The 144,179-nt window shown below is 40.8% G+C and overlaps 1 protein-coding gene across 1 annotated transcript; it reads right to left on the bottom strand.

Moving 5' to 3' along the window:
* Positions 1 to 79,174: 79,174 nt before the first annotated feature.
* On the bottom strand, positions 79,175 to 143,739 carry C9H3orf20 (chromosome 9 C3orf20 homolog). Its single transcript, XM_036739655.1, has 13 exons — positions 143,319 to 143,739; positions 141,937 to 142,053; positions 138,929 to 139,054; positions 135,823 to 135,952; positions 122,860 to 123,099; positions 116,922 to 117,074; positions 112,969 to 113,089; positions 111,628 to 111,759; positions 102,406 to 102,526; positions 96,180 to 96,414; positions 93,940 to 94,252; positions 90,911 to 91,018; positions 79,175 to 79,324 (listed from the first exon to the last, which is right to left on the bottom strand). The coding sequence occupies exons 1-13, from the start codon at positions 143,737 to 143,739 to the stop codon at positions 79,175 to 79,177; spliced, it is 2,367 nt and encodes a 788-aa protein (XP_036595550.1).
* Positions 143,740 to 144,179: the final 440 nt, after the last annotated feature.

The raw sequence follows: 144,179 nt of genomic DNA, 5'->3' as shown, positions 1-144,179 counted from the left end.
TCTACAAAAGTCACCTAACACTCTCTTCTAAGATACTCCCCCAATTGGTACTGGCACTTAAAGGTTGGGTTCCCCAGAGAGGTGACTGATTCCTCAGATTCCAGGAGTAACCCTGTCCCTGGCCACTTCTACCATTATTGCTCATAAGCCCCCACTAATATGCTTCTCATTAACAGTCAATACACTCAGTTGGCTTTTAGCAAAGGCTAAAAGGTGGTATAGTGAAAACAGTTGGTACAAACATTCCCACCAAAAGCGAGGCGCACAATCTCCCACAAGCACATAATATTTATGGGAATAAGAGGCTCACTCTTAAAGGACAATGTCAGTGAGGCACATATGCAGCATGTGTGGCAAAGGGCAATTCACACCTATTGATCCTACATGGCCTGAAAGTCCTTTTTTCTCTTTGATCCTTACACAGCTTCTCTTAGGTATGGTGTCTCTGCTGGGCAGGGCACTCAATTGGTTTCTCAGGGTCTACTCCTTCATTTAGTCCCTAGCTGGACTCTCTGCCATGGTGGGTAACACCCCCTGAGGCTGCCTCTTTCCAAAGGCATCTTGTCTCTATCTGTCCTTGAGGGTGTGTCTGTTTTTGATTGGGTGCATTGTCTCTTACTGGTTCAGTAGCCCTGATGGCATGGTTGATGGGTACCAGATACCCTCTGGCATAGGCAAAGGGCTCTGCCTCCACAAAACATTGTTGGACTTATACTCTTCAATTACAGAATTAGAACGGCCAGAATTTGACCAGTTATTTAAAGTGCCAAGATTTGTTTGCATAGCTAGCACCCTTCTTGACACAATCAAAGAAGTTCTTACTTCATAAAGGGATCACCAGACACAAATGAATTTTATTTTCACATTAAAACTATTATGAATGTTTGTATCAACTGAAGGTGGAGATTCATTTCTTGCTCTTACATCACTCTGGATAATAGGAACAGAGATTTAGAACTGGAAGTTTGACTAGCCTTTCAAACACTCAGAGAAACATCTACTTCTCTTTGCTTTTATATGCTAACCACTGGAAACCCTAATATTGGAAAAAGATTGTTACACTTCTCATGTCTCCAGGCAGCAGTTACTCCCTTCCTGATCTCATGGCACAAATATCATTACTTCTTCAACTGAGTAAAAGTTTATAGGTCAGGCATCCATAATTGAAGGTGTGCCCGCAGTCATCCATATTTCCCAGTCACAATGTAGTAAACATAGCATGCACTCATGAAATAATTATTGAATAAATGAAAGAAGATTTTTAGTTAATCAGGAAACATGCATTAAGTGCCTACTATATGACAAGTACTGTGCTACACACTGAAGATACAAAAGCAGTAAATGAAGCAATCCATTCTTGAAAGAAGCTTTTGTTCTTGAGGAAGCCAGGATGCCTATTTGGTTTTTTTTGGGAGGGGACAGATTAAAAATCAATTGGAAACTAAACTCTGGTTTGGCTACATCTCATAAATTTTGGTATCTTGTCCTATTGTCATTTTCTCCAATGAAATTATTTATTTTTCTGTGATTTGTTCTTCAACTCATTCATTCTTTAAGGATTAGATTATTCAGTTTCCAATTAATTTTTGGTATATTTCTATGACATTTTATTGAATGTAATTTTATTGCATTATTATCTGAAAAGAATGTATTTAATATTTTTGCTTTTCTGAATTTGTTTGTGAGGTATGTGAGGCAAATTTTTGTGAAGTTGCTATGTACAGCTAGAAAAAAGTATACTCCTTTCTATTTCCATTACAGTTTTCTCCAGAAGTCTCTCATATCTAACTTTTCTAAAATTCTATTCATCTCCTTCTTCCTTATTTATTTTATGGTTAGATTTATTTAAGTTTGAGAGGGGGAAAGTTGGGGTCCCCCACTAGTATGGTTTTATTGTCTATTTCATCCTGTAACTCATTTAACTTTTCCTTTCAGAATTTAAATGCCAAAGGGCAATCTAACTGTGCACACCCTTTGATCCAGCAATACCACTACTAGGTTTATATCCCAAAGAGATCATAAAAAAGGGAAAAGGACCTACATGTACAAAAATATAGCAGCTGTTTTTGTGGTGTCAAAGAATTGGAAATTGGGAGAATGCTCATCAACTGGGGAATGTCTGAACAAGTTGTGGTATTTGAATGTAATGGAATACTATTGTGCTATAAGAAATGATGAGCAGGCAGATTTCAGAAAAACCTGGAAAGACTTACATGAACTGATGCTGAGTAAAGTGAGTGGAACCAGACCACTATACCCAGTAACAGCAACATTGTGCAATGATCAACTATGATAAACTTAGCTCTTCTCAGCTATCCAATGATCCAAGACAATTCCAAAAGACCCATGGTGGAAAATACTATCCAGATGCAGGGAAAGAACTATGGATCCTGAATGCAGATAGAAGCATACTATTTTAATTTGGGGGGGGGGGTTTGTTTTCTTGTGGCCTTTACCTTTTGCTCTGTTTCTTCTTTCACAACATGTGGAAATATGTTTAACATGATTGTACCTGTATCCCATATCATATTGCCTGCCATCTGGGAAAGGGGGAAGGTGAGGGAGGAAGGAAGAAAAATATGGAACTCAAAATCTTACAAAAAATGAATGTTGAAAATTACCTTTACGTGTAATTGGAAAAAATAAAATACTATTTACAAAAAAAAGAATTTAGATGCTATGCCATTTGGTGTGTATATGTTTAGTGTTGACATTACTTCATTGTCTATGGTGCCTATAGTTTACCTGCTTTTAATTAGGTCTTTTTTTTGCTTTTGTTTTCTCTGAGATCATTATTGCTACTTCTGATTTTTTTTTTAAACTTCAGCTGAAGCATAAGTGATTTTGCTCCAGTCCCTTATTTTTTAACACTGATTGTCTCTTTGAAGTGTGTGTGTATGTTTTTGTATTTCATCCTGTAACTCATTTAACTCCAATGTACTGTTGGATTCTGATCTCTAATTCATTCTGCTTTCTGCTTCCATTTTATGGGTGAGTTCATCCCCTTCACATTCACAGTTATGATTACTATCTGTGTATTTCCCTCCATCCTATTTTTCCCCAGTTTTTCTCTCTCCCTCCTTCCCTCTCTCCTCTCTCTCCTCTCCCTCCTCTCCCTCCCCTTCTTCTTCCTCCTCCTCCTCCTTCTCTCTCTCTCTCTCTCTCTCTCTCTCTTTCTGTCTGTCTCTCTGTATCAGGAGGGCCGAGTTTATAATCTCAAAGAGGATCATAAACATGTCTGAAAGGTTCGGAACCGCCGGATAGAAGAAACTCTCAAAGTAGAAGGCAGAAGAATCAAAACATTTATTTAGGCTCCACAGTAACCAACCCATGAACCAGAAGCCCCATTTTGATATGTTGATCATAATCTTCCAGGCCCAATAAGTACGCCTTGAAAGAGTAACCAGGAGGCTACAGAGAAACATGATTGCGTAAAGCAAAATCATGTTTCCCCCTTTTATGGTAATAAGATTACCCACTGGACTGAAGTCTTTGTTCAGCTTCCTCCCGTAGATCAGCTCTGCTACTGGCAGCTCCTGCCTCAGCTGTGTCTGTGTCTGTAACTGAAGCTGCAACTGTAACTGACGATGTAACTGTCGCTGTAACTGACGATGTAACTGTCGCTGGCTCCAACCGAAAAAGGAAAGAAGAAGAGTCTTCAAGCTGTCCTCTCCCCTCTTATAGGGTTTTTGACATCATCAAGCTCCGCCCAAATGACCAGGGCCGATTGGTTCCTGAGTTGGCCCCTCCCCCTAGCATAGCCGCCAACACCTCCCCTCAGCCAGCCCCATGACTCCTCACACAGGAAGCTGTCTGCTTCCCGGCATGCTCCCCGGGCCTCCTGCCCCGGAAGAGCAAGCCACAGTGTCCAGAGGCTCAATGAGGCAAGCTGAGCCATTCAAAGAAAACAAAAGCCATTATGGCTACACTCTCCCCTCAAAAAAATCTGTTTTGCTTCTCACCATTGTTTCCTTTAATTCACCATCCCTTCTCTCAGCTCACCCACCCCCTCTCTTATTGCCTCCTCCTGCTACTTCTCTCTTTGGTAAGACGGATTTTTATACCTGACTGAATGTGTATGAGCCAATTTTAATGAGAGTAAGGTTCAAGCACTACCCTGCCCCCATTTCCCCTCCACTGTAAAAGCTTTTTCTTGGGCATCTCTTTTATGTGAGATGATTTTTCCCATTCTGTCTTTCCCTTTCCCCTTCTCCCAGGGCATTTCTCTTTCTTGCACCTTCATTTTTTTGTTTAAAATCATCTCATCATAGTAAATTAACACTCACACCTTCTGTCTAGGTATGTTTTTTCTAACTACTCTTATAATAATAAAGTTCTTAGGAGTTACATGTATCATCTTCCCATATATTAATGTAAACAACTTAACCTTATTGAGTCCCTTATGATTTGTCTTTCATGTTTACTTTTTATGCTTCTCTTGAATCTTGTATCTGAAAGTCAGTTTTTCTATTCAGCTCTAGTCTTTTCATTGTGAATGTTTGAGAGTTTTCTATTTTATTAAGTGTTCATTCTCTCCTCCCCCCACCATCCCTGCAAGGATCAATACTCAGTTTTGCTGAGTAGGCTATTTTTGTTATAATCCTATCTCCTTTGCCTTCCAGAATATCATATTTGAAGCCCTCCACTCCTTTAACATGGAAGCTGCTAAATATCATGTGATCCTGACTGTGGCTCCACAATACCTGAATTGTCTCTTTCTGGCTGCTTGCAGTATTTTCTCCTTGACCTGGGAGCTCTGGAATTCGGCTATAATTGGGAGCTTTCATTTTGGGATCTCTTTTAGGAGATGGTTGGTGGATTTTTAAAATTTCTATTTTACCCTCTGGTTCTAGCATATCAGGGTGTTTTCCTTGATAATACCTTGAAATATGATGTCTAGGCTCCTTTTTTATCATGGCTTTCAGGTAGTACAATAATTCTGAAATTATTTGACCTCAAACCATTTTCCAGATCATTTGATTTTCCAATGAGATATTTCACATTTACTTCTATTTATTTCATTCTTTTGACTTTGTTTTATTGGTTTTTGATGTCTCCTGGAATCATTAGCTTCCACATACACAAATCTATTTTTTTTTACAATAAACAAAACTTTATTTTTTCCTCTGTTCTTCCTAGATCTACATTGCCAATACTCATAGATCAGCCTATTTTACAGTTACATATTAAGCATCTACAATTTATAGTATTTTTTCCTGGAAAACCTAATTTTTAAGGAATCATTTTCTCTAGGGAGCTTTTGTACCTCCTTTTCATTTAGTCAATTTTGCTTTTTAAGGAGTTCTTCTCTTCAGTGAATTTTTCTGTCTCTTTTATCATTTACCCAGTTGTGTTTTTTAAGGTGTTATTTTCTTCAGTATTTTTTGTGCCTCTCTTACCAAGGCATTAACTCTCTTTTCATAATTTTCTTGAATGACTCATTTCTTTTCCCAATTTTCCCTGTACCTTTCTTATTTGATTTAAAAAAATATTTTTTGAGCTCTTTCAGGAATTCTTGTTGGATTTATGTCCAATTCACACTTTTTTCTTTGAGGCTTTGCTTGTAGCTGCTTTGATATCATTGTCTTCTGAGTTTGTGTCTTGATCTTCCCTGTCATCATAGTAGATTTTTATGGTCAGGTTCTTTTTTGTTGTTGTTTGCTCATTTCCTGAGCCTATTTCTTGACTTTTAACTTTGTGTTAAAGTTGGGCTTTGCTTCCAGAGTGAAGTGAGCAGTGTCTCAACCTTAGGTTTTTTGTGCTGCTGTTTTCAGAGCTTGTGCTGGGAGTCTGTAAGTTTTCAGTACTTCTAAGGTGATATGATCTAAGGAGAGGTATGGTCACTGTTCTCCTAGCCTGTGCTCTGTCTTCTACCCAAGAAGGACCTTTGTTCCCCTGCAGCAGTGCTAGTGCTCCTGTTGACCCTTGAACTGTGACCAGGTCCTCTGCTTCCTTATGAATGACCACAAACAATCTTTCCCATTCTGGACCTATGACCAGGGCCCCTTCTTCCATTTGGCCACAAGTGTTACAGTTCTTCTTCACCCTGAGACTTAGATCCAGAGCTGTGTAAAGAGATTTCAACAGGGTCTTGCCAGGAAAAGGTCCCTTATCATCTCTTTCTGAACAGTTGCCCAACACTTTTAATGTCTATGATCTGAGAGGTCCCAGATCTACCACTGTTGCTATTACAGCCACCTCTAAAGCCTGCTGCTGGTGTTGCTGCCATGTGCACTGCACTCTGGGCTGACCACCACTCCAAAGTCACAGACCTTTCCTACTGACCTCCTAACTTTTTGTTGGCTCTGCCTCTCTGGAATTTTTTTAGGTGTTATTTTAAAGTTGTTCGGAAGGGAATGTTGGGAGGGTGTAGTTGAGTTGTTGCCTGTACTCTGCCATCCTGGCTCCCCATCTGAAAGAAGATTCTTAAGAACCATTTCTTTCATTCAGCCTGCCCCACATCAAATTCTCTTTCCAATACCACAGTTATACTGGCATACAGATAGACTCTGTTGTTTGACTTTAGTCTCTGGAAATGAAAAGCGTTGAAGTGAGAACGTCTTTCCCTTTAGGGCTCTTTTTGTGGCAATACTAGTTAATGATATGATACAAGAGAAGAGGCAGGGGAAATATCTACCAGAATCTCCCCTCTCCTTCATGTGGGATTGACTAGTTATTTTCCTGAAAATATATTGAAACTATCCTTAAGATTTAATTGACTTAGTGGACTAAAGGATTGGGCCATTGACATTTCTTCTTCATTTCTGGAATCTGGAGTACAAAAATCCATGGAGTACCAGCTCCTCCCTGATGCTCGACCTATTGACCACTGCAACTTAGAGGCAGAGAGGATTGTGGTCAGCTAAATCAGAGTTAAAATTTTGCTGCCCATCCTTATTGAATATTTTCCTTCTGTTATGGCTAAGTAAATCTCCTTTTATTAGTTGTTTGATAGACTATGAGTATCTCATTTTATTCCAGTTTCAAATCTAGACTACCAGGGGACCAGCTTGGTCAGCCTTGGATTGCAACAAGAGATAAGATTCAGAAACACAAATACCATTATTGCAAACTGACATGGAAAATGAATATCACAAAATGAAGAGCATATCACTGTCTTTCCCATTAGATCTGGCCACTCACAAGTATGGAATGTATAAAGTGATTGAGCAATGGAGGATTGGGTAGGTTTACTAAATATTCATTGCTACCACCCTATCAGCCTTACTGGCAAACTGGGATATGTTTATCTGTTCATGTACACCAAATGCCAACTGGATTCATTGCTCATACTCATAGCTCAAGAGAGTTTCCCTGAGTTATTCAGGAGCTGATATATTTGGATTTCTGTTGGATTTTATTGACAAAGCTCCTGCAGTGAGTTCCCTGGGGAGAGGGGGAAATATTGGTGCTAAATATGAAACAATAGGCTGATAGGCAAGTCCTGGTTGTCCAGCATCCCTAATGGGGGTTATTCTAGAGAACTGAGGGCTTACTTCCTTTAAGTACTAAAACATATTTTATTTTAATCATAATAGATAGAGATGTGTCTAAGACATGTGACATGTCTCTGACTTCTTAAACAGAATATGGTCAATTACAACTTGACATATGAATTCCTAAAAATAGCCATGTTTTGCAATCAAAACCACAGGGCTTATTGGGGAAAATGAGACACAACACTCAAAAACTTTGTCAGTGACATAAAAAAAGATAGGAACCTATTAAAATGGTAGCACAATTTTATATTTGTTAAACGGTAAGATATACAGAAATACTACAATAAATAATGGTGATGTCTTTGACTTTGGGCTGCTGTTTGGCTTGCACTCTGGTTCCCATAGAGCATGACAAAGTCATGATAGTAGCCTTGGCAGGTCACAATTCCAGAAGGTAGAGTTGGAGTGGGGGGTGGGTGGGTACATGTGGGCCAGTCATCCTCTACTCAAAGATTCTACTGCACCAGAAGATATTAATAAATATGGCACTTTACCTTACTAAAAGCCTGATTGTGAAAGTGAGTATGGAAGGGGTTGCAGCTTGTGAGTCATTGTGAAGTGGTGGAGGGAGACTTACCTGAAATCTGATGGAAAGTTGTAGCACCAGATGTGGATGGGTGCAGTCCATTGTTCTCTTCTTGTCTCTTCTGCTGCTGGGGGTGGTTTTCTGCGTTCCAGCTGCTTCTTGTGGATGAAATCAGGCATAAGCAAATTCAAAATTCATGTTATCGTCAAATTGTTCCCTTTCATATCAATCTTGTTGGAACAAATTCTCATTTTCAAAGCAAGTGTTAGAGTAGAATTAACTATACATGAAATACAACATAGAGTCAAGAGCTAGGAGGAACCTTTGAGACCAGTACATCTTAGTCCCTCATTAAAAATGAGGAAACTGAAGCCTAGGGAGAGGAAATGACTTGTGAAAACTAGTAAACAGTAGAGGCAGAATTAGAGCACAGGTCCTTGGTGTTCTAAACCCAGCTCTGTTTTGACATTATCACACTGCTTCTTCAAACGCAGGTCTGTTGAACCAAATCTACTCTTTCCTTCGGCTAATTGTACTTGATAACTTCATATATTATGCATGACAATGATTTGATTCAGTTCAAAAAGCATTTATTCACAACCTGCTATGCACCAGCTACTGTGGTAGGCGCCAGGGATACAAAGTGAAAAACTGAAATAACTCCTACCTTCAAGGAGCTAATATTCTATTCTACATGGGAGGTGTGTGGTCCAGTGGAAAGCATACTGGGCTCTGGAATCAGAGATTGTTGGTGTTGTTCAGTCTTGTCCAACTCTGTGATACCATAGACCATAGCATGCAAATATTGTCCATGGTTTTCTTTTTTTTTTTTTTTGCAAAGATGTTGAGTGGTTTGCCATTTTCTTCTCCAGCAGATTAAGGCAAATGGAGGTTAAGTGACTTGCCCAGGGTCACACAGCTAATAAGTGTCTGAGTCTGGATTTGAACTCAGGTCTTCCTGACTCCAGGTCCAGTGCTGTACCATGAACCTCTTAGATGCCTCTAGAGGACCCGGGTTCAAATCATACTCCTGATATATATATATATATATATATATATATACATATATATATATGTATATATATATATATATATATATATATATATCAGCTATATAATCTTGGGTAAGTCATATAATTTCTCTGGCACTCATTTTCCTAATCTGTAAAATAAAGAAGCTGGACTAAATGACCTCTCATGTTCTTTCCAGCTCTGTATAGATTCTGTATAGATCTGAAACAAATATGAAATATTTAATAACATGCATGATTATGAAATAATATGCTATAGTGATATAATAAAGTGAAATAAATACAGAATAATTTGGTGGCAGGGAGTACTAACAATTGGTACTAGGCTGTTAATGATGTCCTCAATGTCCATAAAAATGTTATTTTTTTCTACAGAATGGACTCAGTATGCCATGCCCATTGAGTTCTTATATCTGCTTTTTATAGTTTTCCTGTCCCTGACTTTGTTCCCAGGCCATCTGCTGTTGCTTCTCCTCATGATTATTGTTCCTGCCTGTCCTCTTCCTCCCTTTCTAATTTGATGCTTCTAACCTGCTGTTTTTGGACAGAATAACTAGACTGGTAGTTCATGAGAATAAGGATAATAATGATAGTTAACATTTCAGTAGCACATTAAAGTTTGCAAAACCCTTCACACATATTACCTCATTTGATCCTCACAAGCACTCTGTGAGGTAGGTGCTATTAAGCTTTCAACCAAACATTTTAACGGAGTCTCTCGTGCTGTCTTTGTGCACGAGATGGAGAGATGTTGGCCAGATATGTACAATTAGATGGACACCAGACTGACTGAATCTAAAGAACAGTCATTAATGGGTTGATACTGAAATGATGGGAGGACCCTAGTGTATTGCCTCAGGCAGCTGTCCTGTTATTAACTTCACGAAATTGAAACAGCTACAACACTGATCAACCAAGTCAGGATCCAAAAAAACATCGATAATTTGTGGACTCTATTTTGGCTGCTCAGGAAATATGTTTACTTCCTTCTGGATTTTCATCTGTGTTCTAGGTAAGTGGGGTTGCTGGATGCCTGAATCTAGGAGGATGAGTAGGAATCACTTTGTGAGTGCAGCATATCCTTTGTGTGTAGATATATCCATTCTGATACACCCTGAATACAATCTACTCTGAATAATCGTGAGCACAAGAGTATGCAGAGGCACTTTGCCAGTGTTGTGCTTGACCAAGTTTTGACAGATGCAAAGTTTGTCTTTGGACCATCTTGCCTCCATTTTGAATTTATTCAATTAGACAAATTTTTTAAAATGCCTACTATGTTCGAGGAATTGCAGATGTTAAAGAAAGGAAACATCCCCCCCCCCCAGCCCCGAAAAGAGACTACATTCTATTGAACGACATAAAATGTGCATTAACAAATGAATACAAAGTAAAACAGAATAATTGCAAGGTGGAGAAAACACCAAGCATTAGAGAGATCAGAGTGCCTCCAATGTCCTCAGAGCTCTTTGTCTGTATCTTTCCCATGTCCCCATCATATGCCACTTGGATTTTTGCTACCTTGTTCTCTTGTATGTTTCCTCTGGGAAGTTTCATATGTTGTTATATGTATCACAAGGATGTTCATGCCTGTATATGTCGTATCTCCTATGGGCACTGCAAGTTTGCTGAGGGCAAGCTGCATTGTCATTTTGTATTTTAGTATCCTCAGGGCTCAGCACAAGCTCTGAGCTTAGTAGACTGAAGTTAGGTCTCAGCTCTGAGCTTAGTAGACTGAAGTTAGGTCTCCTGACTTCCACAATTCAGGACTCTCTTCCTTTTAATTTTCCAGGGGATCCAATCCAATCCAACCCAACCAACATATATTACGTGTTTACTATGCCCAGAGCACATGCTAGGCACTGGGGATAGGAATACAAGTTAAAAAAAAAGTTCTTGCCCTCAAGGAGTTTATATTCTATCGATGAACCTTTTCAATGTTCAAGTAGCCATACCATGTGGCAGAATCTTCTTAAGCATGGGGTAAGGTGGGGGAACATGAAGAGACATCCGTACAGAGGATATGTTTAGGAGAAACCTGGTAAGACCCTCCTGAATGTCACCAGGCCCTGGTTACTTCTTTTGTCTCTTTAATATCCCATTGAATATGATCATGGCCAATTCATATACTTGGCCTAAAGCCTTGAACTTGGCTTTCAAAAAGGAGAGCAGAATACATAGCCAAAGCTAGAGGGATGCAGAGATGTAATTCAATTTTACAGCTCATAAAACATTTATTAAGCACCAACTATATGCAATGTAAGAGGCAGCAAGCTTGTACGTAGAAAGCAGGCATTGGAATCAGGAAGACCTGAGTTCAGATATCTCCTCTAAACATCTACTGGCTGTATAATTTAACTTTGATTCTTTATGTAACCCTTGAAGACCATAAATTGTACAATGTAAGTTGCTGATCTACATGAGTGGAGAGAACTTCCTCACTAGGAGTTCCCTATAATAATACAATTTACTAGACTTGATTGGAAAAAAGAGAAGGAAACAAGCATTTATTAGTACGCACTATCTGCCTGGCACTGTGCATGTAGTAGAAAGACAGAAAGAAAAAAAGGATGAAAGAAAGGGAGGAAGGAAGGAAGGAAGAAAAGAAGGAAGGAAGGAAAGATCTGTGATTTTGTCAGTGTAAACAACTCTTGGTATGGGAATTTTCTTTACTGGCAAATGTCACAACCTGTCTATGACTTGGTTAATAAGTCCTAGGGAGTTTTCTAAGGCACATAGAGATTAAGTAACTTACCCAAGGTCACATAGCCTGTAAGTGGCAGAGGTGGGATTTAAATAGAGGTCATCCTGTTTCTAAGTCTAGCATGTTATCCATTATAATAGCTGTATACCTGTAGATACCAGTTACTATATCTTGTTTTATTAGTAACTCTCACATCCAGGATAGTTCCACAATGTCAATTCTTTCCCTTGGACCATACTGCTAAAGCAAATTTATTTTTTCCTCTCCTTGGCCTCCAAATGGGCAGAGAAAAGTGAGTCAATCATTTTGTCCAAATCCTGGCCTCAGGCAGATGATATTAACAATGATAATGATCATGGCGGTGATAGTGAAAGTGAAGAGGTTGATGGGCATAGTGAAGGTCTGAGGCTGGTCACTGGTGCTGACAATTGCAACGGTAATTTTAGCTAACTCAGTTTGAAAGTCACTGATAGACTGCAATCTGTATAGGAGTACTTCCTGTTTTTTATAAGGAGGTCAGAAACCATCATGGCCATTAGCCCCTCCTCTTGTCCCTTGCATCTTCCTCCCCTTCTCTCTAGTTCTGGCTTTTCTACTGACTTACTATCTGCCCTTGCCAAATCACTTCACTTTCCTGAGGCTTTCCCTCAGTTTTATCATCTATAAAATGGAGATAATGATACCTGCCAAGGTTGTTAATCCACTTTAGTTCAACAGGCAATTCTTTTTCAATTAAATTTTATTTTTTCTATTAACAAAAATCTAAATTCATTTTCTCTCCCTTCTGCTCCTTGCCCCCATTGAAAAATAAAACAAAACAAAAAATGCTTGTAACAAATACACATAATTAAACAAGACAAATTCCCAAATTGGCCATGTCTAAGCAATAAGCAATTTATTAAGCATCTACCATATGCCATGCACTATGCTAGGTTTTAGGGATATAACAAAAAAAATAAAGACAGTTCCTGCCTTCAAGGAACTTACATTCTCTAGGGTAGCACGGGGTGGGGTGGGAAATATGGTGCAACATGTACACAGATGAGAAAATGTAAAATGTATAAAAACTATTTTCATTGGAGGATAGGGTGTATTCAGAAGGGGTGATGGGGTTCTGTGGACTTAAATGAGAGGCTCTATTTGAATAATGTATGAGATCATGTATGGGCATAGAGAAAATGACCAGTGCCAAGATGGAACTGGCATGATGGTGGATGAAAAGCTGAAGGAATCCTCAATGGGCTTCTACTGCTGGTCTAATCCAGGAATACTTCACGATGGGGGCAGGCTTCTTTCCAAGTTCTCAGAATAGCAAAAGACAAATTCACATGAATGGCAAAGAAATAAATTAATTAAAAACCCAAACACATCTCTATTTTCAGATAGGACTACCGATGGTGACCATTAAACTAGTATGCACAGAATTCATCAGTTGCTAACCTAGAGGGTGATGGTAAGTTACAGGAATTTGCTAGAGCCAGTTTTTATGTCTACTAGAGCTGATTATTAAAATTTCAGTATGAGTATTACCCCTGGAAATCAGCCAATGCTACAGATTAGGACTTGATTTATTGTTTTGTTAATTTTTAATTTAATTTTATTGTTTTTGTAAAATAGACTTAAATGATGGAGAAAATGTTAATAATGCAGATTAAAATTAAAAGCATATCCTGTGTACATTCTCTACCCCAGAGCTGATTGTTAAACATTTACCAGCATAATACTCACCCTGAAAGTTCCTTCTTTTCATAGTATCATAGATGTAGAGCTGAAAGGGATTTTAGTGATCCTCTAGCCCAACCTTATTTCTACAGATAAGGAAACTGAAACGCAGAGAATTAAAGTAGTTTCCTCCAAGTCATTTAGCTAGTATAACCCAAACCAGGGTTTGGACCTATGTCTTCTGGCTCCAAATCCGATGTTCCTTCCATTTAACCACACTACTTAAATTATCAGAAGAAGATTCATAGCTACTAAGACCAAATGTTGTCAAGAAAGATTGAGAGGTAAGTGTCTATTAATGTATTAGGAGATTTTTGAAATACAGTTTTCCTCCTTACTGGTCATGTGACCTTAAACAAGTCATTTAGCCAATGAGAGCCTTAGCTTCCTTATCATTTATTTGAAAAATAAAATAAAATGAGGAGGCTGAATTAAATGCTATAAGTAGCATTTTTTTTCACACAACACACCCAAAGTAAATAACATAAAAAGCACCCTTAAACTATCTTTTAAAGTTGCAGGGTAGAATGTAGACAGAGACCCTGTGATTCAGCCAGGCTAGTAGGGGAGGAAGTTCACTTGAGGTGAGGCAGTTGGGGGCAGGGTGGGATTGAGGAGATGGAGGAGGTATATACAACCTGTTAGCTATTTTGACTACTTTTTCTTAATGTGTGCAAAGGTCAATTGTTTCTATAGTGATAAAGGAGTTAATGCCCTCTAAATTCTACTACTCTAGGGAAAAGCTCCACTTTCCCCCAACCTACTCATAGCTCTGGTTGGAGTACACAGTTTCCAAAATTATTTCCCATTTTAATATTCTGTGTTCCTATGAATAAATGAATGAATTAATGAATGTGCATTTTTGTACTTGCCGTGTATTAGACACCAGGTCAACTGTGGGGGATACAAATACAAACAAGAGCTGAAGGAGCTTACATTCTTTTTTTAAAAAAAATATTTACTTATTTTAAAATTCTTTAAAATATTTTTAGTTCTAAATTCTCCTCTTCTCTCCAGCCCTTCCCTCACCCATTAAGAAAGCAAACATTATGATAAATATGATATAATTATACATGGAAAATATATGCAAAATATTTCCATATTAATCATGTTGCAAAAAAAGCAAGAAAGATAAAGTGAAAAAACGATGTTTTAATCTATACTCCCTGGTGGTGGAGAGCATTTTTCATCATGAGTCCTTTGGCATTGTCTTGGATCATTGTCTTCCTCAGAGCAGCTGAGTGTTTCATGGTTGATCATCATTTCAATATTGCTGTTACCGTGCACAATGTTCTCCTGGGTCTGCTCACTTTACTCTGCATAAGTTCATATAGGTTTTCTCAGTCATCCCCTTTGTCATTCTTATAGCACAATAGTATTTCATCACAATATACCATGTATACCACAACTTTTCAGCCATTCCCTGAATGATGAGCATCCGTTCAATTTCTAATTCTTTGCCACCACAAAAAAAAAGCTGCTATAAATATTTTTGCACATACGGGGCCTTTCCATTTTTCTTTGATCTCTTTAGGATACAGACTTAGTAGTGATATTTCTGGGTCAAAGGGTATGAACAGTTTTATAGCCCTTTGGGCATAGTTTCAAATTGTTCTCCAGAATGGCTGTATCAGTTCACAACTCCAACAACAGCTTTAGTTTCTCTCCCCCCACCCCATCTCCTTCAACATTTGTGATTTTCCTTTTTTATTCTGTTAGCCTATCTGATAAGTATGAGGAAGTGCCTTGGAGTTGTTTTAATTTGTGTTTATGTAATCAAAAATGATTTAGAGCATTTTCCCCTATTATAGATAGCTTTGATTTCTTCTTCTGAAAACTGCCTATTCATGTCCTTTGACCATTTATCAATTGGGGGATGCCTCAAGTTTTTTTTTAATAAATTCGCTTCAGTTCCTGGTATATTTGAGAAATTAGGCCTTAATCAGAGAAATTTGCTGTAAAATTTTTGATAATACTTCATTGTCTGTGGTACCTTTTAGCAAGATGTAGTTTCCCTGATTGTATCATTTAATTAAGTCTATTTTTGTTTTGTCTGAGATCAGGATTACTACCCCTGCCTTTTTTTTAAACCTCAACTGAAGCATAATATATTCTTCTCAAGCCCTTGTTTTGACTCTGTATATATCTTTCTGTTTCAAGTGTGTTTCTTGTAAACAATATATTGTTAGATTCTGATTTATAATCCCTTCTGCTATATGCTTCTGTTTTATGGGTGAGTGCATCCCATTCACATTCACAGTTATGATTACTAACTGTGTATTTCTCTCCACTCGTTTTTTTGTCTAGCATCTTTTTTTTACCCTGTTCTTCCTTGAAATTCTGTTTTGCTTCTGACCACTGCCTCCCTTAATCCTCCCTCTCTTTCATCATTCCCTTTTTCTCTTAACCCTTTCCTCTTCTTCTTCCCCATTGGGTAAGATAGATTTCTATACCCAACAGAGTGCATTTTTGTACTTACCATGTGTGTTAGGTACCAGGTCAACTGGGGGGATACAAATACAAACAAGAAAGACAGTTCTGCCCTTAAGGAGCTTACATTGGCTCTTTTTGAGCCAATTTTGATGCGAGTGAAGTTCAAGTGTTGCCTGCCGCACACCCCTTTCTCCCTTCTACTTTAAAAGCTCTTCCTTTCACACCTCTTTTATATGATATAATTTCCCCATTCTTCCTCTACCTTCCCACTTTTCCTGTTTCATTCCTTTTTCTCACCACTTCATTTTTTGGAGATCATTCCAATGTAACTGACTCACACCTAACCCTTAAAGACTCCTTTAGCTGCCCTAATAATGGTAAAGTTCTTAGGAGTTACATGTATGATCTTCCCATATAGGAATGTAAACAGTTTAACCTTATTGAGTCCCTTATGGTTTCTCTTTCATGTTTACCTTTCTATGCTTCAATTGAGTCGTGTATTTGAAAGTCAAATTTTCTATTCAGCTGGTCTTTTCTTCGGGAGTCTTTGAAAGTCCTCTTTTTTTTTTTTATTAAATATCCACCCCCACCCCTTCTCCAAAGGATCATATTCAGTTTTGCTGAGTAGGTTATTCTTGAGTGTATTCCTAGCTCCTTTGCTTTCCAGAATACGATATTTGAAGCCCTCTACTCCTTTAACATGGAAACTACTAAATCTTGTGTGATCCTGACTATGGCTCCATTATATTTAAATTGTTTCTTTCTGGCTAATTGCAATATTTTCTCCTTGGGAGAAAGCTCCTAGAGGCTCTGGAATTTGACTGTAATATTCCCAGGAGTCTTCATTTTGGGAGATAATTGGTGGATTCCTTCAATTTCTATTTTACCCACTGGATAAAAGATATTGGTGTAGTTTTCCTTTATGATTTCTTGAAATATGATGTCTAGGCTCTTTTTTTTTATCATGGTTTTCGGATATTACAATAATTCTTAAATTATCCCTCCTCAATCTATTTTCCAGGTCAGTTGAATTTCTGATGAAATATTTCACATTTTCTTCTATTTTTTTCATTCTTTTGACTTTATTTTGTTGTTTCTTGATGTCTTCTGGAGTCATTAGCTTCCACTTGCCCAAATATAATTTTTAAGGAATTATTTTCTTCAGTGAGCTTTTGTACCTTTTTTTTTTCAATTTAGTCAATTCTGCTTTTTAAGGGGTTTCTTTTCATCAGTGAATTTCTATGCCTCTTTTACCATTAGGCCAATTCTGTTTTTTAAGGAATTTTTTTCTTCAGTATTTTTTGTGCTTATTTTATCAAACTCTTAGTTTTCTTTTCATAATTATCTTTCATTACTCTCATTCCCCTCCCCCCAATTTTCCCTCTACCACTCTTATCCCTTTCTTTAACTCTTCCAGGAATTCTTGCTGGGCTTGTATCAATTTGCATTTTTCTTTGAGGCTTTACTTATACCTGTTTTCACATTGTGATTTTCTTCTGAATTTGTGTATCTTCCCTGCCAACAGTAGACTTTTATGGCCAGGTTCTTTTGTTGCTGCTATTTGCTCGTTTTTTTTCCAGTCTATTTCCTGACTTTGAACTTTGTGTTAGAGGTGGGCTATGCTTACTTGGTGGGGTAGGTAGAGGACAGTGTTCCAAGTTTTAAGCTTTTTTTGTGTTGCTATTTTCAGAGCTGCTTCTGGGGGTCTGTAAGTTTTTAGTGCTTCCAAGGTGGTGTGATCTGGGGAGAGGTGTGATCACTGTTCTCCTGGTCTGTGCTCTAGTCTTTTCCCCAAAGGGCTCCTACTCCCATACAGCCACAAGCACTAGCTCTCCTCTCCGCCCTTGAACTGTGACCCTTTCTCCCTGCAGCTGCAAGCACTAGTGCTCTTTTCTGCCCTAGATTACCTCTGGGCTGAGAGCTCCTGAAGCTGCTGCAGCTGTCACAGACACTTCCAGGGCCCACCACTGTTGTTGCCGCCCTGTGTACTCTGGGCTGGCCCCCACCCCAGTGTCACAGACCTTTCCTACAGACCTCATAAGTTGGCTTGGGTTGTAAAAATCTCTCTCTCTGACTTTTTGTTGGTGCTGCTGCTCCAAAATTCAATTAGATGCATTGTTTTTTAACACTCTATGGAGGGGAATGTTGAGAGAATTCATCTGGCTTGCTGTCTCTACTCCACTATCTTGGCTCTGCCCTCTGTTTTGTTTATGATGGATCCCACTGATTGTGTGGGGATCCTATTCAGCCGTTAGAATGGGTGATAAGAGGAACTCTAGTATAGTGCATAGGGCACTGGACATAAGAATCAGGAAGACCTGAGTTCAAAGTTTATCTCAGGTACTTACTACCTATGTGACCCCGGATAAGTCACAACTATGTGCCTCTGTTTCTTCATTTGGAAAAGGAGGAGATTGCATTCATAGGCTTCCAAGTGCCCTTCTAGCTCTGAATCCATGGTCCTATCATCTTTTGAAAATATACACCCTAATAATGGTACATTATTTAGTATAATTTAGTCTCTGGCTAATAAGATGTGTTCGTTCCCACCTCCTTGAGACTTCACTAATAATATCTCTTGCATCTACATGACCTGGTGGAAGGAGCAGAGGACTTAGGAACAGAAAGATCTGGGTTTTAATGACTACTATATCACCATTTACTAGCTCTACGTCCCTGGGCAAGTCATTTAATAGCTCTGTTCCTCAGTTTCCTCATCTGTAAAATGGGGATGATAACACTTTACAAGGCTGCTGATGGAGGAAAATTCTTTGCCTTAAAGTGCTAGAAAACAGGAGTTTGTGCCGTGCTGCCAGCCTCAATGCATGTCCCCACCCTGTTATGGACAATTCAAGGCATGGGAGGCCAGTCCCTGATTGATTAGGCCACCATGCTAGAAAGAGCTCATCGGCTGTATGCTCTTCTTATCTTCTTCCTTGAGGCCAGCACCTCCAACATCGATCCTGGCAGGGCTGGGACTGCCCAGGTGCCCAATCTCTCTCCCACATGCAAACTGACAGCTTTTGTGGCCTGGCATTCTAGGCTGGCCTGAGACCAGGTCTCCTGTGAGGGATAGCTGATGATGCATCAGCCCCCCACTTGCTCCAGGGAGTGAGACCTTTGCACAGTATCAGCCTTGAGCAAAATGAAAGGCTTTAAAGCAATCTTTTCTCTGGCAAAAGTCATTAAAATTCACCAAGCCCCATCTCACGGGCCCTGGCTCATTGTGTGAATACTGTGGCTGCAGCAGGGAGAGGGGGGAAGTTTCATTTCCGACTGTGTGATCTACCCATCGGTAGAGATTCTCTGCAGATAGGGAGGGAGGGAGGCTCATTGATACCTTGCTCCTTGTCTGTCTTCTGCTTCTGACACAGCTCCTTAACTCTTAATGGAGAGGGTGGCTCTAAGACACATACAGGCAGCGTATCTACAACCAGGCAGATCGTGGTATAGACCAGCGCTGTGTTGTGCAGCAAGAAATATCAGAAGGCAGAGGGGGAATAAGTATTTATTAAGCACCTATATCTGCCAGGGACTGTGCTAAGCACTTACAAATATCAACCCATTTGAAAAGATCTCTAAGCACTTTAAAGCAAGGGTTCTTATCTTTTTCTGCATCATGGACCCCCTTGGGCAGTCAGTAAGACCTATGGACCACTTATCAAAATATTGTTTTTAAATGCACAAAATAAACCACACAGCAGTACAAAAGAAATCAATTATATCAAAATGCCATTGTCAGAAAATATTTTAAAACACATTCAAGGTTAAGAAGCTTTACTTAGAGGAGCTTTGTCAGTGAGCCTCAATATCCCCTTTCTAGTGCCAAGAATAAATAACTAGACACTCTTTATTATGTTGTGTTGGAAAGACCGCTGAGTTGTGAGCAGAAATATACAAAGGGATTTTTTCACAGTTGAGCAAGGGTGGAAGGGTGGTGACAGTAGAAATGGTGGTGCCTGCAGATTGTTTGACTATAGATGTAGTTGTGACAGGAGATGGGGCAACCCCATCTACTCATCCTTATTCCTGTGAGGATAGAAGAAAGAGGGGGCTATTTTGGACAATACCATGAAGTGCCTGCCCCTTGTGGGTCAGTGCCAGAAAGAAGATGGGGGAAGGTATCTACCACAGTAAGAGAGCATATCATGCCCCCTCCTAAAACTATGTTGATGCCCTGATTCAAAGCCCTATTCTCACCATGATAGTTACAGCTCTGGTCAGGAGTCATGGCACCTGTTCCCTACGACAGTCTCAGTTACTAATTGTATAATGCTAGACAATCAATCCACAAGCATTTGTTAAGTGCCTACTAGGTGCCAGGCACTGTGACAAAAGACAAAATGAAATAATTCCTACTCTTGAGAAGCTTCATTCTATTAAGGGAGACAATACAGACAGGTGGACAGAATTATACATAAAATCCAGCCTTAAATGTATGATCCTAGATACAAGGGAATTTTTGCAGTGAAGCATTAGCAGCTATGGGGATTAGGAAGAGCTTCATGGAAAAGGCAGCACTTGAGCTGAGCTTTGAAGGAAACAGTGGATTCTAAGAGGAGGAGATGAGGAGGGAGTACACTCAAGGCATGAGGGAACTGCCTTTGCAAAGACATGGAGGTGGGAAATGGAGTCGCACATGCGAGAAGCAGACTGTAGAATTCACAAAAGGGAGCAATATGTGTGCCTATGTATTATATACATATACATATGTAGATATTATTCTATATGTTACACCTATTTATAGTTCTATTTATATATAGTGGAAAGGTAGGTTGGAGACAGATTTAAAAGTCAAACAAAAACAAGTTACTTAATTCTTCTAAGCCTCCATTGTCTTACCTGTCAAATGGGATTAATGACATTTTTATGGCGTGTTATGAGGATCAAACATGATAATGGATGTGAAGACCCTTTGGATCGCAGACGTGTAAGGTACTGTTACTGCTGTTGCTGTTAAATCCTGGAACTAGTAGAAAAGAGAATGACTTTGAAGATTGCTGAGTGACATTAGGTAAATGTCTTAATCTCTCTGTGAATTAGCATGTCCTTCCTGAGAGAGGAGGACTCTCTGTTTTCCTCACCAGATGCCATGCACAGTGCCCCAGGACCCTCAGATGAAAGGAGCTATTGAATCACAGACGACTGTAAGCTATTATGCCAACATATGGCAAGAAGCTGCAGGCTCTGATTTCTGCAGCAAATAATCTGTCAGAGAGACAGAGAAAGCACGCATCCCCACAAACTGCAGTGTGCAAGGCTCTACCCCAAGTCGCTGGGGGAATGGGCCCAGCCTGACCTCCATACTTCCATTGCTCAGACTCAGGAGGAAGGGACGAGCTGAGGGAAATGTCAGTATATCATAAGCCAAGGAGGCTGCTGATGGATTTGCCTTTTGTTCTGGTACAGGATTATATTTTGAGATGCACAGGAGGAGTCACAGAGAACAAAATGGTAACGCAAGAGGGAAAGGTACTCTTACCAGTTACATTCACAGTGATGAAAAATCACAAGGCTTTGATGTGATTGTGGCTGTTGAGACAGACAATTAATTGTTTAGTCCATTAGAGCTGCCTCCAAAGGAAATAGCCCTGGGTCCAAATAAATATTGTTTATGATTTCATTTTAACAGGCCCATCAGAAAGATTGGACACAAATTTTTATGGTGGTATTTGGGATACGAACCAGATTCTTGATTTGGAAGAGCCCTCCTTAGGTTCAGTTAGAGAAAATCTCAAGACTTTAGAAGATGGAGTATGAAGCATATCCTTCCACAGGAGAGTAAAATTATCCTGTCCCTTCCCTCATGGACTTCTCTAGGGGCAGGGCCTGAGGTGGGAACAGAAGTATATGTTTCCATGGAGGCCGAAATCTTATAAGGGCCTGGTGCTATAAAGGCCAGGCCTGGAAGAGAAAGGGATATAGGTCAGCAGGATGTGCTGAGGTTTGATGTGGGAGGGGGATGATAGATCAAAGACCAGGTATCAAACCCAGAGTCTTAGGAATACCAGAAGCAAAGAGCCTAGTAGTATAAGTATTAGGGAATCCAAAGAGTAAGTCTATTCCATTCACAAAGGGCTAGAGGTGAAGATACCAGAGATGAGAATCAGAGTTATAATTAGGAGTGCTTTCATCAGGATAAAACAGTTTAGAGGGGGAATTTAGGGATAAGGATGGAAGTAATTCAGAGGACAGTTCAATGTTGAGTGGTTTCAACAGAAAACAGACTAGTCAGGGATGGGGAAGCATTTGAGGGGAGGATGAATTCCAAAGAGGGATGCTGTACTCAGGACCTGAGTGTGAGGAGGCATTGGGCAGCAGGGAAGTCACATGGGCCAGGGGGCCTTGGAAGACTGTGAGGCTAGAATTGGGGATGGTGGCCACTGTGGAGAGGAAGCATACCTTCCAGGGAAGGAATTTATTTCCTCAGATCCTGGGGGAAAGCCCCATTTGGCCCATGTTAGTTATGGCTCTGGTGGCACCAATGAACAGATCATCAAATATTGTATCAGGGAAGGGGCAGAGGTAAAAGAACATATCCAAATATCCTAGTAATATAGTCAGCAGCAGTGAGTCAGTGAGATCCAAGGGGGTATGGAGGATCAATAGTAAATAAGTAATAGTAAAAACCAGGTGGTGGGTAGTCAAAGGGAAGGTTTGAACTTGAGCCAAGAGATCTCACGATTGGTTATGAGCCCACCTGTGGCCTGTCCACTGAGGTGTGCAATTCCCCTATCCCTGTTCTTTTGGGTGAGATGTACATGTGACTTGGACTTTCCAAAGAACTTTCATTTCTATTCTCTGCCTCCAATCCACAACTGCCAAAGAAACCTCCTAAAATACCACTTTTATTATGTCATTCTTTTTACTCCAGTTTCTAGTGCTTTATAGGATGAAATCCAAACTCCCGGGTACTTGACACACTTCATGATCAGACCTTTTCATCTTTATCTTCCAAGATTTCCCTATATTATGTAAATGAGATTATTTGTAAAGCACTTCGTACATAACAGGGGGTTAATAAATGAATCGTTCCTTTACTCCTGCCACTGAGGTCAGAGAGGATGGAGAGGAAATGACGGATGCAGGAGATTTTGAAGACAAAAACAACAGGGCCTGTGTGTTCCTTTGGATCTAAGGCCGGAAGGCAAATTAGGAATCAAATAGGCATTGGCTGTGGGTGCCTGGGGCTTTTCCCTAGCCTCAACTCATCTCTCTTAGCTCAGGGAGACAGATCTGGTTGGGTGGGAAAACTGGTGTTGTCTCATGTCGGGGTGAATTGCATCCAAGAGGTAGATGTGAATATTTGCTGGGTGATGGTGGTTGATGGGGAAGGTGTGTGTGGGGTGGTGAGGCTATCAAAGTGAAATACAGTAGCTGCTACTTTCAGCAACCTGTTCTCTCAGCCTGTAAGACCTGGAGGGATCGGCTGAGAATGGGACTTGTTGATTTGTGGTGACAGATGCTAATGGCCTTTAGAGTGGGCTGTCACCTGGAAGAGTTCATGGTCACTCCCTATTAGACAACAGATCAGAAAACAGAATATGAAGCCCTTTATTCTCTGGCCTATGGCCAGTTATGTGGCCAAAATGAGGGCCCTGGGACTTCAGACCAATTTAATTTAATCAGCCTTGCCTAGGGGGAAGAGAAGCAGTGACACAAATTGCCTCAAACCAATGGATAATCCCCAAATCAACTCTGTTTGCTTTGGGGATGGCCTCCAGGATTTTCTTCTGCTGCAGAAACACTTTCCCAATTCTACTTTGCAGAGAGAGTTTTTCCTCCTTTACTCTTACTGACTATAGTTAGTGCAGCATGGTGGTGGGTAAGAGATAGCTAACCACTTAAAAGCAGTGTGAAATTCCCTGTGGGAAACATGGTGAATGCACACCTCAGCATGTGCTTGCTCAATGGCTTCCACCATCTTTAACCTGCAATGTGGCATCATGGTAAGAGCATTAGAGTCTGAGTCGGAAGACTTGGGTTCAAGTCCAGATGATTGGTAATGAGGGCCTGTATTGTACTAATGAGGTGACAACAGCGGTTATAACAGTGGTAAGGAGAAGACGGATGTGAGAGATGTTGCAGAGATGGAATCTTGGACAGTTACAACTTCTGGCAAATTTTCAGACCGTTACAACTCAAATAATCCAATGATCTCATTGATATGTTCATTCCCTCCATTGACATTGACCATAATCAATGCAAACTGCTCAACCAGGAGGGACTCTTGACCATATGTTTGCCATAGGGGATTCACACCAGGGCCCACTCTACTTTTCTCTTGACATTGCAAACATACTAATGGAATCTGTGCTGTCCACTGGTTTTTCTCCCCAACCCCTTCTTTGATAATATCTTGTATTCTATTTCTCCTTTCTAATTCCTTATTTGTAATGTTTGCAGCCTTCTCATACCTACCGTGTGCCTTTTCAGTATAGTTTAGTAATCGGCAAATGGAATAGACTGACTTGGCATGTAGGATGTTACCAGCCATTAGAGGTATCAAGCATAGGCTGAATCATCATTTGTTGGGAAGGTCATGAAGAGGATTCATGCATTAGCTACTGGCTTGGCCTGAATGGATATCCAAGGTCCTTTACATCATTGAATCCATGAACCTCCATCTTGAGCTGGTGCTTTCCTTTTTGTGGCTAGGTGGTATAGGAGCGGCCACTGGGTAGCACCGCAGTGCACAGAGTCCTGGACCTGGAGTCGGGAAGACCTGAGTTCAAATGTGACCTAAGATACCTATTAGCTGTGTGACCCTTAACCTCTGTCTGCCTCACCTTCCTTTGCTGTAAAATGAGATTGTTGTGAGGATTAAATGAGACAATATTTATAAGTATTTTGCAGACTTTTAAAGCACTATATAAATGCTATTATTATCATTAATAATAATTTATTTTTGCAGGACAGTAAATTCTGTAACTTCACCATTGCTACGATGTAGTATTTAACTGTATTTGAATTTGCCTCTTTCAAGCTTAAGGGTGGATCCCTCAAGTTCTAGAGTATTGTGGGGCTTGGTGAACAAGTGGGTACTCACCCACCGCATACCCTCTTCAAATTCTTTCTTCATCTGTTAAGACTCAAGAGTCCTAATCTTATAATCTAGTTTCCTGTGGAAACTTCTCACCCATTCCCTTGATTATTTTCATTACCCTTTTCTGGATCCTCTCCTCTTCACACTCTCCATATCCTCCCCAAATTCTTTCTTCATCTGTCAAAGACTCAAGAATCCTGATCTTATGATCTGGTTTCCTCTGGAAGCTTCTCACTCATTCCCTTGACTCTTTTTATTACCCTTCAGATCCTCTCCTCTGGATTCTCTCTTTTGGATAATAAAATTACATCCAATGTATCTCCACTGTTCTTGTGTATTCTGGACTGGACTAGATTTTCTGGGCAATGAGAACAACAGCAATACTAACGAGAGGTGGCGTGGCTCGAGGAACCTGAACCATCTGTCCCTGCTGGGGTGCAGTCTCTGCAGATGTGCTTGGGAATATTAAGCAAAGACTCCCAGCTCCTTGTTGTCCCAGGAAGCATCAATACCCATGACTATGGTTGCTGTTATGTCATCTGCTGTGCTCTGAAAATGATGACGGGCAGATGGGAGACCAGGAATTCATTTCCTTCCTGCCCTGGAACTTTTCCTCTGGGCAGCAGGGGAGGCTGAGCTATGAGGAACATCAGCTAAACCCCAGAAGGGAATGGGGCTTCTCAAGGCAAAGACTTAACCACTGTGCTTGCAGCCCCCTGCACTGCCCCATGTATTAGCACTTACAAATGGCTCAGGCTTCTCCATAATAATAGTAGCATACATTTGTATGGTGCAAAGCAACGGTGGGAATGTTACCGCATTTGATCCTCACAATAAGCTGGGGAGGTAGGGGCTAGTATTATTTTTTACATTTTGTAGATATGAATGCTGAGGCTGAGAGACTTGGCCAGGCTCACACAGCTAGTCATTGTCTGAGGGAGGTTTCAAACTCAGGCCTTCCTGATTCCACTTCAAACTCTCTGGCCTGAATTCTTATCATGTAACCCTCACCTCATTGTCTCTTCCTTATTAAGGATCAGCACTCATCTGTAGACCTCTGCCCTTTTCCTTCCTCCCTCCCTCCCTCCCTTCCTTCTTTCCTTCCTTCCTTCCTTCCCTCCCTTCCTTCCTTCCTTCCTTCCTTCCTTCCTTCCTTCCTTCCTTCCCTCCCTCCCTCCTTCCTTCCTTCCTTCCTTCCTTCCTTCCTTCCTTCCTTCCTTCCTTCCGTCCTTCCTTCCTTCCGTCCTCCCTTCCTCTCCCGTCCTTGCTTCCTTCCTTCCTTCCGTCCTTCCTTCCTTCCTTCCTTCCTTTCTCTCTCTTTCTTTCCTTCCTTCCTTCCTTCCTTTCTCCTTTCTTTCTTTCTTCCTCCATTCCTTTCATGCCTCCTTTTCTTTCTTTCTTTCTCTTTCTTTCTTTCCTTCCTTCTTGTCTCCCTCCCTTCCTCCCTCCCTCCCTCCTTTCTCTCTCTCTCTCTCTCTCTCTCTCTCTCTCACAATGATCAACTTCTACGGGTCCAAAGTGAGAAGATAGACAGATTATAAAAAACCTTTACTCCAGAACCAGTAGTCGTTAGACATGAGTCTCTCATTTAACCATTGGCACCTCTTCCTTAGCTGATGTACAGCACATGGTAGTGGGCACAGCCCTGGCCTTAGAGTTGGAAGAGTCAGAGGATCTTGGTTAAGTTCTCAACTGTGCCATATACTAGCTGTGTCATAGTGGGATGGCTCCCTTCTTTCTAGTTTCTCAGTTTCCATCCCTGTGAAAAAGAGGGGCTTGGACTAGAATCAGGGTTGGGGAACCTGTGGCCTCGAGGCCACATGTGGCCCTCTAGGTCCTCAAGTACAGCCTTTTGTCTGAATCCAAGTTTCACAGAACAAATCATCTTATTGTTCTGTGAAGCTTGGATTCAGTCAAAAGGCAGCACACGAGGACCTAGAGGGCCAATTGTGGCCTCCAGGCTGCAGGTTCCCCACCACTGGACTAGATAATCTCAAAAGTCCCTTCTTGGGCGACTCTACCATTCAGTGATTCTGCCTTGTCCCTGCTGCCATCTTCTCTTCTCTAGCTGACTGCTTGGACTCTGCATTAACCCACAGTACCCACCCACCACTCTTGCCTATTGTGTTTGATCTCCTAGCCAGAGCTCTCTGCTCTTCATTTATCTGAACAACTCGTACCGGCTTCACTGCCCCCTGCCTCGGTTCCATTCATCCTCTGGCATCTGGGTGGGACAATCAAAGGAGATCTGGACTGGGAGTTAGGAGTTCCTGAGTTTCAATCCTGCCTCTGATACTTACTGGCTGTGGTTTGATGAACCTGGTGTAAGCCGCCTAACCTCTCTGAGCCTCAGTTTACTCATCTGTAAAATGAGAATTACTATTGGCACCTACCTCAGAGTTGTTGTTGTCCTATCCTACCTCCGTGACCCCATTGGGGGTTTTCTTGGCAATGATTCCTTCTCCAGGATTAAATAAGGTGGTATAAGCAAAGTGCTTTGTTAATCTTAATCCACTTCATAAATGCTGGCTGTTCTTGTTACCCCAAGGTGACATTACTAAAGGTGAAGACGTTTTGGCTTTAGCTCCTATTTCCTGGGCCCTCTCATGTTAATCCGTTTCCCTCTCTGGACCTTTCTTTCCTCCTTTACAGAATGGAAGAGCCCAGTCTTCTCCCATGGGGGTGTGACCTCCCCCACAAGGAGCCATCTTTTACAAGGCATTCTTCTCTGTATCAAAGAGATAGCAGTGGTGGTGTCAGGTCAAGGAGCAGGGAAGAAGAGATCCTTGAATCGTGGGATCACAAGCCGAGAGCTAAAAAGGACTTGAGAGGCTGTTTAGAGATGAGGAGCTGAGGTCAAGGTTACGAACGGAAGAACTGGGATGTGAAGTCAGGTCCTCTCTCCAAAGCTGGCATTCTCTCCCTTGCACCACCGTGACTCAATCAATAATAGTCAATAAGTGTGGGTTAGAACCCTGGCATTTCCATGCTTGGGCCTCACCTTCCCTAGCTAGAAGGGGAGGGAATTGGACTGAATGATCTCTAAGGTGTCTTCCAGCTCTAAATTCTATGAGCTTGTGAGTCCCTGTCAAAATCCTATCCTGAGGAAGGGATTCCTTATCTCTGCCATGCAATGGAGTGGAACTGATTAAGAGGAACATGCTGGGAGCTCCCACCCTGGTCATCTCTGGAGCTCGACCCCACTGGCAGGGCTTTCTGGAAACCAACGATGCTCCTGTTAGCCCAAGGAGAGGCATTTTTCATTAGTACTTCTGCAGGAGGTGGGAGAGTGGAGGAGAGAAATCTGCCTCACTAAGAAGCAAGAACATAAATGTCAGCAGAAAAAAAAGAAACTCAGAACTTTGGATTCACTGCCTTCATCTAACCTGCCTCCATCTTGGAGAAGGTGGTGATGGATACCTAGTGGGTATTAAGTACTATATCAAACTCTTGTGGTGCAAACACAAAAATTAAAATCACCCTTCAAGGAGCTTACATTCTATGAGATGATGGGACCGTATGCACATATATGGCCTATATAACATATATGTCAAATGAATAAATGTAATCATAGGGGTGAAAGACACTAAGAACTTAGGGATTAAGGCAGTGGCTCCTTACCTTGTTTGTGTCAAGGAACCCTCTCAGAATGTTTGTTGCCCTATGTTTATGAATATTGCTGATCAGTCATGTCCAACTCTCCGTGACCCCATTTAGAGTTTTCTTGGCAGACATACTGGAGTGGTTTGCTGTTTCCTTCTCCAGCTCATTTTACAGATGAGGAAACTGAGGCAAATGGGGTTAAGTGACTTGCCCAGGGTCACACAGCTAGTAAGTGTATGAAGCCATATTTTAACTCAGGTCTTCCTAATTCCAGGCCCAGCGCTCTATCCGCTATGCTACCTAGTTACCCAAATGAAGGATGTGTTAAATTTCAATTAGAGGTTAGAGAAAATAAAGATGTCATTGTTTTTCCATCCAAGTTCATGGACCCTCCTCCTCTACTCCCCACCCCCAGATCTATCCATGGATGCCAGGTTAAGAATCCCTGATTTAGAAGTGGTACCTGAGACAAGTCTGAGAGGACTTTTGGGATTTTAAGAGGTGTAAGTAAGGAAGGTATGCATTCCAGGCATGAGGGATAGATAGTGCCATGTATGAGAAGGCAGTTTGGCTGGACTACAGGGTGCCTGGGTGGGAGCAACATGCAACAAGACTGGAAAGGCAGCCCTAAGCTTCCTTTGGCAAAGTGACTCTTTTTCAAATCCTGCCCACTCTCTGTCCCCTCCCCCATACCCCTCTTGAACAGAACAAACACTGGATGAAGAGTCTCTGGGGTCAAAGCTGCCGTTGATGCCCAAGTTCTTGGAGCCCTCTGGGCCTCAGTTTATCCACCTGCCAAATGGACCAGATGGAACATGGGATACTTAACCATCTATTAGCCACCAATTGTGACTTGGGCATTGGCTTCCTGTGTGTCCTGTTAATGAGACTGTCATGAGTCTTCTAAGCCCTGGGATGGTTTTAGAGATATGGGGAGTAGTCCCGGATTGGGTTAATTGGATATTGAGTTACTGATTGATTTGAGCTGAAATCTCCTGACTCTCAATCTAGTTTCTTATTCCTTCTTTATCTCAGTTTCCTCTTCTGTCAAGAAGGGACAACAATTTCTTCAATTCCTCCCCCACATCAGCACAGTGATGTACTGTTTCCACAATCCGGCTAGCAGCTTCTGGGGGGTGGGGTGTAAGATCCACCCACAGCCAGCACCCAGAAAGCTACCGGCACTCTGGGAAAGCACAGGTTCTTTTGATCTGCTTTAATAAGGAAAGCAAGGTTAAAGGGGTTGACAAGTTTACTTTAATCCAGCATACAGACAGCATTCACTTAGTTCAGGGGAAAAAGCCAGCACCCTGAACTTCAGAACAAAATACAAATAAATTACAAACATCAACAGACAGACCCAATATAGATTCATAGTTACCAACATTTAGGTTCAGCCCAGGAACTCAGAACAAGGGCTGGCCCAGAGTCACACGAGCCACCACTGCTGTGAGAATGAGCTCCAAAGAACAAACAGCCAACCCCTGGTTTTTATATCTTTTTCACTGTCAGGGGTGAGTCACATATGCGACTCACCCACGTGACCTAGAATTGTCACAGAGAGGCGGACTTAAACCCACATGGTCTAAAAGCCTCTGCTCTACCAGACATGTAAACTAGGCCCTCCCTGGAGTTAGCCCCACCTTGGGCCCCACCTTAGTTGCCAATCCACACCCACTAAGGTTTTACACCTAATAAGGGTTTGGGCCTGGGCCTTAGCACCTAGTAAGACTCAATCAAAGACACTGAATTAATCAAAGGAAACAAAGGCCAAACTCTTCAAGGGCACTTGTTGAACCAAGTGCTAAGGAGCCCATTTTGATTACCAACACAGTACCCAAAGAAGTAAGTCCACTACTTGAGATCAGGAACTGTGTTTATCTTGTGCTGGTGTCCTTTGTCCCAGCCAGTATGGTATTTCCCATGGAGCAAGTGTTTAATAGATGAGTGTTGAAGTCAATTGATTAGAAAGCACTTTGTAATGCAAAATGGATGTAAGAGATTTTTGTGAGACAGTTGGAGCTTCTGAGGAGGAAGAAGTCACGAGGTTTCAAGCCACTATAGACACTCTTTGCAAGGGCATAGATAATATCAAACACCAGATAATACAAATATAATTATATACATTTCTATGGAATTATAATTATATTATGTATTTAATATACTTATATTAGATATTTTAAAAATATATATTTTTATATAAACATATACATATGTGTATGTATGTATGCATATTTGTTTTTTTGTATCTTGAATCTTTGGCTTTGGAATGCAGTCTGTAATTTTACCTAATTCTGTTTTACTCCAGCTTATAGTAAAACGATTTCATGACCCCTGAGCCCAGGATGGATGGGGGCTCAGAATGGAATCTTAGGTACCAGCATCCAGAGAACCTTGAAATCAATCTAGGATTTAAGGTTTCTTCTCTTTCTGAGAGACTAGTTTGTATGTGGGCAACTGAGAATGGGTATATTATTTAAATGGAGTCTCATAATAATAGTAACATTAGTAATAGTAATAACAAGTATTTACGTACTGTTTTCAGCTTTTCAAAGCACTTTACATATACTGTCTCTTTTCCTATAATATATGACACATGAATATATGCTAGGGCTCACATGGCTAGTGAGTGCCTCAGGCAAGATTCCAACTCCTCTCATATTGTCTCCAGTTCCAGGCCTCTATCATGGTCTAGTGCCCAGAACTATTCAACACAGGACAAGTCCCTCTTCCTGGCCAAAAGAAAAGCCTTGACCAATGGCAGAATGTTGCAACTAGAAGGGAGGAAGCTTAGAGACCACCTTGTCCAACTCTCTTGTTTTCTAGGGATGCCAGGGCCCGGAGAGAGGAATTGATTTATCCAAGGTCACTTGGGTAGTAGCTGAAACCAAACCAGAACCCGGATCTAGATTCCAGTCCAATGTACTCTTCATGACTCTGTATCACCTGTCCATCACTAGCCTGAAATTTAAAGTCAGAGAGAGCACCATGCATCCTTAGCTGGTCCCCTAGGTGGTGAGGGGATGTCAGAACACAACTGTCAGCCTCGAGCAGAGCGATCCTAATCTTTATGGACTGCAAGATATTAAAGCACGACTTGATATTAGCAGCATATTTATTTAATCTAGTGGGGAAAGTGTCGACTGTTACATCCCCCGCCTGCCTTCGGAAAAAATAGACCACTGGGAGATTTATAATCAAGCAGAGGCAAAAATGTGTCAGCTGCAAAAATATCGCTGTGGCTTCAGCCTCCCTCCTCCCCACTCAGGCTCTCTAACCACAATGGGGCAAAGTGGTGAGTAGGTATTGTCTGTCTTCCACACTCTTTTCATGCCTCCCTCCATGCCTTAAATGGTTGGCCAGAGCTCAGTTATCATGGTGCCCCATTATCCAGGGTCCCTCTTCCTGCTACCCCCCTCAAGCCATTACACCAATGCTCCCCCATGCCTGGTACACACCTCTTCGCCTCTGCCTCTTAGAACCCTAATTTCCTCTAAGATTTGGCTTAAATGATGTGAAATCTTTCCTAATCCTTCCCCCATCCTTACCAGTAGCTAGAAATGCTTTCCCTCTTTCCTACCATAACAAGTACCTTGTTTTTTTGTGTTCATTTTTTGTTTGGCTTTGGGATTTATTGCATACATTTTCTATTTAGAGTCAGTGCGTGGATGGAGTTGTCCTAGATTTAAACCCTATCTCTGATACATAATGGCTGTGTGAAAATTCCACTAATTGAAACTTCGTTAATCATAAATGATTCTGGTGGTCTGGGTCTAACTCATACTGGTCTATGCTTCCAGTTTATATTTGGAATGAAATGAAACCCTCTGTAGATCATCTCATGGTTGATAAAGTGAGGTTTACTTAGCCCCAAATGGGAAAGGATATTCAGTGGTGATACAGCATTAAGTCAGTTGGGCATAGTTTGCCCGCTTCTGTGTTGACCATCTTGGTCCACTGTTCAGAAGCCTGAGGGAAGAGGGGCTGATTCTTCACGTGCTGGTTGGCCTTTGTAGTTAGGCTAGCAGGAAGTTACCTCTATGGTACAAGCCTGGCCAATTAAGTCTATAGGATGGTTTTAATACCTTTTAAGGAAAAACTAGTTTCGTTTGCCCATGCTTGTTGATTCAAACTGCATTGCATTGAACTCCTTATGAGGCTTCCCTCTTACTGCCATTACACACAGAAGAAACTTCAGAACTATACTCAGTAAGACTACTCAGAATAATCTGGGGTCAGTTCTTATTAGTGTCTGTTAGTGTCCACTAGCCTGATCAGCTCGGACCAACTTTCTGAGTTACATCCCATCATCCACAGACAAAGATGAATGAGGAGCCAGGAAGAAAGCAAAAAGGCAGCCTAGGGCATAACATATAAATAGCAGAAATAGATCTACTTAGAAAAAATAAATGCATATATTTTTAATGAAACAAAATACCTCTTTTCATGACACATGGGCATTTATTTCAAGTAGGATGGGTTATATCAAAAGCTCAAAGCCTGCAATAAACTGTAACACACAGGGGAGGGGTATTAAAATGTGGAGATATTGGGGAGCCAGGGAAAGTTTGCAATTTCTCAACCTTGCCTAGGGTACACAAATATCTCATTTCAGCCCTGGATTATCAGGAACCCCAACCACCAAGAATTTAAGCTCTCCTAGGAACGGAGAAGGCGGGTCTCACTTTCCTAAACCAGTGCCTGAAATGCTAAAGGAAATACATCCATTTGCACACAAAAGGGAAAACGTGGGCTGACACTGTAGGGATAGAGATCCTCAGGGTACCAAGACCTATTCATGTTCTGTTATCATCAAAGCAGTGACTCAAAACTCATCAGAATTGCTCTGCTGATGAAGGTGGGAGTCCATGCCAGGCAAAGGCCCATTACAATTGAACATTTTCACAGGTGTCTTAAATCAAAACATGCCTGTCATCACAGATGAGAAACGCTTACTTGGATTTCAAATCAAAGAAAGAGATACAGCAAGGCTAGAATGAAGCATCAAGTTTTTGCTGATAGAATTTGTTTGCTTCTTTGTGATTGTCTATGTCTTAAAAAAGATCCCAACAGGCTGTTAATTTTCTTTTCATAATTTTCTTGCATTGTTCTTATTTCTTTTCCCAGTTTTTCCTCTACCACTTTTGTCTCTTTCTTTAACTCTTTCAGGAACGCTTGTTGGGTTTGGTCCAATTAACATCTTTCTTTAAGGTTTTGCTTGTAGCTGTTTTCAAATTGTTGTCTTCTAAGTTTATGTTGTGTTCTTCCCTGCCAATATAGTAGTTTCTATGATTGAATTCTTTTGTTCTTGTTGTTTGCTCATTTTCTAGCTTATTTCTTTCTTTTGAACTTTATTTTAAAGTTGGACTTTGCTCACTTGGAGGTAAGAAGCCACCATCCGAAGGCTGAGGCTTTTTCCCTGCTGCTGTTTTCAGAGCTAGTTCTGGGGGGTCTGCAAGTTTTGGTGCTTCCAAGGTGGTGTTATCCTGGGAGAGGTGTGGTCTCTGCTCTCCTGGTCTGTGCTGTGTATGGTTTTTACCTATGAAGGGTCCCTGCTCCTCTGCTGTCACAAGTACTACTACTCCTCTTGGCCCTGGAACTGTGACCCAACTTCTCCCTTGTGACTGACCATAAGCACTCCTTTTTACCCTGGAACAGGTACCCAGAATTACTGTGGGCAATAGAATTGCCAGTTGATACCAACTACACCTGGTGCCAGCAAAGGGTACCCTGTACTCTGTTTCTGACTAGTTGTCTAACCTGCCCCCTCCACTTACCATCTCTGGGCTGAGAGCTCCCAAAGCTGCCATTGCTGCTGCTGCTGTCATGCCCATCTCCAAGGCTCTCCAATGGTGTTCCTGCCCCATTCCGTGCCTGTGCCCATCCTGGTATTACAGACTTCTTCTGCAGACCCCCTAAGTTTTCTTAGGCTGGATAAATGTCTCTCTCTGACCTTTTGTTGGCTCTGTTGCTCCAAAATTTGTTTTAAGCATTATTTTAAAGTTGTTTGGAGTGGAATGATGGGAGAGTTCATCTGTATCATCTTGTCTCCCAATTTTCCAAATTTCCAACGACAACAAAAATAATAATAACCACTTTTGTACTGACTGTAACCCGGGACTGTAATACTTTCCCTTTTCCCCTCTGCACCCTGGCTTCCCCAGCCCATTTCAAGACAGCTCAAACCCCACTTTGAAAAAATTTTCCCATTAGTCATGTTGTAAAGAAGTATTAGAACCAATGGGAAGAACCATGAAAAAGAAGAAACGAAACGAAACAACAAAAGAAAAAAAGAGATAAAATAATATGCTTCGATCTGTATTCAGATTCCATAGTTCTTTCTTTGGAGGTGGCCAGCATTTTCCATCATGAGTTTTTTGGAGTTGTCTTAGATCCTTGCATTGCTGAGAAGAGTTAAGTCCATGAAAGTGGCTGTTACCATGTATGATGTTTTTCCGGTTCTGCTCATTTCACTCAGCATCAGTTTACTCAGTGTAAGTCTTTCTAGGTTTTTCTGAAGCCCACCTGCTCATCATTTCTTATAGCACAATAGTATTCCATTGCATTCATATGCCACAACTTGTTCAGCCATTCCCCAATTGATGGACATCCCCTCAATTTCCAATTCTTGACCACCACAAAAGGAGCTGCTATATTTTTGCAATTGTGGGTCCTTTCCCTTTTTTATGATCTCTTTGGGATACAGACCTAGCAGTGCTATTGCTGGGTCAAAGGGTATGCACAGTTTTATAGCCCTTTGGGAAGAGTTCCAAATTGCTCTCCAGAATGGTTGAAATCCCACCTTTTTGGCAGAATGCCTTTCCCAGTCCCCTCTCCATGGCCTCCCCTACTTCTTTACCTATGCTAATGCCTTTTCCCTTGGAGATTATCTTCTATTTACATTGTATGTTATATGTATGTAGTTATTTACATGCTGTTGCTGCCATTTCTGGGTAGGGACCATGTTGTTGCCTTTCTTTGTATCCTCAGCACTTACCGCAGTACCTGGTATATAATAAGCCAAGAGTAAATCACTTTAGGGCAGTTGGGTGGCACCATAGTGGATAGAGAGCCAGGTTTGAAGTCAGGAAGATTCATCTTCCTGTGTTCAAAACTGGCCTCAGACACTTACTAGCCGTGTGACCTTGGGCAAGTCACTTAACCCTGTTTGCCTCAGCTTCCTCATCTGTTAAATGAGAAGGAAATGGCAAACCACTCCAGTGTCTTTTCCAAGAGACCCCCAAGTGGGGTCACAAAGAGTTGGGTATGACTGAAATGACTGAACAACAAAATCACTTAACTTTTCTGAGACCCAGGTAACTCTCCAGGACTTGCTACTAAGGTACAGACCATTTTTGATCTGCATTGGTGAAGGGGTTTGTTCCCAGAGTTTTGAAATAACAGTTCTTTGCCATGATGTCACATTGACATTTATGTCTTATGGGAAAACCACAAGCAATTTGTTTACATTATGTGTAAAATCTCAAGAGTCCCCAGTGGGTGACAACCCAATGGAGGCTGCTTAGGCATGACCTTTGGCCTTCTAGCAAACAGAGGTTCTTCACCTCTGCATGGGGCCCCTTTTAGATCTGACAGTTTATGATTCCATGAAGCATCTATAAGTGACACTAAGGATCTTTTGAGGTGGCCCTTCTATCAGAGAGACTCTAGCCTGGGGATCTGATGCTTTTGATATATAAGATGGTGGTTCCAAGTTCCAGGCTTCTTTAGCTTGGTTGGTATCTATGAATCTCCTCCCTGGAGTCATAGCATTTCCCCAGTGTTTTCTATTCTGTCTCCTCTCTACCTCCACCAGTATGAGAGATGGGGGACTTGGAGAAATAGGTAATAAAACTCAAAATTTATTGCACTTTTCCCTCAGGGTCCCCAAGGCAGGAAAGCAGAGATTATCGGACATACCCAGTCAGACAGAGCCTACTGCAGCCCTCATAAAATTCTCATCAGCTGCAGCACAGAAGGATAAAGGGAGAGGATTTCAATACGGCCTGGCAGGGGCTCTGCCACAGACCCACTTTTGGTAAAGTGCCTCTCTCAGCTAGAATAGCCCGGGGCAAAACTGTTAAATTCCCCCCAGTTTGTCTCCTTGCTTCCATTCTCATTTTGTCTTTCTCCCTCTCAGCATGACCCTCCTCTCCTTCATCATCAAATCTCCTACTCTTACCCATTTCCTCCTATCCCCCAAACCCCAACCTTCTCTATCACTGAAATCAAGAGCTGAATGGAACCTTAGAGGTCATTTTTATAATGAGGAAACTGAAGCTTACAGTGACAAAGGTCACACAGTGAGTCAGCAGCAGAAAGAGGACTAGAATCCTAGCGCAGTGTTCTCTCTACTCTGCAAGTCCTCAGGCCTTTCATTATAAGATCCTAGATTTAGAGCTGGAAGAGACCTCTGAGGTCATCTAATACAATGCCTTCATTTTACAAATGAGGCCCAAAGAGGTGGTGTCTTGTCCAATGTCAGTCAATGAGTGGCAAAACTGGGATTTGAACTCAGACCTCTGATACTTGTTCCGGGTATCAGTTCTTTCTCTGCCTCTTATCTAGGGATAGATGTTAATGATTGGCAACAACTTAAAGTGGGATATGTCCCGGAAGTACTGGCACCTTGGCAGGAAGACCTTAAGTCAAAGAGATGGAGATTTAAGGGTTGAATTTCATGTACTGGTCTTTACCTCTTAGCGACCACTTGGGGTGAGGGTCAACTCTGCCTGAAGCAGTCCTATAGTGACTCTCCTAGACCTGCTTTCTCTCTCCTGGGGGAACCTCCCAGTGGAGGCACCAAGGTCTCTAGACTATGCAGGGGGGAAAGCTTCGACCTCAGGAAGGACAGAACTAAATGCCAGAGGAGTACAGATTCCAGAATGTGATGAGAAGTTTCAGGTTCTAGGTGTCATTTTTTTTGGTCTTTTATGGCAGCAATGGAAGAAAACAAGACTGCTCCTTGGGTGTCTTTAGACATAGGAGGATTTAATAAATAATTTTTCTGTTTGATTAGCTAAACAGCTGGGGCTAAGCACACAGCCCTTCTCTTGCAGTTTCTTCTTGGGTTTCATTTGCTCATACTTCTAGGAGAGAAGAAAAGCCTTGACTGGTCTCCAGCTCAGACTTATTTTACTCCCTTTCATTTGGGGTTGGTCCTTGGCAGACTCGTGAAGGAGATAGTTTGTCTTTGGCACTTTCTACTTCTGCTTCTTTACATGCTGTAGGCCCCCTGGCATTGGGAGCAGAGCACTGGGTCAAAGTCAGGACACCTAGGCACTAGTCCTGGTTTGCAGCCAACTAACTTGCTGTATGAACTTAGACAAATTATTTCTTCTGTTTCCCAAGTTTTAGTCTCTATAAAAAGAGGGGTTAGACTGGATAATCTCTAAGTGTCATTCCCGTACTACTATTCTTTGGACAATTCCCACCTCAAGCATCTGCTACTCATAGACTTCCTTGGCTCTTGTAGGAACATAATATTTTGGTGGAAGTATTTACATTTTGAAAGTAAACTCCAGGAAGAGGTATCTTATGAACAGCTTAACTGAAATTGGTGAATCCCTGTCAGTATCACAGACTGTTAGAGCTGGATTGGACCTGAAAATAGCAATGAATGAAAGACCTATGTTCATATTGAAAGAGACCTTAGAGATCATATAGCCCAACCCTTTCGCTTTGCAGGAGGAAAACTGGACATGAGAGAGGAAGTGATTTCTTCAAGGTTGAATATCTTTTATGAGAGATTATACTAGCAGAATTAGGTAATGTTGACATTTTGGGCACTATACAGGTAAGCAGGTAACATATTGTGGTACGGGGAGAGGGATGTGGTGGGTGGAGAGTACGCTTTCAAACAGAACATAAGGACATTTGCCTTCTCCAGAATGAATGTATTTTCCTACTTTCTGTAATGAGATTGAGAAAAATTATGTGCAGGGAAAAGACTGGGAAGAAAGAGAAGGTAAGGGAATGGAAGAAGGAGAGTGGGAAGACAAGAGAAAGTAACCCGTCAATGTCTTCATAAAGCAAGAAGGATAAAGATAACTCAGGAGTTGAAGACCAGCAACTGAGATTCTCAGTGAGACAAATAGGAATGCCCAACAGTTAGCTCATCATAGCAGCTCACTGAGGAAGATGACTTACCAGGGCTACTAATAAGTATGACTGAAGACTGAAGCTCTGGCTCTCGGTGAGTATGGAAAGCAAGGGGAATTTTGGAGTGAACAGCCAAAAGTACGAAATGCTGGTTTTTCTACCACAGCCAAGAAACTGTTAGATATGCTCAAAGCATAGCCTGTTCACCCTCCCAGAAGAAAAGGTAAAAGACCATGCGGAATACCTTTCTATTCTCCAGGTTATAAGGGAGAATAGTGCTCTTTAAAAAAAATAGTGACTTAGTGAATAGTGAATTAGTGAAATTAGTGACAGCGAAATATCAAATAATGAATAGTGAAATTAGTGACAGTGAAATGTCAAATAGTAAATAGTGAAATCAGCAAATAGTGAAAAAAATGAAAGAAATAGACCTAGAGAATCTAGAAGAATTCGGACCCACTTAAGTAGATTGCAGGGTGAAGAATATGGCACAGAGGAGAGAGAAAGGAAGAATCCTGGATGTATAGAAATAAGAAAGCTATGAATGAAGTTCTTCCATTGAGGAAGGATAAAAAGTAATTGCGCTCCAAAGAATGATGATGCCAATTAAAAAAAAATCAAATGTTTCTAGAGTGCTTTAAGGTTTTCAAAGTGCTTTCCATATATTATCTCCTTTGGTCCTCACAAAAACCCTGTGAGATAGATGCTATTATTATCTTCGTTTCACAGATGAAAAGGAGACAAAGGTTAAATGACTTTCCCAAGGTCACACAGCTAAGTGAGTGTTGAGGTAGGTGAAGATTCACAGATAACCATCAGGAAAGAAGTCATCCAGTAAGAGACAAAGGAAACAGAGATGAGTAGCTGTGATTAGCAATTCCCCACGGAGTTTGTTACCCTGACAAACAACTGAGGGTTCTGCTATCTTTCCAAGTTATGTCCTCTACAGAGCAGAAAGCTAGGCTCCAGATAATTGTTGCACTTGATAGAAACCACTCCCTTCCCATCTTTCAAACTGGGACAAATGGTGCTTTTAAAATCAAGACAAAATCGTTAAAAATTCTTAAGTCCTGGGCAAGAAATGGAATACATTAAGGGCACAGCTGGTCTTCACCAGTCAAAGTAAAGGGCTTCAGAAGAGAAAGATCTGGGACATGAGCAATTAGTTAATTTGGTGTTTGAGAATGAGATTTAGATTCCTGGATCATGGCTTAAAATATAGGAATGACAAACTCTTTTCTAATGATAAGAGTGTAACTAACTAGGGCTAGTGAAAATATGTCAGGAGTCTTGCAATCAAATTAGAAGAACTTCACCCTGAAAAGGGAAGGAAAGATGAAAACTGCCCACATTTACCTGCCAAGCTAGATGCCATGGAGAGTAGTTCCACTGGAGGAAGTTGAATAAAGTTATCCAATTGGCTAGAGATAGCTAATAATGCCCAAGAAGTAAAATCCAAAAAGGGAGTGAACAATAAAACCTTTGGCTTTGAATGTTTCTACACAAATGTACAAACTATAGGGAATGACACAGTGAACTAAAGATCCTAACATGAAGAGAAAAATTTGACATAAGTTTCACTGACACTGAGTAGGATGAGAACCATGATTGCATGCTCTGAAAAGAGTGTGCCCTATTCAAATGGATTAGAATATATAAAAGGGGGATGAATGAGTGAATTGCATTATATTTTAAGAAGCTATACTCAAAAGAGAAAACATAGGAATCAGAGGAAGTAGGAAACATGGTAGAGTGTTATATAAGTGAACAGCTATTAAGGAAAAATTGAAACTGATAGTGTCATATGTTGAAGCAAACTATTAGGGTCTCAAAATTATAGAGAAATGAAAATTAAGTAATGATTAACTAGAATTTACTAGAACTCAAATTTGCAAGGTCCTAGTTGGTTATCAAAACTGCCTACGTGCAAAACACAGCGGATACCATAAGATATCAGAAGACACTGATATTTTTATATTCATGATAAGATAGAATTTAGTTTATTTTCATAAAACTGCTATTGTTTGAATCTTTATGATTTGTACTATCTTTGTTTCATCCAAGAAGTCCTTGAAGCTGTATGATAGGGAGGGTTGTGACTTAACATCATAAAAAGTAGGATTGTTTGGTTTTCCCTTTAATTTTGTAAACATTCTGTTCCTAAGTTGTAACTATAATGTAAGACTCTATGGCATGAAGTTATTTCTAGATTCTTTAAAAACTTTCCATGGTGATTGTCACAATACTGTATTAGACCCAGATATTTGGTGTCAAACTGTCATACTTGGTTGATAGAAAGTAATCGCAGCACCCATCCTTTAAACAGTCAACAAGGATTTATTAAATGCCTACTATATGTTAGATACTGTGTTAAGCACAGAGGATACAAAAAAAAGATAAAAGACATTCCCTAGAACTGCTTGGACAATTTCAAATAAAAATATTGTTGTTAATATATCTGATCACTAAACATAATGCAAAGTGACTCAGTTTATTTGTTTTGACGCATGGAAGTATGCTATAACCCCTTTAGACAAAAGGAGGAAATAGATAAGGCTCTCCAAAAACAAATCAGAAAACTTGCATACATGTAATTGTGATAGGAATTAAATTCCCCCCCCCTCTCTCTCTCTGTCTGTCTGTCTCCCTCTTCATCCTTCTTTTTCCCTCTGCCCTTCTCTCAAAAGCAGAGTTTCTTAATCATCATTTTATCTTTTTGCTGGAAGAACCAAAGAAGGAAGCTTCTATTCTGGACCTTCATTTAGCTGCTGAAATAAAATGATGGGAATTTTGGAAGGAAGTTATCACTTCATCATAGAATTCATGATTTGGGGACAATAGATTTAGAGCATTCAGAGAAAGGATAAATAATTTCCCGATGACTAAAATTCTATATGAGAAGTCATCCCAAGAAGCATGTAAACTTCTCAATGATGAATTTCTGAAAACACACATAGAAATAATTGTGATAATTCATTCTGTATGAATTTGTAAAACATCTGTTATGTGTAAAGCACAGTGACAGCTGCTTTGGATACAAAGAGAAAACAACAAAACCGCCCTGCCCTCAAGAACCTTCTGTTCTGAGAAGGAGGAAAAGTGGGAGTTGAATAAGAATACGTGTGAAAGCCAGGGGAACTGATCAAACAATTTAGATTTTTTAAAAGGCATCTAACAAGATGAAAGCAATGGAAGGAAATGGAGGATAACTACAAAAACTGCTATGGTGAATTAAAACAGTATCACGAGTGCAAAAGCCCCAAATGCACTGATATTGTAATTATAAAGACAGCAAAAAGGGTTTTCAGCTACAGTTGGGGAAAAAGGATTGGACAAGATAGCACCACTGCTTGTGGGATCACTGGGCAGGGAGGTAGCACATTGGATAAAACTGTGCCTGGAGTCCTGGGTTCAACTCCAGCCCTAAATACTTACTAGCTGTGTGACCTTGGGTAAGCTGCTCAACTTTTCTTGCCTCAGTTTCCTGATGTGTAAAATGGAGATAATAATAGCACCCATATCCCAAGGTTGCCATGAAGATCAATGAGAGAATATTTGTAAAGTGCTTAGCACAGTAGGTACACATAATGCACATAGTAGGTCCTTTATAAATACTAGCCATTATTATTATGATGATATTGATGATGATAATGGAGAACAGACAGAAGATGGCACTGCTCATCTCTTACTTTGCCTTTGTTTTCTCGGCCAAGGAGAATGATCTTTGAACTGGGAAACACAGAGCAAAAATGGATAAAAGGGAGATGATACCCAAGATAAGTAGAGAGTTAGGGGAGCAACCAGATGCCCTTGGTGAGGTCATTTTATTTAACTCACATTAAACATGAGTTAAAGATCTCAGCTCCACAAGTATGAGATGGTGCTGCTATGGCTAAAAAGTCCTCCATCTTAAAAAGATCGAAGGGTTTTGATGGATGCAAACTCAGTGTCAGTCACCAGTGTGATATGGAAGCCAAAGATGTCCATGTGATCTTAGTTTGAGTATTGAGAGAGGCCTATTATTCACAGCATGGGAGGCAACCATCACATGGTCCTCTAGCCAGTTCAGGCCACAGTATTTGGTTCTGTTTTGGTTACCACATCTTAAAGTGGACATCGACAAACTGGAGAATACCCAGAGGTCAACCAGGATGATGAAGTTCCTCCAAATCATGCCGTGTTAGGAGGGGTTGAAGGAACTGGAGATGATTAGATTGAGGAAGATTCAGGGAAGGGCACGTCTCCAAATACATGAAGGTCTCTAAGGTGGAAGGGGAGTTGGGCCCTAAAAGGTAGGTCTAGAAGGATTGGGCAGAAGTCACAGACAAAACAGATTTCAGTTAAATGTATTGAAAAGCTTCCTAACAGTTCAAGCTGTTCCAAACTAGAGTGGGCTGATTAGGGAGCTGATAGGTTCCCTCTCACTAGAAATGTCACCAAGGAAGAACTGGATAACTACTTGCTGAGCCGCTGGGTGGGTAGGTGGTAGAGGGGATTCTTCTTCAAGCATGAAGTACACTAGATGGTTTCTGAGGTCCTTATCGCCCTCTGAGGTTCTGTATACCTACTATGCGTAAACATTAGGGAAAGCAGCCTTGGCTAAAAGATCAAAGTCATCACCTTTCCTTAGCCTTCTGCCTGCCTATCTATTGTTGGCACATGGGGAGTGGACCGAGGGCAAGGGATGATCTCATAACTCATTATCTTTTCATCTAAACCCTCCCCACTTTCCAAGCTTTCCTCTTACTCTTGAGGGTGCCACCATCCTCTCAGTCCCTCAGGCTCACAACCTAGGTGTCATCTTTGAATATTCATGCTCTCTCATTCCTTTTCCTCCATATTCAGTGTGTTGCCAAGGCCTGTGGATTTTACCTTTGCTGCATCTCTCATATATGCCTGCTTTTCTCCTCCAACACTGCCCCCACCCTGGTATAGACCCTCATCCCTTCATGTACAGATTATTGCAATATCTGCTGGTGGGTCTGCTACCTCGAGTCTGCCCAGTCCAATCCATCCTTCATTCAGTCGCCAAAGTGATTTTCCTAGGACACAGGCCCAACCATGTCACCACTACCCTCACTCAATAAATTCCTTTCTTGTTCAGTCATTTTTTCAGTTGTGTCCAACTCTTTGTGACCCTATTTGGGTTTTTCTTGGCAAAGATACTGGAGTGGTTTGCCATTTCCTTCTCTAGCTCATTTTACAGATGAGGGAACTGAGGCAAACAAGGTTAAGTGACTTGCCCAGGGTCACACAGCTAGCAAGTATCTGAGGCTGGATTTGAACTCATGCTTTCCTGACTCCAGGCCTAGTGCTCCATCCACTGTGCCACATACTTGCCCCAGCAGAATTGAGTGGTTCCCTATTGTCTCCAGATAAAATACAAAACCCTCTGTTTGGTGTTCCATACCTTCATAACCTAGTCCCACCCACCTCCTTCTAATCATCTTATACCTTTCTCCTTACCATGTGCTCTTTGGTCCAGTGACACTGGCCTCCTAGCTGTACCGCCATGAAGACACTCCATCTCTCAGCTCCGATCTTTCTTTTTGGCTGTCTCCCTTACTTGGAATATCCTCCCTCCACATCCCTATCTCCTGGTTTCTCTGACTTCCTCCAAGCCCCACTTAAAAATTCCACTTTCTATAGGCAGTCTCTCCTAATCCTTTAATTTTATATTATTTCCCTCTTTTAGTTATTTGCTATTTGTCATTTATTTGTACATATTTATTTACTTTTTATCTTTTCCATTAGCTCCTTGAGGGCAGGAGCTGTCTTTTGCCTCTTTTTGTAACCCTAGCTCTTTACACAGAGCCTGGCACATGGTGCTTAATAAATGCTTATTGACTGACTAGCAACTTTGACAGTTGTCCCTAGGATTCCCAGAAGTCCTGGCATCACAGAAAGATTACTAGGTCACCTTTAGGGATTCCCCTAGTTTTTTCTAATTCTCTCAGCCCTATGATTTTATTCTATAAATCTGGATGCTGCCACATCTTGTACTTACCCCTCTTCTCCTTCCTCTGTATTCCTACTTTGCTAAATCTTTTCCCCTTGGGCAGTCTCATGGCATTTAGGAAAACTAGGGTGTTTTTTTTGGGGGGGGGGGCTAGCTACACAAGGTTAAACACACAGACAGACTTTCATCATTCACTCAGACTCTTCATTTGGACCAATGCCTTATGGTTAGGGAAAAGCATCGATCACCCAAGCCTATTATTCTACAGCTCTGGTGTGCATGGTACTCAGTAATATGAATGAATAGATAGTATTAGCTTGTCATTCTCAAGATATTGCTTGCTGATAATCTTCTAGCATTTGGGTCTAATGTCTCAGGATTCAGACATATACAGCTCCTGGCAGAGTATCATGCTTATGGGTTGCAAGTTGTCCTCCCTTGGCTGGCATCCAGATGTGTGGCTGCTTCTGGATCTCCTTAACCCCTATGGCATTGTCACAAATCCCATGGTTTAGTGAATATTTGACTTGCAGGGAGGCAAGAGACCTTGGTTCTATCTCTGACTCTACCTCTACCTGGCTATGTGACCTTGGAAAGTCATGGGCCTGTTTCTACTTATGTAAAGTGGGTTGGGCAAGCTGACTTCTACGATCCCTTCCGAGTCAGCCTTGTTATGTTCTGTCATCTAGGTTCCATAGTCTATATTGCTTGTTCTGGTCTATATGAGGAAACCCTAGTCTTGAGTCCAGTTCCACTGAGCTTCACTTGCCCCTCCCTAGAAAACCTGTCCCAACCACCCTGGGAAAGAGATAGATGCATGCTCCCATGACTCATGATTTCTGTGCCATCTGAAAGTCCCTTAGGGTTAGTGATGTCAGGGTACACCATAATGGTAGAACACATAGAGGAGGCCCAGTGGAAATGAAATGTTGGAAGCTAGCCTGCAAGCTTCCCTAGGACATGTGCTGCTCCCTTTCACCCATATCCCTCTTTCTGTTCTGAGCACATCTGATCCGGCTCACATAAATTAGGTAATTTGAAGAGGGGACCCAACACTGCCCAACCTCCTATACAAGACTTTTGGCATCCACCCAACGCATCTTCTACATTACCTTGCTATGGTGTTTTCTTTCTCTCCTATTCTGCCTGTGAGACACTTCCCCTAAACCCCTTTCTCTACTTTAATCCCCCTATATGAGATAGCACAAACAAGTTTACTCTCTAGGTTTCGAGTAAAGTCTCGTTGCCCTGATTCCCCAGATTGTCTCCTCTCATCTCTCTCCCATGCATTTCCAGGGTTGACCCTTCCTTAGGAACCATCAATGACTTCTCGTTGCTTACAGGATAAAGTCCAAAATCATCAGGATGGCCTTGAAAACCCTCCACAATCTGAGCCTACCTTACCTTCGCAGGCTTATCTCCTCTTTCTTGGCATGTTTCAGTCACACTGGTCTAGAAAGTGGTACCCGACTGTGGGTACAGTGGAGAACACCATCAGATTTGGAAAGTTAGTGGCCCTGGGTTCAGCGGCATCTGTGACCTTGAGCTGTCCTGTTCTGTCTTACTCTGGGCCTCAGTTCCCTCCTCCATAAACTGGGGAGGGTTCTACTAGATGGACTCTGAGGGTCCTCTCAGGGCTAGAGCTTCATTTCTCTGATCCAGAGCCTCTGGTTATGTTCCTGGTTCTCTCTACCTGGAATGTTCTCTGGCCACACCTCTGAATTGTCAAAACTCAGGGTCTGGTCTCCAGTGATCCCCCAAACAGATGTGAGTTCTCCTTCTTCTATCCCCATATCATTTTATTTGTATCTCTCTGATGGGACTAATTACGTTCTACTCTTTATTATTTATTATTATTATATTTTATATATTTTACACATATATATTTGTCTATATTATTATTTATTATTATTATATTTATTTCTCTTACCCCCATGCCCTCTACTAGACCATAAGCTTACTGGAGGCAGAAATTATTTCTGATTTGTCTTTGTATTTCTCCCAGCACCATTCTTTGCCTGTCATTTGCGCTTAATAAGTGTTTGTCGAATTGAATTATTAATAATATTATATAGATGGAATTGTTATAATTAGTATCTTCACATCTTCTACAATACTGGATACAGTGTCCTGCATAGTAGAACTCAGTAAATCTTGGCTGAACTGAACTTGGGCAGGAACAGCTGGAGGTTTTGCCCACAAAGGCTTCCAGGACCCACAAGCAGGTTAAGGTACTACTGGACATGAGTCTTCCCAGGTCTGGCCCCAAGGGTAGCGAGATTCTGAATTAGGTAGTTTGTCTGCAGCCCTCCCACTCTCACCTTAATGCCACTTTTCTTCTTATTCCCCTACAGGTCAATATTCTCATACTATTTGGGTCTCTCTTGTCAAGAAGAAAGCCAGATAAACATTCACTCACCAGGTTTCCAGGTCCATTCTCAGCTTCACTGTGCTTTCTCCTTTCCAGCCACCACCCTCATTTTATTCTCCCTCCCACCAGCACCTTGGACTTTGTTATTGGATCCCCTGTTTCTAAGAGGTGAGCTTTTCCTTCTTCTTGTGCCTAGGCTTCCACACAATTTCCTGGCTGTCCTGTAGCTGATGTCCTGCCCCCTTCCTCTCCAGCTTCCTTTTATGTTTTGTTGAGGACAGGAATGTCTTGCTTGCTTTTATTTGTATTTCCAGCACTTAGCACAGGGTCTGGTACATAGTAAGCAACTATATATGAGGACTCTTGCTCTCTCTCTCTCTCTCTCTCCCTCTCTCCCTCTCTCTCTCCCTGCCTCTTTCTCTCTCTCCCTGTCTTTTCTCCCTCCCTCTCCCCTTCTCCTCTTTCCCTCCCTCCCTGTTCTCCTCCCCCTTCCCTGCTTTCTCTCTCTCTCTCTCTCTCTCTCTCTCTCTCTCTCTCACCCTCCCTCCCCCTATTTTTCTATTTATGCATCTATCTACCATCTATCTTTCTATCTCTCTATCTATCCATCCATCCATCCATCTATCCATCTATCTAACCTTCTATCTATCCTTCTATCTATCTGTCTGTCTGTTTGTCTGTTTGTCTGTCCATCTGTCTGTCTATCTAATCTTTCTGTCTTTCTGCCTGCTCCTATGTCTATCTGTCTATCCATCCAAATATTTATCCAACCATCTTTCTGTCTATCATCATCTACCTTACCTGTCTACCTACCTGTCGCATGTAGGTGTTAGAGTTGTAAATATATTACCCCTCTGAAGGAGTGGATATCAGGGGAAAGGCATAGTTTAATACAGAGTAGCCTCCTAGTGTGGGAATGTCAGGCCCTGTGGTAGCTTGGTGAGATATTTTGGGGGTACAGAAGAGCTTCCTATAGCATCTCTCAAATCGTCATGTAAGTAGCCATGTATAAAGTAAACACTGCCTATATATAAAGTAAAAATTGATCTTTTCAGTAATCTTCCATTAAAAAGGGATGTCCTGTTTGATCACTGGGAGATCTAAATAGCAAATGAAGTGAGAAAGCCCTTTTAGGGAAGCCAGGTAGGAAAGAAAAGGGCTAAAGTTACGTTTTAAGACTATTTACATTTTTGGCAGGATTTTCTACTGCCCTTGGATGTTGTAGAAAGGTCTTGGTTGTCTGGTTCTTAAATTCAGTTCTCAATTCAAAGCCCCCACCCATTCCCTGATTTCTTTGGCTTGCAACAGTGTCCAGCACCCCTGCCTTCCTAAAGTGAGCACAAATGCCCTGGTCTCTTTCATCTGGAAATGTCTGTCCTTACCCAGAAGAATAGATTGCTATCCATGTGGTTTGAGGTGAAGGATGTTGGGCAAGTTCCATAATTCAAAATAGTCCACACCTGTCTTTTCATTGTGGTTCCTGAAATTCTCCCATTTGAGATTCATTACTTTGATTCTTGAAGATTTCGAGGGTTTCCTAAGACACTTAGGAACACATTAAGCAACTATAAACCAATACTTTGGCAGTGATTATTTGGAAGCCAATGGAGAACAAGGCATTTTAGTAGGAATGGGAGACTCATAGTTATAACAAGGGGTGGTGATGCAGAAGAAGGGAGGAGAGGCACTAAAAAGAAAGGCTGGAGGCAAAGACAAACATGGTTGACTTCACAGTTTTGCTAATAAGCGAAGCCTGGAATGATGTGTGACTCCATCTCCCTGATTGCATCTCTCTTGTGCTGTGAGGTTGGAGAGGAGGAGAGGATTGGGGAAAGGAGTCCTAAGTGCATCAATCTGCATACCTCCTCCTGTGGAAATCATACCATGATTTACAGAGAGAACTCAAGAACCAGAAAGAGACTGTGGGAAACAATGAAGAGGAGCCAAACGGGGAGATGCTACTTTCCTGATGGTTAATTCTGCCGACCATGGGAGTAGTTAATCCTCTCCAGAGGGCATTTTGTTGAGCTCCTATCTTTCAAGACACATGTAATTCCCTGAAATAAGGGTTTTTTTTGGGTGGGGGAGGGAAGAGCTAAAATGTGCATGCATGCAGATGCTAGAAAGGCCATGCTCTGGGGAAAAGCATGTCACAGGAGCTGGGAGAACATAGCAAGGATGGACCTGTGCGTGGTGGACAATGGAAGAGGGAAGAGGGCAAAATGAAGAGTGAATAACAAAGATCATTCTAAACATACCATTTTGGGGAGAGAGGAAGAAAACCATCTGTCTTTAAGGCAGTTTCTTCCGACTCATGTGAGACAGGTCTCCTCTCTGTGGTTGAGCCCAGATATCTATCTACTCAAATCTCCTGTCAGGTATTTATTTTATGGGGGAGGTAGCATTAGTCTAGGGAGATAAAGGTCAACTGTTTACCTTTGAATAAAAACATTTTGCCTGAGTATTAGGCTTCCCTGTCAATCTACAGTGGCTCTGTAGAGAAGTTGAAAAATGATTAGTAGAGGCTGACAGCTTTTGGTTGAGAAGTAGTCTGGCATTATGCATGGAGCAGAGCCATAAATGGGGTAGGGGAGTTGGTGTTTTGGATCAGGATAACAACATCCAGAGGGGGTGCTTTCTCAATCTTTTAGGCTATTATTTCTGTGACTTCATGGGTGTCATAAGGCACCCCTCCCTCCCCAACCCCATGTCACACACACACACACACACACACACACACACACACACACACACACCATATGGCCTTGAGCTTCTATCCCCAGCTTTCTGTTGCCATCCCTTCTCCTGGGATCTGCTTGCCTATTTCCACTGTGTCCCTAGTTCTTAACAACGACTTTATCCTTTGCCTTCCCCAGGACTGCATACATGTCTGTGTTAGGGAAAGGTTAGAGCACGCTGACCAAAATGGGATCCTAAGGCTTTTCTGTACTCTAGGGAGTTTTCCTGATGCTGTCCCTACCTGGGCTTTCCTCTGGTGGCCTCCCTATGGAATACAAAATCCTATTGCTCCAGGGTTCTCCTGAATCTAGTTCATTCACCTCAATTTGCCCCAGGTGCCAGAATTCCTTGTTATGATTTTGGAAAAAATCACAGAGTTTGGAGGACTTGGGTTCAAATCCTGGCTCTGTTCCTTCCTAGATATATGACCTTGGGAAAGTCTTTTAACTACTATGGGCCCCAAGGTTTCCTCATCTGTAAAATTATTGTTGTTTGTCCTTCATTTTCAGTGAGGACCAATGACATCACGATGTTGGGATAAAATAATGTATGATAGGTGATGTCTTGACTTTCAAGTGAATTGGATTTCAGTGCAGCAGAGTTGCACAAAGTCATCAGTCTTCTTCTCTCTTATCAAAGTCCAGTGGCAGGACAAAAGTTAGGACGGCTGGTGATGGCCTGGGATGCATTGGACGACCTTGTCAGTTTCACCGTCTAACCAAGATTTAAGGGTCCCCTTCATAGCGCCTGCTTCAGCTGCCTTCATGGTCATTGGAACAAATTGTTCTCAACTGCCCGGAAAAGTCTTCCCATGTTTGGGGTAGATATCCCCCTAACTCGCTAATGGGCTTGAGACCTCTTGGTTATCCTCAAGCTGGTTTAACCCATCTGCCCCTTTTACCAGGTGTGGCTGCTGTGCAGGCTACAGCTTCTTGGAGTCACAGGTGAGAGCTGGATCAGAGGTGGACACCAAAGATGGATGAGCAGCCCTGAGAAGGGCTCAGCAAGCCCTCACACTGGAGGCGCTAGTCCTCCCTGAACACCCCATAATACCCCATCTGTAAAATTAAGCGATGGGAGAGGTGGTGACATAAGAGGAGAGACTGAGTGGGATAATCTCTAAGGTTCCTTCTGGCTCTAACTCCTGTGATCCTAAATGAACAGGTTTAAGAGGATTCCCAGGACAACAATCTCCAGAACAACTCTCTGCCCTATTGAGGTTTCTCAGCCCTGTCTCAATCCTTTCTTTATTGGCTTTCTGTTAATGACCCTCTAGGTTCCCATAGATGAACAGATAGAAGTGTCAAAGACCCCGGCTGTTGAGCTGCTCCAGCCTTTTTGTTAAGTATCATCTCATTAATGGATTTGCCAGGCCTTTGTGTTTAGAATTGTCTGCTCAGGCCAAGATGCTAAGTAAGCACTAAACCCTAAGTTAATACTTGGTTGATAAATCTTATGGAGGCCCACCCATACTTATATCCCTTCAAACTATTAAGGGGCAACAGATGAATCCCTGAGTGAAATTCATCTGCAGTAAGAAAACATTTTTGAGTCTCTCTGAAAATGTAAACTTACAAACACAACTTTCCACAGAATCCCAGAGTAGGAAGGATCTTCTAAGACCACCTACATTTTGATCTTTACCTAAAGTATGGACCTCAGGGGCAGCTACGTGGTGCAGTGAGTAGAGCACTGGCCCTGGAGTCAGGAGGACCTGAGTTCAAATGCGGCCTCAGACACTTGACATGTACTAGCTGTGTGACCTTGGGCAAGTCACTTAACCCCAATTGCCCTGCCAAAAAACCCAAAAAACAAACAAACAAACAAAAAAAAAGTATGGACCTCACCTACAACATCTACATAAAGTGATCTTCTGGCACTACCCTGGACAAGGAGATGTCTGGCAACTCACTACCTACAACAGTACTCACTGCTATTATTACCTGCACTAGAAGTGCTCAGAGGGCCCTTTGAACATTGAGTTTCTGGAATACCAGCTATGCTAAACACTAGGCTAGGGGCAGGGAATAAAAAGTGAAAAAAAGCAAACAATACCTACCTTCAAGGCTCTTATGTTTCTATTCAGAAAATGCAACACATACAGAGATCAACAAACATAAGGTCATTTTAGGAGGGAGGGAGTATTAATAACTGGGGGGTGGGGTGGGGATTAGGGAGACATTCACAGAGGAGGTGGTACTTGAGATGAGCTTTGAAGGAAGAGAATGATTCTCAGAAGTGGAGGAAGGCATTCTAGGCATGGTAGACTGCCTATAAAAATTCCCAAATGAGGGAGATGGAATCTCCAATTCGAAGAATAGCTTGTTGGCTAGAATGTTTAGATCAGAGAATTAATGAAAGGGAGTGCTGTGGAGTAAGACTGGAAGAAATAGGCTACAGACAGATGGTAGGGGGCTTCAAATACCAGGCTGAGAAATAGGTATTTTATCCTGTGGCATAGGGAGTTACTGAAGGCTTTTGAGTAGGAAAGTTATCATAGTCTATGGCCTCAAGAAGATAGTTTGACAGCAATGTAGAATATGAATTATAGAAAGGAGAGACAGGGATATAGATATAGATAAACATGTATATATACACATACACATATCCATTTTGTATATATACACATATCTATTTATATGTGCATATGTATATACATATGGAATATCAGGTCAATTAGGAAGTTTTTGTAATAATTTAGGTGAGGACCTGAACTTCCATAGTGGTTGTATATATGGACAGAAGAGGATTTGTATGAGAGATGTATAAGGAAAATTTATATTACTTGGCAAATCATTGGATTTGGGATGAGAGGGACAAGGGAGTCAGTCTGCCAAAGCATTTATTAAATATTTCCTATATGTCAGGCAATATGCTAAGTTGGGGACATAGATAAAGACAAAAATATGGTCCTTGCCCTGGAGAAGCTTACATTCTGATGAAAGAGCCAATATACATACATCTTGTACATATAAGATATATACAGTATAAATAGAAGGTAATCTTAAAGGGAATGTGCTAGCAACAGGGCGGGGGCAGGGGAACCATATAAGACCTGGAAAAAGATAGGATTTGAGTTGAGATGGTGTCCCTGAATGAATAAAAGATGATAGTGCCTTCAGGGAGGGATGAAAATGAGTTCTGTTTTTGATATGTTGGTTTTGAGATCTCAATGGAACATCCAGGTGGAAATGTCTAACAGACAGAAAATAATGCAAAAATGGAGTTAAGGAGAGAGATTACTGCCAAATAGATATAAACCGAGTGGAGACTCACTTGAATAGAGACAAATGAATGTTGGGAATGGATGAAATCACCAAGAGAGAGAAAGTAGAGAAAGAAAAAAGGGCTCAAGATAGATAGAACCTTGAGGGATACTCATGCTCAATGGGCAGATGATAAGAGAACCAACCAAGAGGGAATGAGAAGGAACAGAAAGATGAGTAGGAAGAGAACCAAGAAAGAGTAATGTCATGAATGTCAAGGGAGGGCCCTGTTATTAAAAGCAAAAGAGGTGGGAAGATGAGTAATAGGGGAATATAAGGAAAAAAGATTGAAATTACCAAACAACACAGAAGGAAGAAAACAACTAAAAACCTTAAGCACAAGCAGAACAAAAGGGAAGACATTATATAAAGGGGATATAGACTCCAGGTTGTCTAAAAATGTCCAAACATCTCTGAGGAAATATTGCAAGACAACAGAAAATGAAGTAGAAGATGCCGTGGATAGTTAAAAGAACACGGAACCATGGTAGGATGCTATTATCTTAAACGGTTTTAGAGAGAGATAAGAATGGTGAATTTATGGCTCACATAAAATAATTGGTAGAACAGAAAAACAAGTCCATGGTGGTGAGTTTCTCCAGAGAAACAAAGGAGAGAACAGTTAATTTGGAGTGCAAATACACAGAAACAAGGGACAATGTGAGGGATCATACACAAAAAAATCCTTTTATTAAGGGAATTTGTTCTGTGAAGTTTGGATTCAGTTAAAGGGCTGCACTTGAAGACCTAGAGGGCCACATGTGGCCTGGAGGCTCCAGGTTCCCCATCCTGTTCTAGTCCAAGACAACTTAGAAGGTCATTTGAAAAAGATCTGCCTCACTGAGGTAGGAGGGGAGAATAGTCCAGTGCGTACCACACCCGACAAGCTAGGAGTGAGGCCCTGATCCCTAGCGTATGTTAGTGGTAAGGCTCTGAGCCCTGCTGCAAGCAAGTAGCAAAGCCTCTGCAAACCAGCAGCTTGGCATAAGCCAGCAGTGAGGTCCTGAGCCCCTGTGCAAATTAGCCAGCACTGGGTCATGCCCAATGTAAGCCAGCTGCAAGCCTTCAGTGTTACTGAATCTGCAGCAGTGACTTCAAGAGCTTTCAGACCACAGATGGTAAGGGGGTTGAACAAATGGTCAGAAGATTACTGAAGATCCTTAGTTGCATATAGGACTCTGCTGCATTGTTTATACGGGGATCTTGGTCACTGGCTCAGGGCAAGGATGATTACTAGTACACTAGAGAACCCTACCACAGGGGAGCAGGGACTTTGGTCAAATTCTAGGGCAGAAAACAGTGCTCATGGTCCCTCACAGACAAGAGTACAGACCAGGAAAGCAGTGACTACACCTCTCCTTAGATCATACTATTTTGGAAGAGCTGAAAACTTACAGACCTCCAGAACCATCTCTGAAAACAATAGAACAAAAAAATCTTGAAGCTTTAGACAGTGCCTCCTTTACCCTGGGAGCAGATCCCAACTTTATAAAGTTGGAGGTCAAGAAATAGGCTGAAAAAGTGAGCAAGCAACAAAAAAGAACCTGTCCATAGAAAGTTACTGTGGTGGCAGGGAAGATTAAAACACAAACTCAGAAATGGAGAAGTGTCAAAATGGCTACCGGCAAAGACTCAAAAGAAAAAGTGAATTGGTTTCGGCCCCCAAAAGATTTAATGGAAAAACTCAAAAAGGATTTTAAAAATCAAATAAGAGAGGTATTAGAAAAGTTGGGAAGAGAAATGAGAGTGATGCAAGAGAATAATGAAAAAAGACTCAACAGCTTGATAAAGGAAAGACCAAAAAATGAAAAAAAAAAAAAACAATTGTGCAAAAATTCACTGAAGAAAACAACACCTTAAAAAGTAGAACTGGCCAAATGGAGAAGGAGGTACAAAAGCTCACTGAAGAAAATAATTCTTTCAAAACTAGAATTGGGCAATGGAAGCTAATAACTCCATGAAACATCAAATAATAAAACAAAATAAACAAAATAAAAAATAGAAGAAAATGTGAGATATTTCACTGGAAAAAACAACAGACCTGGAAAATAGATCTAGAAGAGTTAATTTAAGAATTATTGAACTATTCAAAAGCTATGATGAGGAAAAAAAAGAGCTTAAGCATCATATTATAAAAAATTATATAAAAAGTGTCCTGATATTCTAGAACCAGAAGGCAAATTAGAAATCAAAAGAATCCACTGATCACTTCCCAAAAGAAATCCTCAAATTAATATTATAGCCAAATTCCAGAACTCCAAGGTCAAGGAGAAAATAATGCAAGCATCCAGAAAGAGGCAATTCAGGTATCATGGAGTCGCAGTGCAGATCATACAAGATTTAGCAGGTTCTACATTAAAGGATTGGAGGGCTTAGAATATGATATTTTAGAGGATAAAGGAGTTAGGTTGTTGTCTTTCATTCTTGAGAACCAAAATGATATCACTCTATTGGGGTCAAGTTACATAGTGTGTCTCACTGAGGCTAATCAGACCAATATGAGCTCAGAAGGCTCTACCACAGGTTGGGCACAAGTAGTCCACATGAACATTTGGAGTGGAAACGTCTTTAAATTTGCATATCTCACATTTCTTTTGAGCTACTGCAGTTCTGCTTTGCTCATAGAGTACAGTACCTTGATGAGGCACACCACACTGGGTGGTCTTGTGCTAATGTCTGCCATGTTACATAATTGATTCCAAAGTTGTTTAGAGACACCTTGAGAGTGTCCATATGAGAGCTTGTCTTGTGTGAGTGCTCCATAAAATAGTCTTTTAGGCAAATGTACTTTTGGCCAGCCCACTGGAGTTGTACTTTCTGCAGTAGAGTTTGAATGCTTGGCAGTTCAACTGAGAAAGGACCTCAGGATCTGGTACTTTATCTCCAGGTGGTCTTCAGAATCTTCCTAAGGCAATTCAAATGGAAGTGATTCAGTTTCCTGGCATGGCACTGGTATACTGTCTAGGTTTTACAGGTATACAACAATGAAGTCAGCACAATTCTGAGATACCATCTCATACCTACTAGGTTGACTAATATGACAGAAAAGGAAAATGAGAAATGTTGGAAGGGATGTTGGGAAAATTGGGACACTAATATACTGTTGTTAGAGTTGTGAACTGACCCAACCATTCTGGAGAACAATGTGGAAATTTGCCCAGAGGGCTACAAAACTATACATACCCTTTAACTCAGAAATACCATTACCAGGTCTGTATCCCGAAGAGATTAAATTAAAGGAAAAGGACCTATACATACAAAAATATCTATAGCAGCTCTTTTTTGTGGTGGCAAAGAATTGGAAATTGAGATGTGCCCATCAATTTGGCTGAGCAAGTTGTGGCATATGATTGTCATGGAATAATATTTTGTTATAAGAAATGACCAGCAGGATGGTTTCAGAAAAACCTGGGAAGACTTACACAAACTGATGCAAAGTGAAGTGAGCAGAACCAGGAGAACATTACACACAGTAACAGAAACAGTATATGATGATCAACTGGGAATGGCTTTGCTGTTCTCAGCAGTAAAAAGATCAAGGACAGTTCTGAAGGACCTATGATTGAAAATACCATCCATCTCCAGAGAAAGAGCTGATACAATCTGAATGCAGATAGAAGCACACTGGTTTTTTTTTAAACTTTATTTTTCTCGAGGGTTTTTTTTTGGTCTGTTTTCTTCCACACCATGAGTAATATAGAAATGTTTTGCATGACTGCATGTGTATAACCTTTATCAAATTGCTTGCCTTCTTAATTTTAACAAAAGTTAAAATTATTTTTTACATGTAATTGGAAAAAATATTAAAACTTATTTTAAAAAGAGAAAGGCATCTACGAAGTTAAAAGCAATAACAACAAAATAACAATAGAACCATTGTGAGTTTTCTTTCTAGAAGTGATGGTAGATGATGAAACCCCATGGACCAAACCTCATAAACCCACCTATAGGTGAATAGATGTTTTTGTAAGACTAAACTGCATGTAACCAAATCAATAGTAAATGATGAAGAGAAAACACCTCATTTGGTCTCTCAGGAAGAAGAGAGCCTACAGGAGAATGGGGGAGGGGGCAAAGGAAGTAACTGATAAGGTGGGAAAGAAAGGGAGGAATCTTGATTCAGTTGTCAGAGGGTATCCCACTGAAAAACACGTTTATGGGGGGAGGGAGAGATTTTGTAATAAGAGATGGGGACTTTATATTTGGGCATAATATATAGAGATCTATTAATTTGAGAGGCTACTTCTTCTGAGTGTTTTGCCTACATGAATAGCATCCTGAGTTCATGGGGACGACTAACATGCAGAAGTGTGAGTCAGCATGACCCCAGAAAGGAGATTTCATGGTAAATGAAGTGGGCGGGGGGTGTTGGGGATGATCATAGAGAAGGTAGGAAGTAGCAATGAACTGCACACTTGGGCACATAAGACAATTTCTACCGTGAGGCACTCTATACTTCTGTCTCCTACAGGAATTGATACTTCTAAGAGTGAATCACAACATTAAAAAAAGAGGAAAAAGTGTAAGGTTCACGTAGCAACAATATAAAATCTTTTAGAAAAAACCCTCAAAATTGGTACTTGAGAAGCTCTAAGTTCACGGGGAACACAGAAATTAAAGAAAGAACAAATTAATATCTGGACCATGAATCAAAGAGTAAAAGTTCAGAATAAACATAAAAGGAACAGAATTAATGAAAAGACTGAGAGAAATTTTTTTTAAGAAAAAGGCACAGAAATTTTTTTTAAACCTAACAAAAGAATTTGGAGGGGAGGGAAAAAAGAGGAATTTGGATTTCCTTAACTGGGAGGAAAAAAGGGAAGAATTAGAAAACTAAATAAAATGAAGAACAAAAAAGGAATTAAATTAAATAAAACTTCAAAACTAGTGAAAAGTGGGTAATAAATGGGAGAGTGTTGGCCTTGAATGTGAGAGGAAGAGACCTAGTAGGAAAATGGCTGTCTTAAAGTAGACCAAGAAATAATAACTGGAGATACAATGTACTGTATTTAAATAGGAAGAGGAAAAAAATTCCTCATTATGAAAAATACAACCTTAGATAAATGCAGGAAAATATAAACCTAACTTTATCTATAAATGTCAATGGATCAAACATGCTGATAAAACAAAAGAGAGTGATAGATTGGATAAGAAGTCAAAAATCTTCATTGGATAAGAAAGCAACCTCACTTGCCTACAAAAAACATGGCTAGCGAGCAAAGACATACACAGAATAAACATGAAGGGTAGAACAAAATCGACCATGCATCAGCTTGGTTATTTGCTTGCTTATCATGTATGTGTTAATGAAACCAAAATGAACTCTTTCCATTCTCTGACTAGTATAAATACAGGTGTAATTCACTGCCCCAAATATAGTATTCCAAAAATGTAGCCTGGAAAGCTTATTTTTTTTAATACATTAAATCTGATTTGCCCACTGATGCCCATTAAGAAAAAAAAGATGACGTCCTATTGAAAAGATGTGAACTCCTAAAAGTAATAAAATATGTGCTTAATAATGTAAAAAACCTTTTGAAAACACAGTTAAAGGAAATTATAATTTATAAATTTATATAAGTTTTATAAATTGTAAAAATTATAATTTAGAAAGGGTAAACCATACTATTAAGGTAGTCTGATCAAATACTAATGACACTCCCCAGTCTAACCAAATACAAATGATATGATAAATTCTGATCCCTAGATCAGAGCAGACCTCAGTTTGGTCTTTGACTGTGACTCTAAATAGTTTACTGTTAAGACCCAGAGGTGTTGTCCATTTGCTCCAAGTAGCCTTACATGCTTACTGTGACTAAAGATGCTTGCTTATCTAAGCCCCAGTTAGGGACTTTTATCACATTAAAGGATGATAGCTGGAGATCTACTCTATTATAAGTCAATGAGGAACTTTTCCAGTAAATGATGATGATAATTCTCTGTCCCTACCCCCATCCACCTTTTCTCTCCTCCCTTTCCTTTACTCATTAATTCTTCCCTTTGCAATCTCTTCTCCTCCAGCTTCCTTTTTTCTCCCTTCCTTTCCCCCTTGACTTCCTCTGTTCTTTCTTCTTGCTCCTTCCCCTTCTCTTCCCCCATGTTTTCCTCTCCCCTTTTCTGCCTTGCTCTACTCTTTTCCCTGCCCTCTCATTCCTCACCTCTCTCTTTCTTCCACCCTTCCCTTATTTGTCCTTACCTCCCTTCCCTTCCCCTTATCCTCTCTCTCCCTTTCCTTTCACTTATATTTTCCCTCTTGCCCAAGCCTTTGACCTATTGATATCCCTTAGGGAGTTAAAGAGCTTATTGGCTTTTAACCTAAACTGATGTGGTATGATTACTTTAATAATAATAATGTCTATTTCCAGCCTGAGAATGGATTATTTCTGTCTTTGAAGTCAGTGGTCATCCAGGAGACAGCTCATTCTTGAGGGGCACCTTGGGAACACCCTCATCTCTGGGTTTTTAGTAAGCAGTGCTTCCAAGGAATGCCAGCCCTGAGAGGGGAGAGGGAGACCAGCTTGGCCACATCTTTCCTGGGACCTCACTTTGAGCTTCCACAAGCTCAAGTTGATTACTCACAATTGTCCCAAACAGGCCTTTGGGAAGGAAGGTGGAGGGAAAGGAGAAGCAGACATTAATAATAAAGGCTGTTCATATATGTTTGGACTCCATGCCTTTCACCAGCTGGCACTGGTATCCTTAGGGGAATACAATTTTCTGAGAGAGATGGCATCATTTCCTCCACTTGCTTATTTTCTTTTGAAGTATCTGTGATTTATTCCTTCGGGCCTTTAAATCCAATGGTGTTGATTCAATGAGGGCCTCTAGCAGCATGGGTTTGCTTATGGATAGAGCATCTGAGTCTTTTTTCCTAAAGAAGAAAAATCCAAATAAAGTAGAAGATATTGGACAGGACCCATAACTACCCCATAGCAGAGCTACCCGAGGAGAACTATTGGTCAGTGGACACATTTCCCACTTGTCAACCTCTCCCCATTTTAGAGGGTAACTGTTCCAACCCCTAATAAACTTGGATCTGGGAGGGACCAAAAAGATCATCTAGTCCAATCCCTTTATTTTACATATCAGAGACTTAGATTGGGAAAGAACCATTAGAGGATAAAATCTCTAGTTTACCTACAAGGAAGCTGAGGCCTCGAAGGCTTAAGGACACACAGGTAGCAAACATCAGGAGCAGGAATTTAACCCAGGTCTTTTCCACTATACTAATCTCAGAGTTGACCAGGATCTCATATTCCATCTAATTTGGTCTGTACCTGAACAAGAATCCCCCTACAACATATCCAGGAAGTAGTCATTTATCCTCCACTTGAAGACCTTCTGTAATGGGGAACTCTTTATCTAATAGAGTAGGAAGGCTAGATTCAAATCCTAGCCCAACTACTTACTACTTGTGTGACCCAGGCTTCTCTGGACCTCACTTTTCTCACCCGTAAAACAGCAAGTTGCAGACCCAAGTCCGTGATCCTACTGACTCCTAAGGAAACCCATTCCACTTCTGGACAACTCTGATCATTAGAAAAGCTAGTGTACTTCTCTGCTACTTATGTCTGTTGCTCATAGTTTGCTCTTCTGGGAGTGAAGAGAACAAATTCCATCATTGTCATCAAGGACAGTGCTTCTGACATTTGAAGGCAGCTATCAAATCCCATTCTCCAGATCTTTTCTGCCTTAAAGATCACCAATCCTTTCATGAAATCCTCATCTAACAAGGAGTTCTGAGCTGCAGCAAGTAGGGGAATCCTAGGTAGTCCAAGGCCACCTTTATGGGCTAGCCATGGCCCTGTGACTCCCTAGCAGATCATCCAGAAAGTCATTACTGAGAGCTAAGTAGGCCTGGCCCCTTCTAGGAACTCCCCAACTCACTCAAACGAACATGGCAGATATGGGGACCATTTTGTGTATCTAAAAATTGGTCACTGGTTTTCTGAGGAGAGCAGAGTTGCCCAGCTACCTGGATAACTCAGTGACCAGAATAATAAGAGTTGAAACAAATTTTGATGACCTAACAAAAATGACCATTCTTGGGCTTTTGTCCAAAATGAGATCAAAGACAGAGGAGAAAGGTCACATGTATATTAAAATAATCGTAACAGTGCTTTTTTGTGGTTGAAAAAGAAATGGTTGAAGAAATTATGGTATGTGAATGTAGTGGAATCTTATTGTCCTAGAAGAAATGACAAATATGAAAAGTTCAGAGAAACTTGAGAAAGTTTGTATGAACTGACACAGGAGTGAGAAAGTGGAATGGGAGAACATTCCAAGGTGTTGGAATTATCTCAATGCTGTAATTGATTGTGACTCCACAAAACTGTTGAAAAAATATAGCTTTTGGTAGAATAGAGGTGGACTGCCAGGGCAGAATGAGTCATGTGCCTTCATACAAGTCAAGGTATTGATCTGTTTTGCGTACTTGTACTTTTTTGTTATAAGAAGTTAGGCGGTATAGTGGCTACAGTGCTGGAGTTGGAGTCAGGAAGACCTGAGTTCAAAACTTGCCTCAGACACTTCCTAGCTGGGTCAAGTCATATCCTCCTTCAGCCTCAATTTCTCTATTTATTAAGTGAAGATGGTTACATCATGTACCTTATAGGGTTATTGTGAAGATCCAATGAGGTCATATATGTAAGTGCTTTGCAAACTTTAAAGAGCTATGTAACTGCTAGCTAGTTATTATCATTACAGGGGAGGTCTCTGAGTGGGGGATGACAACAATTTTTAAAAAGCATCAATAAAACTTATAAAAGTCATCATTTCAGCCTAATTCAATCAGTCTTTCAAAATGGGTAGGAATCATTGATTAAATGCCTACTATACAGGCACTCTAGGAATAAAAAGACAAAAATAAAATGGGAAAATGAGAGGCTCAATCATCCATCTTGAGAGGGAGGGAGGAGCAAAGCTTCCTATCCTGGGCTCTAGGGTACAAGTCTGTTTGATGTCATGGAGTTATAGACTTGAAGTCAGCAGTAGAGAACTGGACTCTACACATAGCACAATGCCTTCCACATACTAGGTGCTCAATGTTTTATTGAATGAATGAATGAGACCTGGGTTCTAGTCCCAGCATTGTCATGAACTATTCGCATAATCTTAGGCAAGTCACCACCTCTCTGAGGCTCAGTTTCCTCTTCTGAAAAATGTGGATTAAACCAAGAGATCTCAGCTCAACATTCAAATGCCTGATTCTGTATTTCAGTAACAATCTAATAGACGGCTCCTGCTCCATCCTACTCCACCCTGAGCCCCCACCCAAATCATCCTCTGATTGATAAAAAATAGCCAGATAGTTAGATGGGCTTTGCCCTTAGGTACCCAGTGGGCTCACAGAGGTCTTGGAGGCTAGCCATACCATTTCTTGACCAAAATCATCATCAAGGGCTCTAGGTTCAGCAAATCATCTAATTTCCTTGGGCCTCAGTTTCCTAATCTGTAAAATTAAGGGGATTGGACTATATGGCATTTAGGGTCTCTCTTGGCTCTTGAGCCATGATCCTAGGATCCTAGATCTTATGAATGTAGTCTTCCTCATCCTCATTTCAAACCCTGCAGAGCTTTCCTATCCTTCCTGACCTTCATCTTGCAGCATGGGTTGAGCAAAGAATCTAAAAATAGCTGAATGCTGGGTTTGAAAGGTAGCTCAAATTCTTTCATGTTATGGAAGAAGAGACCTTGGTCCATAGAGGGGAAATGATTTGCCCAAGGTCATACAACTAGTGGCAGAACTGGTACCATATTCAAAATTTCTTCTACTATATAAGCCCTAGTTCTAAGCCCTCCCCCAGCCTGGGCTTAGCTGCCTACTTGTCCTCTGGTTGCATCTCTGGACTCTTGTCCTTCTCATTGGCTGGAGTATTTGATTTTGTTTCTTGTTCATCTTCCTCCTCTTCTTGATCCTTACAGTTATCCAAGTTCTGGGGAAAGGGGGAAAGGGTGCTGGAAAAAATGACAGCAAAACACCGGGTAATATGTTATTAATCATATGTTATGGAAGGAGTTTATTCCAACTAACTCTGCAATGCCTCTCCTTTGCTAGACCATCATCCAGGCTCTACCCCAGTATATGGACAGACTAGAGGGCTCTGTGTTGGGTGCTTTTCTATTCTCTCTCTTTGTCTCTGTCTCTTTCTCCTTATCTCAGTTTTTATTGGTCCCGTCAGCTCCCATAAGCTCAATTGTCTCTCCTATGAAGATGACTCCCAGATTGCTATATCTAGTCCCCATCTCCCTCCCGATCTTCCCCCTTCCTAAATTCTCCTTTGAGAATACTACTATTCTTCTACACACCCAGGTTCCCAACTTTGATTAGTTATCTTCAACAAGGGTCACCCTTCACTCAGGCTCAAAACTGACTTTCCTCAAGTGCAGGTCTGATCTTTCCAATTCCCTATCAAGAAACTCTAGTGTTTCATTCCTCTCTCTAGAATCAAGACAACCAAAAATCACAGGAAATTATAGTGTTGATTTTGTGCCAAGCACAGTCTATAGCATTGGAGATACAGTGAAAAGCAGAAGGAGTCCTTACCTTCAAGGAATTCACATTCCTTTTTAAAAATCAGATCATGATGCAATAAGAATCATTTTTAATAAAGCACCATGGAAAAATAAGCTAAAAACTAATTGGAAACTAAATAATTTAATTCTAAAGAGTGAGTGGGCCAAAGATCAAATCAGAGAAACAATCAATAATTTCATTCAAGAGAATGACAATAATGAAACAACATACCAAAACTTATGGGATGCAGCAAAAGCAGTTCTTAGGGGAAGTTTTATATCTCTAAATGCCTACATGAATAAAATAGGGAAAGAGGAGATCAATGATCTGGGCATACAGCTGAAAAAGCTAGAAAAAGAGCAAATTGAAAACCCCCAATTAAATACCAAATTAGAAATACTGAAAATCAAAGGAGAGATTAATAAAATTGAAACCAAGAAAACTATTGAATTAATAAATAAAACAAAGAGCTGGTTTTATGAAAAAACCAATAAAATTGACAAACCTTTGGCCAATTTGATTAAAAAAAAGAAAGAAGAAAATCAAATTACCAGTATAAAAAATGAAAAGGGTGAGGTCACCTCTAATGAAGAGGAAATCAAAACAATAATTAGGAATTATTTCGCCCAACTGTATGCCCATAAATTTGACAACCTTAGAGATATGGATGAATATCTACAAAAACATAAACTGCCCAGACTAACAGAGAAGGAAGTGAAATTTCTTAATGACCCCATATCAGAAAAAGAAATTGAGCAGGCCATCAACGAACTCCCTAGGAAAAAATCTCCAGGGCCAGATGGTTTTACATGTGAATTCTATGAAACATTTAAAGAACAACTAATTCCAATACTTTGCAGACTATTTGGGAAAATAGGGGAAGAAGGAGTCCTACCAAATTCTTTTTATGACACAAATATGGTACTAATACCTAAACCAGGTAGAGTTAAAACAGAGAAAGAAAATTATAGACCAGTTTCTCTAATGAATATTGATGCAAAAATTTTAAATAAAATATTAGCAAAAAGATTGCAGCAACTCATTACGAGAATAATACACCATGACCAGGTAGGATTTATTCCAGGAATGCAAGGCTGGTTCAATATTAGGAAAACTATTAGCATAATTGACCATATCAACAACAAAACTAGCAAAAACCATATGATCATCTCAATAGACGCAGAAAAAGCCTTTGACAAAGTACAACACCCATTCCTATTAAAAACACTAGAAAGCATAGGAATAAGGGGAACCTTCCTCAAAATTATAAATAGCATCTACCTAAAACCATCAACAAGCATTATTTGTAATGGGGATAAACTAGATGCATTCCCAATAAGATCAGGGGTGAAACAAGGATGTCCATTATCACCCCTATTATTCAATTTGGTTCTAGAAACATTAGCTGTAGCAATAAGAGAAGAAAAAGAAATTGAAGGAATTAGAATAGGAAAAGAAGAAACTAAATTATCACTTTTTGCAGATGATATGATGATTTATCTAGAGAATCCTAGAGAATCAAGTAAAAAACTACTTGAAATAATAAACAACTTTAGCAAAGTTGCAGGATATAAAATAATCCCACATAAATCCTCAGCATTCCTATACATTACTGACAAAGCCCAACAGCAAGAGATAGAAAGAGAAATTCCATTCAAAGTTACTGAAGGCACTATAAAATATTTGGGAGTCTATTTGCCAAGACAAACCCAGGGCCTATATGAACATAACTATGAAACACTTTTCACGCGAATAAAATCAGATCTAAATAAATGGAGAAATATCAGTTGCTCATGGTTAGGCCGAGCTAATATAATAAAAATGACAATTCTACCTAAATTAATCTATCTATTCAGTGCCATACCAATCGAACTACCAAAATTTTTTTTTACTGAGCTGGACAAAATAATAACAAAATTCATTTGGAAAAACAAGAGGTCTAGAGTATCTAGGATATTAATGAAAAGACATGCTAGGGATGGTGGTTTAGCCACACCAGATATTAAACTGTACTACACAGCAGCAGTCATCAAAACTGCCTGGTACTGGTTAAGAAACTGGGGTGTGGATCAGTGGAATAGGATAGGTACACAAGTAGGTGAAATCAACAAGTTTAGCAATCTACTCTTTGATAAACCCAAAGAAGCCAGTTTCTGGGCTAACAATTCACTATTTCAGAAAAACTGTTGGGAAAATTGGAAAATGGTAGGGCAAAAACTGGGCATAGACCAATATCTTACACCATATACCAAAATAAAGTCAAAATGGGTTCATGATTTAGGAGTAAAAGTTGATACTCTAAGTAATTTGGGAAAGCAAGGAATAGTTTACTTATCAGATTTGTGGAAAAGTAAAGAATTCATGACCCAACAAGAGATAGAGAGCATTACAAAATGCAAAATGGATAATTTTGATTATGTCAAATTGAAATGTTTTTGTACAAAAAAAGCCAATGCAACAAGAATTAGGAGGGAAGCAGAAAATTGGGAGAAAATCTTTGCAACTAGTATCTCTGATAAAGGCCTCATTTCTAAAATATACAGGGAGCTAAGCCAAATATATAGGAATACAAGCCATTCCCCAATTGAGAAATGGTCAAAGGATATGAACAGGCAGTTTTCAGAGGAAGAAATTAAAGCTATCTACAGGCATATGGAAAAATGCTCTGGATCGCTGCTGATTAGAGAAATGCAAATCAAAACAACTCTTAGATACCACATCTCTCCTGTCAGATTGGCTAAAATAACAAATCAGGAGAATGATAAATGCTGGAAAGGATGTGGGGAAATTGGAACATTGTTGCATTGCTGGTGGAGTTGCGAGCTGATCCAGCCATTTTGGAGGGCGGTGTGGAACTATGCCCAAAGGGCTATAGAAATGTTCATACCCTTTGACCCAGGAATACCACTTCTAGGGTTGTATCCCAAAGAAATCACGCAAGCGGGAAAAGGACCCATATGTACAAGAATATTTATAGCAGCTCTCTTTGTGGTAGCCAAGAATTGGAAAGCAAAGGGATGCCCATCAATTGGGGAATGGCTGAACAAGCTGTGGTATATGAAGGTGATGGAATACTATTGTGCCATAAGAAATGGGGATGATGCAGACTTCATAACAACCTGGAAAAACCTACACGACATAATGCTGAGTGAGCGGAGCAGAGCCAGGAGAACGTTGTGCACAGCCACAGATATGTGGATTCCGTGAGGACCAACCCTGACATACTGCGCTTCTCTCAGCAACCTAAAGGGGCAAGGACAACTCCAGGGGACTCACGATGGAGAATGCTATCTTCATTCAGAGAAAGAACTGCGAAGTTTGAATACAGACTGAGGCACACTACATGCTCGCCTTTTCTGCTTCTCTTTTGTTTTTGGTTTTGGGGTTTTTTTTTTTTGTTTGTTTGTTTTTTTTTGGTTCTGTTTCTTCTTTCTCATGATTCATTCCATTGGTCAAAATTCTTCTCCACGACTTGACTAGAGCATAAATTAATTCAATGCGAAGTTATACATGACAGTTATATGAGACTTCATGCCGTCTTGGGGAGGGAGGGGGGAGGGAGGGGAGAAAAACTGGAACTCAAAACTATGTAGAACCGTGTGTGGTAAACTAAAAATAAATAAAGGAGAAAAAAAAATTAATTAATTTATTTGTTTTTAATTTTCAACATTCACTTCTATAAGATTTTGAGTTCTAAATTTTCTCCCCCTTCCTCTGCTCTCCTCTCCCCAAGATGGCATGCAATCTGACATTGGCTATACATGTACAATTATATTAAACTTATTTTCACATTAGTCATATTGTAAAGAATAATTAGAACCAAAGGGAAAGAGAAATGAGAAAGAAGAAACAAAAAAGGGAGAGAAAATAGTATGCTTTGATCTGCATTCAGACTCCATAGTTCTTTATCTGCATGTGGATAGCATTTTCCATCATGAGTCTTGGAATTGTCTTAGACCTTTGCTGAGAAGAGTCAAGTCTATCAAAGTTGGTCATCACACAACATTGCTGTTACTCATGTACGTTTTTTCTCCTGGTTCTGTTCACTTCACTCAGCATTAGTTCATGTAATTCTTTCCAGGTTTTTCTGAAGTCTGCCTGCTCACCATTTCTTATGGAACAATAGTATTCCATTACATTCATATACTACAACTTGTTCAGCCATTCTCCAATTGATGGGCATCCCCTCAATTTCCAATTCTTGGCCACCACAGAAAGAGCTGCAATTAATATTTTTATACATGTGGGTCCTTTCCCCATTTTTATGATCTCTTTGGGATCTAGACCTAGTCGTGGTAATGCTAGATCAAAGGGTATACACAGTTTTATAGCCCTTTGGGCATAGAGGAACTCACATTCTAATGGGGCATGTGAAGTCTAAATAACTAGGCACATGCAGAATAGATGGAGGGTGATCCCAGAAAGGAAGGCACTGCCAGCTGAGGAATCTGGGAAAGGCATCCTGCTGGAGGTGGGGTTTAAGCTGATTCTTGAAGGAGGCCAGGGAAACTAAGAGGTGGATGTGAAGAATGAGAAAAATCTAGGCATGGAGACAGGACATGGAGTGTTATTGGAGGAAATGCAAGTAGGCTAACCTTGACAGATTGGAGAGTTGCGGAGGGGAGCAAATTGTAGGAAGAATGCAAAGGTATGAAGAATCCATGTTATGAATGTTTTTAAATGCCACAGGAGCTTACATTTCCTCCTGGAGGTAACAGGGAAATCACTGGAGCTCACTGAGTGTGGGGGGGAATGACATGACCTGACCTGTGCTTTAGGAAAACTACTTCGACCCTGGAATGGAAGAAGTATTAGAGTGACCATGGAGACCCATTAACATGCTAGTGCAATATTCCAGGTGAGAGGTGAGAAGGGGTCAAACTCCTCTTTTTGGCTTTTGAAGACCTTTCCAACGATCAACTATGATTGACTTGGCTCTTCTCAGCAATACAACCATCCAAGAAAATTCGAAAAGACTCATGATGGAAAATGCTATCCACATCCAGAGAAAGAAGTGATGAAGTATGAATGCAGGTCTAATGAAGCCTACTACTTTCACTTTTTTGTGTGTTTTTTTTTCCTTTTGCAAACTGTTTCTTCTTTCACAACATGACTAATATAAAATACATTTTATACAATTGCACATATATAACCTATATCAAATTGCTTACCATCTTAGAGAGGGGGGAAGAAAAGGATGGAGGGAGAAAATTTAGAACTCAACATTTTATAAAAAATGAATGCTAAAAATTGTCTTTACATATAATTGAAAAAATATTAAAATATTATTAAAAAAAAGACCTTTCCCATCTGGCTACATCTTACCTTCACAGGCTCACTGCTTCAGGCACTTCACATTCCAGCAAAGCAGGCTTCCTGCTGTTCTGTGCCTGGCTCAGCTCAGGCCTCTCCCATTACAATGTGAGCTCCTTCAAAGCAGGGACTGGTTTTGTATCCCCAGCACTAAGCTCTGTGCCTGGCATATACTAAGTGCTTAATAAACGCTTGTTGACTAGACCTTTTACAGTTGGTCAGTCAGTCAATAAACATTTATTAAACATCTACTATGTGCCAGACACTGTGCTAGGTGCTGGAGATCTTTCCTGATTCCTTAGTTTTTAACAGCTCCTCCCCCTTAAGATTATTTTGTATCTACCTTGTTTATATTTTTAATCTAGTTTTCTATGTGTATTTTGTTCCCCTTCACCTCCCAAGAAGGTGAATTCTTGGAAGGCAAGCATTTTTTCATTTTTTTGTCTTTGGAAGCACTAAATGTACAATTTGGATGCCTGGTCAGAAGGAAGACATAGATGATGAGTTCCAGAAGCAGATTAAAAAAAAAAGTTGGCACAGAGACCAAGTACAGGGGCTTCCACCAGCACCAACTCAACTTCCACAGTCAGTCTGTGAAAAGCAAAGCTGTTGAAAAATTCTTGACTTGCCTCATTGATATTTCAGCCTTTGGAAAGGGCAGCAAGAAACAAAAGCCACTATTCTGGACCTTATTCTGACCGATGAAGGAGAAATCTGCTGAGAAAGGAAGGGCTGAAACCTTGGGAGGAGGTGACTGTACTCTGTGAAGACTTTGAGAGATGAAAAGGAGAAGTATGGAAAGAGAATATGCATCTCCTAGACTTTGAGAGAGGAACTTCAAAGAGTCTAAAGAAGGGAGAGAGAGGATCTTATCTGATGGAGAAAGATGGCTTGAGAGGGGTGGGATGCTCTCAAAACTGAATCCTGAGTGCACAAACACAAATAAGTCTGTGCCACCTGATATGGAGTGATGTAGTAGGAAGATGGCTGGTGCTGGAGTCGGATGTCCTGGGTTCCAATCCTGCCTTGTATATTTCTTATTTCTGTTACCTTGGGCCAAATTAGCTGTAAAAAGAAAGGACTGGACTAGATGGTCTCCAAATGCCCTTTCTGCTCTGGATCTATGAACCTATGGAAAGATAACTTCTAGGTCCCCTTCCAGCTCAAAATCTTCACTTCTTGTACCTCTTCCTCCTCCATTCTGAGACTTAGTTTCCTCCTCTGCAAAATGGGGGTAGAGGGAGGGGAGGTTAGGTAATCTGGAAGATCCCTTCTAACTCCATGCCCTGTGAAGAGTATAAAGTAGAATACAGAGGCCTTAGTATTATCATTACTAGTCTGGGAAGAGGTCAATTAACAGTGGAGCTGAGGACGGTGGTAGAAGTCAAGGCTCAGCTTTGGTCTCCTCTGTATCAGGAGTCAGAATTCAACTGTGGGAATATCCTTGCAGCCTAAGGAAGGGAAAAGGGAGGAGGATTCACAGGAAGGGAGGCATTTGGCTGTGGCTCTGAGCCTTGGTGGACCATTCAGTCTAAAAGAATAGAATCCCAAGGTTCCAGACTCTTTGGACTGAGGAGAAGTAGGCATAACTGGCCCATCCACTTGAAGGACCAGTGCTCTGGGCATTGTGGAGTAGAAGAAGTGTGGGGAGCATTGGACCTGGAATTTGATTTAGGTTCAAATCCTGGTTTTGTCACTTACTAGTTGTGTGAGTTTGGGCAAATAGCTTTACCCCTCTGAGCTCCAGTTTGCCCACCTTTAAAATGGGGACAATGATGGGGACATTCCCTAGCTCATTCAGGTGTTATAAAGAAAGCGCTTCTTGTAGCTGAAGCTGCTGTCTAAACACGGCCTATTATGGACAATGTTATGGCATTTCTGCGTCTGGGAGGCCAGGAAAGGACTGCAGACTTGAACTTGAAGTCTACCCTGGAGAGATGCAGTTACCCTAAGGCAGGTCCATGTACATAATCATCAGTATTGGCCAGCCTGGCACATTCAGCTGGAGTGGGGAGCAGAGGACCAGGTGTCAAAGAGGAAATGAGGATCACTCAATAATCAAGGTGGGAATAACTTAGAAACTGCCCCTAAAACAATGTTCCTCCTCCCACTAAAAATAACAATAGGTTAGACCCAGAGGATCATAAGATTTAGAGTGAAACGAGGTCCTAAAGGCCCATCGAGGTTAGCCCTTTTCATTTTAGAGAAGAGGTAACTGAAGCACAGAGAGGCAGCCCCAGGTCACATAGGCAGCAATTGTCAGAGCCAGGATTCAATCCCACATGCTCTGATCAAGCCCAAATTCCTACTGACCAATCAACCAGCATTTATTAAGTGCCAGACTGCTCTGCCTGGCCCTGGGCTGGATGCTGCCCTCAGGGAGGTTGTCCTGTTGTACGTGGGGGCTTGTCAAGTTTTACTGGTAAGGCATATGAAGCATGCTGCGGGTTACATGAGATGGATGCTGCAGGGGAAGGTTGCTAGGTATGTGTTGGCCATGATTCTAGTGCCTGGCTTCTTTGTCTCAGGGAGTAGGGGATGGGAATAAGCATTTATTAAGCACTGACTGTGCGTAGGGCATTGTGCTAAGTACTTTACAAATCTTATCGTGTTTGATCCTCACAACAACCCCATGGGAGGTGCTGTTATCACACCCATTTCGCAATTGAGGAAACTGAGGCAGCAATCTAGTGATTTTTCTGAGGCTGGATCCAAACTTAGGTATTCCTGATTCTGAGCCCACTGCACCCCCAAACCCCTGCCCCCAGGCTTACTGCCTGAGGCTGGCAGTCCCAGATGTATGAGGACCTCATGGTTACCCCTCCAGCCTTGGGTTCTGATTCATGGTATAAGTCATCCATTCCAGGACTTTTAGTAGAAGCCTTCGGTGGCTTAAATCCAAAAGGGGTGAGTCTAAAGGTGGACATTTCAGACACTGAGGCAGGCTGGCAGGAGGCATTTGGGGAGGAAGAGATATTTCAACACTCTTCCTCCCGGCTCTCAGGACTTCAGGAAAGCCATGCACACAGTCCTCTGTGACCTCATGCGAGCTGGTGACCTCTCTGGGCCCTTATTTCCTCCTCTGTGAAATGAGCTCAGCATGATAGAAAGGGTGTTGGATTTGGAGCCAGGGGCCCTGGGTTTGAGTTCTGACTCCATGACTCACTAGCTGAGTGACCTCAGACAAACTGCTTCACTTCTCCGTTCAAGAGGCACCATCCAGCCCTAAATCTACAACTCTACAAAGCTGAGCTGGGTGGTCCCTCTGGTCCCACTGCAGCTTGGATAGTGCTCCTCTGGACAGCTTCCTGGAAGTCCTTCTGTTTTTTCCTGCCCTCCTACACTGGCTTTCATTCCAAAACATTTTTACCATTAGCCAAGTTCCCAATCTGAACCATGACACTACACTCGATCAGTCATGGCAATGGGCCTGGACAGTGACAGATGACAGGGCATTAATGGTGGAGGAAGGTGGGGGAGGGCTGCTGGTTCCCCAGATAATTTCTATCAGCTGATTATGCAGACCAGCAGAAATTCAGGAAGTGGCCTGAAGCTCGAGGCCAGCTGTGGTCCATCACCACCTAAAGGTGACAGCAGAAACAGCCCAATTTTTATGGTTTGCTGGGATTTAGTAGGTGGGGCAAAGATGGGGCAGGAATGCTGAACATCTCCACAGCACATCCCTTTCCCTTTCCCCTTCCTCAATTTTGACCCACCAAACCAATACTGCTAGTACTTTGGTACGGAAACTATAAAATAGCCTTTAGGGAAAAAAATCCCAGGATGCATTGTCCTCTGGATCTCATGGAATAGTGCTGGGAGGGACCTTAGCTAGTAAGTGGCAGAGCCATACTTTGACCTCAGGTCCCTTGACTCCAAATCCAGTTTTTCTTCCATTTTACCACCTTACATCTCCTTAGATGTTTCAAGTCCATGTGATTGTATTGTTATTCGCTCATACACAGATCAGAACTCCTCTAGACTTTGGGAACAGGGTCTTCAGGAGCCCTGTGTCACTCTCACACCACAATTAGGCATGAAGGCATTTGGCTGTCTGTGTCTCTCTTGAACTGTGATCTCCTTGAAGGCAAGGGCCATGCCTGGTTCTTTTTTGTAGCCTCAGAGCTGGGCACAACATTGCAATTCCTTAAATGTTGAATGACCACACACTTGTTGTTTGAGGAATTAAAGTGATCCAGGATCGAGTGGGCATAGTTAAACCATACCCATGGAGTGGACTGAACCAAGTGGGCATTGGAAAGACCCTCGAGGGAAAGCTGGCTCTCTTTTTCCATTCCAGGATACCCATTTCAGTTACAATGCCAGGTCCCCATGCATCTAACAAGAGCTAACATTTATAAAGCACTTTACAGTTTGCTTGCGCTTAATCCTCACAACAACTCTGAGAGGCAGCCATGCTATTACTATCCCCATTTTTACAGATGAGGAAACAGAGGAGACTGAGACAGATCAAGTGACTTGCCCAGAGTCACACAGCTAGGAAGTGCTGGAACTCAGGCCATCTTGATTCCAAGGCGAGCACTCTATCCACGGCTGCCTTGCTGCCTAAGCTCTTCTAGGTCTTCCCTTTAGACCACAACTTCCCAATCTAGGGTCTATGTATGGACTCTCACTGGGTAGAAGAAACTCTTCTCAGAGAAGTGATTTTTCTTTAAGGAAAATGAGTTAATCTCTTCGTTTTATTTCCTATGTGCATATGCATAGTAAACGCTAGAATTTATTTTATGTTGAATAAAGGGTATATGAAGGTTTACTGAAAGCCAAGGAGGGATGGGGATTGGAAAAAAAATGGGCAACCCCAGCCCTAGATTTTTAAACTGAAGGTGTCCTAAGAAATCACTTATTCAAAGTGCTTTTATATCCATTGTCTTATTAGATCCACATAACAATTGCTGGGGCAGCTAGGTGGTGTGGTGGATAGAGTTCTGGGTCTGAAGTCCAGAAGACTCACCTTCCTATCTGACCTCAGATGTGTGACTCTAGGCAAGTCACTTAACCCTGTTTGCCTCAGTTTCCTCATCTGTTAAAATGAGCTGGAGAAGAAAATGGCAAGCCTCTCTAGTATCTTTGCCAAGAAAACCCCAACTGGGGTCATGAAGAGTTGAATATAACTGAAACAACTGAACAACAACAAAAAAGCAACCCATATTCTGCAGATGGGGAAAATAGTGTTCAGTGAGATGACCACTTGTCCAAAGTCTGGAACAAGTAAAGTCAGGACGCAAACCCAGAGTTCTGTCCAAGAAGGTCCAGAGCCCCTCCCTCTATACCAAAGTTAGTTGAGTCATCACATTCTCAAAATGACATTAAAAAAAATTAGTTCCTCCAACTTCCCTCTCCCCCCACCTTTTTTCTTTAACATAAGGAAATTTTGATTCAAAAAAGGTAAATTTAAAGTTTCATGGCTAGAAAATGATGAAGCCATGATTGGAGCCTAAGCCTCTCTACTTTCCACCCAGAATTATTTCCTCTATACTAAGAAGTCTTTCCTTTGTCTCCCTGGGAAGTTCTTGGGAATAATAAGAATGAGCATGCCTGGGGAAAGCATTAGCTGGTGCTGGAGCCAAGCAGCTCCAAAGGCAGGCTTCTGCAATGATTTATGTGTCATGGACCCCTTTGAGCCCTTTCTCAAAATAATGTTTTTAAATGCGCAAAATGCATAGGGTTACAAAGGAAGCCAATTATTCTGAAATCCAATTATCAAACACTAGAGCTTGAACCCTCAATTAAAAACTTGTGGTTTAGCAGAATGCTGACTGGGCCTTTGTCATACATGGCTGTAACCTCTGCCATAGAGGCGATGGATAGGTTCATTCAGGCACCCTCTACTGGTGAACGTCCCTGTTCCTGGAATGCACTTGCTCCTCAGCTCTGTTTCTTGCAATATGTAGCCCCCATCCAGGTTCAGCCCAGATACTGCCCTCTACATGAAGAATTTCCTGCTCCTCTTTTCTCCTAAATCACTTTATATTTAACCTGTATATACTAGGTACTTCTCTATGCACACAAATCTCCCCAGTAGAGTGTAAATTCCTTGAAGGCAGGGACTGTTTCATGTTCATCTTTGAATCCCTAGAATCTGGGATCATGCCCTGCACCTTCCTTAGCACCACAGAAGCTTAGATTTTGAGGTAGAAGAAATCTTAGAGGCCATCTAGGGCAACCCCTCCCCCCATTTTACAGATGAGAAAACAAAAATTTAATGACTTGTCCAGGGTCACATAGGTGGTTGCATTCAACCCCAGGTCCTCTGATTTAAGATCCACACTGTTTCCCAATAAATACTTGTTGAACAGAATTGAATTCAATTTCTTGGGCTTCCCAGGAGGAGATGTAGCCGAGCTTTCATTCTCATTCTGGCTTCTCACCAGACAGAGGTGGAACCAGAACCCTCCAGGTACAAATTCAGTTCTCGTTTCCATGACAAACAAATCCTGGTTCTTATTAGTGGTGTATGGAAAGTTTTTCTATTACAGTGCAAAATTTCTCAAAACTAACTTAATTACCTGCTTCTGAGCAGTATTGCCAGTTGCTGGCACTAACTTATTATGCCTGCCTTACATTTCTGCCAGTTTCCTCCTTCCCTTCAGGGCTGGTCTTTTGAATTGATAGTGCCTACATGGTGTGACATTAGACATACCAAGAAGACCATACTATCTTCCACCCACCTATCCTACTACCTGAAATTCTACCATAAGAATGAAACTTCCCTTCAGTTATTAAGTTGCAAATGCTATACCTTACAATCATTGAAAATTAGGGCTATCATATATCAAATTTATAGAGAACTGAACCAAGTTTAAAAAAATAAGAGCCATTTCCCAGTTGATAAATGGTGAAAGGATATGAACAAGCATTTTCAGAAGAAGAAATCAAAGCTACCAATAGTCACATAAAAATGCTCTAAATCACAACTGATTAGAAAAATGCATATTAAAACAACTCTGATACACCAACTTACATCTATCAGATTGGCTAATATGACAAAAAAGGAAAATGACAAATGCTAGAGGGATGTGGAAAAATTAGAACTCTGCATTATTGCTGGTGGAACTGTGAACTGGTCCAACCATTCTGGAGAGCAATTTGGAACTCTGCCCAAAAGGCTATAAAACTGTGGATCTCCTTTGATCCAGCAATACCACTACTAAGTCTGTAAAAGGACCTACATCTACAAAAATATTTATAGCAACTCATTTTGTGGTGGCAAAGAATTGGAAATTAAGGGAATGCCCATCAGTTGTGGAATGGCTGAACAAACTGCTGTATATTAATGTTATATTAATATTAATTAATGGAATACTATTGGGCCATAAGAAATGATGAGCAGGCAGATTTCAGAAAAATCAGGAAAGACTTACGTGAATTGATGCTGAATGAAATGAGCAGCATCAGGATAATATTGTACACAGGAACCACAAAATTGTGGGATGACCAACTTTCACAGACTTGGCTCTTCTCAGAGATACAACGATCCAAGATAATTCCAAAAGACTCATGATAGAAAATGCTATTCATACCCAGAGAAAGAACTATGGAGTCTGAATGTAGACCAAAACATACTATTTTCACTTTTTTTTTTGTTTTTTCTTTCTCATGGTTTTTCCCTTTTGTTCCGATTCTTCCTTCACAAAATGACTAATGTGGAAATATGTTTAATATTATTGTACGTGTATGGCCTATATCAAATTGCTTACCATCTTGGGGAGGGGAGAGGGGAGGGAGGGAGGAGGAAAAATTTGGAGCTCAAAATCTTATAAAAGTGATTATTGAAAACTATCTTTACATGTAATTAGAAAAAATAAAATACCATCAAGTGGAAAAAAAAGAAAAACAAAGAAGATAGAGACTATCCTTTATGAGCTTCTCCTCTTCCCCTGCACCACACTGAAAACTGCCCTCATTATTATCTACTCTCTCTCCTTTGCTCCAGTTCCTTCTCCTTGCCTAGATCAACTCCTGAACTATTTTTCTTGATCCCATTTCCTTCCAGCTTCTCCTCCAGTAACTTTCCCCTTTGTCATTCGCTCTCCTGTCATCTTCCAGCTCCCCTTATTCGCTGGCTCCTTCCTTTCCATCTACAAATGTGCCCAGGCCCCCATATTTAAAAAAAATCTTCACTTGCTCCTGCTAGCTGCTCAAGCTATCATCCAATAATTTCCCCCTTTCATGGCTAAATTCAAAGAAAGCATTGTCTGCAGCTTTCACATCCATTTTTCTCATCACCTTCTCACCTCCCATCTCCTCATAGTCTAGTTTTTAACCCCATCACAGAATCGAGATTGTTTACCCAATGTTGCTAATAATCACTTAATGTTAAAGCCAGTGGATCTTTCTTAGTCCTTTACTTGACCTCTCTGCAGGGGTTGGCATTGTGGACCTCACCCCCTGCTCTTCCTTACTCTTGGTCCTCTGGCCATTCTTGACCATCTCTTTCCAGTTTCCTTTGCTGAATGTTCGCTAAGTGTAGGTGCCCCCAACACTCTGTCCTGGGTCCTCTCTAAGCCTCTTCTCTCTCTACACTCCCTCTTCTACTTGGAGACTTTTAGTGACATTTTCTATGTTGCTCAAATTTCAGTTCAGGGATATATAGGGACAGGATGAGTAAGGATGGTAGGATGGGTAAGATTTATAGTAATAGTCTCTGGGTAGCTGGGAATGCAAGGGAAAGTTTGGTGCTGGGACTAGTAATCCACACTCATGCTCAAATCATCTCATGCCCTCATTTTTCCCATTGGAATTCTGGGAAGGATGCTGGATTTGGGGCCAGAGGATTTCTATTTAAATCTTGGCTCTGCTACTCATTACCATGTGACCTAGGGGCAAGTCATCTAAACCTTCAGGCCTCAGTTTCTTCCTCTGTAAAATAAGTGTAGTAGACACGATAGTCTCTAAAGTCCTTTTCAGTTCTAAATCACTTCTTTAACTGAAATCTTCCATAAATGCAAACCATCCTTTTTTATGTTATGAATGGAAACAAAGCACAGGCTATTTCAAGTCCTGATTTCTTCAAGAGAATCCAATGGACCATCCTACTCCTTTATTTATCCTGTCAGGGTATTATGTAAACCAACCTATTTCCTGTAATGTCTACTCAGGGCCCTCTCAAAGTACATAAACCACTATCTCTCGACACCTCCCCTACATTCTAATAGAAACTTATGCTAATATTGTGTTTTATGCTTCTTCCATATACTTTTTTTTGGGCACAGGATCTATTTCTTTGATGTAGGAAGCTCCCTCTATCAATTCATGACAGCAGCTTATAGTCTTAAGGTTTTTGACTGAGACACTGAGAGTGCTTAAATAACTTGCCTAGAGTCACAGAGCTGTTGTTGTTTGTCCTTCATTTTCAATGAGGACCAATGACATCATGGGTTCAGGTCTTGACCCCAAGGTCAATTTAAATTGGATTTAAATGGGGCAGAGTTGCCCAAAGTCGTCAACCTCATTCTCTTCCAGAGACATTGAAATCCAGTGGCAGGACAAAAGTCTAGATGACTGTCAATGACTTGGGGTGTAATGGATGACCTTGGCATCTATGATGTTTGATCAGGCTCTAAGTACTCCACAGCACCTGCCTCATCTGCCCATTTTCCTGGGCAAAGTCTTCACACCCCCCTTAACTCACCAACTGGTTTGAGACCTGTCAGTTACCCTCAACCTGATTTAGCCTGTGTGCTGAGATGGCTTACTGGGCTGTGGCTGCTGCACAGGTGAGCATTGGGTGGCAGGTGGAGACCAAAAGCGGATAAGCAGCCCTGAAAGGGGCTAGTACCAGTCAAAGGCAGGATTTAAACTCAAGGCCTTTCTGATTCTGAGGCCAGTTCTTTGGCCACTACTCTTTCATATACACGGCCTCATTGAATCCTCCTCACCACACCCTAGTGAACCCAAGTAGCAATATCTCCATTTTAAAGATAAGAACACTGAGGTTCAACCACTTGCTCGGATCACTGAAATTCCTGGCAGAGCTAGGATTTGAACCCAGATCTCCTACCTCCAAGTCCCATGCAGATCCTAGAGCACTAAGCTGCTTATTAGTTAGATCTGTTTCCTCTGGCCCCTCCTGGGGGATATTTGGTGTTTTTCCTTTGTTGTTGTTGGTTTTTTCCCCTGCCTGAACCAGGCAGCTGATAATGACTAGGTCCCCAGCCCTGCAAAGCCACATACCTTATCGGCTGCCCCATTCATCTCCCCCAGCCAGGCTCACTCCTTCCTTCAGATCTCCTCCTTTACTCCTCCTCCTTCTCCTCCCCAATGTCTTTCTGTCTGGGCAGTTTCCCAATCCCCCCAGGCCAACTCATCCCATGTGTTTCCTGATTTACCTAAATTTGAAGTCGTCAGGCAGGAAGTAACCCATCTTGCAATGCTGGCGGGCCAGGAAAATCTGCTTTAGTATATTCTTCTTGCTGCAGCAGCCGTATCCGTTGAAGATAAAGCCCCCAAAGATCAGCTTACCCCCAGCAAACATCTGTTGACAAACAGGGGGGAAAGAGAAAGGAGCAGGAGAGCTGTCAGCATCAGTACCAAATAATAATTAATAACAATAATAATAACAATAAAGCCCAGTAGAGACAGGGAGGCCTGAGCTGGCCCTCTTTCATCCCAGTATCAGACTACAGAAAGCATTGCTTGGTGGGATGTGGATTTGTATTGCTCAGGGTCTCTCCTATCAAAAGAGAGTGCAGGGGCCAAACTTGGCCATCAGAGTATTTTAAGTGCCCTGTGACATTGTAGAGCAAGACCTGGGCTCCAGGGCTGGCTGTGTGACCCTGGGCAAATCACTTAACTTCGCTTTTGCCCTAAGCAACTCTCTAACTTGCAAAGAAGGTGCTACATGCATTGGTAGAATTTTCCCATCTTGGGAATTCCCTATACTAATGAAATCCCAGATCCAGCCTCAATCTGAGGGTAGAACCAGGACTTTATTCCCCCCGTCCCCCAGTCACCAAAATCTAGAATCTCTCCATTTGGTTCTTTCTCTTTGGTATACATTGCAGGTCAAGCTTTTAGAAAGACTTAGGAATTCTGCTCAATTTAATGACCAACCATGACTTCAGAGAGAGGATCCAGAAGGAAACAAGCATTTTTGGCCATGGCCAATGAGGAAATTTATTTTGCTAGACTACAAATACTTGTCAGAAGAGGTCCCAGGTTTAGACGGAGGGTGGGGGAAGGGAAGATGCAGGGAGAGAAAATAAATGCTTGTTAATTGAAAAAAATAAATTAAAAAAATCACACAAGTGGAAAACAAGAGAAAGAGTAAAAACAGTGAATTTTGTCACTCCTCCATGGCTGCCCACCAGAAAGGCCATGGATGAGCAAATTTCTCAGTAGGGAAGGGCCCAGATGTGGTTTCTCCCTGCAATAGTCTCTCCCCATGGCACTTCAACATAATTCATTACCTTTGCGATTCCAGGCATTTTAATTTATGCATTTAAAAATATTATTTTGGAAAGGGATACATAGATTTCACCAGACTGCCAAAATGATCCATGACCAATTGAAGTTGACTACCCTGATGTAGTTCAAACTCCCTTCTCAATTTGGGGAAGAGAAACTGAGCTCCAAATAAAGGAAGTGATTTGCTCAAAATCACCTAAGTAGGCATTGGCATAGCCAGGATTTGAACCCAGGTTCTCTGACTCCAAATCCAGTGCTCTTTCCCCCAAACTATTGGCTTTTCCTATCTTTAGGGGTTTGTTCCCAGTTGGCTACTGGCTAATCTCCACTGAGGTAAAGGGAAGTTGCCAACAAGAGACATTGATAACATCATGGTTTTGCCCCAGCAGCAATAAGAAACATGTGATGAGGCCTGCTGTGTATAGAAAACTGTGCCTTGGAGAGCTGATGAAATGGAAAGGTCTAAGATGCAACCACACGATCATAGGACCTTCTAGGAGAAGGTAAGCTCCTTGAGGGCAGGGACTGTTGCTGTCTTTGTATCCCCAGCATCTAATGAATTGCCTAGAACTTAATAGGAATATAATAAATGTTTGAATAGAACAGGATTTAGAGCTGGAAGGGAACTGAGGTCATCAAATCTAGCCAGAGCTATAACCAGAAGTTCTAGGCCCTGGATCAAAATGAGCTGAGCTGAGGTAGAGTCTGAAGGGAGTGGAGGTGGGCAGAAGATGGTACTAAGGTATATCCACTTTTGTGGTTGAAGAAGACTGGAGATAGAGATCCTAGGAATTGGAGAGGGTGAAGAACTGGGAATCCTGAGAGAATGAAACAGGATGGGGCTGGGAAGCAGGGCTTCAAGGCACAGAAGACACAGAGACTGAATTCACTGGGGAGAGGAGTGACCTGGTAGATGATAGCCACAAGGGCTCAGACAGGATGGAGTAGGCTTCAACAACTGGGGAGAACAAGGAAGACTTCTTGTAGGAGGTGGTTCTTGAGCCAGACCTTGAACTTGGCTGCCAAGAAGGGTTTGTGTTGGAGAATCAGTGGGGAAATCAGGCTGGAAAGGTAGGGTGGGGATAGATTACAAAGAGCCTTGAATGCCAGTCTTTGTTCTGCTTCCTTTTATGTGTGCCTCTACTAAGGAGGATGAGGGAAAGAAAGGCAGGGCTATAAGGGGAAGGAAGCATTTCCATACGTTAATGTACTCCAGGGAAGGAGAAATATCTCCTTTTCATCTCTACTCTTTTCTCTTGTCCAGATCAGGCCACTGGATCATAAGTTTGTAGATTTAGACTGTGAGATCCTTGAAGACAGAGACTGTTTTTGCCTTTCTTTATAACTTCAGCACTTAGCACAGTGTCTGGCACATAGTAGGTGCTTCATAAATTGATTGGTTTGGTGGAAGACTGCTCAGAATAAGAGAGAGAAAACAACAGAGGAAGGTTGAATGAGGGGGGTGCACAAAGGCTGGGTGGAGAGAGAGGAAGTGGGGTGAATGGTTGAAGTGGAGAGAGCAGTGAGTGGGTGGGAGCAGGAAGGTCCAGTGGAGATTGGAGGCTGTCATTGGGTGGGGCTGGGGAAGTGCTGGGTGGGGATAGAGAGGGCAAGAAGCCCGAAAGGTAGGGTGGAGTCCAGGGTGAGCAGACATTGTGGGTGGTGTTGGAGGTGGAGGGAAGATAGGAAAGGCAGGGCTGAGATCCACAGAGCCAAGAGGAAAAGCAGGGTGGGGCTGGGAGAGGTGGTACCAAGGGGGTGGGAAGGAGGCAGAGCTGGGGTCAGCAAGAAAGCAGGGGGTATAGGTCTCAAAAGACACTCATTTGGGGAATGATGGAAAATGACTCAGCCAAGTGGGCCCCTTATGCTTTAGGGGGAATGGGGAGCCCACTGCCTTAAAGAAAGTTTTGAATCCCCCTCCAGGATAGGTGATACTGGGCTGAGACATTCTCCTGGGGCTAGGGGAGCTAAGCCCAAAGCAGGGCAAAGGCTCCCTCTGGTGTCCCTGAGCTGGACCTTTCTTCCACAAGTCACTCTAGGGCACAGAAAAATTAGCCTTGTTCTGGGGTGGATCCAAAAGTCCAACTGAATAGTGGGGATGAGGGGTCAGGAGGAAGATCTCAGAGAGGCCAAAAGACCCATGAATTGTTGATGTCTATAAAGGGCATCAGGTCTTCGAGCTCTTAACAGATTACTTTTCAGTTCTCTTGGACTAATTTACCAGAAACACTTCCCCTGCAAAAACTGTTATGAGCATCTCATCCATCATTATGAAAGTGTGGGGTTGAAGCCATTGTTTCCCAGCCTATCTTTACTAAGTGTCTGTCCAAATCTTCATCTTTTGTGCCTCAAGAGTTTTGATAAGGGAGAGAGACAAGTGGAGCTTGGAGTAGTTGGGGGAGGTTTCCTGGCTTCCTGGAGAAGGTGTAACTTGATGTGGACCTTGAAAAAAGATGATGATTCCAGAGATGCTCTTAGTCCAACCACACTTGAAGGGTGATTGGCAAGCCCAAAGCGTGCACAGGGAGAAGGAAGGAAGGAAAGAAAGAGAGAAAGGAAGAGAGAGAGAGAGAAAGAGAGAAAGAGAGAGAGAAAGAAAGAGAGAGAAAGAAAGAGAGAGAGAAAAACAGAGAGAAAGAAAAAGAAAGAGAGAGAAAGAGAGAAAGAAAGAAAGAGAGAAAGAAAGAGAGAGAGAGAGAAAGAGAGAGAGAGAGAAAGAAAGAGAGAGAGAAAGGAAGGAAGAAAGAGAGAGAGAAAGAAAGAAAGAGAGAGAAAGAAAGAGGGAGAGAAAGAAAGAGGAAGAAAGAAAGGAAGGAAGGAAGGAAGAAAGAAGGAAGGAAGAAAAGGAAAGAAAGGCAAGAAAGAAGAAAGAAAGGAAGGAATAAAGAAGGAAAGAAAGGCAGGAAGGATGAAAGAAAGGAAGGAAGGAGGAAGGAAAGAAAGGAGGGAAGAAAGAAGGAAAAAAGAAAAAGGAGTGGGAGGATAGAGAAAAGAGTGATAAGGGGTAGGGAGGAACAGGGATAGTATAAAAAGAAAGAAACAATGCATAAGTGGTAAAAGGATATAAACAGTTCTTAGAAGATGAAAAAGCAACAAGAGCAACCATATGAAAAAAATGTGCCAAATATCTAATAATAAGAGAAATTCAAATTAAAACAACCCTGAGTTTTCATATCTCATGTAGCAATTTGGCAAAAATTGCAAGAAATAGAAATCATGAATGTTGGAGGGATTGTGGGAAGACAGGCACACAAATCTATTGCTGATGGAATTGTAAATTTGCCCAACAGTTTTAATTTGAAATCATAGAAGAGAAGTTACTAAATGGCTCAGCCTTTTGATCCCCATGATCCCATTCTGAGCGTATGCCTCAAGAAAGTCAGTGATGGCAAGAAAGGCTCTACATAATCAAATATTCATAGCAATGCTCTTTGTGGTAGCAAAACCCATCACCACCAACAATAAAAAAACCCTGAAAGTAAAATTGGGTACCCATTGATTGGGAAATTGCAAAAGAAGTTATGGTATATGAATGTAACAGAATCTTATTACACAATGAATATAAGGGATTCAGAGAAACACAGGAAGACTTACACTAACTGATGCAGAATAAAGTAAGCAAAAGAGAACAACATTCCCAATGACTACAATAACGTAGACAATAACAACTCTAAACAGAACTCAGACTGATGAATTGGAATCAGCAGTTGTGATCCCAGGAAGCTAATAAACAGTCTTGTCTCCTCTCAGGTACAGACATGGAACAACAAATGTGCAAAACTGGTTTGTGCTGTCAGAAATGGTCATTGTGTTGATTGGTTTTGCTTAAATGCTTTTTCTAGAGTCAGTGAATGGAGGGTAGTGGGTTAAGGGACAAATTATTGGAGTGAAAATTAAAGACAAGAATGAAACTTTAAAAAAATAGCTAGAAGAGAAAACATGCCTTGGCCACTAGTATTATTTACCAAGCCTTGATCTAAAGTAGTGGTTCTCAGCCTGTAGAGTGTGGCCCCCTGGGGGCCTTGGAAATTACTGCAATGAGTTTGCAAATCCATACACAAGAATCATGTTTTCTACAAACCAAATTGCGTTACTATATTTAAAAATTTCAAATTTTAGACTTTTAAATATAATATGCACATATGTATAATTAAAATTAAATAGTAAAATAATATACACATGAAGTTTGATTACATCCTACTCGTGTATATTACTATTTTCAAATGTACATAAATGGTGCTGTGATTAATAAAAGCTTAAATGATTTCAGGCATTACTAAATTTAGAGTAACACCATATTATTTATAGAGTTTGCTTTCTTCACTAAGTAGTCTTCCTGAGATACATTTGGCCATCTCCCTCTCCCCCTCCATGGCTCCCTATTGCCTCTGCTCTAAAATGCAAGGGGCAGCTAGGTGGCATGGTGGATAGAGCACTGGGCTTGGAGTCAAGAAGGCTCATCTTTGTGAGTTAATCTTAGCCACTTACTAGCTGAGTGATCCTGGGCAAGTCACTTAACCCTGTTTACCTCAGTTTCCTCATCTGTGAAATGAACCAGAGAAATTCTTGGAGAAGGAAGTATATCTGCCTGGAAAGCCCCAAATGGGATCATAGAGGGTTGGACATGATGCAGGCAACTGAACCACAGCAAAACATGCAAGGTCCTTTGCTTGGTATCATCATTTCTTCTCAGCCTGGCTCCAGCTTATCCTTCTGGGATTTTTGAGCACAAGTCCCTTCCATGCCCTCCACATCCCAGTCAAATAGTCCTGTTTGCTGTTCTCCAAACTTGCCATTCCAAGTCTGCCTCCTTGCCTTGGTATGGGCTGTCCCCCATGCATTCTCTCTTCCCCAAAGCATAATCTCCTCCCCTTCACCTCTTAGATACCTTATTTACTTTCAGCTCTCCTCCCTGTCCTTTGGGAATTCTTTGCTGACTTCTCTGGTTGACAGTACTCACTTCCTTCTCAAATTATCAAGCATATATTTCTCAGTTTATGTATTAGCATATCAGTTTCTTGAGGGCAGGGACTGTTTTCTTTTGTTTTATTTATATATCTCTATCACCCATAGCGTAGCATCTTTGATGTAATAGGCAATTTACAAATTCTGGATGGATTGGATCTAACAGCAGATTTTTATCATCATGTATTTTCTCATCTTCATGAGTTCAAATCTGGCTTCAGACACTTACTAGGTTGTGACCCTGGGGAGGTCACTTAACCCTGTTTGCCTCAGTTTTCTCATTTGTAAAATAAGCTGGAGAAAGAAATGGCAAATATTCCAGTATCTTTGCCAAGAAAAATCCAAATGGAGTTAACAGTGAGTTGGACATGATTGAAAATTGATTTAACAACATATTTTCTCATAGTACAAGTACTATTTATTATGTGGAGGTCTTACAACATGTTTTATGTTAAAAAGGTGTCTTTATAAAAAAATTGTGAACTGTTGTCTAGAAGATATACTAACAACTTTACCCCTATCTTTGTTCAGTGATGTTGTAATTTTAATGTCCCTGAAGAGACAGAGAAGGACAATTGCAAGGAAAAAAGGAGAGTAATGGGGTAAAGAAACAATCCCAGGAATGATGGAGGCCAGTAGACACAGCCAAAACCCAATTCAGTCCAGCCTGAGGTTTCCTCTATTCTTTCTCTAAGAAAGTCTCCACCCTGGAGCAAATGGAGCAGTCCCCATCTCCTTCCCAACCCCTGCTACTGCCCAGTTCTATCTGGCCTCAAGAGCACTGTTTCCCAACTGTCTTTGAAGGACCACAGAACCATGGCTCTCAAGGCCTTTACTTTTTGAAAGCTATAATCTTAAAAACATGCACACACACACACACACACACACGCACGCACGCACACACAACCAAACACCTCCTTTTCCTTATTCTCCTGAATTCTGCTTCTCTCATACTCATTTGGTCTCCCAGTCTGTACCCCCTGAGCCACTGAGAACATAGACTCTTCCTCACCCACAATGCGGACTACAGAAGGTATGGACTCCATAGTAAAGCATCTCAATGTTTTGCTAGTACAGAGCACTGAACTTCCTGAGTTAAAATCTGGCCTCAGACACTTACTAGCTATGTGACCCTGGGCAAGTCACTTAAACCTATTTGCAGGATGTCCATTATCACCCCTGTTATTCAATATGGTACTAGAAATGTTAGCTTTAGCAATAAGAGAAAAAAAGAAATTGAAGGAATTAGAATAGGCAAAGAAGAAACAAAGCTATCACTCTTTGCTGATGATATACGTGATATGCTTAGAGAATCCTAGAGAATCAAGTAAAAAACTACTTGAAATAATAAACAACTTTAGCAAAGTTGCAGGATATAAAATAAACCCACATAAATCCTCAGCATTTCTATATATTACTAGTGAAGCCCAACAGCAAGAGACAGAAAGAGAAATTCTATTTAAAGTTACTGTAGACATTATGAAATATTTGGGAATCTACCTGCCAAAACAAACCCAGGAATTATATGAACACAATTATAAAACACTTTTCACAGATCTAAATAAAGTCAGATCTAAATAATTGGAAAAACATCAGTTGCTCATGGGTAGGCTGAGCTAATATAATAAAAATGATAATTCTACCTAAATTAATTAACTTATTCAGTGCCATACCAATGAAACTACCAAAAATTGTTTTATAGAGCTAGAAAAAGTAACAACAAAATTCATCTGGAAAAACAAAAGATCCAGAATATCAAGGGAATTAATGAAAAGAAATGCTACGGAAGGTGGCCTAGCCATACCAGATCTTAGATTGTACTATAAAGCAGCAATCATTTAACCGTGTTTCCCTCAGTTTCCTCATATATAAAATGAGCTGGAGAAGGAAATGGCAAACCACTTTAGTCCCTTTGCCAAGAAAACCCCAAATGGGATCACAGAGTCAGAAACAACTGAAACAACTGAAAAACAATTTAGTAAGCATTTACTCTGTGTTAAACTCTGGGCTAAGAGTTAGAGACACAATGAAAAGCAAACTCACAGTGCACATTGTGTATAAGCATATATTGTGCCTAGAGGTATTAGCTAATGATGGCATGAAACCATCATAATCATCCAGGCATTTAAAAACTAAGCTTTTGTTGCTGAAAGCAATGTTGCTTAAAATCCTGATGTTGCACACAATCATGGAAATAGAATTTTCTAACCTGCTTCAAAAATCTTCTCCAAAAGACATTGCAATAGGGTTTGAACCCAGTTGCTTAACAATACAAAAATGAAGCATCTTCTGATTAGTTTGCAAGAAGAATCCTTTGATATCAGGGAAGATAAGAATTTACTAGCCAAATTTCAACCCACGCCTTTGCATAATTGGTGGATGTGTCTGGATAATGCCTATCATGATTTATTAAGCACAATCAGAGATACATTTCTTCCATATGGATTTATGTGTCTTTTTCAACAACAACAGACATTAAAAACAAACATTGAAATGAACCGAATTTAGAACTAGGTCTTCATGGTGCTGTATCCCAAAGAGACAAATCAAGATTACAAAGAAAAATGATAAAGCATATTCAATCATATTGCTTTCACTAAAAATTAAAAAAAAACTTAGTGAAAGCAAAAAGGGTTTGTAGCATTAATAAATAATTATCTTGAAATATGACATTTCACCTTCATCAATAGTACACGTATACAATTTTAAAATAAATAAATCTGTACACTTTGGGGGTGCATGCTCAAAATAAATATACAAATATTAGGGGGTACATCATGTGGTGTAGACCACGGATGTCAAGCACATTGCCCACCCCACCTGGCTACTATGGAAACACTCCTTCGTGTGGCACAAAATAGATTAAAACGTAATTGGAAAATATTGAACAAAATAAATAAAAATCAAGTAAAACATAGATAACATTGCATTTTAAAACTAACTCAATATTTAACCTGCTGAGATCCTTATTATATTAAGGACATATTAATAATTAGTTGGCCCCCTGTTTCTGTTGGAGTTTGACACCACTGGTATAGAAAATTGCATGTTGGACTTGGATTCAGGAAGACTTTGATTCAAATCCCTTCCCCAGAAATTGCTTGGCAAGTCACTTCATCTCTCTAAGCCTCGATTTCATTTGTAAAATGAAGATAATAGTGTTTCCCTCGCAGGCCTGTTGTGATGATCAAATGAAATTTCATATATATATATACACACATATACATATATACTATATATATGCAGTGCTTCATAAATATTAGCTATTATTAATGGAAATTCATTTAATTTAAAGCTAATTCATCCTTCAAGGTTGTGCCATTAAGAGTCAAATCTAAATGTGATCTTAGAAAAACTTCAATGACAACTCTAAAGATGGAAAAGGGAAGATATTATCATAAATACTTGAGAAAACACAAAATGTTAACTCCAGATTTTTAAAATGCAATATTTGTTGATTTTATCTTTAGGCATCATGGACTCCATCTCTTCATTGGGCAGCTCTTGTGTACAGATTAATTCTGGAAATGGTTTATTGACAAAGTGACTTTGTTTTCAGAAAAATCAATTCCCTGGAGTTTGGCAGTGTTTTCACTCCCTTCTATTCTGACCTCAGCATTGGAGTCCAATATCAAGGTTCAAAGGGGCCAATTAAATTGACTGCATGGTGGAACCTGCCCTAAGGATCTATTCTTTCCACGAAGGAAAGAAACCTGAAAGGGTAATAGAGCCCTGGACTTGGAGGTAGGATGGACATGAGTTCAAATCCCATATCTGATACTTACTAGCTTGTGCGACCCTGGGTAAATTTCTCTGTTGCTTCTTGCAACTCCCCAGAATTTATCTATTATATCAGACAGGGTGCTCCATCTACATCAATAGGAGATCTCATCCTAGGGAGTTCTCCGGTGTTGAGACCACAGATCCTTTGGGCTTTCATGCGTGGAAGGCTTAAATCCTATTCCTCTGCATTTCAATTCAATTAGTATTTATTAAATGCCTCTGTCTACCTAGAATGGCTCAGAAGTAAGAGAAGCCCCTTCCACTCTCAAAGAACTTGGATTCTAAGGGGTGCGCAGGTGAGGACCTGGTACTCCTGACTATAACCAGTACTGCATGTGTCATTTTTTGAGTCACATTTAAAAGGGACATTGATGAATGGGGTCAGACACAAAGGGGACATTGATGAACTGGGTCATATGCAAAGGAGGCTGAGTGAGGGGTAAGTGCACTGGAAACTCTGCCATGTGATGGACATGTGCAGAAAATGAGGGTGTTAAAGAGAAGATCACAGCTTCATTGGTTCATAGACTTAGAGCCAAAATGGACCTTAGAGGCCATCGAATCTGACGCCTCCATTTTGCAGATGAGGAAACCAAATCACAGAGAGATTAAACGACTTGCCCAGGTTAAATAGGAAGGGAGGAAACAAGCATTTATTTTGTACCTACTGTGTGCTAGGCACCATGATAAGTGCACCTACCTCCTATTGTTGTGAGGATCAAATAAGATATTTGTAAAGTGCTTAGTCAGTGCCTGGCACATAGTAGGTGCTTTATAAATGCTAGTTATTATTATTTAATGAAAATGAAATATTGTTTCATTTAATCCTCACAACAATCCTGGAGAGTAGATGCTATTTATTATCCCCATTATACAGAAGAAGAAATTAAGGCAAGCAGAGATTTAGTTATTTGCCCTGGGTCACATAGCTTGTAAGCGTCTGAGCCTGATTTGAACTCAGGTCTCCCTGACTCCAGGCTCAATAGCCTATCCACTGAGCCACCTCATTACCTTTTAAACACCAGATCTGCTTCCAGCCCAACTCCTTCTGCCTCCTCTCACTTCCCAGTCATCACTGAGGGGAGAAGTCATTGTGGAGACAGGACCTTAGTTCTTCATCACCACCAGCAACAGCTGCTGTCCAGCTGCCACTAATAGTGAGTCAGCTTAGCATGGGAGCCGTGGGAGTGGCAGCACCCTCTGTTCTCCAGACTACTGGGTTTGCTTCCAGGGAAGCCCTCATTGCCACCATCCAGGGAAGCTACTCCTCTGGAGAAGAGACTGGCCCTCCCTACCAACCACTGACCACTGATCCACAGGGAAGGCAAGCCAACCTGGCTAAAGCAGCAAGGCACCCTGAGGGACAGATAGAGATAAAAGGCAGCACGGGATAGAGAGAGAAGTCAACCATCGCTACCTTGACTACCATTCTCCCTCAAACTCTGATAGAGACAACTCAGGACCGTGAATCCAAGAACATTTGCAATACTAAAGCTTGCAGCCCAGTGTCAGATGGTTCAATGTGAGAAATCAACATGATTTTGTCAGTGGAAATGACATTAAAGGAGAAACATGGCCACCCACTTTGCTGCTGTAACCTAAGGACCATGGGACCTTTCCATCTGACCTGCAGCTAAAACCTTCTGTGTGTGTCGTTGTCCCCATTAGAATGTGAGCTCCCAGAGAACAGGGACTGACTCTGCTTTTCTATTTGTATTACCCATGCTTGGCATGTAATAAACCCTTCATAAGGGCTTTAGTCATCCATCCATCCATCCATCCATCCATCCATCCATCCATCCATCCATCCCTCCACGCATCTACCCATCCATCCATCCATCCATCCATCCACCCATTAATACCAAACCTTTCCTCTTTCAAAGGTTGGCTGTTGCCCTAGACTCACCAGGATCATTCCAGGCATGACTGCATACTTCTGTACCAACAGTGGTGGGTGTTCCTGTAGGGCACTATTGATATTATACCGAAGCAGGCGGTAAGGGTCATGCCGACACTGAAAAGAGAGAAGTGGCGGTTTGTTTATCCTCACTAGGGGGAAGTGGGCTTCCTTGGAAGTCCTGATAAATGAGAGTCCAACTCAGGCACAGAGAATAGGGCACTTTAGACACTAATTAGCTTTATAACCTTAGGCAAGTCACTTAACCTTTCAGTGACTCAGTTCCCCCATCTGTAAAGTGAGGTTCCTTCTAGCTCTAAACCTATGATCCTACAGTCATAAGAGAGATACTTCAACATAAGTGATTAAGAAATCCCAGTCATACTCTAAAACTGCCCCCTAGAGGAGAATTCTTCAGGAAAAATCACTTGGGACTTTTCCGAGCTTGGCATCAGTATAGGAAGATAAGATTTCCACCAGTTTCCTCAAAAGGATCCTATGGTATGGAGAAAGGGAAGAGGTTTGAACAGGGGTGGGGAACCTGTGACCTTATGGCCACATGTGGCTTTCTAGGTCCTTAAGTGCAGCCTTTTGACTGAATCCACATTTTCTTGTTCTGTAAAATCTGGATTCAGTCAAAAGGTCACACTTAAGGGCCTAGAAGGCCACATGTAGCCTTAAGGACACGGGTTCCCCACCCCTGGACTAGAACCTTTACTGAAGTCCTATGCTGATGACTCACTGTGGCATGGAGGTGAGCTCTTCAAGTTATGCCAGGGGAGCACAGCCTCCAGGAAGTCCTACCAACTCCAGGTCTGGTTGGCAATGCATTGTATGTGTGCTCTCTAAGGACAACCTAGGTAAGACTGGAGGGTGGGGAGTGGTCATCATCAGAAGACTGGCCACCCACCAAGTGATGCCTTTTTGTTCTTCAGAGAAACTCAGGGAACCCTCTAGTAAGCTACAGTGGGGTTTATAATAGGCAGTCATAGAGGGTGCTCCATCCATTAAGGGAAGGAATTGTGGTAGTGATAATAAGTATCATAGATGTCTCACTGCAGGCTGCACAAAATGGTTCTCATTGTGGTGTGGGTAGGGGTACAGGACAGGATAAGAGAACTGCTCTCACCCAGTCTGCCACCTGGTAGCTTCCTACTTTAATTAGCTATTCTTGCTACTTCTTAAAGGATCTCTCATGAAAAAGAAAAAGGAAGAAAAAGAAAAAAGGAAGCAAAGAAGGAAGGAAGGGAGGAAGGAAGGAAGAAAGAATGAAAAGAAAGAAAGAAAGAAAGAAAGAAAGAAAGAAAGAAAGAAAGAAAGAAAGAAAGGAAGGAAGGAAGGAAGAAAGAAAGAAAGAAGGAAAGAAAGAGAAAGATATCTTCAGGTTGGAATTGGAGGGGAGGGGGCCAAGGGAAGAGACAGAGGCCTGGGGTAGTATAGGGCAATTGTAGGAGCTGAAGAGTAGAATAGGAAACTGCCCTAAGGTCCCCCCTTTTCCACCAGAAGACAAAAACCATACCTAAGATATAACACCTACATGGCTTGAAATTCTCCACTTGGTCAAACTGCTGGTAAATCTTCAGTTAGAGTTTTTCCAATAAGAAATTCCCAGGGCTAGTTGTGTGCAGGTAAACAGAAGGTGTGGATGATGGCATTTGGTAGGTTATATGCAGCTGGCTACAAGCATATAACTTGGAGAGAACCCAAACCCATCACAGACTGACCTCTCACCTTCACCATATGGTAATCCCTACACCCTGAGCACACTGATTCTCTAACACTGAGCATGCACCAAACTCTAACTGTAGCCACAGACAGATGCTCTTACCCAATGACTGACCCATTAACCCCAGTCATAGACTGACCCCTTAATCCTGGCCCAGCACTGGGTAAGCTCCATCTCTGGTCCCAGACTGAGTCCTAACCCTGGGTCACAGACAGAGCTCTGGTTCTGGTCACAGAGTAACCAAGTAACCCTGGCCATCTGTCTTATTCTCTTTAGGGACCTTTCGTGAAAGTGGAAGAGCAAATCTGACAGCACAAGGGCAAAGAAGTATAACCATTTCCACATCCCCCAGGGCAATGAGAACACTTCATTGACGACATGTGTGAGTGCTTCCAGGACCCCTAGACTGGGAGACAGGAGCCCTAAATTCTAGTTCTAGCTCTTTTGATGAACCTGATTTGTGATCTCAAGCATGTTATTGTGCCCCTCCTGGCCTCTGTGTTCCCATCTATGAAACAGGGAAGTTGAGCTGGATTTCAGAGATCTATGTTCTAAGGGGGCTTTCAGCTCTTTTATAAGAAGCAATTTTGACACCCAGGGAGGCCCCTGATGCTTCTCCTTTGATTCAGGGATCTTCCTGAGGCATCCTTCTTGCATTTCCCAGGCAGTAATTTGTGTAATGGATCTTTTCTGATCTACTTCCTTCCCCTCCACCCCCACCCATCTCTCCCTCTTCCTCCAAACCCAGTTCAAACTTACCTGACCTATGTCTCTTTCCTTAGGGGCTGGTGGCAGGTGCAACTTACCTGAAGAAACCAGTTTACTACTAAGTCTGACCAAATGACTCAGTGCTTACCCCATCAGGTTGGCACATTTTCATTTCCAAAGGGGCCTTCAGTAGTTCCCCTGTCCCCCGCTATGAAGAGGTAGAGGACTATGGGTATGTCAGATTTTTTAATGTGTAGGTCAGTTTTCTTCACTGTTTTCCCCTTTATTGTTTGTTTATAAGGGATAGCTCTCTGGCAAGGGAATGGGAAAGGGAGGGAACGCCTTGGGGAATGTGGGCAATATTTTCTAAAAAAAAAAAAAAAGGATACGAATAAAGATTTATTATCAGAAAAGAACAGCCTTCAATGCTTTTTTTAAAGCACAGGGTGACGATGGGATTTCAGTCACAGGGCTGGAGGCTTCTTGGCGACCCTGAAATTTTATTGCTTAGCTGCCCATCGGTTATATCCATAGGCAGGGCTTGCTCTATGCCTGTTCTTTTCCTTCCTGGCCTGGCCTGGGTAATAGAAAGCTCCAGACTCACCTGAATGCAAGGTGAGGGCCGGCCGCACTGACTGTGCAAATAGAGTGTGTCCAGGATCCACTCCAGATGGCTCAAATTGGTAGAACTCTGCGTAGTCATCACGTAGAGCACCAGGATTTGGTCGGGGTCTCTGGGAGCTGAGATAAACCGTTCAAACTCCAGATCTGTGAGTGCCGGGCTTTTCACCAGACATCTGCAGCCAAATCTAGTGTCCTGTTTGAGTATCTGCTTCCGGAGCATCAGGGGACAGTCGGAAAGAGCAAATGCCCAGATGTTGGGGGACCGCAGGTCCGGCGTGCCAGTTGATTTGGACCTGTAAGGTAGAAACCGCCCCCCAGGCCCCAGAATGAGAAGGGGGAAATTTGAAATACCCAACCCCAGAGAAAAGGGGAGTGAGGAAGACCTAGCTTCAATACTGTCTCATGCATTTTCTAGTTGTGGAAACCTGGACATGACATTTAATTTCCAAGGAACCTCAGTTTCCTTGCTAGAAAATAAAAGGGTCAGACTCAATGGTCTATAAGGTCCCTTCCAGCTCTAAATTGATGATTTCTATGATTATGTAAAGCAAGGGTTCTTAACTTGGGGGGTTGCCCCTCCTCACCTCTCTCCTTTGCTAAAGCCTCATTGGGACACCCATCACATTTGTATTTTTCATTTACCGGGCAGTGACTTAAGGGGGGAAAGAAGAGGGGTGGGAACAGGGAAGAGGGGATAACTATATTTCAATATATTGGTTTCCTTTTTTGTTTTTTGGTGGGACAATTGGGGTTAAGTGACTTGCCCAAGGTCACACAGCCAGTATATGTGTCAAATGTCTGAGTCCCAATTTGAACTTAGGTCCTCCTGACTCCAGGGCCGGTGCTGTATTCACTGTGCCACAATTGGTTTCCTTTTTAATCCTCAATATTTTATTTTATGAATTTTAAAGCATGACTCTGATGGCTTCTGAATGTTTTTTTTGGCTTCACCAGACGGCCAAACATGAGCTCAGCATGAGGGGAAGAACTCCTGCCATAGAGGAATCCCATCACAAGTTGAAAAGTAGATGAATGAAATTCTTCTTAATAATTTTCCCAGAATCACAGAATTTCTGAGTTGGAAGGAAGCTCAGAGACCAATTAATCTAATCCACAGCTGAATGAGAATTGCCTTTACAGTATACCTAATAACCTAGAGCTTGTCCAGTCTTCCCTTGAAGACTTCCAATGATGGGAAGCTCATTATCTTCCCTAGCAGTTCCTTCTGTTTTTTGGATAGCCCTAATTATTAGGCTATTTCTCTTTACTTGATGTATCAAGCTGAAATGTATGCCTTTGAAACTTCTACACATCATTGCTCCTAATTCTTCCCCTCAGACCAGTTAGAACAAGACTAGTCCCTTTTCCATATGAGTATCCTTTAAGTATGTAAAAATATATGAAGTGCTGAGGCAACTGGGTGGGTCAGTAGATGGAGTACTGGACCTTAAGTCAGGAAGACTCAAGTGCAAATCCAGACTCAGACACTCATTACCTGGTGTGACCCTGGGCAAGGCACTTAACTTCTGTCTGCCTCAGTTTCCTGAGGCATAATAGCACCTACCTCCCAGGTAAAGTACTTTGCAAATAATAAAGTGCTATGTCAATGCTAGTTATTATTTTTAAAGACATTCATCATTCCCTCCCCACTCTAAACCTCCTCAAGTCTTCCCTTTATTCATTTCCACTTTCTTGAACTGATCCTCATCTGACATGATTTCAAGTCCCATCAACATCCTGACAACCTTTCTCTGGACACTCTCCAACTCATCAGTGGATAGATGGATAAATAGAACCAGTAATAGAAAGCAAAATTATAAGATGGGGTCTCTGTATTATAGATCTTGGTATCTTTCTTAGGTTTTTTTACACAGTGGGTGTTCAACAGTTATTTGCTGAGTGGCTGGATAGATAGATAATTATAATATGAGGCAAAATAGTCCTAAGTGCCTGTGAATGTTTCTGGTCTTACAGAATGATAAGAGCTAAAAGGATGGAGAGACTGGATTATTGGGCAGCCTAGAAGGCTCCCAAAGTAGGAGTGGAGGTTAAAATGTGGCACCAAGGGTGGTCTTCCAAAGACAGAGCTCAATGACATTACCAACTTGTGAATGGTTCTGGATGGGTTTCTGGATTTGAACAGGCCTTGAGTGAATGGGTATGGGTTTTGTGCACATAGGTCCCAGGGGATTTCAGTAGCAAGTGCATGTCTAAACCTACCTGTCAGTGACTCTGGGTGGGATTTTGACAGACTTTTTTTTAGAACTGCCCATGGCTGCTGATGAAGCATCATCCCGGAATAAGTCCCCCTTGGAAGAAGTATGTAATGCTGAATGAGAGCGGGGAAGTAGTACTGACGCCGATGTCGGAATCCAATGTAGAAGGGATGGTGATTTCTTCTTGAACCGGCTGAGGTCTATTTCATCTTTTACTGGATAGTCTATTGTGAGGAGGCCTGTGAGTAGAGCCCAATATATAATATTGTGAGTCAGAGCCTAACCTTATCTGCCACAGCTTTTCTGCCCAAACCCTGCTCTCCACTCAGTCTGGCTTACTCAGTATTGATTGACTATACAGTACAAGGTCCTTTGTCTGTTACATCTCTGCTCTTGACACTCTCCCCAGTCGAGGGAATTGTCCAGTGGCTATCTCATCTCCCTAGTTCCTGCCATTCACTTTAAGGCTGAGATAGAGTTCTTCTTTAAGTCAAGCCACACTTCTGCTGGGAGATGCTTCAAGGCTATAGGACATGGTATTCTCACCCTCCACTGAGCCCCATTATTCTTTTTTTAAAATAGTATTTTATTTTTTTCCCATTTACATGTCAAGAAAATTTTTAGCATTCATTTTTACAAGATTTTGAGTTCCAAATTTTACCCCTCCCTTCCACCCCTCCCCTCTTCCAAAAATGGTAGGCAATTTGATATAGGTTATAAATGTGCTATAATGTAAAACATTTCCATATTAGTCACAGATGTGAAAGAAGAAACAGATGAAGAGGAAAAAAAGACCACGAAAAATAATAAAGTAAGTGGGAAAAGTATCCTTCGATTTGCATTCAGCAGCCATTAGTTCTTTATCTGGATGTGGAAAGCATTTTCCTTTGCGAGTCCTTTATACTTTTCTTGTATCATTGTGTTGCTGAGAAGAGCTGAGTCATTCATAGTTGATCACACAATGTTGCTGATACTATGTACAATATTTTCCCGGTTCTTCTCCTTTCACTTTTCATCAGTTCATACAAGCCTTTCCAGGTTTTTCTGAAATCTGGCTGCTTATCATTTCTTAAGGCACAATAGTATTCCACTGCATTCATATACCACAGCTTCCCTCAGTTTCTAATATTTTGCCACCATGAAAAGGGCTGCTGTAAATATTTTTGCACATATAGGTCCTTTCCCCTTTTTTAGATCTATTTTGGATACAGACCTAGGAGTGATATTGCTGGATAAAGGCTATGCACAGTTTGGTTGCCCTTTGGGCATAGTTCCAAATTGTTCCCCAGAATGGTTGGATCAGTTCACAACTCCACCAACAGTGCATTGGTGTCCCAATTTTCCTGCATCCTCTCCAACATTTATCATTTTCCTTCTTTTTTTGTCAAATTAGCCAATCTGATAGGTATGAGGTAGTACCTCAGAGTTGTTTAATTTGCATCTCTCTAATCAAAAGTGATTTGGAGCACATCTTTATATGCTCAGAGATAGCTTTGATTTCTTCATCTAAAAACTGCCTGTTCATATCCTTTGACCATTTATCAATTGGGGAATGACCTGTATTCCTGCCAGGTAAGATTAATTTCCATATTCAACTGATTGTGTATATTATGCCCTCTTTGAGCCAATACTGATGAGATAAAGGTTCAAGTGATGCCCATTGCCCACCCTTTCATCTTTCCCCCCCCATAACGGTTTTTTGTGTCTCTTCATATGAAATAATTTTACCTCTCTCTCTTCCTTCTGTATCCAGTGTACTCCACTTTCTCATTCCTTATTTTTTATGTTGTTCCCTCAAATTCACCTTATACCCATACACTCTGTCTATGTATATTCCTTCTAGCTGTACTATTAGTGGTACAATTTTTAAGAATTAGAAGTATCATCTTCCCATGTAGGGATATAAGCAGTTCAGCTCCATTGAATCCCTTATATTTTCTTTTCCCTTTTTCCCTTTTTTGGCTTCTCTTGGGTTTTGATATTGGACATCAAATTTTTTGTTCAATTCTGGTCTTCTTATGAAAGCTTGAAGTCCTTTTGTTTCATTGAATGACCATTTTTTTTCTCTGTAAGTGTTATACTTAATTTCACTGGATAGGTGATTCTTGGTTGTAGTCCTAGCTCTTTTGCCTTCTGGAATATCATGTTCCATGACCCCTGATCCTTTAATGGCGCCGTTGCTAAGTCCTGTGTAATTTTGATTGTGGCTCCCTGATATTTGAATTGTTTCTTTCTGGCCACTTGTGGTATATTTTCCTTTTTCTGATAACTCTGTAATTTAGCTTGTTATTCTTTGGAGTTTTTATTTTGGGATCACTTTCCTGAGGTGATCAGTATGTTCCTTCAGTCTATTTTGCTCTCTGGTTCCAGGATATCAGGGCAATATTCCTTGATAATTTCTTGGAAGACGCTGTCCTGGTCCTCCTTTTGATTATGGCTTTCAGGTAGTCCAGTGATTCTGACATTGTCTCTCCTGGATCTATTTTCTAGGTCAGTTGTTTTTCCAATGAGGCATTTTATATTTTCTTTTATTTTTTTCACTCTTTTGAGTTTGCTTGATTGATTCTTGGTGTCTCATAGAGTCATTAGTCCACTTGCCCAATTCTAACTTTTAAGGAGTTGTTTTCCTCAGTTAGCTTTTGTATTTCTTTTTCCATTTGGCTGATTCTGCTTTTTAAGCAGTCGTTTTCTTTTTCTAAGCTGTTGACTCTTTTTTCATAATTCTCTCTTATCACTCTCATTTTTTTCCCAGTTTTTCTTCTCTCTTCTATGATTTTAAGCTCCTTTTTGAGCTCTTTCATGAGTTCTTTCTGGGCTTGAGACCACTTCCCATTTTTCTTTGGGGTTTTGCCCAGAGGTGTTTTGACATTGTTGACCTCTTCTGAGTTTGTGTCTTGATCCTCCCTGTTACAATAACAATAATAGTCACCATAACAATAATGGTCAGATTCCTTTTATGTTGTTTTTTGCTCATCTTTTTTGACCTTTTTCCTTTCTTTTAAATTTGATCTCTACTCCTAGGGTGGAAGGGGCGCTGTGTCAGACTTCTTGTGCCAGAGGTGGCAGGCCCCGACTGTTTACCTGGTGCTGCACTGATGTTGCCATGATGCCCATGGGGGTCCCATGTGTCTGGTGCTGTGCTGAGGGGTGGCTGGTGCTGCTGGAGGCCATAGGAGTCTGGCAGGTTACCTGGTGTTGACCTGGGGTCCTGGTGTTGGTGTCTGAGCTGGCAACTGAGACCAGTGGGGTGTTTCTGTGTTTCCCTGGGGCTACGCTGAAGCACTCAGAGATATGGCCTCTGGAGGCTGCCTGTTTGCCTGGGGCTACACTGAGGCACATGGCAGGGTGGAATGGGCAGTTACCTATTTGCTTGAGGCTATGCTGAAGCATATGGAGGTCTTGCCCCTGGAGGTTGCCTGTTTGCCCAAGGCTATGCTGATGCATGTGACAGTTCTTATATAGATGGCGTCTGCTCATTTCCCTGGCTGTGCTAAGGCATGTGGGGGAGTCCTGGTGTTGGTGTTTGCCTGCTCCACCTCACTGGGGCTCAGGATCTCCCACTGGCTTGCTGAGGTGGGGCTTGCTGCTGGCTTGTTGGGAAGCTTCCCATCCTGGACTGGGCTTCCCTTTTACTCCAGTAAGACAGGCCTTTCTTGCTGATCTTCCAGGTTTCTTGGGTTAAAAGATTGTTTTACCCCATCTTTTTGCTGGTTCTGCTGTTCCAGGATTTGTTTTGGGGTGCTATTTTATGGTTGTTTGGAGATGAGTATGGGAGAGTTACGGTGATTTACTGCTTACTCTACCATCTTGGCTCTGCCCATTCCCCATCATTCTTTAAGCCTAGAAACACTTGTTGGTATTAAAGATTATTTTGTCTCATATTATTAGTCCTATTTATCTACCCATCCCTTCCTCCATTCAGCAAATAACTGTTGCATACCTACTATGTACAAGGCCTGAGGAGGATAGGATTCCTATATTCAAGGAGTTTCCAGTTTAATGGGAGGTGCATAGGACGAGGCATATATCCAAATAACATAAATGCACATGAGATAGGTGCATGAGAGGTAGCTAGGTGGTACAGTGGATAGAGGGCTGGATTTAGAGTCAGAAAGACCAGAGTTCAAATCCAGCCTCAGACTCTCACTCTTACTAGCTATAGGATGTAGGCAATTTACTTAACCCCAGCACTTACCTCATAAAATTGTTGTAATGTAAAGCTCTTTGAAAACCTCAAAGTGGTATAGGAGTTATTATTATTATTGAAACAAAATGCAATGAGAATTCAAGGCAGGGAGCTATCACTTCTGTCTAGGGGAAATCTGGGAAAATTTCATGGAGAGTTGTAGGACTATAAGATCATAGATTTAGAGCTGGAAGGGAACTTAGAAGCTATCCAATTCATACCCCTATTTTAGAGATGAGGACACTGACACTCAGAAAGGTTGAGTGGGTTGCTTAGGGGTCATATGTCAGATGTGGGATTTGAACTCAGAGCATTCTGACTCTAAGTCATGTCCTCTGTCCACTTCAACATGCTGTCTGCCATTAGGAAAATCACATGGACAGTGGTTGGGAAGATCGATTGGAGAAGTGGTTGAATGGAGGAAGGCCAATTAGGATACTATTGCTTTGAGATATTACTAGGACCATGGGCCATGCCAGACACATCAGAGCTTGTAGTGGGAGGTATATTAAAGGCAATAGATGTGTGCTATATGCTAACAAGTTACTTCAGACACTTATAGGCTGTGTGACCTGTGCAAATCACTGGGCTCTCTGAGCCTCAGTTTCCTCATCTACAAAATGAGGCTCAAAGGAGAAAATGTATGTGAAGGGCTTGGAAAAGAAGGAGGCACTATGCAAACAGAAGCTGTTATTTGAAGCTTTGCGCAGAGAGGATGCTCAATAAACACTTGTTGATTGAAGATTCCAGGAGATTCTTCTGATGGAGGAAGGGTGAGGGAAGTCTGCCACAGTGTAAAGGGTGACAATCTAGGATAGGATTCTCCCCACTCTCCACAGGGGATGAGGATTTAGTAGATTCACTAAAGAACTCTATAAGCTATGGTTTCTAGTGGAAAGAGTTCTAAATTTGTAGTCAGAGGACCTAGATTAAAATCCTAACTCTAGCGCTTCCAACCAGGGTGACCTTGGGCAAGTCACAACCTCTTCATCTGTAAAATGAGGGAGTTGGACCGGATGAACTCAGAAGTCCCTTCCAACCCTAAAGCTATGGTTCTTCTCCATCTTTAAGATCTGTCTCGATGCCAAGAGGAAAATGGACACATGGCCCTTGTTTTTGTGTTAGGAGTGTGGGGCCTATAGATGGATAACAATACAAGCTGTGTTCATGTGTGAATGAACTATGGGGGACTGGACAATTGTCAAAGATGTCTGTGGCAACTTCTTCCTTCCCCTCCATTTTCTATCCTAGAACTCCTAGCATTCCAAGGACTTTAATTCTTTCTCCTCCTCCAGGTACTTATCATGACCTCATCTGGCTATAGACCAATGCTCTTTTCTCTCCATTCTTCTCCAAAAGCCCTCAAAATAGAGCTAATAACATCTTAAGGTATTTCCCTTCTTCCAGGGATATTTCAATTATCCTGGGGTACCCTGTGAGACCCCCAAGTCTGCCAAAATCCAAAGAAAAGGAGCTTTAATTATAGATTCTAAGGCATCAATGAGCACCATGGAAGGTACAGTGAGTTTGGAGTTAGAAGACCTGGATTCAAATCCCTGCTTTGATATTTACTTTCATTGTGATTTTTAGCAAGTCATTTCTCATTGAGCTTCAGTTTCCTTGTCTGTAAAATGAAGGAGTTTATTAGATGGAATCTGAGGTCCCTTTCAGATTTTATTTTATGATTTTATTCTAATGTTAAGATGCAAATCTATAGATTATATTTGGAGTCAAGGAAACCCTATCTGGCACCTTCCAATTCATATCATACAAGCAGCTGTCTAATTTCCTCATTATCAAGGATTACCTGATTGTATGGGGTTGTGGAGAGGTGACCCTAGAAGTCTCAGAACTGATTATGAATTTAAGAGGCCTAAGGACATTTGGGCCAGAACCAGGGTTGAACAGGGATGGACTTTTAGGATGGAAAAGTAGGAATTAGTCAATGTAGTTAAAGGTTGATATGCATTTTACAAATTGTAGAAAACCCACAAGGAAGGGTGTGCTCCAGGCCCCTTCACCCTTCCTGTCTCCTGATATTTACCTGCTGACAGCAAAACAGAATTCATAAACTGAGACACCGTCTTCTGAAATCGCTTCTTAATCTCAACCAGTGCTCGGATCATCTTGGATGTCCTCTCTTCAGTGCCGCTTCTAAAAGCATACTTGAAAGACCAAGAAAGGGAAATGCAGTTATTGTTAGCCAAGAGTAATGTCTCATCCTTACCTGTAGAAAACCTGTACTGTCCTGTGATGCAGGGAAACCAGAGGTACATTGACAGAGGTTCAGGGTGATGAATATATCCTCTTAAAGCTGTTTGCCCTATTCTCAAAATCCATCCTGTTACCTCTACTAGTGAGAAGGCACAGCATGCCCCCTTCCTCTAGTGGGCAGGACTTCTAGGGTGACTGGCCTTTCCAGAGGAGAATCACAGGCAATTTTAGATCCTAGAGAGTATGCTGTAATGGTTAGGAAGCCAGCCTTGAAGCCAAGAAGACCTTGGGTTCAAGTCCAGCCTCTGACCCTGTGGAAGTCATTTAATCTCTTGGTGATATTGGCAACCCTTTAACAAGATTGCAGAAACTCCCTAACCAATGAAATCACAAATGTACTCCTTAGCCCTATCTAAACTCTTTGTTGCTAAACTTATCCTTCATTTGAGCTGCAGGATTTTTAAAAGGATATTATTCTAAATGCAAATAGCCACTAACAGAAACAAATGTTCAAATAAACAAATGAAAATAAGGAAGTTTTGTATATGAAACCGTTATTTATGGTGTGTAATGAGAGTATATTGTATTCGCTCTAATAAGACAGTAAGAAAAATGTACTCTTTGCTTCCATGTTCCCTTCTGAATTCTTTTTCCTCTGTATATCTCTGAAGCTTGTTGCTGTGATCACCATGAATAAGTGATTGAATACAAAGCATTTATTAAATACTTCCTAAATGCAAAGTACTGTGTTAAGCATTGGGGATACAAATAGAAAAGCAAGACGGTCTCTACTTTCAAGGAGCTAACATATTAATGGGGAAACAAAACAATAGGTTTCAACTGTAAGTCAGATGGAAAGGCCTCCTGGTTCTTAGGGTGCAGCAGCAAAGCATTTATGTGATGCGTCTTCTAGTTAATGCTGTGCTCCTGGTAAGACCACATCTGTTTTTCATGCTGAACCATTTGACAGTACCAAAGACTTGGTGATGAGAATGTGATTTTCCAGGTGTTCAGTATAGGTTCTGAGAGGCACTGGGGGCTTCAGAACCTACAGAGGCGATGAGCGGTTGGCACAAGGAATGCTACTCTGGATGATGACTTCAGTAGCTAGGCTGGAAGAAGGCCTGGTGGTTTGAAGAGGCGCTTCTATTCCTGGGGCTCTTGGACTTCTTATTCATTCAGTTAACGTAGCATTTATTAAGCACCTACTATGTGCTAGCATTGTACTGGGTGCTGGTAATACAAAGACAGAAAGGATACAGTCCCTGCCTTCAAGGAGCTTACACTCTACTGGGGGACAAATGGCTAAATAAATACAGGCCATGTAAAAATTATTTGCAATGCTTATCTGCCCAGTCATTGGACATATCAGCTGTTTGCCAGTTATTGTTTTAAAATTTCATTTCATTTTGTTTTGTTTTGCTATTCTGAATAATGTGACTATCTGAGCAGAGAGAGACATCTTCAGCCCTTCTCCCCCATAACAATATCAGAGCATATTGTCCTAGAAGTGAGATATTTGAGCCAAAGGGAATGGACAGCTTTTATAGATTTTGAGCTGGAAGGTGCCTCAGAGGTCAATAAACCAACTTCTTTATTTTACAGATGAGGAAACTGAGGCCAAAGAAGCATTAAGCTCCTCAAGTGCAGGGACCATTTTGTTTTTGTCTTTATATCTCCAGAATTTGGCACATAGTAGGCATCTGATAAATTCGTGTTGATTACTTGATTTATTTTTTCCACTGTAGCATACTGTTTCTTCTTTGCAGGTCTCACTGTAAATTGCCATATTGATTATTAGGACATCTGGTTAATCTCCATTAGCCCATGGTTCTGTATGAAAATGAAGCTAGGTTCCAGAGGCAATCCCTGAAGTCATGCCATAGTTGCATTCCTCAGTGAATCTCTGATACTGCTAGATGGGCCAATCTCAGATTCTAAAGAACAATAGCCCCCTTCTGAAAAAAAATGACTATGAATTACAGAGTATATTCTAAGGGAGCTGGAAGAATTTAAGGTGACATATAAATATGGAAGTTTAAGTATTTTATAGCACCTGGCATGATATCTCCCATGTAGCAAATATTCAATATTTTCTGAAAGAACAATTCATTGAATTTTAAAATATATATTGGAAGATGATGGGGACCCTTTAATGAAGCCATCCTTCTAAATTGACATCAACCTACAGCATACTCTGGTACTAGTAATTCAAATAGCTCTCCATTTTCCCTTTAGTATGACCATCTAGACCATATATTTCCATTTTGTCCATAAGGATGGCATGACAAAATTTGTCAGATACTTTACTGAAATCTACACAATTTTCTAGATCTATCAGTCTAGTATCACATAGAAAAGGAGAATGATCTGCACTTTTGTGTCCAATTCTTCCTTTCCTAGATGTTCACTGACCAGCCCCTTGACAAGTCATTCTCGAATTTTTCCAGGATTCAGAGCCAAATTCACTAGCCTATAGTTTGCAGAATCTACTTTCTTCCTTTTTCCTTTTTGAAAATCAGAACACCATCTCATTCTGAGTTTCAGTGCTCCTGACACCTCTTACAGCAATTTGTCACATTTTTTGCATTCGTCTTCCATTTCCTGACCTGGCTTCCATTTTCTATACATATCTTTTTAAAATCCAAGTTGGCTGATGATCACTTTGTGCATCCACATTGGTTTCTCCATTTTCCTCCTCATCAAAATTATTTCTGTTTGGATCTTCAGAATTTTCTACTGAGATTCTGAGATTCCTATCCTTCCTAGGTTGACTTTCCCTGTAGAAATTTAGTATTTGTGAGGCTATTTATATTTGCTCTAAATTTTTGGAGTCTGCTCCTCTAAAATCTAGAGTATTTGTCAAGCATTTCCTGGCTTTCATTGCCATTGTCACAAATTCCAATATGCTGTGCTAACTTCCCCCAATGTGTTAATCATTTCCATTTCAGCCACCTCCCTCTTGTTGGTCAGAATCAAGTCTAGAAGAGCAGTTCTTTCCATCCTTTCCTCCACCTGTGAATGATGAAACTAGCATTAAGTGCCATCATCATTAGCTATTCTACTTTTAACAGAGAATGTTCCAGCAAAAATTAAATCCCTTATCAATACCATATCATGCCTCCAAGCAGGCTTCTGATGTTTCCCCAGTTGCTCATTTACTTTCTCCTTTTGTTCAGATGGTCTGTGTTATACTCTAATGATAATATGATTTTTATTTCTCCCTCTGTCAATCTTCACCAAAGTGCTTTCCATCATGTTTTACCACTCACTTTTTTTTACATTTTCTTTCAATAAAGAAGCTCAGTTTTAAAGAAAAATGGAAAACAAAACTCCTGTAACAAATATGTATAGTTAACCAAAGTCCCACATCGTCCATGTCCAAAAATATATATCTCAATCTGTGTCTTGAATCCATTACTCTTTTGTCAATAAGGGTAGAATAACTCACCATAGCCAAATCTCTCTGTCTCTCTGTCTCTCTCTCTCCTTCCCTCTCTCCCTCCCTCTTTGTCTTCCATTGGACAGATGTAATGAAAATACTACCTGTACCCCCAAGGCTTTCAATTTCTTAGCCAAGTCTTTATAATCCCTAGTTATGTTTTCCACAGCCCTTCTGGCAATATTATTTGTCCCCATATAAGCTGCCAGAAGCTGGTAGTAGTGATCAGGTTTGTAAAGTCTTGGAAGATTCATCATGTCTCACACATATGCCCCTATCAGGCCACAGATGTCTATATTATGAATTCCAGGTTGACAAATAACTGCTTTGATGCTGTTCAGCAGAAAGCTTCCAACCAATGAAGTCATTTATTTCATTGTTCTTTGATGCTTAACTGGGTCATCCCTCTCTTCGTGGTACCTGTTGGTCTACATTATTGCTCTTTGGAGCAGAAACTGCTCCTTAAACTTTAGAGGCACCAGCTGCCCCTCCATGAGACGAAACAAAACTTGTTTGATTCCATGGGTTCTTGACTCCCATTCTAGTGTTCTATTTACCACATCACCCAGCTTCAATAAAGGAAGGAACAAGAAAACAAACGTGGAACCTTGGAGTTGGAAGAGACTTCAGGGATTATCTACTCCAATCAAGGCCTGAATAAGAACCCACCTACAACATTCCTAAGAAATAGTTAGGCAACCTCCCCTTGAATGATCTGGAGGAAGAAAGAATAAATTACTCTCAGAAAGGGGAGGGGAGAGGGAAGTCTACACCAAATAGCCTGGAAAGATCCTCATCAAACAATAATAGCATCATAGAATCTTATTGTTTGAGGGGGCTTTACAAGTTGTCACATCCAAGATCTCCTAATGGTTACAATGCTGATAAAACATTATCTACTAGAGAATATGCCCCCTCAGTTAGGCATGAGAGTCTTCTCTGTTTAAACAAAATCTTCCCAAATGCAAGAAAACTGGAAGCTCTGAAATAAGAGGTACTATTAGAACTGCAATCCATCTCAGAATCGAAAGGATGTACCAATTAATAGGGAAAAACTGAAAAATCCATCAATAGGACAGCCCATACTGCCTGTCTTTTGGGCCAATAAAACATTTAAATTGACGAGCTGCCTAGTTTCCAAAGCACAGCTGCATATAAATATTTAGTGGAAAACCAGGCTATGGGACCTTTAAAAACTATGCTTGCTTTGAAGGCAGTTTTCGCTGTTGCTCCAACTGGGTTGGTCTTCACTGGGCTATGGGTGCCTGGGGAGGCCATTTAATAAGGTTCCTTGTGACAGAGTTTTTAAAGGGAAAGAAAGGAGGGGGGAACCCATTGTTCATCTGCTTCCCTTTCAAGAAATATTTACTTTTGCTGACAAGTCATAAACCCCAGTCTGAGGATTGGAAAGCAGATGAGCAAAGGAAGGTGAGTTGTATGTTCTGAGTTGGACACAGTGATGAGAAATCCAAAGCCAGCACACCAAGTGCTTTTCTTTTTGAATGTACTAATTATAACAGCTTTTAAACTAGTTGATTTAAGTGGGGACAGCCAGATATAAAATTAGGGAGTAGGCAAAGTTTTTCTTCAGGGTATCAATTCCTCATGCTACCTTCTCTTCCCTTTCTATCATAGCTCTCCTTTCTGTTACTAGATTTGGAGTCATAGTTCTTAGTTCTTCCACTTATAATGTGACCTCCAGCAGGTCACTTGACCTTTCTGGGACCTCATTTTTCTCATCTGTAAAATGAACAGTTTGAACAAGATGGCACCTGAAGTGGCTTCCAGTTTTAAATTTATTATCCTATAATTCTGTGCTACCTTAATCAAGTCACTTCACATCCTTTGGCTTTAGTTTAACTATCTATAAGACTAGAGATTTGGACTAGATCATTTGTATTTCCCACCTATAAATCAATTCAATTAAATTTAGCTAGCATTTTTCAAGTACCTACTATGTCCAAGGCACTGTGCTAAAGTTAGAAATACCAAATAAAATGTTCTCAAGGAAATTACAGTCTACTGGTTGAGTGGGGGCTATGACAATATAGACATAGATAAATAAATACAAGGGATCCTAAAAGTCTTAGTGCAGTTTTCAATTTTAATAGTTTAAAAATTCACTAAGCTACCTGGAAAACCCTGGACAAAATAACTTGAGGAGGAAGAGAAACACTAATAGCAAGGGGAATTCTCATAGGAGGTGGCACCTTAACTGAGTGTTGAAGGCCAATAATTCAAAGAGGCAGAGGTGAGAAGGGAATATATTCCAAGCATGGGTGACAGCTGATAGAAAGGCAAGAGAGAGAATGCCTAGTTCAGAGAAAAGCAGGTAAAGCACTTCGGATAGAACATGAACTGCTTGAAGACCATGATGTGAAATAATCCTGGAGAGGTAGGCTGGAGACAGACTATGAGGGAATTTAAATACTAAGCTGAGAAATTTGTATTTTATTCTAGGATCAAGAGAATCACTGAATGTTCTTGAGCAAGGGAGTGACATGGTCAGATCTGTACTTTAGGAAGATTATTTTGTCAAACTTGTGTAAGTTGAATTGGAGAGAGGAGAGACCAGAAGCGTAGGGGAATCAATGAAGAGGCTACTATGGTAGTCTAGGTAAGGAGTGAGAAGGGCCCAAACTAAGTTGATAGCCAGAGAAAATGGAGATAGATGTGAGAGGTGTTGTAGAGAGACAATGGAGATGGCATATGGAATTGGCCACTGATTGAATTATGTGAATGAGAGCAAAGTCAAGGATGCTACTCTTTTGAGATTACAAAGCACAGTGAGAAAGCATAATTCCAGCAACAGACAAAAGCACAATGCCTGGCACATAGAAGGTATTTAATAAATGTTTGTTGGACTTAATTGAATTAAATCTGCAAGAGGGGTAGATTTGGTGAGGGGAGGGAGATGTGATGAGTTCTGTTTTGGGCATGCTGAGTTTGAGATGCCTATGGAAGCTCAGATGGAGCTGTCCACCAGGCACATGGTGCTGAAATTCTATGAGTCTCACCACTCCTACTCAGTGTTATGACATTCTGTCGGCTGGTGGTAACTTCAGGTCCCTTACTATGGTACCTACCTAAGCTGTCTTCCTAGTCTTATATTCCAGACCTTTCCTTCCATTTTTGTCCCACCTATGTCCCATTTCTTCTCGGTCATATTCTCTGCTAGCTGACAATGGGTGGTAATAGGTAAAGCTGGTAGACGGATGCCGCCTAATGTGTTGCTAACAAGTTACCCCTCCCTAGCAACATCATGCTTTAACTCAGTAACACAGATTTTTTAATTAAGAAGGTTCTTAGGAAGCATTTTTAAAATTTTTATTTTGTTTGGTTTTTATTCATATCTATGATGATGAGAAAACTCTATTGAGTGCAGATCAGGAACTGTTTCTGCAACTTCTGATATTAGTGGAATTGCTTACAACAATTCTATGAAAGAGTTTAAGTGACTCTTAGGGTCACATGGCCAGCAGGTGTCAGAGAAATACTTTAACTCAGATTTTTTTTTTACTATAAAGCCATCTCTCTATCTGTTATACCAAGCTATTTTTCAAGGAATTATATAAGCAGTGAAAATGACAGCCATTGAAATAGATAAGTGGCAGTCTCTTTCCCTTCTGGACCTCAGTTGTCTCCTCTAGAAAACAAAAGAACTAAATTAAACAAACTTGAAGATCCTTTCTCATCCTAACATTCTATAACACAATGTCTCTAAGGTAATTTGAGAGTATGGGTTTCTTTTAGGCTGAATTCACCCTATTAATAATTCTATGGTTCCATTGATTTTACATGAAAATTTGAGCCCTGATATTTTCTAAATCTGTATGAAAGGTCAATGATTAATAACTCATTGGGAGATAGCATGGTTAGTGCATAGAATCATGTGATAGGTGCACTCATAACTCTCTTGTGGTACATGATAATAGCTAAAAATGGATAACATTTATATAGCACTTTAAGATTTACAAAGCACTTTACATATACTATCTTATCTGATTCTCACAACAACCTGGGGGTAGGTGCTATTGTAATCCACTTTTTACAGGTGGGGAAACTGACACTGAGAGGTTAAGTGATTTGCCTAGGGTCACATAGCTGGTGTGTCTGAGGTGGGATTTGAACTCAGGTCTTCTTGACCCATTTATTTTAGGTTTAATGCTTATATTTATATTGGACAACCTCAAAATTCAAAGATGAAAGAACAGGTACAAAGAAGATGACTGACTTGCCCATAATTAAATATGTAGCAGTCAGAGGTAGGATTTGAACCCAGTTCCTCTGACTCCAGGTTCAAAGTTTATTATTAGTCACTTAACTTTTCCGAGCCTTGGTTTTCTTATGTGTAAAATGGGGATAAACTATGCCTATAGTTCTTATCTTTCAGAACTTAAATGAGCTAATGCTTATAAAGCATCTTACAAAACTTTAACATGTTATAGAAATGCCAGTAATATTATTAGAAACACTGTCTTCCATACCACAGCAGGCTATAACAAAAATAGTGATGTCACATGAATAACGACTCTTACATTAATGATACTACACCGACAAAAGTTTTTTGAATTTGACCAGATTGGGAACTTATAACAGGCAACCCTAGCCTTTTTCTTGGCTACATTTTGAGAATTTCATCTTTTAGCCCAAATGGAGATAAAGTAGCATGTCTTTTTTATTCCCTAAAGGGTCATCTCAATCTCCCCCATCTCCAAATTCCAAATGTGCTTAGTCTGTATCACACAATTGACGCTTGGCTTGTGGAATCCTACGGCTATTTTATTTACATGTGTTTTGTAAGTTCCTCGACATCAAAGGCTATATCTTATACTCTTGCTTAATCCACCCAACCTAGCACCATGCTAGGCACCCAGTAGATATTTAAGGAATATTTGTTGAATTTATTGGAACTTAATCAATTTGAGATCTTAATCTTTGTTTCAGTCCTGGCTATTCTCTTTTAGGGGCAGAGTCCTTCACAAGGAAGTCTTATTAAGAGGTAATGGACTCGGACAAGTCCCTTATCACTGCAGCAACTAGTGGCTAGACATGGAATCAAGGAATCAATAGGGGAGAAAGTTTTCATCAGCTGATACTAAAAAAAAAAAAGACTTCAGGCTCATAGATACAAACCCTACATCCACATAATCCTCAAGGAAAAATTTACAGGACTGCCCCAGCACACTATGATTCAGCCCTTTTGGCCACATTATCCTTTTCTGACTTTTCCTTCAAGGCTGTCCTCTACATTTAGTTTAACCAGATTGCACCCAATAAACCTGCTGGGATACCAGCATAAAGGATGATTGCTGCCAGGGCTATATAGATGACACTGGGCCCATATCTAGGCAGAGAGGGGAAGTATAGCTAAATGATCTCTGTGTGGTCCTTAGTAATCCCTTGGAAAGTTGGATTTAACTCAACTATGTGCTAGGGTCCCCAAGTGATCAATAAAATTGGAGACAAGGAGAATTGTTACCATCTTGTATGACCTTGAGTAATTCGCTTCCCTTTTCTGGCCCTTACTTTTGCTTCTCTGCCAAAAGTTGGGGTGTCAGACTAGATGAGCTTTGAGGTTCCTTCTTAGTCTCAATCCTATGATCTTACCCGCTTCTCAGGGGGTGCTCCATGTGGGCAATCTGTGGGTGAAATGACTAGAGTCACAGTCTCATTCAGGGCACTGAAGGTGATGGTTATGGAATCTTGATTGTGTATGTTCAGTTTCATTTGTTCATTCATCTACAGAAAAATGGGGAAGTTGTTACTGCCTTAATCACCCCTGATTTTCCTTTCCTTCCCATAAAGTAAAATTTGGTGAAGGTCCATTGTTCTGCTCTATATTAGTTAAAAGACAAATGCAGAAATTCGTTTCATGTGATACATATCTACAAATGGCTCCTGACCAAATGCAGAGAACTTTTTAGCTCTACAGAGCCAGTGTGACTGTTCCTCTGACAAGATAAACAACATAAAGAAACTCTCCTCCCCTGCACGCGCGCACACACACACACACACGGAACTAGTCCTATTGTCTTTTTTCTGATTTTTAGAACCATTAAAATGAACTCATGCAAGTCTCATCATGTCTTCTAACTGGGTTCCTTGTTATGTAAGACAAGGCAGCCTCTGATTTCTTGCCACCTGAGTGGTAGGGACAAGAAGCTCAATGCATTCAGTAATGACAGATTGCTGTGGACTGGGAAGGCTTTCTGGAAGAAGTGGGACTCAATATATGCCTTAAAGGCTGGATAGGTGGGGATGGGCCATCCAGAGATGAGAGGACATTCAAAGTGGGAAGAAGAGTGTGGGCAAAGGTGTGAAGGTGAGAAAGAATGATATTTCATGGAACGATACATAGACCACATGAAGTTTTTAGGCAGAGTGGTAGGATGAAAGTAATATTCAAGGATGATAACCACTCAAGTCCCTTCCAGCTCTGAAAAGCAATGTGTGGTAGAGGCTCCCAGGGGGAGGGGGAAAATGGTGATATAAAATTAGGAAACCTGAAGGTAAGGAGGCTAATTAGGAAGCCTTTCCTTCAGTAAATTCCAATGGTACTTTTCTAAATCTCTCTTTGTGGCCCTTAACCACATACTGAATTGCTATTACTGTTGTTTTCCTGCTTCCTAGGTAGAAAGTGCCTTAAAATTAGAGTATCTTCTATGAGCCCTAGAAGAGAACTGGGCACAGTAGATACTTAACGAGTGAATGAAATTCTCTGATTGAGCCCAGGATGCTTGCAAAAACATTCTTCTTTGGATCATGTTCTAATGGGCTTGGGCAGCTACAGATACTCTTTCCCCATTGAATGAATGAATGAAATTCTAGGGGATCCCAGGACAGTCTCAGAAAGATATAACCCTCCTTCACTAATGCATGGGAAAAGCTACACAGGCCTAACTATTAATGTATACTTGCACTCTATGAATTGGCGGTATTGTCTCCTACCTTATACTCTAATGATATCAAGGTCCGCTTCTTAGATGTCCAACTCCATTTGTGAACTGTGTGCCCCATAGTGTCTTTTATACACCCTCCCTCATGATTCATCATAAGCATACATGGATAGCTGGGAGAAAACACACAAGGATGAGCTGAGGGAAGCAAGAATACATCTTTTGATGGGACTTCTTTTCATGAATTCTAGGGAAAAGTGTGTGTGTCAGGGGAGTGGGGAGAGGAAGATTGGTTCCTCTTGCCCTAAGCTCCAAATAGGCAAGCAGAGGCAAAGAAAGACAAGTACCAGGGCTAAAAGCCATGGAAAATGCTTACACTGATGGATTTTACTGTAACACAAGTGGCAGTTTTTTGGTTGTCTCTGCCTCTCAGGATCTCCCAAGGGTGATCCAAGAGAGGGGAAGAAGGTGTGGCAGATTCCAAGACATGTTTACCATATATCACCAACATCTTCCTTTGATACTGTCCTATGACACAGGATAGTCCTTTATGGTAGAAATATCTCAGAACTTATCTTCTCTTGTTCCTCTCTCTAAATCACCTGGACTCTTAAGAGATCCAGAGAGTCAGAGACAAGAAAGCAAAATCCACTCCCCACCTTCCCCAACCATACACACAATAAAATATATTGGGGCTCAGAGAAGAGCCTTGAATTCCACAGGCTTCCTTGTATTACAATCCCATACTGCAAGGAAAAGTTATCAGGGAAACAATGCAAAAGACACTTCTCCAACCCCTCGAGTATAATTGGATGTCTTACACCTTTTATATGCTGTGTGCTTTGGGAAAAAAAATGCCTGGGAATAGTCCTTTGGGCTACAGCAGACAGACTATGAAAGTGGAAATGCACTTTATTTTCATGGCTTGAGTGTATGTAGTGGTAGTGTGGGGGCAAATAGGGCGAGAGGATCCAAACTTCACTGTAAGTTGCTGACTCACTCTTCAAGAAATATAAAATGTCATAGGAGCCCAGATTTAGAGTTGAAAGGGGCCTTAAAGCTCATCTAGTCTAATGATGTCAAACTCAAATAGAAACAAATCTCTCCAAGCTACATATTGACTTGTTCAGTCATTTCAATCATGTCCGACTCTTTGTGACCCCATTTAGAATTTTTTTGATAAAGATACTAGAGTGGTTTGTCATTTCCTTCTCCAGTTCATTTTAACAGTTGAGCAGACTGAGGCAAACAGGGTTAAGTGACTTGCCCAGGGTCACAGAGCTAGTGTTTTTAGAACAGATTTGAACTTAGGAAGATGAGTCTTCCTGACTTCTGACTTTCAGAGAAGCAAAAGACACAGTGACTCCAGCACTCTATCCACTGTCACCTAGGTGCTGACATATTGACTTAGAAAACCACAAAATAACATTATCTATATTGCATTATATTTTTATTTATTTTGTCAAATATTTTCCAATTGCATTTTAATCTGTTTCTACCCTATGAGTTTGACTCTTTTGAACTATTCCAACCCCAGAAAGGCAAAGTACCTTCCTTGAGGTTATACAAACTATGAGAAGCTGGTTGGTATTTGAGCTCTGGTCCTGTGACTCCCAGTGCAGGACTTTCCTCTATACTGCCCAGCCTCTTACTACTTCATACTTCCTGCCATATTCAAGGAGGAGGGAGAAGAAAGGAACAGAGGAGGTCCCTAAGAAACATGAGAAAAGGGTAGTAGATGCTCAGAGACCACACAGATGGTAGTTCAGAGGGTGCTTGTCCTCTTGAGCAAGTGGAATCAATCTAGTAACATTTCCATGGGTAAGCCTTTCAAAGAGTTGAAGACAGCTATGATGCCCCCACCCAAGTCTTCTCTTCCTTGGGTGAACCTTTCCCAGAGCCTCAAGTCATCCTTACATGTCATGATCTGGAGGCCATTCACTATCCTTTTCATCCTCTTTTGAATATTCACCAGTTAATCAATGTTTGCCTGACAATCTGGTACCCCAAATAGAACAAAGTTCCCATAGGGAGAGGGAGTCACAGGAGGTGGATTAAGGGTCAACGTAAGGAAATAGCCACTAGCCACTGGAATTGTTAAAAAGTAGAAGGATCGTTCTGGGAGGTAGCGGGTTTACCTCATGAAACAATGGGTTGCGGAGGCAGAGTCAAGTGGCAGCATAGTAGGAAGAAGTACAGGTTGCCTCTACCTTCTAATTTTTCCAAATAGATCTTGAAAATGCACCAGATTGAATACTGATCAGAAAATCCAAGGAAGAAAATCACAGTGAGTCCAGATTACTGGACTTTTTCCAGCCCAGGTCAGCATAGGGAGATAAAGGTTTACAGACATTGGGGATGGGGTCAAACCAGGAACAGCTACCAAAACTACTCCAATTCAGGTATAGGCTGTGCACCAAGAGCAACAGGATGGCCCCAAATGCAGCAGGGAAGGGCCTAAACTTGTGTAGGGTACAGGAACAGGTGCCAATTGGCAGCTCGGTTGTTCATTACCCAGTTCCAGGTAATAGATCCAAGGATCACTTAGGAGGGGACCTGTACCTAGGCATGGTATTCCAGTGTGAGAAACAGTTGCAGGCCCTAAATTGTGTAATGAGTAAAGGAGCAAGTTCAGAAGCAAGCAGCAGTTGTGTGGCTCCAGCCCCAGCAGCAGAGCAGGGTCCCAACCCACCCTGAAGCCTACAGAAGAATAACCAGGACAGGAATCCCAGACAAAAGATCAGTCTGCAGTTCTGTCACTGAATCACCATAGGTTTCCAACTGGCTGATAGTGACTGAGTCCTGAACTGATTTACTGGAAGTCCAGTTGGAGCAAGCCTTCAGATGTGTTGTATAGAGCCAAACCCATAACAGGAACTTGCAGAGCCCACACCAGAAGGTCTTTGCCTTTCATCAGACCATTTTGGGAGTAAAGAGCTCTTGCATGTTCCAGTCTGAGCTGTAGGACATAGCTACTGAAAGCAGAAGCAGGAATCAAGAATACATCAGGTCATCCTAGATATTCTTTCCATAAGTGCTCAGAGCCTGGCTTTAATATAAAGTTTAAAGTCAGGAAATAAGCTGGCACATGAGAAAATAACAACAAAAAGAATCCTACCATAAAAAGCAAATTCAGAAGAAGAAATGGACTCCAGAATATCTACAAGAAAAATCTTGAAGAAAAATGTAGCTTGGGCACAAGTTCAACTAGAATTTCTAGAAGAGGTGAAACAAGAGGTGGAAAAAAGTTTAAAATATTTTTATATATGAAGTGATCATACTAGTGGAAAAGTGGAAAAGAAATAAGATCTATGGGAAAAAAGAATTAGAAAGAGAATTTGTAGAATGTGGAAATTTGTTTTGCTTGACTATATATGCAACAGGGATTTTGTTTTTCTTTCTTCACAATTGATGGTGGTACTAGTGGGGAGGTAGGAAAGAAGGAAGATTTTGGTTGATTAAGAAAGCAAAATTTAACTTAAAAATGATGGAGGACTCTCTTTCCAGCATATTGTAGAAAGGATTCTGCTTAAGGTATGGTTTGGACTAGATGGCTTTTGAGGCTGTAAATCTATGACAGAATGATGAAATGGAAGACTCGAGTACTCATGAATGAGAAGGAAGTCAACAGCAAGCTATTATCTGTGATAAAAGATCACTAGTCCTTACCATTTGTCCTGCCACTGCTTCTTAAGATCCCCATATGCCCTGCTCCTATACTTTGTAGTCCCCTGACACTAAGGACCTCTGGATTTTGCAATCCACCCCATTGCTGAACTCTTAGGACTCCTGACCCTCCCATCTGGCTAGCAGCTGAACTTTCCCCTATGTGTTGTCTCTCCAAATTAGAAAATGAGCTCCTTGAGAACAGAGATTGGGTATCTTTTTCTGTTTGCATCCTCTGAGCTTAACACAGTACTTGGTACATTGTAAGTGCTTAATACATGTTTTTTCTTGTTTTTTTATTCAGACCTTATGTATGACTGTTTCTAATAGCCCACTCACCGGTTTTTGAGGTTATACTGAACACTTCCATGGCCTTCAGCAGTAAACAGACCTATGATGGGGAAGTTTGGTGTATCATTGAAAATGCAGGTTGTGTATCTTCCCTTGCAACATGTAGGAATCTGACACACAGCAACATGTCCTGAAGGATAGCTGGTGGGGACAGTCAAGTCAGATAAAGAGAAATTCCCCAGGCCTCTTGATGGGACCCAGTGAGCTACAGAAGAAAGTATGCTAGATCTGGAGCCAAAAGATCTAGATTCAAATCCCGCTCTACCAGTTACTAGCTATGTGACCTTGGGCAAGTAACTGAATCTCTCCAGACCTCAGTTTCCTCATCTGTAAACCAAGGAGGGTGGGTAAGATTATGTGAAGGATCTGAGAATGATTTGCCTAAGAAAGAGAAGACACAGGTCTTCCAGGTCTGGAGGTTACGTTTAAGACACTGCCCTTGGGTGCCACCCTTATTGGGTGTGCCTTATTTTCTTAATCTTATTTTTACTTGATCTTTTCCTTTTAGACTGCCTTCATTTTTAACATACTCTTTCCCTCCACTGCCCCCACTGCCACACAGCCATCCATTATAACAAAGATTTCAAAAGAAGAGGGAAAACAGTTCAGAAAAACCAATCAGAAAAAACTAATCTCAACTAGATCTGACAATATTTACCATATTCCATACTCATAGTCCCCCACTTTTGCAAAAGGAGGAGGAAGGATATACCTTTTATTTAATTTTTTCCCTGCTTCTTGGACAACTTCTTCTGATGAACTTGTAGGAGCTCACCATATTACCTTAGCTGTTTTCTAGCATGAGAACATTCAACAGTCACTCAGGATTGGCGTTGGAGAACTTTCCCTTCCACTGTGTCCTATCTATGTTCCTTTCTATAAGAAAAAAAATGGCTTCATATATAGGAGGAATAGAAAACCTTCGCAGAACAATGGCAAGGAAAGGCGCCTTGTGGTCCACAGGCTTCACTTCACTTCTCCAGTCTAGTCATGTTTCACTTTGTGAAACAGTCACCTTCTGCCTTGCTACAACATACCACCACTTCCCACTCCTTTCCTCTTTCCAGGTGCAGAACTGTAATTTAAATCAAGCCTGCCAAATGGTGTGTCAATGTATGGCACCCTAGTAACTTTCCAAATCAAGATAACGCCTCCTCGATCACCTTTGTTTTCTTCTATTAGAATGTAAGCTCCCCGAGAGCAAGCACTTTCTTCATTTTTGTTTTTGTATCCCCGCAGAACTGAGTCAGAGTGCTTGGCACATAGTGAGTGCTTGATAAATGCTTTGTTTTCATTCATTCATTTGGAATGATAGTCCTTCAAATATTTGAAGATCCCTCTCAGATATCACTTAACTTTTCTCCAGAATTTCTTCCATTGGTCCTCTTACTTTAGGCCTTTAGTTTTTGGCTTTGATCCCTGTTCAAATAATAACTTCCATTCACATGACACTTTAAGATTTACATACCGCTTTACATTCATGATGTCATTCTCAGCAGATATTATTGCCTCCACTTTTCTGATGAGGTTACTAAGGCTTAGAGAGGTCGAGTGACTTGCCCAGGGTCACACTGCTAAGCACCAGAGACAGGAGACATACTTCTTCCTGTCTCCCAGTCCTGGACTTTTCCCCCATACCACGACTGTGTGCATCCCTTGGAAAGGGGGGAGGATTTCTCAAAGTTCATCAATCGTATGTTTAGAGCTGGAAGGGAATTTGGAGATAATCTGTTCCAACCATTTCACTTTCTGGATGAGGGAACTGAAGGCCTGGGACATGCTCAAGGTCATACAAGTATTTAGTAGCAGAAGGTGGATTTGAACTCACTTCCCCAGACTCTGAATCCAGTGCTCTTGACATCAGACCTTTACATTTCTGGGTGAATGAAGGATCTGAGCTTGGAGCAGTAGAGAGAGAAGAGAAACCTAGATAGTAGGGACATGGCCTGGGGCACTAACAAACTTTGCAGTCACCATTTTGCTGTGGGGGGCACTTGCCTCTGAATACTATGACTAAGTAAAGAGTCATTGGTTTACAGAAACACGAAGATCCATGGGCTAGTACCTTCTAACCCCAACATAATATTTGACTTCATGGACACCCTCCCAAGGTCCATTGTGTCACTGTCACCTGAAATGGTTGTCCAACTGTTGATGATGCAGCTGATGCTGTCGATGGTGCTCTTTGAGAGCTAAGACAAACAAATGTAACCCAAATATTTCCACTCACCTAAAGAAAGATCTGCTGCTGCAAATACATGGAAAGGTGTTTAGGCCAGCCCAGAGCAGACACAAAAGGAGATTCATTAGCTATAGAACTGAGAGGGACCTTAGAGATGATTTAACTTGACTCCTTCATTTTATAGAGGAGGAAACAGGAGAGGCTAAATAACTTTCCTAAGGTCAGAGTCATGATTTGAACCCAAATCTTCTGACTGGAACTCTGGCACTCTCTCAGAATGTTAAAGGGGAGGAACCTTAGAGATCATTTAGCCCAACCCCTTCATTTTACAGACAAGGAAACCTCATCTCAGAGAGGTTCAGTTATTTGTCCAAGGTCATACAGAGAATGAATGACCCAGCCAGGATAAGAATCCAGGCCTCAGATTCCCATCATATAAATCTAGTCACCATTAGTAGAGCTTTAATTAGTAATTTTCAGGCCTGAAATATACTCTCAAGTCACCTTTTAAAACCAACTTTGACAGGAGTGGGCGGCTAGGTGGCTTAGTGGATAGAGCGTGGGGTTTAGGTTCAGGAAGACCTAAGTTTAAATCTAGCCTCAGACACTTCCTAGCTGGCCTTAACCCTGTTTGACACAGTTTCCTCATCTGTAAAATGAACTGGAGAAGGAAATGGCAAACCACTCCAATATGTTGGCTAAGAAAACCCAAACAGAGTCACAGATTTGTAGATGACTGAAAAATGACTGAAATTGATGGGAGTAGTGGAGAGAGACTTCTGGACACTTCCCTGTGGTTGGGACATGGGGGTAGGGGTGGCTAGAAGTTCCAGAACACTATGAAGTTACTCTTAGGAAGCCCCTGTTGGATAGAGGGGTGTGGGGGTGGGTCAAGCAAGAGCTTTCACCTGAGGTAAGGGGATGGGAAATCCCATATTGTGGCTTCCTATTTTTTTTAAAGAAAGTATTGATATCTTCTGTTTTAATATCACCTTCATATATAGATATATCCTTCTCTCCTCCTCTATCCTTTCTTGCAACAAAGAATAAAAGAGAGAAAGAAAATCAGTTCCACAAAACGAATAAACACATTGGTTGAGTCTCACAATATATACAACATTCCACTCCCATGGTTCTTTCACTGTGTGAGGAGGAGACAGTTGCTTTTTTTTTTTTTTCATTTCTTCTCAGGGTCAAACTTGATCATTTTAATGATACAAGTAGCTTAACCAATTATTCTTGCTAACTAGGTTCTATCTGGATGCTAAACCCAGCTCTTTCTTAGGCTGCCTCAGGGCTACTTAAAGACAAAGCTCATGCTATTCATCTCTGGACAGAGAGGTGAAGGGCTAATATGTAGAAGGAGACACACATTTGGGGGCATGGCTAATATGGCAACTCATTTTGCTTGACTATGCACATAAGTTACAAGGGTTTTTTCTTTCTTCCCCATGGGTGGGAGAAAAAATGCATGGTAATTGAAAAAAATTTTAATTAAAAGTAAGGCAAATGCCTATAGTGCCTGCTCTCCCATCCCCAACTGATGACTTCTGACCATCAAGATAGGCTTGCCTTTAAGATGATAGGATACTAGCCTGTGCACAACTAGTCATAACTAATGCAAAGCTTGGGTCCTCGTTGGCAAACCAGCAAGTTTTATGTGGTCCCAGTATGGGTGGGAGTGGTGGGGCCAAGAGCCAGGTAGACGATCCTGCTAGCAAACAAAGACCTCTGACGGGGTGGAATCCTGTGCTTGCATCATAAATATTTCATCTCCCTCTCCTGGCGAGCTTATATGAACCTAATTCATGGACATCTTCATGGGGCACCAGGGCAGTTGATCCTATTAAATTCAGTGAAGAGCTGGAAAGAGATAATGCAGGCAGGGGGGGAAAACCTACTTGAATGAGCCCTCTGTGTTTAATATACTACTATACATTTGGAAGCTGAAGCTGAATAAAGCATGATGAATGGATTCATTTAGGCTAGAGAAATAATGTGACATCTTTGACTAGGAGTTTAAATTCTGAATTCCCAGTTCGGCTAAAAGGCCAAATTGAGCTTGAGTTCCTGAAGCAGCCTGGGAGGATGCCTGCCTGCATCCTCTAGTCCCTTAGAAAGGTTGCTAAGCCAACTCAGGCAATTTTCCTATTTCTCCAGGGCTGGGGTCCCTCTGAGCAGTAAGTGGAATTATTCAAATTGATCCCCTGATGCTTTTGCCAAAAAAAAGGGAAGAAGAAAGAAACAAGCAAAAGTGGCATTATTCAAGTGTCCCTAGGAAAGGAAGTTGGCCACGGGAAAGGGCACTAGTCTGGGATCGAGGGATGGACCTGGGCTCTGGCTTTGGCACTTTGTTAATTAGTTGTCTGACTTTGGGTAAGTCACTTCCCTGGACCCCATTTTCCTCTACCAAATGAGAGGGTTGGGTAAAGAGATCTCTAAGGTCTCACCCAGCTATGACATTCAAGGATTAATCCATAATGCATATGTGTGACAGGGGTGATGGTGGAGGAAGAGCTGAGTTCAAATCTGACCTCAGACACTTACTAGCTGTATGCCCTGAGTAAGCTTCTCAACCCTGTTTGCTTCAGTTTCCTTATCTGTAAAATGAGCTAGAGAAGGAAATGGCAAACCACTCCAGTGTCTTCACCAAGAAAACTATAATTGGGGTCATAGAGTTAGACACAACTGAAAAATGACTGGACAACAATTTTAAGCAGCTTGATTAGCTTGAAACTTCACTAAGATTTTTGGGACACGTTGTAGGAAGGTCTTGTCCTACATCCCTTTACTTCTACCCACCAAAGCATCCCTAGGAGATTGGTGCCCCCTTATAATCTCATATTTATTATCCCCAAGGTTTTGTTGCCACCTTAAATATCTGGGCATTCCTCTTTTCCTTTCCAGACTTAAATGATAGTTTAGGGTTGGGGAGGGAAAAGGGTAAATAATTGTAAGGGAAAGAATAAATGTTATAACATGCACAAAAGTGGTATAAGAAATCAGAATGCTCCATAGTTAACTTTGATATATAACTAACATAAAACTGGCTAGCACTAAGCTCAATGAGCCTCATCTGAAACCCAGTATAAAGTAGGCTTGGTCCCTCAAGGCAGAACAAGATATTTAAGATCAAGGCAAGGTCTTTATCTAGGAAAACCATCATGGGCATTTCCTCCTACTATAAACCTTACTCCAGACCTCTCCTCCCCAAGAGAAGAGACTCAGATCTTTGGCTCCTTCCACTTTGTGATCTGCCTGACCTAGGTAAGTAGGCAAATTATAATAAGTAACCCACCTCCAATCAATCCATGATCTTAAGCAGGTATTATGTCTATTCCCTGCTTAATCCACCCCACCCCCAAATCCTACCTGATTACTCCAAGAGGATGATGGGATCCTAAAGGGACACAGTTTTTAGCGCTCTTCATCTCATTAACTCACTTTCAAGTTGTGTAAGTTCATTTGTTTATAGAGTCGTACAAGGGCATATAGATTTTAGTGCTCTTGACCTCAGGGAGGATTTTGGATTCATGCTTGGAGGGTTGGTGCATTTGGTCATTTTGGTACAGGGGAACTTAATTTGTCAGATAGGATGAGGCTTCAGATACCCTTAGGACCCACGTTGTTTCAGATTCCTTAAGTTAGGAGCCAGAGTCTTCATCAATACTTTCCCAAGAAATGAAAACTTGTGGGAATGGGCAACTAGAGTGAGGGGGGGGCCCTCCCACAAATGAAGGATACAAAACAAAGGTGGTCCCATCATAGAAAGTGTAATGAAACCTGAAGGCCCTCTTCGACTTGGTGTCCAATGTCTGAGCACGATGGCCAATGGGGTAAGGAGGACGTGCTGCAGAATGCAAGACAGTCCTCGAGTCCCCCTTATAAATACTTGCGTGAGAACTGGACTTCTTCTCAGAGTAGTTTTGTAAAATGATGGGGAAAGAAAATCTCTTCCCTTTCCATGAGTTCTTTTCAGCTTCTCTGGAAGAAATTAGAGGTGAGTGAAATTCAGTTGGGTTTCAACTAAACATACTGGAGCCTTGGTCCAACTCCCTGTATTGGATCGTTCTGATTTCCTGTTCGTGGGCTTGCTACCCCTGAGGTTTTCCTGGACTATCTAGTAGAATTATCCTGAGCACAGGATCATCCAAGGATGACCAATGATTAAATGTCAGGAAGAGATATTCTCTTTTCTGAATCTATTAGGGCAAACCCCTCAAACTCCATCCACCCAGCTACGGCTTGGTCTATGTGCCTAACATGAAGTTCTCCACACAGTAGGAACTCAATAAACATTTGTTAAATTACATCAAGACACCAATGAGCCACATTAATAACAATAATGATAATAATAAATAATAATATAAGGAACAGCATTGAGATGGCAAAGTTTAATGAGTATTTTTTTCAAAACTCTCCCAACATTCCCCTGTGAACAATTTTTAAAAGTGTGTCAGATTGAATTCTAAGTTACATACCCAAAAAACAGTCACAGTGAGTCACTTTTTCAGCCCAGGACAGCTTGGAAGGACAGAAGGAGAGGTCTGTGGACACTGGAGCGGGAGCAGGCCAGGAACATGGCACAGTAGAAATAGCGCCAGTTATAGGCCTTTGAGATGGTGGCAGTGACAACAGCAATATCAATGGTACCTGGAATGCTTAGCACCCAGGGATGGTAAGGAGATTAAACTCCTGGTCAGTAAGAAATAACAAGTGACCCTTGTGCTGGCACTGAGCTCAGGACAAGGTGCCATTTGGCAACTCCATTATCCAGTTCCAGGTCACAGTTTCAGGGTGGAGGAGTTGTGGTCATGAGGGAGTATGGGCCCTTCTGGTTAAGGACTAGAATACAGATCAGAAGGGCACCGACCTTACCTTCCTCTCTGCCCCAATCCCCAATCACATCACTTTAGAAGCACTGAAAATTTACAGGTCTCTAAAGCGAGCTGTGAGAACAGTAGGGTGTAAAAGCCTAGAGCTGAGAACAATCATCCCACCTCCCTTACCCCACAGAAGTAAGCAAAGTCCAACTTTAGCATAAAGCCCAAAGTCAAGAAACAGGAAGGAAAAATGAGAAAATAGCAAAAAAAAAAAAAAAAAAAAAGAACCTGAACGTAAAACTCTACTATGTGACAGAGAAGTTTAAGACACAAACTCAGAAGAGGATAGTGACTTGGAAAATATTTATAAGCAAAGCCTCAAAGAAAAATGCAGTTTGGACACAAGCCCTGAAAGAATTCCTAGAAGACGTAAAGAAAGAGATATTTTTTTAAAAAGAGTTTAAAAAAAGGTTTAATAGATCAAATAAAAACCATGGAGGAAAAATTGGGAAAAGAACTGAGAGTAATGCAAGAAAATTATGAAAATAAAATTAACAGCTTGGTAAAAGAGGCACAAAAATACTGAAGAAAATAACTCCTTAAAAATCGGAACTGGGCTGATGGTAAAAGAATGGCAAAATGGTAAAAACCTCACTGAATAGAACAGTCCCTTAAAAATTTGAATCAAGTGGGAGCTAATAATTCCACGAACCATCAAGAAACAATAAAACGAAGTCAAAAAAGTAAAAAAAAATAGAAGAAAATGTGAAATATCTCATAGATAAAACATTCTACCTGAAAATCAATTAGAGAGTGATAATTTAAAAATTCTTGGACTATCTGAAAGCTATGATTTTTAAAAAAATCTTAGGTATCATATTTTAAGAAATTATAAAAGAAAACTGTCCAGATATCTTAGAACCAGAAGGCAAAATGGAAATTGAAAGACTCCACTGATCACTTCCTGAAAGACATCTCAAAATGAAAACTCCCAGGAGTATTGTAGCAAAATTTCAGAGCTCCCAGGTCAAAGAGAAAATACTGAAAACAGTCAAAAAAGAAATAATTCAAATACCATGGAGCCATAGTTAAGATGACACAAGATTTAGCAGCTATCACAATAAAGGAATGGAAGGCTTGCAATACGATATTCTAGAAGGCAAAGGAAGTAGGACTACAACCAAGAATAACCTACCCAGAAAACTGATATAATTCTTCAGAGGAAAAATGGATATTTAATGAAATAAAGGACTTCCAAGCATTCCTGATGAAAAGATCAGAGTTTTTGAAAAATTGACATTCAAAGATAAGACTTAAGAAGAACAGAAAAAGGTAAGCATGTACAAGAAATCACAAGGAAGTTAATAAGGTTAGTTCATATTTATAATTATTCACATTCCCAAATGGAAAAGTGATACATGTAACCTCTAAGAACTTTATCATTATTAGGGCAATTAGTAGGAGTCTACTTGGCCAGAGGGCATATATGCTGGGTCCATTACTTATGGATGATATCAAAAGAAAAATGGAAGCCTGAGAAAGAGGCTATCTACTGGGAGAAGGAGGAAGGGAGAGGAAGGATCAGGAAAATTCTCTTACATAGAAGAGGTGTATGAGAAAGAGTTTCCACAATAGAGGGAAAAAGGCACAGGGAGCAGGCAATGCTTGAACTTAACTTTCATCTGAATTGGTTCAAAATGGGAATATGTACACATTCGCATACACCCGCATACACACTACATACACACAGAGTGGGGTTTCAAAACTAATCTGGCCCAGCAGGGAAGTAGGAAGGGAAGGGGCTATGAGAATGGTGGGAAGTAATAAGAGGGATGGTAGATTAAAGGAGGCACAGTGGTTATAAGCAAAAAGACTTTTGAAAAGGAAACAAGGTAGAAAAATAGAAGGATAAATAGAAGAGAGTAAGATGGAGGGAAATATACATTTAGCAACTATAAATGTGAATGTGAATAGGATGAACTTACTCATAAAATGGAGAAAGATAGCAGAATAGATTAGAATCCAGAATCCAATAATATATTGTTTGTAAGGCATACTATTGAAATAGAAAGATATGCATGCAGTTAAAATAAGAAATTGGAACAGAATCTATTATGCTTTAACTAAAGTAAAAAAGGCCAAGGTTGCAATCATGATCTTGGACAAAGCAAAAGCAAAAAGTAGGCCTAATTAAAAGAAATAATCAAGGAAACTACAATTTGCTAAAAGGTACCATAGACAATGAACAATATGAAACGTATATGCACTAAATGACATAGCATCTAAATTCTTGAAGTAAAAGTTAAATGAATCACAGGAAGAAGTAGACAGTAAAACTGCTAGTGGACAATCTTAATATCACTCTCAGAGCTAGATAAATCTAAACATAAAATAAATAAGAAAGAAGTTAAGGAGTTGAGTAGAATTTTAGACAATTTAGATGCAATAGACTTCTGGAAAAGCTGAATGGGAATAGAAGAGAATGTATCTTTTTTTTTCAGCTGTATATGGCACTATCACAAAATTTGACCACATATTGAGACACAAAACCCTCACAAACAAATGCAGAAATATTTTCAGACCATAATACAATGAAAATCACATTTGAAGGAGGGCTTCTGAAGTACAGATTAAAAATTAATTGGAAACTAAATAACCTATTATTAAAGAATGAGTGGTCAAAGAACAAATCATGGAAACAACTAATAATTTCATTAAAGATAATGACAACGAGGAGATAACATGCCAAAATATATGAGATACAGCCAAAGCAGTACTTAGAGGAAATTTTACATCTCTAAACATTTACAACAACAAAAGAAAGAATAGATCAATGAATTGGGCATGCAACAACAACAAAACCTAGGACAAATAAATTTAAAATATCCAATTAAAACATCAAAATAGAAATCCTAAAAATCACAGTAGAGATCAATAAAATTGAAAGTTAAAAAATTGAACTAACAAATTAAACTAGGATATGGTTTTATGGGAGGGTGGGGAATACAGTTGATAAACCATTAGATAATTTGATTTAAAAAAAGAAAAAAGCAAACCAAATTACCAGTATCAAAAATAAAAAGGGTGAATGCCCCACCAAAGAAGATAAAATTGAAACAGTTCTTAGAGTCAGTTTGCCCATTAATATGCCAATAAAATTGAAAATTTAAGTGAAATGGATGAATATTTATAAATTTCTCAGATTAGCAGAAGAGGAAGCAGAATACTTAAATAGTCTAATCTTAGAAAAAAGAAATTGAACAAGCCATAAATAAGATCCCTAAAGGAAAAAGAAAAACAGGTCCAGATGGATTTGCAAGCAAATTCTACCAAACATTTAAAGAATAATTAATTCCAATACTATATAAACTATTTGAAAAAAAATACGTAAAGGAGTCCTGTGAAATTCTATCTTTGATAAAAATATAGTTTTGATATCTAAACTAGGGGGAACAAAAAGAGAGAAAGAAAACTACAGACCAAAGTCCCTAATGAATATTGATGCAAAAATTAAAAACATTAGCAAGGAGATTACAATTTATATCACAAATAACATTTACTATGGCCAGGTTGGATTTATACCAGGAATGTAAAACTGGTTCAGTATTAAGGAGGCTATGAGCATAACTGCCCATACCAATAACAAAAACAATAAAGCTTTTGACAAACTACGAAACCTATTCCTACTAAAAACATTAGAAAGTAAAAGAATAAACAGATCCTTTCTTAAAATAATAAGTACTATCTTTTTAAAAAATTAATTTTATATTTTATTTTTTCCAATTACATGTAAAAACAACTTTTAACACTTGTTTTTAAAATTTAATTTAATTTTTAATTAAATTTAATTTTAATTTGAGAAGGTAAGCAAATTGATACACATTATGTATGTGCAGTCATGCAGAAACATATTTCCAAATTAACCATGTTGTGAAAGAAAAAATAGACAAAAAAAGAAAAATAAAGTTTTTTTTAAAGTGTGTTTTGATTTGCATTCAGATTCTATCAGCTCTTTCTCTGGAGGTAGATAGCATTTTTCATCATAAGTCTTGGATCATTTTTTTTTGTTCAGAATAGTTAAGTCATTCACAGTTGATTATCAAATAATATTGCTGTTACTGTATACAGTGCTCTTCTGGTTCTGCTCACTTCACTCAGCATCAGTTCATATAAGTCTTCCCAGATTTTTTCTGAAACCATCCTGCCCATTTTTTCTTATAGCTCAATAGTATCCCAGCACAATCATATACCACAACTTCTTCAGCCATTTCCCAATGTCTAATTCTTTGCCACCAAAAAAAGAGAGCTGCTATAAATATTATTATACATATAGGTCCTTTTCCTTTTCCTTTTAAAAAAATCTCTTTGAGATATGGACCTAGTAGTGGGACTGCTGGCTGAGTTAAAGGGTATGCATAATTTTATAGCCCTTTGGGCACAGTTCCAAATTGCTTTCCAGGATGGTTGGATCAGTTCACAATTCCACCAGCGATGTATTAGTGTCCCAATCTTTCCACATCTCCTCCAATATTTGTCATTTCCCTTTTCTGTAATATTAGGCAATCTGATATATGTGAAATGGTACCTCAGAGTCATTTTAATTTACATTTCTCTAGTCAATAGTGTTTTAGAGCATTTTTATATGACTATAGATAGCTTTGATGCCTTCTTCTGAAAACTTCCTGTTCATATTTTTTGACCATTTATCAGCTGGAGAATGACTTGTGTTCTTATAGATTTGACTCAATTATCTATATATTTGAGAAATGAGGCCTTTGTCAGAGAAATTTTCTGTCAATCCCCTCCCTCCCATTTTCTGCTTGCCTTCTAATCTGGGCTATATTGGATTTTTTTTGTGTAAAACTTTTTAAATTTAATATAATCAGAATTATCTGTTTTACTGCTATCAGTCTCTTGTTTTGTCATAAATTCTTCTCTTACCTGTATATCTGACAGGCAAGACATTCCACGCTCCCCTAATTTGCTTATGATACAACTTTTTATGTCTAAATCATGTACCCATTTTGACATTATCTTAGTATATGATGTGAGTGTTGATTTATACCTAGTTTCTGCCAAACTGCTTTTCAGTTTTCTAGCAATTTATGTCAAATAGTGAGTTCTTGTTTCAAAAAGTGACATCTTGGGGCAGCTAGGTGGCGCATTGAGTAGAGCACAGGCCCTGGAGTCAGGACCTGAGTTCAAATCTAGCCTCAGACACATGACACACTTACTAGCTGTGTGACCTTGGGCAAGTCACTTAGCCCCAATTGCCCTGCCTTCCCCCCTGCAAAAACAAACAAACAAACTGGCATCTTTAGGTTTATCAAACACTAAATTACTAAATTCATTTATTATTATGTATTATGTACCTAATCAATCCCTCTGGTCCACCACTCTATTTCTAAGTTAGTACCAGATTGTTTCGATGGTTACTGCTTTGTAATATAATTTGATATCTGGTGCTGCTGGGCCACCTTCCTTCACCTTTTTTTTTCATTGATTTCCTTGATATTCTTGACCTTTTATTCATCCCAATGAATTCTGTCACTATTTTTCTAGCTCTATAAAATAATTTTGGTAGTTTGATTGTAAGGCACTGATTAAGTAGATTAATTTATGTAAAATTGTCATTTTTATTATATTGACTTGAACAATTAATTTGTGTGAAGTGTTTTGTAATTGTGTTCCTATAGTTCCTGGGTTTGTCTTGGCAGGTAAACTGCCAAGCATTTTATATTGTCTACAATTACTCTAAATGGAATTTCTCTTTCTATCTCTTCCTGCTGAACTCTATAGTTTGTATGTACATATGCATATGTATGTGTATGTGTGTGTGTCTGTGATTTATGTGGGTTTATTATGTATCCTGCAACTTTGCTGAAGTTAGTATTTCAACTAGTTTTTTAATTGATCCTCTAGAATTCTCTAAGTATACTATCATCTGCAAAGAGTGTTAATTTTGTTTCCCATTGCCTATTCTACTTCCTTTAATGTTTTTCTTCTTCGATTGCTGTAGGTATCGTTTCTAAAACAATATTGAATAATAGTAGTGATAATGAGCATCCTTTCTTCCTCCACCCCTCCCCCCCAATCTTACTGGAAAAGTTTCTAGCTTATCTCCATTACAGATAATGCTTGCTGATGTTTTAGGTACATACTCATTATTCTAAGGAAAGCTTTATTTATTCCAATGCTTTCTAGTGGTTTTAAATAGGAATGAATGTTGTATTTTGCCAAAAGCTTTTTCTATATCTATTGAGATAATATGATTTTTGCTGCTTTTGTTGTTATGGTCAGTTGTGCTGATAGTTTTCCTAATATTGAACCAGCCCCACATTCCTGGTATAAATCCCACCTGGTTATAGGGCATGATCTTTGTGATATATTGTATAATCTTCTTGTTAGCATTTTATTTAATTTTTTGCATCAATATTTGTTAAGGAAATTGGTCTAGAGTTTTCTTCCTGTTTTTGCTCTGGTTTTGCCATCAGCACCATATTTATGTCATAAAAGAAATTTGGTAGGACTCCTTTGCCTATTTTTCCAAACACTTTATATAGTATTGGAATTAATTGTTTTTTAGATGTTTAGTAGAATTCCGATCTGGTCCTGGGAATTTTTTCTTAGGAGGCTCATTTGTGGCTTGTTCAATTTTGTTTTTCTAAGATAGAATTATTTAAGTATTCTATTTCCTCTTCCGTTAATCTGGACAATTTATATTTTATAAATATTCATCTATTTCATTTAGATTTTCAGATTTATGGGCATATAATTGGGCAAAATAGCTCCTAACAATTGCTTTAATTTCCTCTTCATTGGCAGTGAATCTGCCTTTTTAATTTTTGATAGTTGTAGTTTGGTTTTCTTTTTTCCTTTTTTAAAAAACCAAATTAACCAATGCTTTTTCTATTTTATTGGGTTTTCATAAAACCACTTCCTACTTTTATTTGTTAGTTCAGGGGTTTTCTTACTTTCAATTGTATTAATTTCTCCTTTGATTTTCAGAATTTACAATTTGGTATCACATTGGGGATTTTTAATTTGTTGTTTTTCTTGTTTTTTTTTTTTTAGTTGCATGTCCAATTCATTGATCTGCTCTCTATTTTATTAATGTAAGCATTTGGAGATATGCAATTTCCCCTAAATACTGCTTTAGCTTCATTTTTTGGGGATTTTTTATGTTGTCTCATTGTTTTCATTCTCCTTAATGAAATTTTGTCTTGTTTCTATGATTTGTTCTTTGATCCACTCATTATTTAGGATTAGATTTTTAATTTTTCAATTAATTTTTAAACTATGTTTCTATGGTCTTTTATTGAATGTAATTTTAATTACATTAAGACTTGAAATGTATGCACTTAATATTGCTGCTTTCCTGCATTTGGTTGTGAGTTTTTTATGCCCTAACAAATGGTCAATTTTTGTGTCAACGCCATGTACCACTGGGAAAAAGGCACATTCCTTTCAATTTCCATTCGATTTTCTCTAGCAGTCTAATATCTCACTTTTTTATAACTCTATTCATCTCCTTAACTTCTTTCTTGTTTGTTTTTTGGTTAGATTTATGTAGTTCTGAGATGGGAAAATTGAGGTTCCTACTGGTATAGTTTTACTGTTTCCTCCTGTAACTCATTAACTTTTCCTTTAAGAATTGGATGCTATACCATTTGTTGCATATATGTTTAGCATTGATATTACTTCATTGTCTATGATACCTTTTGCAAAATGTAGTTTCCCCACTGGCCTGGAGTCAGGAAGACTTGAATTCAAATCTTGCCTTAGACACTGTGTGACCCTGGGCAAGTCACTTAATTTCTGTTTCTTTAATACACTGGAGAAGGAAACTAATTTAGTATTTTTGCCAAGAAAATCCCATAGTGTGCTCTGGTCCGTAGGACCACAAAGATTTGGACATGCCTGAGTGACAACAACAAATTCCTGTTTTATATTTTTAAATTAGTTCCACTTTTGCTTTTGCTTTGTCTATAATCATGATTGCTACCCCTGCTTGATTTACATCAGCTGAAGCATAAAAGACTCTGCTACAGTCCCTTATTTTTACTCTTTACTGCCTTCCTGTTTCAAATGTATTTTTTTTTGTAAACAACATATTGTTGGATTCTGTTTTTTTACCCGCTCTGCTATCTACTTCCTATTCATGGATGAGTTTATCCCATTCACATTCACAGTTATGACTACTAACTGTGTATTTCCCTCCATCCTATTTTCTCCTTCTCTTACTCTCTCTCTCTCTCTCGCTCTCCCCCCCCCACTTTCCCTTCTCAAAAGTCTGTTTTGCTTTTGACCACCACCTCCCCCAATCTGCCTTCTTTTCTATCATCACCCCTTCCATTTCCCCCTTCCCCTCCTACTTCCATATACAGCAAGATAGACTTCTATACCCAACTGAATGCATATGTTACTCCCTCTGTAAAAGCTCTTTCTTTCATGCCTTTTTTGTGTGAGATAATTTACCCCACTCTATCTATCCCTCCCCCCTTCTCCCAGTGTATCCCTCTTTCTCAAACAGACTGACATGAAAGGAGGGGAAACGACAAATGCTGGGAGGGATGTGGGGAAATAGGTACACTTACACACTATTGGTAGAGCTATGAACTGGCCTAACCATTCTGAAGGATAATTTGGAACTAGGCCCAAAGGGCTATAAAACTGTGCATACCCTTGGACTCAGCAATACCACTACTAGGTCTGTATCCAAAGAGATCAAAGGAAAAGGAAAAACACCCATAAGTACCAAAATATTTACAGCAGTTCTTTTTGTGGTGGTGGAAAAGGATTAGAAATTGAAGAAATGGGTGGTGGAGGCAAGATGGCGGCTGGAAAGCAGGGACTTGTGTGAGCTCCCCGCCCAGGTCCCTCCAAACATCTATAAAAATGGCTCTGAACAAATTCTACTGCAAAACCCACGAAATAGCAGAGGGAAGCAGGGCTCCAGTCCAGGACAGCCTGGATGGTCGTGGGGTAAGATCTACCACATAGAACTGGGAGTAGAGTAGAGCAGAGCCCAGCATAAGCCGTACCTGGACCAACCAGACTGGGAGCCAGGTGGAACAGGCCCTGGAGCCCTGAATTAGTGAGCTGTGGCAGTTACCAGACTTCTCAACCCACAAACACCAAAGACAACAGAGAAGGTTAGTGGGAAAAGCTGCCGGGACAGAGTGAAAGGAGGTTCAGCCACCACCCCAGGGCAGCGGAGGTGGTATAGCTACAGAACTATGGCTGCAGCTGCTTATGGCCCCAGGCCCACCTGGTGGGAGGAATTAAGTGAGGGATCAGAGGGAGCGCAGAGCCTGCTCAGATCTGAGTCATGGTCCAGGTTGGTGGTTCTTGGGGGAGGAGGAACGCTGGTGTGGCAGAGCTTGCTGTGTAGAAATAGCTCTGAAAACAACAGTGCAGCCCCTCAAACTTGGGACAAAGTACTCTGTACTCTACAAGCAGTCATACCCCGACGAAAAACTCAAGGGTCAAGTAAGTTGGCTGGGAACATGGCCAGGCAGTGAAAATGGACTCAGATTCAGACTCAGACTTTGGAATCTTTCTTTGGTGACAAAGAAGACCAAAACATACAGTCAGAAGAAGTCAACAAAGTCAAAGAGCCTACATCAAAAGCCTCCAAGAAAAACATGAACTGGTCTCAGGCCATGGAAGAGCTCAAAAAGGATTTGGAAAAGCAAGTTAGAGAAGTAGAGGAAAAACTGGGAAGAGAAATGAGAATGATGTGAGAAAACCATGGAAAACAAGTCAATGACTTGCTAAAGGAGACCCCCAAAATACTGAAGAAAATAACACCTTAAAAAATAGACTAACTCAAATGGCAAAAGAGCTCCAAAAAAGCCAATGAGGAGAAGAATGCCTTGAAAGGTAGAATTACCCAAATGGAAAAGGAGATCCAAAAGACCACTGAAGAAAATACTACCTTAAAAATTAGATTGGAGCAAGTGGAAGCTAGTGACTTTATGAGAAATCAAGGTATTATAAAACAGAACCAAAGGAATGAAAAAATGGAAGACAATGTGAAATATCTCATTGGAAAAACCACTGACCTGGAAAATAGATCCAGGAGAGATAATTTAAAAATTATTGGACTACCTGAAAGTCGTGATCAAAAAAAAGAGCCTAGATATCATCTTTCAAGAAATTATCAAGGAGAACTGCCCTGATATTCTAGAGCCACAGGGCAAAATAGAAATTGAAAGAATCTACCAATTGCCTCCTCAAAAAGATTCCAAAAAGAAAACTCCTAGGGATATTGTTGCCAAATTCCAGAGCTCCTAGATCAAGGAGAAAATACTGCAAGCAGCCAGAAAGAAACAATTTGAGTATTGTGGAAACACAATTAGGATAACACAAGATCTAGCAGCTTCCACATTAAGGGATCGAAGGGCTTGGAATGTGATATTCCGGAGGTCAATGGAGCTAGGATTAAAATCAAGAATCACTTACCCAGCAAAACTGAGTATCATGCTTCAAGGCAAAATATGGACTTTCAATAAAATAGAGGACCTTGAAGCTTTCTCAGTGAAAAGACCAGAGCTGAATAGAAAATTTGACTTTCAAATACAAGAATCACGAGAAGCATGAAAAGGTAAACAAGAAAGAGAAATCTTAAGGGACTTGCTAAAGTTGAACTGTTTTGTTTACATTCCTACATGGAAAGATGATGTGCATAATACATGAGACCTCAGTATTAGGGTAGCTGAAGAGAATATACATATAGAGAGAGACAGAGGGCACAGGGTGAGTTGAATATGAAGGGATGATATCTAAAAACATAAAATCAAATTAAGGGATGAGAGAGGAATATATTGAGAGAGGGAGAAAGGGAGAGATTGAATGGGGTAAATGATCTCGCATAAAAGGGGCAAGAAAAAGCAGTTCTGTAGGAAGGGAAAAGGGGGCAGGTGAGGGGGGAATGAGTGAATCTTACTCTCATTGGAATTGACCTGAGGAGAGAATAACATACGCACTCAATTGGGTGTCTTACTCCGCAGGAAAGAAGGAGGAAGGAGATAAAAAAGGGGGGATGATAGAAGGGAGGGCAGATGGGGGAGGAGGTAATCAAAAACAAACACTTTCAAAAAGGCACAGGATCAAGGGAGAAAATTGAATAAATGGGGATGGGATAGGAAGGAGCAAAATATAGTTAGTCTTTCACAACATGAGTATTGTGGAAGGGTTTTACATAATGATACGCATGTGGCCTGTGTTGAATTGCTTGCCTTCTTAGGGAGGGTGGGTTGGGAGGGAGGAGGGGAGAGAATTTGGAGCTCAAAGTTTTAAAAACAGATGTTCAAAAAAAAGTTTTTGCATGCAACTAGGAAATAAGTTATACAGGCAATGGGGCATAGAAATCTATCTTGCCCTACAAGAAAGGAAGGGAAAAGAGATTGGGAGGGAGTGGGGTGACAGAAGGGAGGGCTGACTGGAGAATGGGGAAATCAGAATATATGCCATCTTGGAGTGGGGGGGGGGAGGGTGGAAATGGGGAGAAAATTTGTAATTCAAACTTTTGTGAAAATCGATGCTGAAAACTAGAAAAATTAAATAAATAAATAAGAAAAAATAAAGAAAAAAATAAAAAAAAATAAAGAGAAATTGAAGGAATGTCCATCAATTAGAAAATGGCTGAAGAAGTTGTGGTATATGATTGTGATGAAATACTGTTGTTCTATAAGAAATGATTCGCAGGATGACTTCAGAAAAACTTGGGAACATTTACATGAGCTGATGCAAAGTGAAATGAACAGAACCAGGAGAACATTATGTACTGTAACAGCAATATTGAAACAATAATCAAGCCCACTTTCCCTCCCTAGAAAGAGGCTTAAAAAAATAGAAAAAAAAATAAAAAGAGGCTTACATAATTCGACACATTTCCTGCAGCTTTTCCCGGGCCTGAACACAGGGATCAGTAAACAAAAAAGGTTCAGTGCTGCTGCTTCCTGTAATTCTTCCCGTGGAGTCATCAGCACCAGATAGTTTCTGTTTACCTGGGAGAGGAAAGAAGCAGCTAGTGACTCTTGTGTTACCAGTCCATGGCATTTCAGGGCAGGGAGGAACTTTGAAAAGATTTCTAAGAAGAAAGAGTCAACAGAGATTGGGAGGGCTAGGTCTAATGGGAAAAAAGTCATTCATTATCAATCAATCAATAAGCATTTATTAAGCAGGGGCCAAAGACAAAAACAATAATAAAAATAGCTAGCGTTTACATAGCACCAACTATGTACGAGGCACTGTGCTAAGCACTTTACAAATATTATCTTACTTGATCCTTACAACAAGGATCTTGAGAGACAGGTGCCATGATTATCCCCATTTTACAGTTGAGAAAACCAATGCAAACAGAAGTTAAGTGTTCTTGTCCAGGGTCACACAGCTAGTAAGTATTTAAAGTTGGATTTGAAGTCAGGTCTTTGTGACTCTAATCCCAGAGCTCTTATCTATTGCACCACCTAAGCTTCCTCAAATGAAGGAAGGAAGAAAGGAAGAAAGAAAGGAAGAAAGAAAGAAAGAAAGGGAGGAGGAAAGGAAGAAAGGAAGAAAGAAAGAAAGAAAGAAAGAAAGAAAGAAAGAAAGAAAGAAAGAAAGAAAGAAAGAAAGAAAGAAAGAAAGGAAGGAAGGAAGGAAGGAAGGAAGGAAGGAAGGAAGAGGGAGAGAGGGAAGGAGGAAGGAAGGAAGGGAAGGAGGAAGGAAGGAAGGAAGGAGGGAAGAAAGAAAGAAAGAAAGAAAGAAAGAAAGAAAGAAAGAAAGGGAAATAGAATCAATCCCTGCCCTCCAGGAGTTTACTCTCTATTGGAAGTACCATATGTACATTAGTAAATATAGACAGAATGCAGGCAATGGAAATGCAATGTAACTGCTAGCAAGGGTGGTGGGAGGGAAGGATAGAGAAAGGTTTCATACAGAAGGCACTCACATCTGAGTAGAGTTTTGAGGGGGAAAAAGGTTTCTAAGAAGCAGTGGGGTTAAGAGTAGAAAAAACCCTGGATTTGGGGTCAGAGAACGTGAGTTTCAAACCCAGCTCTACGCACTGTGAAACCTTGGGCAAGTTCCTTAAATTCACAGATCTCAGTTTCTTCTTCTATATAAGAGGTGGGAGATGGGGGGTGGGGAGGGAGAGGAATAGACTAGATCAATGTTTCTCAAAATGTAGTCCCCAAGGCCCTTTCAGGGGATCTGCTAGATCCAACAATTTCATAATAATGCTAAGGTGTTTTGGTTTCTAATGTGGAAAATATCAATAGACATAACCCACATAAACAAAAGTTCTTGGGGTGGGGGGAGGAGAGACACATGTCCCTCTATCATTATTAAGAGTGTACTAGCTGTGTGACCCTGGGCAAGCCACTTCACCCCAACTGCCTCCCCCCCTTAAAAAGAGTGTAAAGGGATCCTATAAAGGGGTCTCAAACAAAGAAGTTGAGATTGAAAAAGACTAGATGCCATTTCTCAAGCCTCTCCATCTCTAAATCTATCACCTAATCCTATCTACGAAAAATTTCCCTCCTGAAAAACATCTTATTATCGTGAAAAGGGATCTGGGCACAAAAATTGATTAATTCCCTGGGCTGCCTGGATATTTTCCTTATGTAAAATGAACAAAATTGAACTCATGTGAATGCATCATTAAGCATTTTTTGGGCACTGAGTGTGAAAAGTGAGGTACTAAGGAGTGTGAAGAGACACAGGTGAAGGGATCCTTGCCTTGAAGCAATTTACAGTCTAGTTGAGGATGCTTGCACACCTGAAAGAATTGAAATGTAATCCTAGAGAGAAGGAGGGAATGAGTTTCAGGCGAGAGAAATAGTGTGACCCACCCCTACACCCAAGAGAGTGCTAGATTAGGGTCAGAGGACCTGAGTTCAAATTCTAACTCTGTTAATTACTACCCACACAACCTGGAGGATATCATAAATTTATGATTCTGGCTAATGCAAGTATTTCTTTTGCTCTACTGTACGTATTTGCATTGGGTTTTGTTTTTCTTTCTCAACAAGTGGATGTAGGAGAGAGAGATTTTGGAACTGAAAATAAAATAAGATTAATTTTTTAAAAAAATCTGTGATCCTTTGTGATTGAAATGGCTTGAAGACATATTACCAATATGAGCAATCTCAGATCTACAGGGGTCCATTTTATCAAATGACTCAGGGTAATATGCAAACATGCCTTCTACAGCCAGAACAAAGAATTTCTCTTGTTTGTATATAAATAGGATTGTGATTAATCAAATAAAAATACATTTCAAAGAGTGATTGAATCTACAGTAGATTTCTGTCTCCCATTTCTTCAATCATGAACAGATACCAATAGCCAGACTTGGATTATATCAGTGCCTATAAGGATCTCATGTTCAAAAACCCAGGGCACTAAGAGAATGACCAAGCTGAGATTTGCAGTATCATGGGCTTAGAGCTGGAAGGTGCCTTGGAGGTCATCCAATCCAAACCCCTCTATTTAAAGATGAGAAAACTCAGGTCCCAGGGAAGTGAAATTACTCGCCCAAGGTCATTCAGGCAGTGCGGGAGAGAACTGAGATTTGAACTCAACTTCTCTTGGTTCCAGATTCAGCTCTCTTTGTGTTTCCCAATACTGCCTCCATCATGAATTCTTCTCTAAGAGATAGGTGGTGTCATGGATAGCACTCTGCATTTGGAGTCAAGAAGAAATGAGTTCCGGTCTCCCCTAAGACGCTAGCTTTGTCTTATACCCTGGGCATATCTCTCAAGCAGAGTTCCTCCATCTTCAAAATGGGCACAACCATGGCACCTCGTGAGATCTGAACGCGATAAAATATGTAAAGTATTATGCAAACTTTAAAACACTATCATCATTGCCATCTAGTCAAGGCATCGGTGTTGCTATTTCTGGATTAGAAAAAAAAGGAAAAAAAGTCTTTGGTGATTATTAAAAAAAATACCTGGGAGTTTTGGGGGGTTGGGGTGGGGTGGTGGGATATCACTTACTTATGATGCTTCCTCTCCTGTCTTTTGCTCCAGAGAGTGAAAAACTCAAACAGGCATTCGAAGACTGAAAAACGAGCTGGTAAGGAGAGCTCACCCCTATGGCGGTCAAGAAGCTGAGCTGGTTTCCTGGAGCAGAGAGTAAAAGTTATTCAGGGAGGTTCAGTTTTCCTCTTAAGCAATCTACCCAGATCAAAGGCATTCACTTTCCTCGTATCTGGTCAGTTTGACTTGCAAGTCATGGCATCACCTTCCTGGTGCCATGATCCTCTTAGAAAATGAAGGGCAAATAACAACAACCTGGTAAGTGGTGCTACGTGGCACTTCTAAGAAAAAAAGAATGAAATAATCTCTATTGTAAATCAGGAATTTGCATCCTTATGGGGGGGGAAGACGACTAATAGGTATGAGAGAAAATAAATATAAAGTTCTTAAATACGAGGTAATTAGGGAGGGAACAAGCTGGGCAGGGTGGGAGGAAAGGAGTCAGAAGGCCCTGTGCCAAAGGTGGTACTTGAAAAGTATCTTGAAGGAAGAGAAGCGTTCTGTGAGATGAAGGTCAGGAGCCAGTGCTTTCTTGGCATGCGGGAAGAGCCATGGGGAGATGGAGTGCCATGTAAGGAAGAGAAAGGCAGTTTCACTGGATCAAAAAGTAGTACAAAAGAGGGAGTCTTGTACAATGTGACTGCAGCTGGACAGGTAAGAAGGGGCTAGGTTGTGAAAGGTTTTAAAAGCTAAATGAGATTTTCTTTTTGATCTGGAGGTAATAGGGAGTTACTGAAGTTGATTGAGTAGGGGAGTGACAAGGTCAGATTTTCACTTTAGGAAAATCATTTTGGCAGCCTTTAGAGAAGGACTGTCCATAGAGAAGGGAATTCAGAGAGAGACTACAAACAGGGAAACCAAGAATATTGCCTAGGTTATAAACCTGGGTGACTGGAAGAATGGTGGTGCCTTTGATAGAAATAAGGAAGTCTGTAAGAGAGGTGGATTTGAGGGGAAGATAATGTAGAAGGAGGGATTGAGAGGGAGAGAAAAAATCATGCCATCTGGCAGCTTTCTATTTCAACTAAATGTTCCTGCTAACTATTCAGCTGTTACTAGGCTGTTGCAGACTGTAAATGCTACTCACATTTCCTAGGTTTGGGCATCCTGGGATAAAACATCAGTTACCCTGCTGTGACTATAATTCCACTTCTAAAAGTTATTCCTCTTGCCTTATAGTTTGGTCTCTTTAGCTTGGATGAATGATCAGCCTCAGATCTCACTGTGCTGCTTGCTTACTCTATGGTTCCAAGAAAATAGGTTCAGGGGAAGTGCAAGTTCATTGGGCAGATAGCTGAGGTTCTGGGAGAATCAAGGCTTACTTCCCCATGAAATGCTTATAAGTTGAACTTGCTCAGGCCGTATAGTACAGAAGAGGAGGAGAGCAGGATGGAATCATGCCTGGCCATGAGTAAGGAATCTGGGGCAACAACTAAAGGTAGTTGTTGTTGTTTTAAAAATGAACATATTTGGGGCAGCTAGGTGGTGAAGTGGGTAGAGCACCAGCTCTGGAATCAGGAGGACCTGAGTTCAAATGTGACCTCAGACATTTGACACACTTACTAGCTGTGTGACCTTGGTCAAGTCACTTAACCCCAATTGCCCTGCCTTCCCCCCTCCAAAAAAATTAACATATTATTTGGGGTCAAATGGCAATTCTGATGGAAGCTTCAAAAGAACAACAATTCAGACACCATCACCATTTTAGGTCCAAATGCAGATGTAAGTCACTATACAGACAGATGAGCTATTCTGGTTAAAAACAACACAACAACCAACAAACAACTGGGTGTAAACTCGTTTTTCATTTTTTCAGTTTAGAACCTTCTGAAAATAATTATACTTTTTGTAAGGTCATGGGATCATTGAGAACTGAAAGGGACTTTAAGGGTCAGCTGGTCCAACTCTCCCATTTTGACAGATGAAGAAACTGAGGTCCAGACCTGACCAAGGCCAATCAGGCAGTAAGCAAGTGAGCAACAGACAAAGCTGGAATTCAAACCCAAGACTTCTACAGAACTCCAAGCCCAATGCATTTCCCACTATACCGTGCTGCCAAATGATCGCCCTGCTCCACCTCCATTTCTCTGTTGTACAAACCACAGATGGAAAATCCTTTTCCATAGTCAAGAATCACATAGAGTGCCATATTCTTATATCAGAAAACTCTAAGACTCAGATTAAGCAAGTTCCCCTGTAACGAAGAGTCTCTAGGTCATTGCCAATGTTTTGAGGTACAAAATGCCTGGGGAAAATTCTCTCTTCTACAGTTTAGCTTTCTCCAAATCTGTCTTTTCTAGAGCAGGGCTTCTTAATTTTTTTAGTGCCACATACCCCTCTTTGGCAGCAAAAATCTGCAGATTACATCTTAGAATGATGTTTTTAAATGCATTAAGATAAACTACACTGTATCACAAAGGAAACAATATATGGAAATAAAGATGTAATTCCCTTGCCCACCCAAGTAAACTGACCCTCCTGAAATCAAACCACAGAACGAGTATAATTTACAAAAAGAATGGAAGACAACTAGGTATCTAATTACTGGGAAAAATTAACCATGATCGATCTTGCAAATAGAAGTAAATTCTTTCAGAAGGGAGAATGTTAATAGTAAAAACCATTGACCATTGGCATCAAAGCTAGTGGTTCGCCAGTTTTTTGAGGGGGCCACATGTACGGTTCAGATGTGACCATACCCATCCTATAGGATTTTCCACCTATGTGACTGAGGGTGGGAACCTCAGGCAGAGGCGTTTCCATATGAGAGAAGGTTTACTTCTCTGACTAAATTTCAATTCATGACTCTGAAAAAATAAATCAACTTCCTCTTTAAGACCATCTGGGAGACAGACATCCTTTTGTTCTTTAAGAAAAACAACTCAGTAGCTCTGTAGCCTTAAAGGGAGGTGATATGGGGTTCTTCCCTTCCCCGTGAAAATTGGGATTGAATTATCTTGCCAAACCTCCTTTCCCCAGTCCAATTGTGTCCAGCATAGACTCTAAAATTATCTCCTTGGCCTTGATATGTAGAAGCTGGCTTGCTTCAGCAAAATGCTTTGAAACATCCATGGGGCTTGAACCTGTAAAGAAAGAAAAATTAGCTTTCTCCCAACAGTATACCAGTGTACCAGGGAAAATGGCCCTGGAAATAAGTAGACAGGATAAGCTTGGAGATCTGGGGGAAGTGGAGGCCCAGGGCTCTGAGAGGCTCCTTACAATAGAGCGGCCAGCACTCATAAAGTGTCCACCATTTTGGATCTCTGCCTTATCTCCCTATTGTATGGTAAGACTCTGACTCATTCGCCTTGGCATACCTTATATTTGACATTCCACAAACAGCAGGGGAATGACAAATAGATAATGGAATGTACTGCCCTCCTCTCAGCAGAGAAGTGGGATAGGCTGGGTCACTGCATTGGATACATTTATCAGAAGAAGACATTCCATCAGGTATTTTTACAGAAGTATTTTTCTTTGTTATAAGGAGGGGCTTAATGGTAGGAGTGGAGAAGGCTGAGTAGGGAAGGTATTTCCAGAAACAAGAGCTGCGAAAACAGAAATACATCAGTAAGAGGGCAGGGGAAGTTTCATCTCTGTCTTTGTATCCCTGGTGCCTAACACAGTGCCTGGCACATAGAAGGCACATAATAAATGCTTGATGCTTAATTGGTTGAATAAACCACTTGGTTTAAAATCTCAAAGGAGAGGCATTGCAGCGGGGAAAGCGGGGCGGGGGGAGCTACTGAATTAGGACTCAATTTGGCCACTCTCCTGGTGTTGTTGTGCCTATATAGCCCAGAACACACAGGGGTACCCCCTCCCCCACTAGCTCTCCCAGGTACAGGCCATGGAAAAGTGGGGGGCAGGGTTTAAGGTGAAGTAAAAAGGGAGTGGGCTGGTCTTCTACCACCTCATAAATTTAGACTGTGTTTGCCCGCTCTTTAATCAGCTACTTTGGGCTTGTGGGGGAGGGGGGTGTTGGGGAAAGGAAGAAGAAAAAGGAATAAAATAAGGGAGGGTAGGAAGAGAAAGTGGCAGATACTCTCCAAAGTGGGGAAGGACCCCACCCCCCTTCCCCCAAGAAGAACCACAATGTTCAAACTTGCTTATTTCGCAGATGTGGAAAGTGAGACCCAGGAAAGTGAGACGATTTGTTGGGGGTAATCTGTTACAGGTGGGACTTGACTCCAGACAGAGTGTCTGTACAATGAATACGAGGACCCAAACTTTTCCACTCGAGGGACAGAATGGTGTAGTGGTTAGATCAGTCTGCTCCTACGTGGCCTTGGGCTTCATTACTCAGTCCAGAGAGACCAAGAGCGGCTCCCCCCCAAGCCAAGCTCACCTGTCGAGGCCTCTAACATCATCTTCATTTTCAGGGAGAGGAGCTCTGATAGCAGGTGGATCGACTTCTTTTGGAATTTTTGGATGATCTGCTGGCTGTTGGGCATTGGTTGGATGACGGCTACAGGCGATGGTGAGTTCTTGGTCATGGGCTTCCTGGAGGTGGTAGAAAAAGACAAATCCACGGAAGAGGCCTGCCCAAAAAAGATGTCCAGGCCGGAGATCTTGGATGATGATGCACTGGGGGGTTCCATGATAAGCTCCTCCCATGTGAACTCGAAGATGTTTTTGATGCCCCTGGGCATGATGATGCCCAAGCTCCTGCAGGTGATCAGGAGCTTCGAGATCTCCTCCAGCAACTTGGGGGCCAGCACTTTGTACTGATGGTACAGGTCCGTGTTACTCTTGGTGAAGTTGCTCATGGTGCCAGAAGGTACATCCTGCCTCAAGATATTTTCTGAGTTGGTGGAGGGACCTGGAAAAGAAAAGAATTAATGGAGGCAGCATGGAAAAGTGGAAAGAACTCTGACTCTGAAGTCAGAGGTCCTAGGCTCAAATCCCATCTCTGATGTTTACTATCTCCATGATCTTGAACAAAGCATTCCACTTGGCCTCCGTTTCCCCCTCTGGAAAATTGGGGGTGTGAAATAGCTGGCCAGTTCTAGATCTGTAATCCAATATCTGAAATAATCGCTAGCATTTAAATGGTGCTGTAAGATTTATAAGGTGCTTTACAAGTATCATCTCATTCTATTCTCACAGCCGCCCTGGGAAGCCGGTGCTATTAATATCCCTATTTTACAGATAAGGAAACTGAGGCACACAGGGTAAGTGACTTTCCTAGGGTTGCATAACCAGCGTG

Source organism: Trichosurus vulpecula, chromosome 9, assembly GCF_011100635.1.
Source record: "Trichosurus vulpecula isolate mTriVul1 chromosome 9, mTriVul1.pri, whole genome shotgun sequence".
In the NCBI taxonomy this organism is placed as follows: Eukaryota; Metazoa; Chordata; class Mammalia; order Diprotodontia; family Phalangeridae; genus Trichosurus; species Trichosurus vulpecula.
The sequence above is the reverse complement of the archived record's forward strand: the minus strand, read 5'-3'. Positions and strand labels throughout refer to the sequence as shown.

Bases quoted from the DNA above. Each gene is read 5' to 3' on its own strand.
- C9H3orf20 (XM_036739655.1), bottom strand. From the start codon at position 143,739: ATGAGCAACTTCACCAAGAGTAACACGGACCTGTACCATCAGTACAAA. The intron at 139,055-141,936 runs GTTTGGCAAGAT...TCTCTGCTCCAG, and splicing joins AATTGGACTGGGGAAAGGAG to GAAACCAGCTCAGCTTCTTG. The intron at 117,075-122,859 runs GTATCCTTCATT...TGTCCCCACCAG, and splicing joins GATGGGACCACCTTTGTTTT to CTATCCTTCAGGACATGTTG.